General features: G+C 45.7%; 2 protein-coding genes and 1 long non-coding RNA gene across 4 annotated transcripts; all 3 read left to right on the top strand.

The window, feature by feature from the left end:
* The first annotated feature begins 4,911 nt into the window (after positions 1-4,911).
* LOC144178633 (uncharacterized) lies at positions 4,912-23,098 on the top strand. Its single transcript, XR_013324036.1, has 2 exons — positions 4,912-5,049; positions 21,769-23,098. It is a non-coding gene; the product is annotated as an uncharacterized LOC144178633 (long non-coding RNA).
* A 1,502-nt stretch (positions 23,099-24,600) lies between these two features.
* On the top strand, positions 24,601-25,826 carry LOC144178609 (uncharacterized). Its single transcript, XM_077706587.1, has one exon. The coding sequence runs from the start codon at positions 24,796-24,798 to the stop codon at positions 25,168-25,170; it is 375 nt and encodes a 124-aa protein (XP_077562713.1). The 5' UTR covers positions 24,601-24,795; the 3' UTR covers positions 25,171-25,826.
* A 15,926-nt stretch (positions 25,827-41,752) lies between these two features.
* Positions 41,753-96,740, top strand: LOC144178600 (abasic site processing protein HMCES-like). Of its 2 annotated transcripts, XM_077706567.1 has the most exons (9): positions 41,753-41,918; positions 45,451-45,588; positions 48,994-49,209; positions 63,055-63,235; positions 64,203-64,280; positions 71,760-71,822; positions 75,178-75,290; positions 78,563-78,637; positions 95,848-96,740. In XM_077706567.1, exons 1-9 carry the CDS (start codon positions 41,899-41,901, stop codon positions 95,921-95,923), a joined length of 960 nt encoding a protein of 319 aa, XP_077562693.1. In that variant the 5' UTR covers positions 41,753-41,898; the 3' UTR covers positions 95,924-96,740. The 2 variants fall into 2 exon arrangements, with proteins under 2 accessions (XP_077562693.1, XP_077562702.1); XM_077706576.1 differs by lacking the exon at positions 71,760-71,822.
* Positions 96,741-113,885: the final 17,145 nt, after the last annotated feature.

The raw sequence follows: 113,885 nt of genomic DNA, 5'->3' as shown, positions 1-113,885 counted from the left end.
AGCCCGAATCCTACAGCATAGATGCATCTCTGACAAGCTGGTAGCAGTTAGGATTTCGAGAGGAGTGCATGGGAGTGCAAAATTAAACGGCAAAATCATCCAGCGCTCTGTCTAACGCATGATTTTTCTAGCGTAGGTGGCAGCGTGTAAACCTCAACTGCAGCATTCAGTTGTGAAACTGAGGGCAGGTTTTTGGCACCTTCCTGTCGCTCGTGCTTCAGCCACGCAGGAATTGTTTTTTTTTTTTTTTTTTTTTTTTTGAAAAACCATTAAGCAATTAGCCAGCAACCATTGAAATTCTTGTAAAGCAATGCTTTTCCACGACAAGCAATAACCTTCTGCTATTATGCGTATTTATTCTGCAAACGATTCCCGATGACTGTAGTAAGCGTATTTGTGTGAAATTAAACGTTTCCACCTTAGTTAACTCATTCCTGACGGCGCCATAGGCCATCGGACACAGAGTTTCGATGATTTCAAACGTCCCGCGAAAGCTAAAAACGGCGCCTGGCGGACAACTAACGCCAGCTGGCGTATTTATTGACAACTCATTTTTCGATCCTATTATGTTTTGTTGATATTTCGTGTGCAGAGACCGCGCCAAAAGTGAAATTTGAACCCGCGGTAGTGGGGAGTTGTGTGAAAACGGCGTCCGCTGTACTTGGGCTGTACAGTTAAACCTCGATATAACGAAGTCGTACTTGGGGCCGCAAATTTCGTTAAATCGAGAATTTCGTAAAATCGAGGTTTCGATTTTACAGTTCATTTAACCAGTTATTGGGGTTTTAACACTTTGGCCCTCGCCAGGCAACAACTGCTATGTAGTTCCCTCTCCAATTAAAGCGAAATTTGTACTAAAACTGGCCGCGAAAATTGTGTGAATTAAGAGTTTCAACACTTGGGCAATGGAATTCGGATAGCCGACGGTAGTTCATGTGTCATCGTAAAACCGGTGCTTTTTCCGCAACGCCTCATTAAAGATGATAGCAGACTAGGTTTCCACTTTTTCTTTTTTCATTTCGGTCACTACTAAATGCCGCTGTTAGTCAATTGAACCCGCGTCCATGTCCCGTGAACTTCACCCCGCCGAGGTGCTTGTTCGAAGTTACGCCTCTTTTCGTCCATTCAGTGGTAGGCTTAGGCGCGGCGGGCCAATAGCGGAAGGCTGCTATGAAACTTTCGAAAGACTTTTTTCATGTACAAGGGCTCCGCAGTATGGGCGCGTGATTCAACCACAACACTCGAGATAAAACCATGATTGCGAGTTGAGCGGAGTACACGCGGACCGCTTCACTGTGTGGAGCAGCGCTTACGTGATCCGGAAAGCGGAAAGCTTACATTAAAAATCTTCCGGCCAAATTCGATTAAGCAATTACTTTTATGCCCACTGAGCCCTTACGAAACTGTTTTCTCCGCACCGCAGCTGTCTAATGAACGCTGGTGAAACGAAGATGACCACGTTCAAAGAGAGCAATTTATTGCCACCAGCACTCGATGTTCAAGCCGTAGTGAAGAAGTCCGTAAGCAGTGCTTGGCGTTTCTTGACCAGGGCGGGCTTTACGTGACGCTCGTATGCTGACAGCGCTAACAAGGTCTTAAACATTCGTGTGCACCTGCGTGCCTCCGCAGAACATCGATGGAATCCATCACACTTCGGTGGCTGTCAGTTTCACCGAGCTTCCTCAGGCTCTTGTTCGGAACACTTTTCTTTCTCTTGGAGTGCTCATGCTGCTTACAAGACTCACCTAACGATGCACGAACAAAATATTAATTTGGTTATCAGCGAGCACAACCTAGCGCAGCAGCACCGTGAGCAATGACGCGTAGAAAAAAAAAAAAAGCTTGAAGTAGGCTTCGGTAGCCTAAGCATAGAGGGCGCTGGCGTAGGCAACGATGGAGACGTCAAAATAGTGGGTGCACTATTAAACCGTCTATGACCGCTAGCGGTTTGTGCAGCTTCGTTCTTCGCTTTTAATTGTTGTTAACCGTAGATTTCACCGCTTTTCTTTCATTTTAGCCTTCAAGAGTCAATTTGAGTACTGAATTTTTTCAATGTAGGGCCTGAGAGGCAAAATAAAACGTGCCTCGACCGGAATTTCGTTCTTCCTTTCTTGCCGTGACTTCGTTAAATCGAAAGCGCCGCACAAAATTACTTCGTAAAATCGAGACAAAAATACATGCATTTAGCAAAATTTTGTTAGAAAACTTGAAAAAATTCGTTATATCGCGAATTTCGTTAAATCGAGGTTCGTTATATCGAGGTTCAACTGTATTTATAAACAAAACGGGCTTCCTATCTGACGACTGCGGCTTTACACATTGATGTGTAGGGTCTGGACAACGTACGGTGGGGATATTTTGCCGAATGCGCCGCGTCATATCGCGTTATCACCTTCATGATAGCCTGGCACTCGTGTCAGATTACCGCTACAGAGCGATGCGGGACTATTCTCAAGAGCACTGGATATTTTTTCTGGTTTTTTTACCACTAAAGTGAAAAGGATTTTGTGTTGGAACACAAAAACGTGGGCTTGGATGCATGACCGACTTACACTTGAGTGGCTTCGAGGAGGGGCACAGCCATCAGTTCCGCTAGGTTGACAGACCCACAAAAATACAAAACTTGGTGTACAGCTTTGATATAGGTATATATTGAATCATAGCCAAGAGATGTAGGAAGAATTTGTATATCTTGGAATTCCTAAAATAATTTTTAGGCTCATTGCCTATATACGTTGCGTGTACACTTTTTGTGCATTTTTTTCTGATTGTTTGACTAATAAACTGTAAGTAATTGTACCTTTCACGAAACTGCTGTTATGTGTTCGGAAGCGCAATCTATAAGCTACAATTCCATGCATAGCAATGCTAAATGTGTCAACTAGCTCAAGAGAAAGAAATAGTTTTGTGGAAACACTGAAAATCTGCCGTTTTTCCGCCGTAACGAAAGAGTTAATGAAGTTACAGAGCATCGTCCATCGCAATTTCAGTTTTGGGGTAAATCTTAAAAGGCACCCTCCAACTTTGTCTTTCGCTTGTACACGACGCTGTTTCGTCATCAACTGCCAAAGGCCAGCGCCGAGCATTCCTGGATCGGCTGCACACACCGGCTTTGTATGAGCATTTAGCTGCAGTATATTCTTTCATACGCCAAAGTGCATGCAGGCGTGAAAAATTTGCTCGAAGGAACGGACTTGCACTTCCGGCTTGATTTCAAGCTTGATGCACTGAGCGTCGTCTATTTGTAATCACTGAGTATGGGCGTAAATCACACACATGGCATGCCTCGTCAAGGTTGCCTCTACTTTCAAGATTTACCGATCTGAAAAAAGTCATTGTGGTTATCTACACTTTGCAAGCCGTACTGCAGCGGAACGACAAAGCCATGCACAACTACGCTGCGCTGACCGCCACCGGCATTCCACTAACAATCGGTTCGCCACAGGCGGCGCTGTTCGCTGAAGCGACGGTGGTGACATACAATGGTCGCCGAGTCCCTATACCATTATCTTCCAGGGACAGTAGCAGTCAGTCTAATCAGTTGTCGAGAGCTCGCTTTCTACCATTTCGGGAAGTTTTTCATCACTTTGTTCTGTGCTGGTTTCGGTGCCGCTTTGCTATGGGGTGGTACGCCAGTTATACAGCCGCTTTCAAGCTGAAAGCTAACGAATACGCTATAGAGCGCGGCTACCTCACGCCACAAGAAGGGGACTTCGGTGTCGAGTTCAGCGTGCGCTACTGGACACGGCCGCTCAAGGAACTGAAGGCAACCAGCAAGACACGCAAAGTTAAAGGAGCTGCGCACTGAGCTGGCTGTCATTCCGAGTGGCCTAACGTCCATGCTGCAGCCTTTAGACGTGTCTTTGAACAAGCTGTTCAAAGATAACGTTCGAAGGCTGTACACAGAGTGTATGGCTGAATGTGCCAGCCAGCTACGTAAAAAGACTGTCGGTGGAGCTGCTGTGTAGCTGAATATTGGAAGCGTGGGGAAGGATTGCCACAGACGTCGTCGTCAAGAGTTTTCAAGAAGACGGGCATATGGAATGTCCTGGATGCGACTAAAGACCACTTGGTGTGGGATGGATACGAGGCCTCTGAAGCCAACATGGAATACGGAGGTGACGACAAGTCAACGACGAGCATTGGTAGCAGCACTGACTCTGACTAGGACTGTCCCCACTGGGGTGCATCACTGCCGAACCCGGGATGGTGACGTTGGGCGGCGGCTGGCCGCAACAAATAAAGTTTTGTTTTTTGTGCCTATGTCGACCCTGTGCTTTTATTACAAAAGTAAGTCTGCTTGGAAATGTCTTGGTTATGCATAATACCTATTTTAATTGTAATTAAGCTCATTTTTACCACCCCAAAAATAGTACTTTCCCCGCATAATAATCACACCCTCTAACTTCACACCAATTTTTCTGGAAAAAAGTGCGAGGATTGCGCGAGTAGACTCGGTAACAAACTATCTGTTAATGAGTGGCAAAAATGGTAGGGCCGTTTTACGCCGTGCTTCTTTTGTTGTCAAATTGAAGGCAGCCAGCAGGGAAATCAGCAGAAGCCGAGTGAATGTATTGAATCCTGCAACGGGGAAATGTGTGGGATTAGCTGCACAAAGCCCCTTTGTGTGTGGTGGAGGTACTACTGTTTTGACGAACTGGTGTGCCCTGCGAGTAACAAATGTAACGTTGAGTGCGCTTCATCAGGCTTAGTACTTTGTAAAGCTGTCTCATACCGAGGTGGGAATTCGGTTTCTGTGCTAACAGGATAACCCTTTTGTTTTCTCCCACCCAGAAAGCGTGGCCGTCCGCGGAAGAGTCCTTTGGAGGCGGCGAGCAGCTCTAAGGTAGTAGCGAGACAAGAAAGCTCTGTTTCTTGCAACGGGATAACATTGATTCTCATCAAACTTGTAGGAGACATCAGCTACAGGAAGAGCTACGAGAGGCAGGAAGACTCCTTGTCCTTGGGATGAATCGTCGTCCTTGACTCTCGCCAAATTCCAGGGTGATTCGCCGCCGGCTTTGCCGTACGATTCTGACGGGGATGCAGGTGTGTTGCTTGTTTTCACTGTTGCTTTTACAGGCCACGTGGGGGGGGGGGGGAGGACCATTTTCGGGCGTTCCCTAAACTACAGTAAAACCTCGTTACAAGAGACGCTCAAGGCAGCCAAAAAACGTCTCTTGTAACCAAGGTCTCTTGCATGCAATGTTGCTAACATGGCAAACACAGGAAAACCAACCCAACCGCTTTTATTCAAATGTCTCTCGTAACCAAGTGTCTCTAGTAACAGTGTCTCTTGTGACGAGGTTTTACTGTAACGCCATTTCACAAAGCCTGACGGTTCGATGAAGTCAATGCGTGTAGTCGATGCAACATTTGTATAAATAAAGATAGCATCAATACTAATGGGTAGAGCTGGCCTGTGGGACAGTGTGCAGGTAGGAGCTGCCGTAGGGCATAGAGTTTCATACAATAATAACTAGAGGGGAAACTGCCGCTAGTGTCAACCCGAACTCCGAGACGACGCTTACGCTTCGATTGGAATGATGGGTAGTTATTGAACCAGACCCGCCGCGGTAGCTCAGTGGCTAAGGCGGTGTGCTGCTGAGCACGAGGAGCGGGTTTGATTCCCGGCCACGGCGGCCGCTTTTCTGATCGAGGCGAAAGCAAAAACGCCTGTGTGTACGAGATTTCGGCGCGCGTTAAAGATCCCCAGGAGGTCAAAATTAATCCGGAGCCCTTCACTACTGCGCGTCTCACCGCCTGCGTTGCGTCGGCGTGTTAAACCCGACAACAATTAGTTCACCAGATTGCGTAGAATCGAAACGGACCTATGGCTGCGCAAATAGTGTTTTTTGACAAAAAAAAAAAAACTTATTGCTCGGTTCGCTGTTTACAAATTACACGGTGAAGATAAAAGCTAGTGACCAAAAACTGGTTTTGTACGAAATGAAACGACGCGTTTAAGGGGGGACACTGCTCTTAAAAAAACTTTTTTAATTTTTGAGTAAACTCTGTGAAACTTGTCAGACTTGTTGCTTTTCCTCCACTGATTTCAAATATGGCATTATTTTTTTTGTTGGTCAATTAGGTCCCGAGATAATTAGAGGTAATTAACCATTTTTGGAGGAACAATAGACAAAACTGTGTTGGTCAGAAAACTGTAATCTTTACATTTTCCAACACTATGAACCCTGGTGAGTGCAATAAGACAATCGGTTTTTTTATGCGTCGCTTGGAACTAATTTCACAGCTCATTAAACCTTGGTGGCAACACTGGCAAGGAGCCATTTTGAGTGCCAACTTCAAACACTGAAGTTTAATGAGCTGTAAAGTTAGTTCCAAGCGACGCATAAAAAAACCGATTGTCTTATTGCACTCACCAGGGTTCATAGTGTTGGAAAATGTAAAGATTACAGTTTTCTGACCAACACAGTTTTGTCTATTGTTCCTCCAAAAATGGTTAATTACCTCTAATTATCTCGGGACCTAATTGACCAACAAAAAAAATAATCCCATATTTGAAATCAGTGGGGGAAAAGCAGCAAGACTGACAAGTTTCACAGAGTTTACTTAAAAATTAAAAGAAATAGTTTTAAGAGGGGTGTCCCCCCTTAAATGAAAAGACCTGGGGCGGTATTCTCGAGTTCTGTCCCTTTTGCGTCCCTTTCGAAAGTGTCCCTTTTGGCAAGCGTGATTGGCTAAAAGCAAACAACCGGAAGTGACGTGTAACGCAAGCGCAACAAACCTACTGTGAACGCCCATTGCTTAACCGGAAGTACGTCACGATGAAAGGGACTCAAAAGGGACGTTTTCAAAAGGGACCGTTACGAGAATACCGCCCCTGGAGTCAACAGAAGTTTGGCCGCCTGCCAAGGGTCGGCTGATTCGGAACTGTGCCCACAAGCAGTCGGTGCTTATTCCAACACCACGCCTACGAGAACTTGCCAGCGTGTCAGTGTCAGTCTGCACATGTTCTGCGAGCTCGCTTGTGGAACAAACAATGTTACAGTGAAAAAATGGTGAATTTAGTAAAGAAAACAATGCCCGTTAAATCAACTTTAAAAAAAACAAAAAACCTGCATTATCGGGGATTCGAGCTTGCAGCTTGCAAAACAATGAACCTAGTGCTCCAGACCACTCGGTCACAAGCCAGCTCTGCCAGGGGTGGAAATATAAAGTATATAATGTATAGCCAGTTCACATTTTTATTCAGTTTTAGCATTCCAAGCAACTTACATCACTATTTCTTGAATAACACCCGTGCAGTGAGCGTCCCCCAAATTCCCCCAATTTCTCACATCTGGCGACTACATTCCCTAGGCGGAAAAGCATTCGCAGATGTTTGGTCGCGCTGCTGACCCCTGTGCCAGTTCACCCTGTGCAAAAAATGCTTCCCGCACCCCGGTTTTACGCTGTACGACTTTAATTCTTCAGCACCTATATTAGCTTTCATGACTCTTCTCCCGCCTTCAATTGGCCTTAGATTTTTCTACTAGTGTACCCTATTTGCACGATTGTAAGTAGACTCGAATGTAGGTCGACCCTTTAAAGTTGCATCTCTCTCAAAAAGAAGAAAAATGTGCGCGCTGCTTAGAAAAAATCATCACAAAGAGAAGCTCTTCTGTTAACTACCAATACCCCCCATACGGCGGCTCTTCCATTGAGGATCGATGCTCCCTCAAGAGCCGTGCGGTCGTGGTGCACGCAGTAGATGTTAAAAAAGAAAAGCTTTTGCATAAGCATGCGGAATAACCAAGCGCTGCGGGTTGAGTGGGAAACTTTATTATGAGAACACATTTGCTGCGAAAATGACAACCATCGAAGCAACCGGCAGCGGACACTGCCGTGCTATACCAAAACAAACAACATGGTGGCTGACGGAAGCGGCCGCGCACGATTTCCTTTTATTTGTGAGTACATTACTCGCATTCAAAAAGCATTTTGTTCGTCTCTAATAACCAAAATGAGTATTAGCGAATCCCTTGATTCAATGCACGATGCTAATGTAGCCACAATCACATCACAATGTTCAGAACGCTTACGAACGCAATGGTAGGAGGTTAGTCGCTCTGAGTACGGTGGACAAAGGGCACGGATCGAGAACGTCAACTTTCAAATTAATACGCTACGCTTCGACCACAGTCGAACCCCACTACAACGCACTCCGCTTCAATGAAATTTCCGCTTCAGCAAAATATTTCCAATTCCCCGTCAGCTAGCCATAGAAGTCAATGCAACAAAGTCCTCGCCACAACGAACCATTTGTCAGGCTTGCTTTCACTTCAACGAAATTTTCGTTGATTTGGGCTGGGTTTGAACAATTATTTTACAATAAAATAACCATAGCGCCAGCTATCTGTAACTTTTTATACATTCAGGACGCTTAGTTTCACCAAAAACATGCACGGTGCGCCCGCACCGCCACCCAAAACAACAACAACAAAAAAAAAACTCATAGGCGGACGCTATTGTTTGATAATGATAACGATGTGGCTGGCCATCTTTACATGAGGCACAGGCCCGGTTCGCCAAGCCGGAGCTACAGCCAATCCGTATCCAGTTGAAATCGCACGAATGGGCTCCTGAAGAGAGTGTGGTTGGTTTTTCCACATCTTTAACAACAATTTGCGCGCTCACCGCTTCATGTGCACAAGTAATATTTGGCTCGGGTATTTCTGACAGTGTAATGTAAGCGTCGCGCGGGTTTACTTGCACGGCTTAACGAGTGTTGCAGGGTTCCTTAAGAGTTCCCCTTTCTTCTTTTTTTTCTTTTTTAAATTTGCAGGATCCTCATCTCAATCTAAAGGACCACAACTGCCAACACTAGGGCCATCCATGAAGGAAGTGGCAGACGTGGAGGTTCCCAATGAAACACTGGCCCTTGCCAACACCCAGATCCCACCTCCTGCATCCTCGGATACCTCCATAGACGTCCAATCTCTGGCACACGCCCTCTCTGAAGCCGCCGGTGACATCCGATCCTCCGCTGGCGCTCAGCCCCCTGCAAATACGTCAGCGTCTGGAGGCCTGAATTGACATTGAAGGTAACTGCCCGACCTCTGCTGAATGTTCGCAGCAAACTTGGGGGGACACTGAGCGGAGGCATTTGGCAGGGACGATTGGTCTGATGGTGACTGTGGCATTCAGTGAAAAAGTGGGAATGAAAAGAGAACAGCATTAGTTGTAGGTTGGATGTTAGTTCCATAACCATGGAAACGAGGGCGCAAGGCTGTCCCCACCTCGTAGCACCCCTGATTTCTCGTTCCTCTTGTCGTTACTATTGGTACACGGTTCGATTTCGATTCTAAGTCGACCCCCCAACATTGGATTGTCAGATTTGAAAAAAAAAAAAAAAAAAATATCGACCTACAATCGTGTAATTATGGTACTAGTCAGCGAAGCGTCATGTGCGCTTGTGTGGAGCTACTTGGACTTATAGCTTGATACAGTCACAAACTAACAAACTAAAAGCACATTTTTCTTGGCACAAATATGCCACGGCTTAGTTTCTACTGAGCGAATGAATTGCGACGACCTGCTGGCTGACTGATTCTATCAGAGGGTCGGCAAGCCGTGCAGTCAAGACACGCCACCTTGTTTTGATGTCATACGAAACATCCTAGGAAGTCGGCAAGGAGGATGCAGAGAGGAGGACAGTATTTTGGAATTGATTTTTCTACTGAATAAAGTCGCTTAAATGCAGCGAGAGTGGTCAAAAGATGGCCGAGAGACTCCGGACTAAAATTGTGCAAGTAATCCCGCAATGTTTACAAATCTCTTCAGTGTCCCTTTAATAATGCCGAAAATGCCGAAACCTTGAAAACGGGTATTGCCGCTATCTTCACTTTTCCGCACTGTGATTTCCTGAATGGTTTTAAGTTGGATTAGCGTAGCTTCTTCCGGCATTTTGTCTGAACGGAGCAGCAAGGTGTAAGGACATTTAAATGTACGGTAGTGTGTGGAAACTTTCCTTTACTAGTGCTTTTATTATTGCAAATGAAGCTTGCATTCTGGAATCCCTTTGCGCTCACCCTTCAGCCGTTTCTCGGCTCTCATCAACACGGCTTCTAGTGCCGTCTTTTTGGCTTTGTGGACCATTTCATGTGTTCACATTAAATAAAATCAGAATGAAACGAGAGTGGGGAAATCCAGCTGTAATTACAAATCGTTATTTTGTGTGTCTGCAGTCAGAAATACCAAGAAAATGCCAAGTGCGCACATGTGAATGCATGCCTCGCGGCGACCAGCGGGCAGAAAAAAAAAAAATGTCGAGCGCTTGTGTGTGCATGCCTCGTGGCAACCGCCCAGTGTCCCTGGCGCATGTTTTTCAAAGCCAGGCACACCCACTTAGGAAGATTGGCCAAGGTTGGCCAAAAAAAAAAAAAAAAAAAGAGAGACTCCATTGTTCGACATAATCGTGGTAACACTTGCTCGCAATGAGAAAGACAGGTCATAGCGTATGTTTCCCCAAGGTGATATCCAGTAGTTATCACTTATAAAAACTGAAGGAAGCTCACAGTTATGGCAACAGTTATGTCATTGCGGCAGCTAAGAAGAAGCAAATCGACTGCAATCGTAGGCTTACCCGGCTTGATGGTCCTGAAGGTTGCCTGCAGCTTTGCTACCTTCAAGTCTTGGGCAGTGTTGTGAGCTTACTTCATTTGTTTTGAAAGCTTGCAACCTCTACTCAACCACAAAACCTTTTACGCTTAAAAATAAGAATTCAAGGCTGACATGTCCCGCTTCTCTTTTCCTATGACGTCGATAGAGCATGTCACAAGGGGCTAAAGCAAATGTCGCTGGCCACACCCTCTGTCCACACTCTAGGCGGCCAGTCAGTACCATTTCGGGGTGCAAGTGTCTAGGTGACAGTGCAGAAAATATTTCCACTTGAGCAGTGATTAGTGAAGCTGACAGCCTCTTAATATTTGAATTTTTCTGCTACCAGGCACTTATATAAGCGTTGGCAGTAAGGATTGATATTGTTTGTATGTGTGTTCCCTCTGATTCACTGGCATAAATCTGAATATTTCCATTGCACTTGTACACCAAGGTGAAGTCGATTTGATGCTTTCCACCGTTGTCAAAACAGAAACTAGGCCTATCGCTAGTGGTGGCGAAACACGTTTTTCCAGAATGTTTTTTTAGGTACAGTTTGCCTCTTGTCACAACACGTGCCCAACAGAATTATTGAGCACACACGAGCGTTTTTGCTTTTCGCCTCCATCAGAAAAGAGGTTCCCTGCCGCGGCGACTGCTTTTCTGATGGAGCCGAAAAGCAAAAACGCCCTTGTGTACGAGATGTCGGTGCACGTTAAAGATCCCCAGGAGGTCAAAATTAATCCGGAGCCCTCTATTACGGCACGCCTCACCACCTGCATTGCGTCGGCGCGTTAAACCCCCACAATCAATCAACCATATTTATTCTGCACTTACATACTGATCGCACTATACTGATTTTTCTTTCCCAGAAAAGTAGTGCTTTCGCAAATTCTGCCAATTGAATTTGTCCATTTGTAATTGGTGATGGCTAGGGGTTTGCAAAGAGCGATTGGTGGCTTCAAAGCAAAGACAAAGTGAATAAATCATTTGTTCGGATAGCTGTGAGTTGAAGTGAATATCTTCGAATCAAAGTGAATAGTATTTGACAATTCCTAATTACAAAAACTGGAATTTTGAATTTCTAAAGCGTGCTTCAGATAACTATAGCAACTATAGCCTGGCAAAAAATTACAGGCTCGTTTAAAGGGGCTTGCAAGATTTTTCAGCATAAAACAAACATACAGACTCTGCAGCTTTTAGCTTTATTTAGACAATTTATAAGTATTAACGTAACCAGCTATAGTGTGGGACCGGATGTAACGCGGGATTTCTCGGCCACCGGTAGGCCTCCCATAGAACTCAATGCACAAGCGTATCTTTTATAACACGGTTACCAGAAGCTCTGTACCGTTTATAGTGCGAGTTATTGGCGGATGCGCTGTTCGACTGGTGCATCTGGGCCATTGTTTTGGCGTCACATAAAGAAAGCATGGATTCCGCCTGTAGACGCCTGATAAGCAATTGCCTTCGATATCGCAAACGCAAAGCGTGGACGAAAAAAAAAAAGTTGCAGCTTGCGTTATCACGCCTCGCCGGCCTAAGCTGGGCCACTTCCCTGTCTTCTTCGATCTGTTCTTCTAGGGGCTGGGAAATGCAGATCACTAAATGTGAGCACAAAGTAAGTTAAAGCCGCGCCGTGGTTCATCAGACCATGCGTGCAGCAGCGGCGACAGATGCGAGAAAAAAAAATAAAAAAGAAAAGACTAAGTAAAGGCTGTACCTCTGTTTTTAAGTACAGCACATTGCTGCATGCCTTCATGGCGTTCATCCCAGCTTTACACTTGCTGACTTCTCCTTTTTCCAGTTCCAATAATGCGTAACTTTTAACAAGCACTTGCTTTTCGAATGTCTCCCCACACACCTACAAGGATCTTACATATGGGCTCCAAGAAGGGCATGTCACGTTTAGTATAGACTAGTATAAATGTATACAAAGAGTTGGGACCAAAATTGGCCAGATAACAAATTGAGCCAGCAAACCAACTTACTTAATGCTGCAGTGTCAACGCCTCGTCAAGAAAGCTTCATCACTGTGTTTAGCAGCAAAGTTCATTGTTTTAAAGCCATACAAAAAAATGGGATTTTAAAAAAATATGAGCTTGGTGTACCATTTGATCAGCAAACCGAAGACTAGGGGATTTTGTCAATAGCAGCTGGTCTTTCTCACTAAGGAAATCATCGTACTAGCGTGTGTTTCGTTGCCTCTTTTACCTCTGTCTCTGTTTAGTGTTCGCTAGTACGATGATTTCCTTAGTCAGTAACCAACTCGCCCAACTTACCGCCTTAGTTGGTCTTTCTTAGCTAGACAGTGTTAACCAGGGGAGCAGAGAATCGTGAAGGTTGAGTTGGAAGGGGCATGGCGATATGTGTTTTTGCGTCCTTGTCGTAATCTCAGTTCAAAATCTATATCTGGGTGTCTTCACGAGAGATCGGACGGGCGTGTTTGGTCGACATTTTTAATTTTGATGAGAATTTTATATGGAGCTCCTTGTTCAGAGGGGAAAACATATGGGAAGTTCTTTTGTGGAAAAAAAAAATTCCCTTTCTCAAAAAATTCCTAAAGCCAGCTCAGGGGTCACTGGCACATTGAGTGGCTTGCAGAAAATTTGAAACTTCTGCCACTGTAAAACAAAAACTACTGCAGCTATTGGCTTAGTTCTGGTTATGTGAAGACTTTGCATACTCTCAAATGATTTAACGTATTCGTGTTTGGCGTGCAGAGCTAATTTGTGTTAATAAAAATTCCCGAATTGGAAAAATGTTTGAAAAATGCCCAAATGTGGGGCCTTTTTCCCATCATATAAGCAGCTAGTTCAAATTTTTTAGTGTTATTTTTCTATTCTTGTTCAATCTTTTTGCCAATTTTAGTTTATGTGGTCAAGATGGTTCAATTTCCAAAAAGCTCTAAAGTTCATTGTCTGTACAATAAAGTTCATTGTCTGTCTGTCTGTCTGTCTCTACTGCAGCTAGGAAATGAATTTTGGTATATTTTGCAAGCCAATTGTAAGAAAAATCCATCTGTGATTTTTTCAAACTTTTCCAAATTAAAGCCAAGGTTGCTGCTCTCTATCACCTACATCAAAAACATTTTGCACTATTTTTGTTATTTTGCAGCTACAAAGCTACAAATATGGCCTTGTTAGCAGTATTGCAGTGACATACTCAAGTGGTTTGTAAAAAGCTTATGACGGCAATGTTGGGCAAGAAATGGCAGTTACAAAGAGAAAAGCATTAAATAAACATTGGGGTGAGCATGATTTGCTGAAATTAAGTGTGAATGAAGTGGCCAGCATTTTAACAACTCATGGAAAAGGCCCCCAAGTGGATCGTTCGAGCAAGTGCACTCGCTCTTCTGGATGCATCTCTTCATGCGCTGCTCAATGTTGTTGTTTCTGCACGGTGTAGGCCCACTCGCATATACAGAGTTGGTAAGATGAGATCCGGACCTCTCGGGAGCGTACGGGGAGCATGGGCTATGCTCTACCGTAGTCCAAAGTGCAGGAGGGTCAGGGTAAGAGTTCTGGCGGAAATAAACAGGTACTGAAGGTGGGTGGCTGAACTTCCTGCTTAGTTCCAGAAAGATATGCCTCCCAGCAAAACTAAAAGCATCAAGCTGAACGACTAACCGTGACCTTAGCCGCCTTGAGCGATCACAGGATCAGGCGGCTTGAAAAAACTGCCCTAGCAGGCATCAGTTTCTGCATGATCATCACCTGCGGCGATTCACGCACATCCGAGCCGAAGGAGGCTGGGATTAGGGAAAAATTGTTACCAGAAGGAACTTCCCTAGCCTCAAAGAGCTGTACACTGGAACAAAAGATCCCCTTCAGCCGACCAACCAGCATGTACATCTTTGCCTGTACTGGTGGTCACTAGATGGCTGCCGCTAACCCGCTACTGGCCACTTGTACCAGCCTCACTGCCCCCCTTCTTCATGTTCAAGTGTGTGGCAGTAATGCCGTACAGCCTCGTCGGTGCTAAGTGCTCTGCAGTAGCATATAGTGCCACAGAGATTGCACAGGGGTGCTATTCCTTAAGTTTGAAGACAACACGGGTACCAGATCAGAGAACTGAAATTCATGTAATTTGAACATAAGGATAATTTGCAGTGTTGATTCATTACATTTTTGTATCACTCCATGACTCCTCTGTTTTTCATCCAACATATAACGGCGATCATTTGAAGCCCAGAACTTAGAAAGGCCAGGTCTCAAGTTGCGTGGCTGAGACCGCACCAGTCAATAATTACCCACACGACCAAAACATGGGCTCGGAATCCGGAACTTCAACATGGGAATTAGGTGCAACGTACTTTATACGTGCCCAATTTCAACAAAGCATGCTCACCACAACGTTTGTTTAATTATTTTCTCTTTGTATCGGCCATTTCTCGCCCTATATTGCGGTCATAAGCTTCTTACAAACCACTTGAGTATGTCACCGCAATACTGCTAACAAGAACATATTTAACGCTTTGTAGCTGCGAAATTACAAAAATGGTGCGACAAGTTTTTAATGTATGTGATAGAGAGCAATTTCGGCTTTAATTTGTGGAAGTTCGAGAAATCGAAGATGGCCTTTTTTTTTTAATTAGTTATCAAAATATACTGAAGCGCTACCTTTTTGCAGTACCGGGCTTTTTTCATATTGAAGCAACTTGACCACATAAACCAAAACTGGGATGAAGATAAAAAAAGCCCCACATTTGAGCAATTTTCAATATTTTTCCCAATTTGCAAGTTTTTAATAAAAGGAATTCACTCTGCAAGCCAAAGAAGAATACAATAAATCACTTCAGAGTATGCAAAGTCTCTATATAAAAAGAACTAGGGCGATAGCTGCAGTAGTTTTTGTTTTACAGTGGTAATTTCCAATTTTCCACGAACCATTCAACACGCAAGTGACCCGACTCAGCTTTAGGAATTTTTTCGGAAAGGGAAATTTTTTTTTTTCCACAACAAAACTTCACATATGTTTTCGCCTGTGCACATGGAGCTCTATATCAAATTTGCATCAAAATTAAGGATGTCGATCGGACATGCTTGTCCGATCTTGTGGAAACACGCACCTGCTTAGAGCAGCGCGTTTGTATTTGAGGCAGTCTACTCTACTCAATACACTGAACAGTTGTAGAGGGCACTTGAGGGAGGAAAAAAAAAAAGAATGGCAATGGGTGATTACGTATGTGCCGCCTATTCGCGCGGGAAAGAAAGGTGCGGACGCTTACACCCTTAGCTTTTTTTGCTGTTGCAGCCGACTCCACGGAGGGCTGGGAAACAACCAGCAGTGCACCCAGGGGTTGGGACCCGGAACTGGACACAATGCCACTGCCGTCAGACTATTCTGACCAGTCTGACCATTCGGGGAAGCTCGGGAAGGGTCCGAGAGAGCGTGTTGCTGGGCGTGTTGGTTTAGGCCCACGAACATACTGAGTGGCGCAAATACACAACGCACACAAGAAATAAGACACCGACAGGCGCTACACTTACAACAGTTTAATAGCAACGACAGCAGCGTACATTTAAGGGGGGACGTGGCAAGTAAAACGACTTTTTTATTTATGGAACAAATTGAATCAAATTAGGAGCATTTATGTAGCTAACCATTCCAACAACAAAACTGAAATCAGTTTAAAGATACCATCTATACTTTTTGAGTTAGAAGACTAATTATCTGAAACTTGGAATCAGCATAATTAACTAATTAGGCAAGAAGTCAACAAGATTTTTACGTCAGTGTGATCAGGAATGTCTATTCTGTTCAAGGAAGCTATTAGATTATTGCATTATATCTTTTAGGCATAAAGAAAGAACAAGAAAAGTTTCACCTTCCTTTCAAAATCAGAAATAGTTGCAAGTCAAAAAGAAAGTGAAACTTCTGTCTTTCTTTTTGAATACCTAAAGGAAATAAAGCAATAATCTAATAGCTTCCTTGCACAGAATAGACCTTCCTGGTCATGCTGAGATAAAAATCTTGTTGAGTTCTTGCCTAATTAGTTAATTAATCTTGGAGCAGCTTTGTGAAGGTAATTAGTCTAGTAACTCAACAAGTATAGAATATATCTTTAACCTGATTTTGTTATTATTAGGTTGTTGTTATTATTATTATTTGTTTTGTTATTAGGTTAGTTAAATACATAAAATCTTCTAATTTGAATAAATTTGGTCCGTAAACAACAAAAATAGTTTTACTTGCCACGTCCCCCCTTAACATACATCCCGACATGCGCAATAGACGTGCCCACAGCGTCAGCGCAAGAATTTATCTAAAAACCGCCCCTCAGCTTTGAACAATACCACCGAAGTATCACTAACGCAGTCACTTCCCTTCAATCTTATACGATGCGCCTTGAGCCGTTCTTGGGCCTTCTGATGTCTGCTTTTTCCCGGTATCTTTGTCTCGGAAAATCATGGCTCACAATTTGTGCAGGAACCACAATGTGCTGTCTGTGCGTCATTATCAGACTTTAAATTTTGCGCATGCTCCCTTAGGCGGTCTTCCAAACATCTCCCAGTTTGGCCGATGTAGGACTTTCCACAGGTGAGGGGATTTCGTAAACCACCCCTAAAGCGCAATCAACGAACGGCTTCTCGTGTCGCTTTTCACAGGCCCTCTTTTTTGCTACTAGTAGCAATGCGAGAGCAAAGTTGGCCTAGCTTACTCGGGGCAGAAAAAACGACAGGGACACCGTACCTCGTCGCAACCTTTTTTAGGATTATGCGAAACCTTGTGTAGGTATGGAACCACTTCAGGTTGCTTGTCATTTCTTTGCTGCGCATTCGTCCTAGGCTTACTACCCTTCACTTTTTGAAGGTGTGGCATCGTTTGATTGATTGATTGTAGGTTTTAACGCGCCGACACAACGCAGGCGATGAGGCGCGCCGTAGTGGAGGGCTCCGGATTAATTTTGACCACCTGGGGATCTTTAACGTGCGCCGAAATCTCGTACACACGGGCGTTTTTGCTTTTCGCCTCCATCAGAAAAGCGGCCGCCGCGGCCGGGAAAAGGTGTGGCATCGTTCAAACATCTTGGAAGCACATAAAACGTCTAAGCAAGCTGATCCGGCAGGAGCTGAAAAGGGAAATCCGGTTGTTGAATGATTAGGTGCGCATTTCATGTTATATGCAAGACCCCGTGGTTGGCGGAAAGGAAACATGGGTGGTTGAAGCGGTTCGTCACCCAAATGATTCAAGTCTGGTGGCAGCACACCCTCACGGATCTACTGAAGGACCCGTTGTTCAAAAAACACCCAAGGTAACGAACCGGAGGTTTTTCAACATTTGAGGACACCTACGTTCCTGGGAACATTGCGAGGCTGCTGGAGAAAGGACCTAAGTTTGGGATTGAACCATGCATACCCCCTCATGAACTTTTGGCGCTCAACAGGCGTGTGGCTAACAAGGCTGAGAAGGAAGATGGTGAACGTTGCCTTCTAGAAGGAGTAGACTGTCTCTTGAGGTCGGCACCTGATCATGTTCGAAGAGGCGAATTACGTTTGTTGCATGGCGTTGTGGACAAAGTTCAGGGATAATCATCTGGCTCTTTTACAGTCAGATAAGGAAGGAGGATTTGTAGTGATGGCTAAGGGCACGGTCAATCGGAAGGCACTGCAGGCAATGAACAGGAACAAGGTTGCTCCTGCCAAAGTTAAATCTTCTACCTTAAAGTTATGCAGCAATCTGGGGCTAACGAAGCTTGCCCGTAGTGCTTCCAAGTGTAAGAATAACTCGCTGTCTGTCTTTTTCACAGCCAAGACGCACAAACCTGACATGCCGTTTCGAACAGTCATAATGAGAAAGGAACTTGGCAGCTTCATGTGGGCGCCGATTTCTGCTAAAAGCCTATAACTGCTTGACAGTTGCTGATTCTTTTGTCACGAAGAAATCTGATGATGTGATCGATTTTTTAAGGGGATAACCAGTCAATAGGATATATGTTCTCGGTAGACGTAGAAGATTTGTTTTATTCGATTCCTCACGCTGATTTTATCGAAAGCGTAACTTTATGTATTGATGCCAGTGGCGTAATTCTCTTTCAAAATAGTATCGGCATGACGGTTGACAACTTTTTAACCTTGTTAGAGGCATATCTTAACAGCACATTTAATATCATTTGACAAGGGCCTGTATGTGCAGAACAAGGGTATTTGTATTGGTTCGTCCCTCACCCCTTTCCTGTGTGATATATTCCAGACCAGGCCTTGGAGCGTGTTTTTAGTCCTCTTTTAGTTTTGAAGGTTTTTAGTTATGTAGATGATTTTTTAATTGTTCTTTTAGCAAACAGAGTTCTGTGACTCAACCTGACTTGGTGAAATGTGTTTTAGACGATTTTAAGCGCCTTGGAAAAGGCCTGACCTTTACTCATGAGTTGCCTCATGATGATGCCATCCAGTTCTTGGACCTGAATATTAAGGTGCTGCAGGGGCATGTGTGTTGGTCTTTTTCACCTTGGTCTCGTAAAGAACTGTTACCGTATGACTCGGCAATTTTTAAATAAATATAAAACGTTTGCAACAAAGAATGCACAAGTAACAAATTTGGTGGCACAACACCTTTAAGCGGTCTATTGCCAGTCTCTGCCTAGAATCTGCCTTGTGGAAATCGTGCGCACACATGATGCAGTCAAGTTTTGAAAATCAGGTGCAGTGACTTTTGTCGGCTGGCTTCCCTCTGTCGGTCGTGAATGCGGTGGCGGAAACAGTCTTTCAAAAAGTGAAAGGTAGTAAGCCTAGGATGAATGCGCAGCGAAGAAATGACAAGCGACCTGAAGTGGTTCCGTACCTACACAAGGGGTGCGTTCCAATTTACCGTTTAGACAGCTTCGTTGTCGTCTTCGCGGACAGTGCGCCATGTTAAGCCCCGTTCCAATTCGAACGAAGCAGTCAACGAAGACTGCTTCAAGGAGACAGCATCGAAGTCAGCAACGATGCAAGCTACCTTCCTGTCTAAATAAAAGGTGACGCCAGCGCCACCTTTTTGCGTATTAATGTTGAAACAAAAGCACTTGTTCCTTTATTTAAATATTTAGTATAAGTTACTAGTGATGAAGATGACTGCTTAATTTTTTAATTACGTAACGTTTGTAATAACAACGGTAATAATAGTTACGAAACTTGTGGCTTGCGCAAATCAACATGTCTGCTATGACGCTGTCGTCTGCGCTGGTGTTGCGCTTGCCACCGCAGCGCCGTTCCAATTTTATTCCTTTAGACGTCTAGTTAGACTGCTTCGTAGGCTGTCTACGAAGCTGTCCGCGAATTGGAACGCAACCTAGGTTTCGCATAACCTAAAAAAGGTTGCGACGAGGTACGGTGTCGCTTTTGTTTTTTCTGCTCCGAGTAAGCTAGGCCAACTTTGCTCTCGCATTGCTACTAGTAGCAAAAAAGATGGTCTGTGAAAAGCGGCACGCGAAGCCGTTCGTTGATTGCGCTTTAGGGGTGGTTTACGAAATCCCCCTCACCTGTGGAAAGTCCTACATCGGCCAAACTGGGAGATGTTTGGAAGACCGCCTAAGGGAGCATGCGCAAAATTTAAAGTCTAATAATGGCACACATTTGACAGCGCATTGTGGTTCCTGCACAAATTGTGAGCCACGATTTTCCGAGACAAAGATACTTGGAAAAAGCAGACATCAGAAGGCCCGAGAACGGCTCAAGGCGCATCGTATAAGATTGAAGGGAAGTGACTACGTTAGTGATACTTCGGTGGTATTGTTCAAAGCTGAGGGGCGGTATTTAGATAAATTCTTGCGCTGACGCTGTGGGCACGTCTATTGCGCATGTCAGGATGTATGTTAAAGGAGCCATGAAGAGAAAACACAAGTTTGGTTCATTCAAAAGATTGCCTCGTTAGAATCATACTGACACCACTTTTAACGTAAACTTCGGTTGAATAAGCCACATAATTAGGAAAAAAGGAAATGGTCATGCGACCCACTAGCTCATTTCCCGCAACAGAACCTATGATGTCACACGAGACAGCTCTGCGATTGGCGGAGGGCGGCTAAAGCAAGCGAAAATTAGGTAGAGTAAAAGCCTGCCGAACGAGCTATTTGCCTTAAATTTAGGGCACATTCTTTTTAAAGCCGTAAGAATGGTGGTAAGTGTAAGTTACGAAAGCACATGTAAACATAGAAGTACCGCTGCGTACTGCTGCTGTTGGTACTGAGCGCACTATTCTTGTTTAGCTGCACAGGACTGCGGGCCTTTGGGGCTGTCTCAGACGACACTGGCCGATTGATTGACGCGACGGTGTCTTACGTGAACATATTTGTCGAGCGAGCAGTATGTTTCACGAAACGATTTTCTCCCAGAACGAAAAAAAAAGGCAGAAAACGACACGCCATGGTATGGTGGCGCCATCTAGGTTGAGTAACGTAAACAAACGCGCGAATACCTCGATACCAACTCTGCCGTACAGGGTGGAGACACCCTTTGAACGGTCCCGTGCCGCTGCGATTGGATCAACGTGCTCAGCGCGTTGTTCGTTTCGTTTCCCACGCGACCCAGCAAAGCGAAACAGATAAGTTGATTCAAACTTTGCCAGTTAACTGCGTTGCGGCAATACTTTTAGGGCGATTTTGATACAATGACTTGCTTCGGCAGCGAGCGAGCGATCCAAAATGGCGGCCCCAGCGTGTACGTGTCTCTACCCTGTACGGCGGACGCGCGAATCAAGGGATCCTAGGCTGCATAGCGGTCTGTGATGTCATTGCAGCTACGAAAACACACGATTTAGCGGGAAAATCAAAATTTTAACATAAATTGATTAATTTCTCAGTGAATAAAGCAGCGTTTGCATTCGAACAAGCGCTGGGGGCACTACAAAACACGAAATCTTTCGAATAACACAAACTTGTATTTTGTCTTCATGGCTCCTTTAAATGTACGTTGCTGTCGTTGCTATTAAACTGTTGGAAGTGTAGTGCCTGTTGGTGTCTTCTTTCTTGTGTGTTGTGTATTTGCGCCACTCAGTATGTTCGGGAAAGGTCGGAGGAGGGCTGTGTTTGTGTGTTTTACCCTTGTTTGAACATTTCAATTTCTTCACTTTTTGTGTGTGTGTGAGAGAGAGAGAGAGAGAGAGACACACACTGATAAGTAATGCGACACCTGTCTTAACTAATTCCCCCATTCCCTCTCTGTCTTTCTTGTTTGTGAACTGCAGGGCGATACATTATCGCTTCGGGAGCGTGAGAGTAGCTTTGGCGGCAAGGCAACGGCGAGGCGGCGGTGTGGTGGCAAGGCTGGTACAGGAAGTGCTGTGCGCAGGTTGTGGCAGGGAGCCACAAACCATGCAACATATTGGAAGGGAGTGCAAAGGTATCCGTCCAGGAAGACATCCAGCTTCCGGAAGCACACCAGTAGATGGTAGTAAAAGAAGGTTAGAATGTTTGTGGGAAAAGAGCAGAGAACAAATCTGGGAAGACATGCGGACAACGAAATCGAACTAGCACTTTTTTTTTTTTTTTTTTTGTGAGGTTATTGTACAGCGGCGATATGACCAAGGTCGCTGTGCAACACCACTTTGTTACAAAGGGGAAGCCATTAAGCATCATCATCGGCTGAGGCGAGAAGGACATAGGAAGCAACACTGGCGGGTCGGCTGCGACGAGAGGAGACTGGCAGCGGCGCTGGGTGCAACCGGTTTGTTCATGGAGGAAAGAATACTAAGGAGAGGCCCCTAGCATCCCAATGCATTGCGAAAAGTGTGGAGGAAGTTACGTCATTTTTCTTGAGCCCATGGACAATGTTGCTTACTTGTTTACAACTGCGGTGGCCAAATTTGGGCAAATAGAACGGACAAATTTTTAAGGCGCTTGGTATGTGGCTGCCTCGCTACGCTTGCAAACCAGCGCAGTCGCTACGACAAACGTTTTTAGATTAGGCCAGTTTGAAAACTCTGCCGTCGGAGGCGTCTGCGTTCGCCATCCCGCGAGCCTGTTGCTATGACGACGACAAACGCTACTTTTCCAGGCTTAAGAGCTGAAAAAGCGTCCTTCTATCTCAAAAACGAAGGCCGTTTTTCGATTGAAACTTTGGGTGAGGGTTAGAATGGGCAAATCGAAGGCGAAATCAACAGCTTAGAAGATGACATCGCACCGAGAAATTAGCGACGAAGCTGTTTTCGCTTCGAAGCGGGAGGGCAGGGCGACGCCATGTTAGTCAAATCAAACCGGAGACAGCAAAGGATGATGGGATAGAGTGCTGGGCTCCGTGGGCTCAAGTCATGGCGGGACTCGGCTTCACAAATGTGACGTCAGGGCCTCTCCTAACCTTTTCTTTCCTCCATGGGTTTGTTGCACCAAGCAGGGACATGATGGCGTGTGGCAGTGGAGCGACCCAGCGACTTCCCCTCCAGCCTGGACCAACCATCATCCGCCGGTAGCGCCGGAGACGAACGGCTCCAACCCCTCGAGCAATGCCGGACCCGTCGGCGACGTAGAAGACGGGAGCGCTAGGGTGGTTTTGGGAATAAACTTCCTTTGATGCTGCAATTGGTTGCCGTTGTCTCTTGCGTGCCTCCCACGCCGGCACTGTTGACTCGGCAACCGTGTGTGGAGGATCATCCGAGTTGGTCCCATAATGGGAACTGAAAACGCAAATTAGACACAGACAAAGAAAGGAGACAACAGGATGCTAATTTGCGCTTTCAGTTCCCATTATGCATCACCAACAGGCCCAAACCATGACCCTTTTGGTCCCATACCCATATCCACCTGTAGGTGCGACCTAGCTGACCCTTGGCATAGGCCACCATGCTAGCTCTCGGCGCATCAACCACGTGGGCAGCCGCATCCATGGCAGTCCAGCGAGGTTCGCAGTAGACAGTAGTGCCGAAGCAGTCGTTTATTTAAGATCTCCCAAAGCATGCGAGCTTGAAGTTCTTGAAGCTCGACGGCCTTCATGAATCGCTAGGGATGGGCGAATAGTGAATTCGAGGTACAAAGCAAATAGTGATTTGGTCAAATAATTTACATCGAATAGTTCGAATAGTACACTAACATCACAAATTGCAAAGAAAAAATGAGCAAATTGTGACCCCCCCTAAGAATTGGGATTTATGCAGGCACAGTATTTTTTGAAAATATTGCCAGTTGAATATTTATTCGGGAATTACATGCACTGCTTTCCCTTACTGTATTCTCCAGTTTTGGGGAAGAAATACTAGTTGCTCCACAGGCTCCAGAAGCACCAGCTCCTGCCCGTGGTGTTTGGTTGGTTAGGTAAATTTGTTGTACCAAAAGAGGCCAATGTGTTCACCGTGCAAGTGTTTTGTATACACTTGAAGCAAGAGTAAACTGTTCTCTGCTGCGCACCATCTGCTGTTTTCCGGCGACAAAAAAAAAAAAAAAAAAAAGACAGCTTTATGCATGCTTGAAAGGGTTATTTAGATTAGAGGTACAGTCTTTGTCAAAATTTTGTGGGCCACGGCGACCGTGGCCGGAGCAGGCGCGCAGCCGAGCAGGGGCGCTGCGCTTGCCACTGCTGGCTGGTTACGCGGCTAAGGAGAATGAGGGGAACTTTCTCGCTTCCTTTCGTAGCGCGATAAGTGCAGTGAGGCAGGTTTCTCAGAGCAGGCGCACTTCGCTTCAGCGCAGGCACTTTACGCAGCTCTTGTCGCGCCGGACACACTACAAAAGCAAGAGCAAAAGTTCCCCTCGCTCTCTTTAGCCGCGCAACCAGCCGACAGCGGCAAGCGCAGCGCCCCTACTCGGCCGCGCGCCTGCTCCGGCCACGGTCGCCGTGGCCCACAAAATTTTGACAAAGACTGTACTTCATCGTCTACTGGATTAGTTTTGGCATGCGGTGTTCTGTACCGACTTGTCGGACCTACGCTGTGCACTTTGACAGTTTTAGCCAAGTCAAACCATTGAGAAACACAGTGGTTCAAAGTGAAACCAACGTTTATTGATACTTTTTCAGTTTCGGAATTGCGCCTTCCAAAGCGGGCGCGACTTTCCTATGCGCTCAGAGGGCGCTCTGGTCGCGAGTTGCGCTGTGTGCCCTGTGATCCTAGTTGTCGCGGTTGTCGTACTGATCGGCCGCGCTCCTCGTTGTCCTGTGCTTGTGCGCGCTAAGCAGCTTGCGCCGTGTCCCTCCAGCGACGTAGCAGTGTTCAAAGTTGCGCCATATACTTGTGGTCGAGGTTGTTGAAGCTTGGGTAGTCGCTGAGGCAGAACTTCGCCGAGACATGGCCGCCGCCAACGCAGACTGCAGCGAAGGTAGCGGTGTCGTCCCGATGGAGCCGCCTCTTGGCGAGCAGGACACGCTCGAGATGCGCGCCGCGGGCATCCAGGAGAAGCTGGACGCCACGTACCGTCAGATCGTCTTTCTCGACCAGCAGATTCGTGACCTGAAGCGCCTGTACAAGCGGGCCGAGAAGAACAACAAGTACGCCTTCCGCTACAACATCCGCATGAAGATGTCCATCGCGAGCGGAATAAAGATGATGTACTACCACTACGCCAACGTCAAAGTGGCCGAGCTGGAGCGCGTCACCACGCAGATGGAGGAGGCCCGTTCGACGGCTAGTGATTATTCCGAGGGCGACAGAGTGTATGACTAGTCGGCTGCGCTATGTGCGAATGCCCATTGGACAGTGCTTGTGCATGTGAGCGTGCGGGAAGAGGCTGCTCCTGTGTTTCGTCTCTTCTCGTGGTCGACCGCGAAGGTGCAAGTGCTCTTGCGAGCGGTGTCTGCTTTGTCAAGAGAAGTTCGTCGCGCGTCAACCGGACGGCCCGATGCACCGTGCCGTGAAAGTGTCTCCAGTGTGCTGGTCGCCCGCCTGGAGGGCGATGAAGCTGATTACGTGTACCAGTTCAAGAGTGTGTTGAAAAGTTGATGTAACACTTCCGCAATTTAAAAGATGACCTGGCAGTTATTGTGAAGGCTCCTCCCCATTTTGTGCGGTGATTTTTTTTTTTCTACTCCTGAACCTCAATCAGTCGCCCTGAGAACTTTGTTCCTGAGCCTCAGCAGTCGGCCGTTTTTCTTTTTTAATCGTGTGTGAGTTTGTGCACATCCCCTGCCAAACCGGCGAGTCTCATCGTGTGTTCTCATCTCCACGAGAAATGCAGAACATTTTAAAAGTTTGAGTAAGCACAGTTGAATAGCGTGAGTATGTGTCTGTGATGTGGTTAGGGGAAGTGTTACAGAGTGCACGTGTTCCACACGTAAAACAAAATGTGCTAACCATTTGACATAAAGTTCTTTGTCTCTTCAGCTGGGCTGCTGTTTCTCTTTTACCCAGACATTGGAACAAGCTGCTGCGGCCAAGGGGCGTTTCTTTAAAATGGCAACAACCATGTGTAGTTCAAGTTTTGCTTGCACACGTCTTTGCCTAGGTGTGCTGCCGTACCAACAATTCAAGCAGAGCAACAGCTTCCTGTTGTACCAGGGATTCAATCCTCACGAGAGCACGAATGCTACATCGGTTCATTCAGTGCCGTTTGCCCAGGCAGTCACCATGCCCTCCCATACTACTGCCTCCCTGCTTTTGTATTCAGCCATCCATGCCATTTTATTTTCCCCCACTGCTTGGGATGAAAACTGATGCTGCGGCACTATTCTCCTCAGGTGGTCAGTGTTCAGCTGCGCCATGGTGAAAGGTGCAGATTGGTTTCCAAGAGAAGAGTGCTAACAACATTTAGCACCATTTTCTTCAAGCCAAGGTGCACCAACTTGATAAATGGCACAATTTGTTGGGGGAAATTTGCAGCTGTGTTGTCTCTAGTCGGTGAGCTGAAATTTCGCACATTTCTGAGGCTTCCTTGAAGCCGCTAGGTTGCAGATGATTTTGGCCTGCAGTGTCCACTTTTCTGTGCTTGTTCTGCAATGGCCGCCCACCGGCGATAGCTCTGCTGTTCAAGCGTGCTGGACGTGGGCAACAATGAGGCGCCACTGTGGATCACCACTGAAGAAAGTACCTTGCTGGCAGGGCCCTCTCGTGTGATGAGAAATGGGGGTGGAGTACAAGTTTGCTGCAGTGGGGGCAGCACCTGGCTGCTTTCTACCGCCTGAGGAGCAGCAGTTGTGACTTGTACTTCTTCCACATGGTTGAGCCACAACTGTCGTGTTCTTGGTTGAAAAGCTGCCCAAGGGTTGTCTGCCTCTCTAGATTGGTTAGCAACCCAGGTGGAGTGCTCAATAGGGTCCATTACTGGCTTCTACAGCTATATTCTATGTTGGAGGCAAAATACAAATGTTTGACGACTTGTTAGAGAGTGCAGATAGTGTAAATAACGTGGAATTTCTTGCTGCGGCCATGGTGCAAGAAGTACTATTAGGTGACGGCTGTCGCCCCTTGTTGGCCAGTAGACCATGGAAAAATTTGGTCGATGCTGTGGCATACTATTCCTGAGCTGTAATCTATCGTCATTTGGTAGAACCCTGCCCTTGAGGCGCCAGCTAACTTTGGAGAGTAAAGTTACCACTGCTAGTGTTTGGCCATTTGGTACAAAATTTGGACACACTTTCTGCACTTAAATTGTTGAAGAGGGCGAGAGCACACGTTATCTGGGCAAAATGCTACTGTAGCCACTAAGTGGGTGGTAGGTACTTTGTCTTCAAATTGAGATTTGAAATTTTTGTGGCAATTCTGGTAAAGTCATAGAGCAAGTGCTTTAGGCGGATATGGGAACTTGCTTTATGATGTGGGTGTAACTAGTTCGTGACTGTGTTCGCTACCATGCAATTTTCCCGAGAGTCTCCGCACACTTGGGCACTAACGCGGCGATCTAATTTCCGGCCTCTCAGAATGTGAGACGAATGCTGTTCAACATTTTCTACAACCAGTGAGACCTGTGCTGCATCGTGCTAGAAGCCAGCTGTACACTGTATGCACTTGCCACATGCATTCTAATGCGAAGGCATTACACCCAAAATGGCCGACTGCTCAAAGAACAAAAAACTGGTCAGTGAATGCGCAGAATGGTGACACATTTCTCAGGGACGCTCCTATACACAAAGTGCCTAGTTTAGTTGCAAAGAAAATTGTGCGCTGGCTGGGATTCGAACCAGGGTCCTCCAGTATGCGAGACAAGCACGGAACCATTGACCCATCACAGCCCAATTCTAGCCAAATAAAGGAGAACCTAGCAGAAGGGTTGTGGCCTTCGACTTGGACGTGTGCATTAGGCGTATTCAGTACTACTGAAGAAATTTTTGCGCAGTAATTGCACAAGTAAAATTAGCAGGTGAATATAAAGGCACATTCCTGCCTCCTAACAACATGTATGTAGGGCTACCAAGGGCAATTGGACAAGCCTCTCAGTCGTAGTAAATAAAGAGGACCAAAGGGGGGGCACGTGCACTACTAGACACGTGGCCTAGTAGGCACCACATCATTAGCGTGCATACAATGAACACGCTGCCTTCCACGTGACGCTCTACAAATTTCATTGGTACTGCGTATACAGCGTTTCAGTCTGAACAATTTATATCGAAAGCAGCTGTGAAACGTGGCGACGCACACGGTGCCAACATATACGTTCTACAACTCAACACTAATGCTTTCGCATTCACTATAACTTAAGGTTGCCTGGGTGCCCTGGAATTTTTCTTCTTTACAGCAAAGCCGTAATAGGGTAGGTTTCCATACGTTTTTTGGTGTCCTCGCATCAAATCTCCCGAGGCTCTACGTGTCGTTGAAGTGCGAGGCATTCCATAGCACGCGCTTTAAATTAGCAATAGCAAATGGGAATGAGCAGCGGCGCAGCGTTTAGGAGGCAGATTGAAGCCAGTTGAAAGCATAAGGCAGATGTAATAGAAGCAAACTGTGTCAAGTGGCCAGAGGACGAAAGCCTTCGAGAACACAGGGAAAAAGCCAAGTGCCTCAGGAGTTCAATAGGACAGTAATGCTTTTCCATTCAGAACCCTTGAGAAGTGCTTTGTCCTCGGACCATGGGCTGGTTGTGAGGGCACTGCCCCTGTGGTTCTAGTCTGCAATTTTAATGTGGATATATTGGGACCAAAAAGGGAGTGGTGTCTGAATTATATGTTGGAGACTTTTGGCTTCTGATGCCACACCATTCTGGCCCAACTGGCATATGTGCATCGATTTGACATACGGGAACGTATTTGCAGTTATGAACACTCCGATCAGTGTATATCATAGCGACAACAAAGCATTCCAACCGTCGTTGCCAAGTGACAGTGACTCTACAGCTCCTCTGATCATCCACATTCACAACGTGGAATGGCCTTCTCATGCAGTCTTGTGTGTAGGCGGTGAAACTTCTATTTTTATCAGACCTTGGACACAAGTCTCAAAAGTCGCCTGTGGTAGCTGAGCTGTCTTTACTGCTTGTTTTAGGGGCAAAGCCCTTTAAGGGCTCGGGCTGTCGGCGTCTCCTGTTGTCATCGTCGTATCCCATATCATGTAGTCATGGTACTAAAACCCCGGGACACTCGTTATCCAACCCCTCGCGCTAGAACGTTTCATCTCCGTGGTCGAAAATGCGTACTAAAAAAGCACACTGGGACACTCATTTTCCAATGTTTCGTGCTTCAAAAACATGAGACTTTTACAGCAAAGCTGTATACCTGTAACCCCCCAACAGTGTCATCTCCGTAAGCAGAAACACCAAGGCGCCAAGAATACACTTATACACTGCATGCTTCGCCTCTCCCCAGGTTTCACGTTAGTGGGGATGGCCCAGGATTTTTATGTGATCTCACGTGGCACTGATTTGATGCCACCCACCGACACATTTTTTTAAAATTTATATTGAATGAGTGGAAGATGTCGGTTTCACACAGTCAATAACACCGTTTCCCGGGTGCACGCAACTGGTGCTTTCCACGCAAAAAGTATACTGCTGTGCAATGGCAGCTGTGCACTCTTCTGGCTGCGCGTGTTCACAGGCAGCCGTCATCAGGCGTGCATGCGGCAGTGTGACGGGGAGTAACTGTTTCACTGCACCGACCTGTCCTAGCAAAGTAGAGGAGTGGGGCTTGAATGTGATGGAAGGGTGCTATTTATGCATGGTCATTGTTTCTTTGGGAAGGTTATTTAACAACTGGAGAATGCTTGTAGCACACAAAGAGTCACTGATCACTAAAAAGGCTCGGGACTTTAACAAGGAGGTGATGTGGTGGGCCTTACTGGCGTCGAAACGGTGATGGCAGGAACCATGGCAATGTGTGTAGAGGTGGCCAAGTCTGTGGGCATTGAAGGTTAGCTGGCTTCTCATTTGGTGTTGTTTTCATTGCTATAAAAATGTTTTAATGAGCTATTGGGAGTGGGAGGGGTCCCCAATTCCAAGAACCCACGAGATGAATGGGCAGCCCTTGCTCTGGAGGCCAGGAGTTTGATGGCAAGGTGGCTATTGGTCATCAGGTTCTCCCGCAGCAGCTCGGTGGTGTGATTTATTGACCGATGGTGGGGTGTGCCATAGTGGAGGGCTCCAGATTAATTTTGACCACCTGCTGGGGCCAAACCTCGACACACAGGTGTTCTCGCTTGTCGCCTCCACCTGAGACGCCACGGCTGGGATTGAACCCGCTGAGCAGCACAACACCTCAGCCACGGAGTCACTGGAACGGGTTGGGGGATGTGGCAACTCGATACATGTACTACTGCACCATCTTCATCACTTGAGAGGATTCCGTGTGCCGTACAACGTGGTGGACATTATCTTGGTGCTTTTGCAAGTGTAGTGCCAACACACTTCCCTCACCAACACACTTCCCTCACACTTCCCTCACTGCCTGGGGGCTGCCACTGTTTGAGCTGGTGTGCAAAGTGTAAAACTGTAAATGCAAAAATGTGTGCTGGTGTGTAAAACGTGAATATAAAATCGTAGCCTCGGTGGACAGGAGACAGAAGGGTACGTGGCATATAAATGTCCTTATCCTTATCCCAGAATAGCATAGTGTGTGAGGATTGGGAAATAAGTGGCAGCAAAAAATTGGTGGGGACGGGTGGTCAACTTTCATGTGCAAATATTTGATTGACAAGTCCTCATAATTGTCTTGTATTAATATAACGTGGTGAGCTCCCTCGTGCATGAGTTGTACATACTGTGTTTATATTTTATAGTGCATGATTGTAACGTTACACTGTTTTAGCATGATGTTGGGCCCTTTCATGTATGTGTGTGTCCTAGCCTACATGCTTCCCTCTGCATTCTTTCTATATTTCATTATTATTTTAGTGAATATTTTTTTTACTTATTTCCCTTTTGCTGTCATTGTGTCGACCCCCATGTGAAGTAGCACGCCCTGCCATTAGCGGCTCTGACCTCTCCTGTTCTCATTAAAGTTCTCTCTCACTATTTGTCTCTTGCGTGCAGATCGCAGCAGCCTGCGGTTGGTTGCGCCGCTGCTGCTTGTACGTGAACAGGGTGGGGAACAAGTTGCGATGTAGGGTCAGCCAAGCTTGCATACTGCGAAAGAAGTCCAGACTAGGGCCACAGTAATGACTCTCAGGCATACACAGTGCCCCAGAAGCGTGTTACAGTGGTGTGAGCGACCTGTACTGTGCACTCTTTTTTTATTGTCTTCTTTGTTCCTCAGAAGTAAAAATGTTTGGGTGAGTTGGTTCATTGTTTTCCCTCAGTATACATAGCGCAGAACGGACAAAAAACTGGCCAAATTCAGGACAGGCACTTGTCCCATTTTTGCCTGTCCTTTGTTTTTTGTGCGGTATTCCATTCCAAAAGCCTTTTCTGCTTAGACGCAGCCTAATCTGGAGGTGCAGTGTGGCCTAGGTGGTTGGTTGGTACATAATACAATGCTACTTTGGTTCCTTGCCATAGCAAAAGTTTAAAAAAAATTGTGTATTCGAGCTTTTCGCCAACATTAAGGGGGGACGCGGGGATCAGATGGCGAAAAGTGACCAAAAAATCGTTTTTTCGGAAGTCACATTTTCGGATTGCACGTTTTATATTCTATGCGTCTGCAAAGTTTCCCCGTCGAAAACGATCGCGAAGTGCCAAAGAAAAATATTTACGTCAGCTGAGGTGACAAATTATTTCCGCAAAATGACGAAAAAACCGGCAATTTTCGCAGCGCTGTATCTCCGGAACGACGGCACCGGGAGCCGCCATCTTGGTCGCGTTAGATTGGCAGAGTCTTCAACTTCCGATTTCCTGTCGCTGCTTTCATTGTCGCTCATTCACAAACGCACAAACGGCGGAAAATGAGAGACGGTGAAACGAAGCAACCGATAGAATCTAACACGCGATTGGCTCTCCGGCCGCGTTAGCTAAGACGGCTCTCCGGATTGGGTGCCGCCATGGCCACAACAAGATGGCCGCCTGGCGATTCGGCTGACGCGCAGTTCGCACGCACTCCGTGTCGCTAATGTTTTCCTCGGTTTCGCGGTCGGCTCGGTTCCCGTTCAGTGGTTTCATGCTTTGCGATTCCGTACAGTGACGCTATCGTTATCGCGGCGATAATGCTTGAGATCGTGCGCCAGATAGGGAAGTGCGCGGCTCGAAATACGCATCGAAAACGTGCCCGCGACATCGCCGTGGTGCGTCCTTGAGTGGGAAACTCGGTGCGTCCGTGTACAATTGGTGTTCGTGAAGTGAACTTTTGGACGCATTGCCGTGTTATAAAACGCTTAGTTATTGCTGTGTTTCACAGCGAGCTCGCGAGCTTCAGGAATGGAATGACCGGCTCGCCAGAAGTTGCGGCGCGCGCTGCATTGGCGCGACGTGTTCGGGCAGCGGCCGATAGCGGGATCGGTTGCTATTGCGCGCGAGTAGTAATAATTGATGTACGCAAAGTGTAATTTAATGGCAAAAGTAAAGTTGCTAAACATAGTGAGGTTACCTAAATTACGATCGTGGTGAACGTGCGCGTCGGGGATTGTAGGGAAGGGGAGGAGGGGGGGGGGTATAATGAACCACGTTACCCAGCTTATTTGAGAAACTTCTTCCGTGGCTCTAAACTAGTTCGTACAACGAAGTCTGGGATTACACAATTATATTTTCAGTATTAAATTAATTAGAGGAGATGCCATAATGTTACAGCGTTTAAAAAAATTTTAATGTCACTATTTTTTTCTATTTTTGCAATTATAATGTCCATTTTGCAATGCTTTTTTCGCCTGAAGAAGAGCATGGTATTCTTATAATATTAATGTTGTAATTATGTAAAACAAATGTATATTCTGACTTCAAATAGCTCATCTTATGCGTGTGATGCCCTGATATAATTTTTGACACTCTACAGCCTCATGTACTAAGCTGTAGCTTCATCAAGGTTATGACACCCAGAAATAAGCTGAAAGTCTGCTGGCACATTAATAAAAAAAAAACCATGCCTTACTGTTCATTTTGGAAACACCTATGCATTAGGCATACATGAAGTAAAATATAGGTACCCTAGTAGCCCATAGTAAACTTTTTGGTACACTCTGCGTAAAACTGGTGCTTCTGCCATCTAAAGGCCTACACATAGAAACCTCCAATGAGCCAGGAAGGCATCCCAGATGCACCAAATCAAAGGGCAAAGGTATGCGAGGTTGTCCCCAAGCAACGACAGCAAGGACTATGCTGCTGCTGCAGTTTGAAAATTGTGACATCAACGTAAACTTTAAGAGCCGTTTTCTCAAAAGTGCATTTTACGAGTTCTTCGTTGCTCGTGGAAAGGATAGCATGGCAATCACTGGGCAGATTTTGACCCTGTCTGTTTTATTTCGATCCTTGAAGAGTTCTGCAGGGCGAGACAGTCTTGGATTTTCATTTTAGGGCCTCGTTATTTTTTAATGTGGAATTTATGGCTAGGTCAATTATGTCCTATAGGTTACAAGTGAAATTATTCTTGTCTGTAAAAAAAATGAAGGGTGTAAAAAAAATTTGAAGACTGTCTTGCCCTGTAGTGTTCTTTTGATTATAATTGAGAAGTATTCAGAACTTCCTAGCATGTGTCAATACCTTGCTAGGCTTTTCACGAGCGGGCAACATGTAAACCTCTGTAACACAAGAACTACTGAAGGTATCATCATGAAATTTTAAATTTCACCATTTGGAATGCTTTCCAATGTGCTTGCCGAATTTCATCACTCTACGCCAAAAAACAAAAAAGTTCACTCCGATCCCCACGTCCCCCCTTAAAGGGACCTTGAATACAATATATAACTTCATTCCTACAAAAAGATTGCCTCATTGGAATAACATTCATGCCAATTTTAATGTGAACTTCAGTCACATACTAAGTTGTGCATTTTGGAAAACAAAGAAAGTGTGGCGACTTCCAGCTACTTTCCCACACCTAACTTGGTTATGATGCAATAAATCCACGTGCACCACATGGTGATGCTGAATATATGAATTGATTATTGAAATGGCTCTGTGGGATTCCAACTGGAGCTTGTAGAGTTTCAAATAAAGAATAACTTTGTGAGGATGAGGGGATTAACGAGCGAACAAGTGGGTGCAGTGAAACAACGAAAGGGAAATCAGCATATATCGATCGGAGGTGGAAGCCAAGAGCAGCTTTATGAGCAGTGGAATCGTTACATATGCCACCTCTTGAGTGGCTTTTGCAACACTACAATACATATAGCTTTTGAAGCTGAAATAATTTCCTGTAAATCACTGCCTGCCATTTTTTCGCCAGGCATTGTGGGTTCAGGCAACGCCGCCTGTATAAACATTGCCTAACGCGTGAGCGAAAAATGGCCAAACAGCCACTCTCCTGTTGCTCGAGCTCTCCTACCCTTCCCCGCTCCGTAGCCTTTCAGCGTGCTTTCGTGTCCGCCAGCCAGCGCCGCTTCTCGAAAACTATGCAAAATAATGGAAAGTTTGTTCCTACGCCTTCTTGTTTTTCACCATGCCTGTCTGTCTTGGTCTGTCACTGATAAAACTTCCTTTGTAACGAAGCAAAATCCCTTGCCCTGCCGCAGGCTGATGCTGGCTTTGCGCGCTTATCTACTCGGATCACAGGCCCTGAAATTTTCTGAGTGGGGCATTCCACCTCTATCCCCTCCGCATTTAGGTATTGTTTTGACCCCGATGTTCGCACTCCGCATCGGTACGCACTTCTAAAATTGAGGACCGCACTGTAGAAGCGCCGTGGCGGGATCCCAGCTGCTTATCCTTTTGTTTCCTATAATTTTCTGAAGTTTACAAGCGCGTGATATTATTAGAAAGTAATCGTAGAAGTGAGCGCCTGAACAAAAAACGTGCACGCAATTTTTTCTTCTCTAAATACTCCAGAAAGAAAAATATGAGTAAAATAATGGCTGCCCCATCCGAAAATATCGTTTTTCTGTTAGCTATATGTCTACCCGACAATCAGTATGTTCTTACACTATTTAAGTCCGCCTCCGTCTTTATCTTTGGAAAAATGCAGCAAGTATGAAGCGAGCGACACGTTGAACGAGAGCCCCCAGTGCTCCACAGAACTAGCGCCCCGTCGCGGCTAAGATGTAAGCGAAACGGCCCATGAAGCCAAACAGGCAAGCTGACAGACACACGTCGTAGAAGTGGGTGCAGCGTTCGCGACTCGCGAGCAGTGACGTAAGGCGAGATGTCCGCCGGCACGCGCCACATAGCGGATCAGCGCCTGAACTAAGCGTCCCTACCCTTCCCATTGAAAAGCGCGCGACGCGTCAGGCAATGTTAATACAGGCGGCGTTGGTTCAGGTGATCTCATGTTGTCCAAATTAAGAACAATGGATATACGCTACACAGTTTCGCAGCATAGGGTTACTGCATGCTGAAATGCCCAGCTATCTTTTGCTAGGCTTGACGAGCAGTTCTGGACTTCTGGTTTCTTTACGGCGACACCAAGTCGGTGTACTAAGTGCCTGTTTTTGGGTGCTCCCTCAAGTACATTGTATGCTTTTCGCCACATTACGTAATGCCACAGTAAGTGGCTAATTTGAAATACTCCCCAGGTTACACTAAATCCTCAGTAAATAAAATTGTAGCAATGTATAAAATGCCCAATCTTTCGAATAAAGCCAAGTTGTATTGCCTTAACGGTTCCTTTCGAGCATCGTGAAGCCAAAATACAACCTCGTTCAATTCGAAAGAACCAGCCTGTGGTAACTGTGGTAACTGTGGTAACAATTTTGGATCTCGTTTTTATCAGTAAAGCTACGTTACAGCATGATGTTTGCATAGAAGAGGGTATATCGGACCATAAGCTCGTTTTTATTACTTGTTCCATTAATAACTGTGCTAAAAACGCTAAGCCCAAGGCCAAAGTTATTAGTAACTTTGCCCGTGCTGACGACCAGGCAATCTTAGACGAGCTTTGGGCGTTTGCCGACAACGTATCAAATGAAAATCCCCTCTCACTATGGCTTGAATTTAAGAGGATGGTCCTCGATTGTATTCGTACCTATGTCCCTCGTAAAAAAATCAAAACAAACCGAGCTAGTCCCTGGGTAGACAGGAATATCATTCATTTAAAGCGGAAACTGAAACGGGCCAAGAAAACAAAACCCCCTAGAACTGAACTCATTCAGAGTCTTAAAACACAGCTTTCAGCAAGTTTATCTACAGCCAGAAAGAAATACTTTTTGACCTCGTTGCCAAATTTTATAAAAACACAACCACAAAAGTTCTGGCGCTATCTGGGCGGCAGTAAAAAACGCTTGGAGCAAATTGAACAAAACAACGTCCTTATAACTCAACCGAAGACCATTGCTAATACAATGAATGAGTATTTCCATTCGGTCTTCTCTCCCCAGACTGAAATCAGCGGGCTGTTTACGAATGTGACTGATATTGATCCTGACTTTATATCTTGCGAAGGCGTTCTCGCACTTCTGCTGGATATAAATGAAAAGTCGTCAGAAGGGCCAGACCTAATTCCAAATGCTTTTTTGCGCCGTTATGCCGAGCCGATATCGCACATTTTGACCGCCATCTTTTGTTTATGCTTGCGCCACTCAGTCTTGCCTGATGATTGGCGCCTAGCCCGCGTTGTGGCTGTTTTTAAAAAAGGAAATAGCTTGAAAATGGAAAATTATCGACCCATCTCACTAACATCAACCTGCTGCAAAATTTTGGAACACATAATCGCCTCTTTTATTAACAAATTTCTGGAAACAAACAGCGTCCTTTCGGAGTTCCAACATGGGTTCCGCAAAAACCTTTCTACCACTACTCAACTTGTTACAACCACTCATGAAATCGCAGAAGCTTTAGATTCATCTAGCCAAATAGATTTAGTCTTTCTTGACTTCAGTAAAGCCTTCGATCGCGTACCCCATGATAAACTACTCACTAAGCTTTCTTCTTTGGGTCTTCCTGCGTTTATAATTAACTGGATCAAAGCATATTTAACAAACAGAACACAGTTTGTGGAAGTCGACGGGTGCGCATCTGAAAGACTTGGTGTAACATCTGGCGTTCCACAAGGCAGTGTTTTGGGACCGGTTCTTTTTTTAATTTACATCAATGACATAACATCTGCTATTGACCCGAGAGTTTCTAGTAAATTGTTTGCAGACGACTGTCTTATTTTCAAGGAAATCACGGGCACCGATGACCAAGTTTTGTTAAACAGCAGTTTGACGGGAATTGGTCAGTGGTGCGCTACCTGGGGTATGAGCTTGAACGCCGACAAAACAGTTCTACTTCGTGTAACGAACAAAAAACAACCCTTTCAATTTTCTTATTCAATAAATGGTGCACCAGTGGTAGAAAAAAGCCAGTACAAATACCTCGGGATAACGTTCACCAATACTCTGTCGTGGTCAAAGCACATAGAAAACATCTGCGCATCTGCCACACGCAAGTTAGGCTTTTTACGGCATAAACTCAAAGCGTCACCAACGCATGTCAAATTACTGGCCTTCAAAATGATAATACTTCCTAAACTGCAATACGCTTCGGTTGTATGGGACCCCTTCCTTAAAAAAGATAAATACCGGCTTGAAATGGTGCAAAGACGCGCTATACGGTTCATTTTCAACAAATATAGGACCACTGACTCACCAACTTCTCTAATGCAGGCGAACAACATTTCTACCCTGGAAGATAGACGAAAAATTGATAGGCTGAAACTGTTGTTTGCTCTTTATACTGGTTCCACAAAGGTAAATGCATCGGTATACATTCAGCCATTTCAATCGCGCCCCACGAGACATCGGCACACGCACAATTTGCTTCCGTATCGAGCCCGCACAAACATGTTCAAGAATTCGTTTTTTCCACGTACAGTATCGGAATGGAATTCGCTGCCTGAAGTGGTCTTCACATCTCAGTCCATTTGCCATTTTGAGCGTGCCATATTGTCTGTACTGTAGTCTGTACTCGACTTGCTTTACTGTTTATCGCAATTGTGATTGTATAATAGGGAGATATACTCATCTCCGTTGTTCTGATGGTCGTGTTAACCTGTGTTTAAGCTCATCTATACCTCTCTGTATAATGTACTTATCTTCTTGTATTTTGTGTGCGCTTGTTTTTATCATTCATCTATCACGCTTACGTGTGTTTTCCACTTAATTTGTGTGCCTCTCCTGCTTGGTCTTTTTCAAGACCGCAGTATATTGTAAATAAATAATAATAAATAATAAAAATAACTCCCTCAGCACCATTCAAGCCAAGAAAGGAGTCTTTCTAACAAAACATGCAACAAGTATTGATCTAAGTTTTGCACTACAGTGACGGAATATGTGCAGGATGTTATTAACTGCATGGTATAGCGATGCGATCAATTGGAACTGGAGGCCCCGCTACAATCACTCCGTCATGTTTCGTAGTGCTGGCTGCCAATTCTGTGACGTCGTAGAGATGCCTCCGAATAGTGGGTGCTGGTTTGTCTATTTTTCATATCATCTCCATTATTTGTTTTCCAGTTTGCAATAAAATTGCTATCATTGTGTATGGAACAAAGCAGTCTTACATGTATTTTGTCTTCATGGCCCCTTTTAAAAGGCCACAAAATCAAAATTACCATAGCCCTCCACTATGGTGCAGGTAGTAGCTTGGATGCAGCTTCAGCGCATTAAATTTCGAAATATTTGCAGTAGTGGCTGGCCGGTGCAGTAATCCTCTGCCGAAAATGAAGTCACGGGCTCTTTTCTTGCCATTTTAGGGCGGTCAGGTTGCAAACTCAAAAGCACTCATGCGCCCTCAGTCTTTATGTAGGCTAGAGAGTGCTAGAAGAATCTAGAATCTACTAGAAGATTCTAGTACACTCTTAATGGTGCTGAATGGCAGAAATGATAGGAAGCTGGGCACTGTGCGTGGTAATCGAGTACATTCCCCTCTTTCTCTCTCTCATGTGGTTCTTTGCTGCTCTGCATTCTTTATGGCAGTCCACTGAGCTGGTGCTTTACATGCAAACGTAAGGGCCATAAGAAACAGAGAAGGGTTGCTCAGCAGCCTCTAAATGCAGCAGAGTTTGTGACAGATGATGGAATCTTTGAGAAATTCGCTTGCTCAATTCCTGTTAGGAAGTAGTGCATACTCTTGGAAATGTGTAACTCAGCACTGCAGTTACATTTCATGTGGCAAGAATGCGCAAATAAGGTGCAGAGACAGGCAACTTGAAGATGCACCCTTGCCCCCTGACCTGCAATTTTTGTACAAAACTGTCAGCTTGCAGGAAAAGGTTAACTCTACCTTGAACTGGCTTTGGCAATAAGAAAGCAAGATCTTGGGATGATTACTGGCAAAGGCACTCATAGCTGCTGTGTTTCAGTTATGATATGAAGACATACCCTATGAAAAGTAAAAGAGAAAGCGTGAACAAATGCTTTAATTACAATCTGTGTAGGCACTATACGAAGAATTCTTCCAAATTGTGCTGTTTTTGTGTTGCCTCACCGATGGCTACTCACGGTTTTGTTCGTCTCATCAAGGCTGTTTTTGCATATTTCAGCAACTACCAGTAACACCAGGCAAACTAAATTCTAACTGCAGTGTTTGTCAGATATCAGGTCTCTCAAAATCACCGAGCTTCAATGCATTTTGTGCGTTAAAAATTCTCACATAGTGCTGGCAACTGGCAAATGTGAAGGCCGACAGGCAACACTAAAGTTACCTCAACTGCAACTCTAGCTAGCCCAAACTGCATTGCAGCATGGTGGAAGAGCGATACTGGCGGTGCCAACAATTCAAGTTTGAGGTCAGCGCTAATGCGCGAGCATTTACAGCGCTTATGGTGCAGTCAGTACTGTTCCTTACTATGCTTTCTAGTTGTGGTGTGAAAGTGCTGGGTGCCCCACCTTGTGAAGTCGCGTCTGTTGAGTGTGAAGCCCGTCAATCAAGGTCACAACAGAAGAGTGCAGCGCAACCAGGAAAGAGTGCTGCCAGGGGATATAGTTCTGTTGGAGTGTGAAGCCTCTTAATCAAGGTTAAAGAGGGGGGAGAGAATGCGGCGCTCGCAAGAAACAAGAGAAACTGTTGCTAGGCAACACTTGGGGGCCTTGGCTTGTGGCGCTGCAGGTGGGTGCGCTACAAGAGTGCCGTCTGCTCCCAAGCTTTACTTCACCACGGCCCGTCTACCCAACGCTGCAACTAAAGCGGTTGAATTCATGGCGGTCTTCGCATCTCCTTTTCATAGTGTCTTCGTGTAGTGTGCACGGAATTTACCGTCGTGAATTCAAGCTAAGTAGCGCAACTTTCGGTGTTATTGCGGGTGGGTCGGTGACTTTGCTAGGCGTACGTACGGAGGGCACAGTAGCCGCGCAGGATGCACAGATAATGACAGTATGGAGAGGATCAGTTTGTGGGTTCCATAAATGGCGTTATCTCCTCGTGTTTGCACAGCATATCATAAGCTGAGTTTCAGAGAATAGACAGCTGGGGGCCAAGTACCTTGACCCACGTTGATGCTCAGTGTCACACCCATTGAGCTGAACAAAAACGCAAGTGACGCCAGGCTCCATGTGCATTTTTGGCTAAACCAGTGTCTAAACTAATGTAAAAAATACAATGAAAAAAAAAGACAATCAAGAACCCAACCCGTGCTCCCCTTGATTGGGTGCTGCCACTTGCATTCACTCAATATTTTTAACGCTGTGTGTTTTTAAATGACTTCACCATTTCACTAGCTGCAGTTGATTGAAATGTCACCGCCAAGTTTTGATCATCTGCCAATTGAAGGCGACATTTTTTTTATGTAGAAATATTCAGATTTCAAGAAAACTATCAAAAGAAATTTTTTATCATGTTTCTTTGCCTTTTATCACCCCCCAGAAAAGAAAATAGAAACTTGAAGTTAAAGAATTTCCCGTTGAGCGGAAACAATTTCTCGTAGTTCGACCACGAGATGCCTGCTCTGGCCCATCCACATGCACGCATAAAATCGACATACTCGCGCAGCGACGTAGCCCGGCCTGGTGTTCCGTTGCACGGTTTTGCTTGTGTGCAACTTTCGCATTCACTACTGACAAGTTTCTACAACGTGTTACCACATGCAAGTGATAGTTTCGATTTGCCCAGCGCGACTGGCTGACAATTGCAGACTAAAGGCGCTATTTTGCAGTGAACAAAATATCACGGGATTTTTTTGTTACTGAAGCTTGCGACGGATCTGGGTTACGTGATACTGCCAATCTCTTTGGGTCCCACAGTACGTAACCCAGAAATTGTAATAGTGGGGCTCTTCGATTTACAGTCTCGGACTCACCGCGGACTCCCCGAGAAGCAGTCCGGCATTCGATTTTCCCATGTATCCCTATGGCTTCGGGGAATCCTCGGACTACCCGCGGTCTATCCGCGGCGAGTCCGAGAGTGTAAATCGAAGAGCCCCAGTATCACAATAAGGACTCGCAAACCAAAACATTCGGCCGCACGTGAAGGCACGGTGCAAAAGCTTGGCAGATTAGGAAGGTGCGAACCCCAAACCACAGAACGGGGAGGATTGCCTAACTACGCAAAATCCGAACGATGCGTCGTTAGGCTTTTGTGTAGTTTGGCAATCCAAACTGACGAGTCCAAACTGGAGTTGCGGCAACACCACTCAGAGCCACCCATGGAGGAAAGAATACTATTTGGTTCCTTCGTTGTGTCTCCATTAGCGTCGTCGATTCAGCAGACGACCCAAAAGTGAAGAATTTTGTGCTCATATTTTATTTTTATTTTGAACAAAAAGCATGTGAAAAACAATAATTTCGTCACATTTAAAAAAAATTGTCTGAATATTTATTTCTATACGAAATAAAAGTGAGAAAAAGCACCAAAAATGTTTTCTTTGTAAATGCCCAACTCGTCGGCTGAATCGGTGTTACGCTGTGACGCTGTTCGCGCGCCTTCGGCTAATGTGTTTTGTCAGTTGTGTTGTCGTCTGTGCGCGAAAAGGGAAAAAAAGATTCTGCAGTGCTCAGTCACACGCTTAACTCCGAAGGCAGTTTATTCAAACCAATGTCATCATGTGCGGGCGCATGTTTTGGTTTGTAGAAGTCTCTATCTGGATACTTTCACTTCTGGGTTACTAGCGTTTGTAACAATACAAGCGTTTGTAAGCGCGCATTGAGACCGCGCAGCCGTTGCACATTTTGGCAACAAACAGTTCAGAATTGCAGCCCATAAGTAACTACACTACAAAACAGCGCGTTGAGGAGGTTTGCATAGTGGTCACACTTGTGAAGTTATCACCCAAGCTCTTTCGACAGGTCATAAAAACAACGGCGCAGGATGGCAAAATTTTCAGCAAACTGGCCAAAATGAAATTGAAAGGCTGGCATAGCGGTCTGCCTTTAAAAGCATTTGGCGTGCCGCAATCCTACTGTGGTACAGGGAAGAGTAACGATGTACCACATTATGTTTCAATGCCCATTTACTTAAACAAAAACTTAACCGCCTAATTTTGATGTTTGCAGGGCAAGTGGTCAAAAAAAAAGTAAGACAGAAAAAAATTACGAGTGGTGAAGTTGTGTAAAATTCGTGTTCATTTTAACAACAGAGCTGTTTAAGCTTAAGCTTGGTCCGGTGGTGTTAGCAAAAAAAAAAAAAAAAAGAAAACAAGAAAAAACCAACGCAGATATTGTGTACAACAGTGAAGCCGGCTTTCGCGCCTGCCGAGTGTGAGCGCAAGGGGCATATGCGCACCCCTTACTGTAGCATTTTAAGGGACAAAGGTGATTTTCTTTGGCCACTGAAACACGGAAAAAAAGTTGGCGCAGCCTGCACGAGCGGTGCAAGGCTAGAGGAACAGCGGAGCTGGGGTCGACCTAGCTTCTGCCCCACTGAGATCCGCTAGCAGTGTGGGGGACCGACTGGAACGGCGTTGTAAAATCTGGCCAAACTTGGCCTCACCCCTCAGCACTTAGCTTAGCCTAGCAAGAACACCGCAAAACCTAGCAAAACCAGAAGAAGCTAGGTCGACCCCCAGCTCCGCTGTTTTTCCAGTCTTGCACCACTAGTGCAAGCTGCACCAATTTTTTTTCTTGACGGGGAAGGTTTTTGCAGGCATCTTGCAGTGCCTTTATTGTGTTGCTACTAGCAGCCAGCGTGCTGGCTGTAGTTGAAGTGAGGGTCGGTGAGTGGTCCTGTTTGGCATTGCATGGTATTGCCAAATGTCGCACTGTTTGCATACAAACGTTTCTTTGAACGGCTACTGCAGGCAAGCTTTCCTCCACTGTGGAGAGAATGAGAACACGTTCTGCACAGAACTTGGAGCAGTTGCTTAGGAAAAAAGAAAAACCTGCGCTTGATTCATTTATAATAATAATCATTTTTATTTGCGAAAGGTTGCCCTGGATGGAACGCATGGGTAGACAGAAAGGTTGTGGCCCTTACGCTGGTGCGCCTGCTAGCCTGCCACCCAGGATGGGTGATGCCGGAGCAAATGATTTTTTTTAACGCTCACTCTCACGGCGCTCATGCTATGCCCCTGCGGGTGAGGGGTGACAGACACACTTTCTGGCACGTGCTGGGAGTGTCGACTCAGTCCGGTCTTGGGGAAGGGGAGTCCGCAGGGTCAGGGGGCAGAAGGGAGAGACTCAATGCCAGGTATGATCACCGAGTGTCAATGACGGAGGTGCGGGCGTGTAGAAGCTCTGGCTGTCCTAAGGGACAGTGAAGACGAAACCCTAAAGGGACAAATCCTAACGGGACAATGAAGACCGAATGCTGCCTTGTTTAATTTGAAAGAAGTAGTCCTGCTCAACTTTTTCCTGCCCCGAAACATATTTTGTTACCAAAAGAATACATAAGGAATGTTAAAAAAATCTTTAAGGGAAGGTACTCAAAAGCAATCAATGTGTTCAACCTGTGCCAACTTAAAAGTGCTACGACTGAATGGAACTAGCGGCACCACTGCAATGGCACAGTCATGTTTCTTGACAGTGCGGCCACCAGTCATGCCCTGTGACGTCGTAAGGGCTAGGCGAGAAAGTGGCTGGTGGGTCGCCCCTGCCTTGTCTGTTTTTTTTAATGTCTAGATGAGTTGTTTAAAAAAAAAGAACAGCGTACCCAAGAGAAAATGGTAGCTGGTCCCAGCTGGTTTATGGTTAAACTCCCAGCAGGGACCAGCTACCATTTTCTCTTGGGAAGAGGGTACCAGGCATTGGGGGAAAAACACAGCTTCAACGACTTGCTGCCTTGACCTCCCACATGTTGCTCCTGTCTGGTCGCGAATGCGACCATAGCTTTGCTGATGCAGCGCAGCTGTTTGTGCATGTACGTTCGGTAGCAAATAGGTCTGCATTGAAGTTATTGCCCTATCAGAAAATAATTATGCTAGTACATTGCAACAACCAGAAAAGTAAATAATTGCATCGTAGTTCACCCACCCACAAAAGTAAATAAAATTACCAAGAATTTCTTTAGTCACTGCCATGTCTGAAGTGGGCTAAGTTCATTCCGGCTTGTCTTATGGCCATCGTTCCACTTCTTGACGGAACGGGGGTTGGATGTTTGCTGTTTTGTGCTTTATCGTTTGCCCGCTGACTGCAATGGAAAAGAAGTTGGAGAGAAAAAAAAAAAAGAGGCAAGCCTTTCCGTTTTACGGAGTTGCGCAGCGCTGGAAGTGTAAGGAAGAAATGGCAGGGTTTATTGTGGAGGGCTCTGGACCTAGAAGAACAAAAATGCGCTCCCACTTCCTATTCAGGCTAAAGACGCAGACCTACGACAAGTAGCCCCTGGATCCTTTTGGCTATAGTTAAAAGCCTAAAAGAGTGTTGACCAGCAGCTTGGCTCGGTGCGTCACTGGGTGCTGAAGGCAGATAACATTGGAGAGGTAATCCCTGAGGGACGGGACCTTGCTGCTGCTTCATTGATTGTACGGTTGTTCCCGAGAGCTTCTCGAAAGCACTTTTGTGTGGCAAATGCAGTCTTGGGCACAGGGCTTTCGGAAACGCTTATGTACCCTTTGTAGGGAGCTGCGAGAAGCTTTTGGCGGTTGACCATAAAAACTTGTCCCTCTAAGGGACTTTGGTGCTGACCTTGTCAATGCATGCTCTGTGGTTTAACGAGAAGTGGTGTGTGCTTCGTGGTCAGTTCTGGGCTACTTGCAGCCCATTTACTTTTTTTCTAATGCATACTTGTTTCGATATGCTTGCTCATAAAGCAGTGGAAACGAAGGTCGTGCTTTCCGCATGCCCTTCAAGTGTTGACGTTTCCTGAAATTCTTGTGTGCCTGTGGAATGGGGAAAAAGATTTGGTCTGATTCCAGGAGTAAGGCAGCTTTCGATCGGCTTTCCCACCTCTTTAAAAAATTCACAGACGGTTACACAGACGTGTGATCATTCAGTTCCTGCGCTGCCCTGTATCTTCTGTGTCCTCTGGCATAAATTGTGGTGTAGCGACAACCGCTGCAATAGTTTCCCTCGCTGGCAACAGAGTTGCCAGCGAGGGAAACTATTGCAGTGCCACCTTTGCCACAGGGCAAGTGTCTCTGCTGTGTGGAGCCGCCTTTTACGGCTGGTCTTGTGATCCTGGCACAGGCACAAATAGCACCCAATGTCTTCCAAACCTTGCAGTGGCCTGAATAAGCAAGCGCTGCTGCATGCCTGCCAGTACAAAGGGGCGACTGGAGAGTACGAGTGCCCCGGTTGGCACACGGTCAATTCTGGCGATGACTACACGCCCTGCTACAACATGGCACCCCACACACCATGGTGAGGCGCAAGTCCAGCTCGCTTTTGTCGCACCTCCAGCTTCAGGAAGGGGGATGCAAGAAGGCCAGGCTGGAAAGCCAGGCATGGTTTTCTAAGGAACTGTTTCCTTTTTTATTCCCCATGGTGTAAGGGGAATGTCGCTGTTTAGAGGCAGACCTTCGTTTTACTCTTTTACTTGCACATTGCTTCATGTGGGTGCTGGAAGTGTGAAGATGTGGGCTGGTGGTTTTTTTTTTTTTTAAGGTATGAGAGCAAAGGCGCGAGTAAACACTGGGAACAGTGCGGAAGAAGCAAGGGAAAAGACTGCACAGTGCATGGGGGAGCACATTTTCTCACGCACAGTTCTCTACCTTATCGAGTTTGGGGCATCTTCCTTAGAGCATTTTCGATAAACCACGCCGGTGTGCACTGGTGCACACCAGTGCCTTTTCATTTGGTGCCTTTTCATCCGATAAACCAGGGCGCACCGTTGCGGAACAATTTTCGGCTGCCCCGTTGCACACCGAGAGTCGATGGAGCGCAAGGGCGCAATCCCAAGGTGAATCACAAACGACGCCATGGAAGCGGCTTCCTCTGCCATCTGCTGTAGCGACAGCGTGTCGACGCACTCGTGTGAAGGCGGAAATGGCTGTTTATTGGTGCTGACAAGGATGAGTTGCTTTCGTATTCATCAGACATCGATGCGATGGGCTCAGAACTGGCGCTTATAATGGCCAGATATTGTGTATTAGTCTACAGACATGATGTGCCATGTAGCAATTGGTTTGCTGCAAAGAAGCTAGTCTGCATGGCCAGCCAGTAGGAGCTAGCAAATATTGGAACTTTGTGTTTGTTTTGTTTGCATGAGGTTTCGTGCATAGTGACTGGAGTGCCTGGATCATGAAGGGCCTACATGTTGTGCTGTAGCCGAGCAAAAGGCTGCGACTGCAGGCACGTGCGGTGTTGTGGTTCTCAGAAGACGAGAAGGAGCTTGTAGGTGGCTGCTTAGTAGGAGTACGTTATCGCACATGTGTCAGGTATCTCGGTTGTGTGGTCGCTTTCAACAAATATCAGTTTTTACCAGTGCTGTGTCATATTGAGCTGCTTTATTGGAACTTGCCAATGCTTTCATGAGTTGCTCGCATGGCCCAAGAGATGGTGCTAGTGTAGAACCACTCAAGTTGTCCTCCATTAATGCTCCGTGCCAGTGCTTACCGTCGGGGAGCATTGTGCACCACGCCGGTTTTGGGGGCAACCCCGGTGCGTGCTTATTGAGGACGCTATAGCTTCGTCCTATTTTGTGGGGCACCTTGCTTTAAATGCAGTAGCGTTAACCCTTTTGTGCCAAAATGAAAGCGAATTTGCTGACAGTAACCTGTGCTGGTAACAGAGCAGGAGTTTATCTTTAGCACAAAAATTATTGCACAGCACTTGAAAGCAGATACTGAGTCTCATGCCTCATATGCTAACTTTATTTGCTGGTTTCTTTATTTGCTGGCACATTTAACACCCATCTTGCAAATTTTGGGTGTTCTTTTTGTAATAAACATTTAGTTGTAGCCTGCCAGGTTACTTAAAGGCCCGATATTTGTTGCTTGAAGAGTCTTGCTCGTACCATGCAGCTTTTGTATCTTGTAGTTTCCGAATTATCTCTTGTTATTGATAATAATATTTCGTGCGGCAGTGTTTGCGGTCGTGGGCTGTAAGAAAGAGTGAATGCCACCTTACCAGTTCTCTTTAATATTACTTTGCACCTGCACTGCCCATTCCAGAGTGATGCTTTTTTTACTACTCTGTACCATTGGGCAGTGAAGTCTACAGTTGAGGTGCTGAAGGGGGAAGTAAGATGAAGATCTGCCTGGGTGGAAGGATATGCATTTGCTGCAGTTATGGGAAATTTTAAAATGGGTTGTGAAGGGATCTTGGCAAATTCTGCACCGTGTGGGTTTTTACAGCTGTGAAAATGAATATACCGGCTATGCCTATAGCCATTGTATTGCATTAAATTGCCAAGTGAGCAACAAAATGGAGTTAAAGGTGAACATTTTGACGGACTTCTGTCTGGTCGGGAAGTTACTGAACTGAGATTTAATTATGCTTCAACCAATACATATACAAAACCCGACGTTTCGAAGCCGGCTTGGCTTCTTTTTCAGGGGTGACTGGGGCCACGCTGCAGCTGCGTCTTATAGTCTTTCACTCTTGGTGGCCTCGCACAAATCCTTTTGCTGCGGCACGTAATCCATGTGTGTACATCGAAGGGAGAGTGCCAAGCGAGCGATTAAGGTTCCCAGGGGTTCGTTGGATATGCCACGACTCCAGGAAAAGCTGCCTCCTCCAGTTCGTTTCCCTTTCGAGGATGGCCGGAGTTACCATTTGAGTGGGGGTTGCCTCCCCAAGTAGTGAATGACATCTCAAAAAGCGGCCAGTCATAGTAGCTTCCTGCTGTGTGCGCAGCATGTTGCTGTAGGACGGTCTCACTTCACACGGAGTCAAGTGCAGCTGCAGTGTCGCCACCGTGATGAAATTTGCACACAACTGAGCAGATGATGTCTGACCCCTGGAACGCCCGATCAACATGGCCGAACTCCCTGTGTACAACACTTGGGTATGCAGGTCGGGAGTAACCTAGCTTAACGTAAACCGTGAACATAAACCCTTAGCTCGGTTTCATCGCAGTCTAAGCTTCCGTTCTGCAGGTCGCAGTTAATATAGATCCAGCTCGCTCAGGCTTGAAGACGTCTGTCTCGCGTATCCTCGGATGTAAGCGGCGCAAACTTTCTGACCTGACCAGACAAAGACTTGATGGCTTAGAGCAGGATTTTAGTGCGTGAACACATTTATCGAAAGAACTTCGAGTGGTGGTGAAATGGAAATCAACCAGTATTATGTTCTCCGTAAGAACAGTGTAAACAAGTGTAAAACCAAACGTCGGGCAGTGATGCGGCGTTTTGTGGGCATTTTAGTGTAATATCGCCACAATCTCCCCCCATGAAGCTTGATTGTGCTGTTCCTCACTTGCATGAGAAGCATTAACTTGTGCTTCAAACTGACTTGAGAGGAACCAGGTAACAGAGAAGCAGCCCGATAAAAAGATGCTCACAGTTAGCCTTCCCCTAGACTTCCTGCGCTACTCGCCCCATACCAAAACCCTGCAAGTCCAGCATTGTGTACGTGTCTCACTGAGGAGGGCGTTTTTTTTTACCCCCTTGGAAACGTACAGGGCTTGACGAGCCTTTAAAACAAATCAGAGTAAGCCAAAAGTTTGAAATAGTGGGGGCAGAATTAATGCTGGTCAGCCTTGAGAATGGATGGGAGGAAGTTGAAAGTAGTGTTAAGCAGCCAACCTGGGAGGCAGCTCTTTGGGGCCAACCAGGCCTGGCCAGGCTCAGGTGGTGGTGGATCTTCTTGCCCCGTTTCGTGCAGCCCGGTGCTGGTGCACAGCCGCCATGCCGCTGAAGAGTGCGAGAGCGAAGTGGTGGCCACCGTCATGCAGTGGGGCCTGGTGCCCTCGTGGTTCGGGGGGGAGCCACAGGCCTTCCGCATCAACACCATCAACTGCCGGTCCGAAGGGTGCACCGAACGGCTGTCGTACAAGCCGGCCATCACCACCGGCAAGCGCTGTGTGGTCGTGGCTGAAGGGTGAGTCCTGAGCATCAGCTTGGCACAAGCGATGAGGAAGTTGGGCTATTTTCAGGCACCCTGTAGTCGCTGGAAATGGCCACGAATGACATTGGTTGATCGGATTACTTGGCTTTCGTTCACGCAGTGGCGCTACATGGGGGCTGACATTTTGGTTCAGAGATTTCCAACCACATCTCAGCTCACATGTCTCCTGCCATCTTCCACAGCCATGCATTGTCTTTCGGTGCTTAGGAGACATACTCGTTACTTTCCCGTGGTAACAGCCAATGGGGACAGCCTTTGTGTGAGCTTATCAGTTGCCAGGATTTTCAGTAAGTGACGCACTCAGAATCAGCAAACTTTTACCTAGGACCAATAAACGTTTCCTTTCGTCCTAAAGCAGCGGCTTGGGTGCATTCGCTTCACATAATCGGTCCAAAACTAGTGCGCTTGGTCGGACAGACACAAGTGACACGCACCACTGCTGGACTGCTGGCAGTTTATTCTGAAGGGGAAAGATAAGCGAAACCCTGAAAACTTTTTTCCTTGTTAGTGTTTGGTTAGTCCATGCATAGAGAATGAAGTTCATTTTTTTTTTATAGAACAGTGAAGGCTGAGTATACAAATGCATGCCCAAATCTCTTTATTCTTTCACGTTTTATTATGTTGCACTCTTGACAATGTTTGTATGTCTTCACAGTAATGGTATTATCAATAAGGGGGCCCACGCTCAGATTGAGCAGAGTGACTAGGAAGTCATCGTGCATGTTTTAGTCAGGTGCATTTCTAGCATTGTTTACATGTTCCTGACCCTGAAATACGGTTTTAATTGTGATCATTGTAAATAAACTCGTGGAACCTTGAGTTTGCGGGCCTAAGGACGTCAGAGCCAAATAAAGTCTACGCTCGTTACAGTGGATCCGGCAACAACAGACTTCCATTTACCACAGCCTATTTTTGTTGGTTTTGTTTGGTCCCCATGCATTTTAAGTGGAATCCACTCTGCTCATAACGGACCCAGCTATAGCAGACTATCGGACACAACACACCAAATTTGGGCGAAAATTGTGCTGACTGAATGTCACTAGCGAACATTTGGGGTGCCAGCACCCGGTATGCTTTTTCTTTGTTCATTTTGGTGAGGAAACTGCTATGTCTGGCAACCTTTTCGGCATAGAATGAACGGGGCCACATACTTCGACAACAAGAAGCAATAACCCCCTGAACATTTCCCCTTATCACCCACGCATCAACACGTTTAAGTTTAGTTTCTTTCCCCGAACCATAGAAGCATGGAATTCATTACCAGGCAGCGTCCGTTCTCTTCAATCACAGAAATTTTTGGAAGCACTTGAAAATGACTAATCTATCCCTTGTTAATAATTTTTGTGTTTTGTTGCTTTCGCAAACTTTGTGTATCAGTGCATAGGTGTATAAACGTGCTATTTGTAGGGCATATTGATGAGCGCACGGTATACTTGTGTTTCGTATGTTATGCATCCTCTATCAATATGTACTCATGTGACCTTGCCCATTATAAGTTTTCTTGACTGTCGCGTTCATACCGCGTCCTGCACTGCTAGTGTGGCAAATAGTCTGTATATTTTATTCATGTATGGCTGTACCCTGGTTTTCCCAAATCGATATTTTGTACCTACCCCCACTCCTGCAATAGCCCCAAAGGGGCTGCAGTATGTTTAAATAAATAAATAAATAAATAAATAAATACTCAAGCGCTGATGGGACTCAGAGGTACGACAGGCGGTCAGAGCAAGAAAACAGGCTTGCTGCGCACATCGTCAGGCGGTAATACACAGAAAACCGGTGGAAGTGAGAATGGAGCGTTGGGCAAACTATCTGGAGCTGGAAAGGAGGGCGGCGAGCTTGATCCAGGACAAAGTCCGGCAGGTTGACCGGCAGTTCCTGGAGGAGTTGAAGAGAAGTGGAAGGGATGCTCCAAAAAAGTTCTGGAGACATATCCGGCGCTCCCAGAAACACGTTCCACCCCAGGAGCTGCTATGCCATCCAGTCCTGAAGTATCCCATGTTGGATGTAAAAGGTGTGCGGTTTAAGGAGGGCTATAGAAGCCGGTATGCGGAAGGCCACACACCGATGCTGTGTATGGAGGCGGAAGGCGAGGCCGTTGCAACGGACCTAGAGGAGTGGCTAGGCCCTATTGGTGAGTTGGAGATGAGGCGGATAATTGCCAGATGCAAGCAGGTACGGCGCCTGGATTGGATAGTTTTCCGGCAGCTGTATTGAAAAAACTGGGCCTAAAGCAGAGCCTCGAGTTGCGGGAGATGCTAAGTGTCATGCTGGAGACGGGGGAGATCCCTACGGAGTGGAGATGTGGCCGCATGGTGTTCCTGTACAAAGGGTCGGGCGAGAGGAGCAGCTTTGCGGTCTACAGACCAATCACCGTAACGTCCATCATGTACAGGCTACTCGCCCAGGTCCTCAGGTGGCGGATTCAAGCTTGGGCAGAACGGACTGGAGTTCTGGGTGAACTCCGAAATGGGTTTCGACAGGGGCGCCGCTTGGAGGACAACGTGTTTGTCCTCGCGCAGTGCGTGGAAGTCGCATGCTCGCAGGGGCGAGAGCTATGGGCATCATTCTTAGTTGTGGAAAAAGCCTACAACTCGGTGGAGCATGTCGTGCTTTTGAACACTCTGCAAGATATGGGCGTCCCGGAGTTGGTGATCCAGCGAGTCCAGAGCCTGTATTCCGGCACCAAAGTGGTCGTGGAGTGGCAAGGCCGAAGCTCGCAGCCAATGCCGATAGGGCGTGGACTACGTGAAGGCTGCCCGCTGTCGCCGTTGCTCTTTATGCTACTCCTGTGCAATCTGGAGGGGGATTTAAGGACAGTGGCAGAGGGTTTGACCTCTCACACATGGAAGGTGGCGAAGTGGTGCACCAGCTACTACCTGGTCTGCTGTATGCGGATGACGTTCTGCTTATGGAACTCAAGAGCAGAACTCCAGGAGCTGCTGGATATCTGCTCGTGGCATGCGGATCAGCTGGGTCTGACGTTCAGCCCCCGAAAATGCGCGGTGTTGCAGTGGGGGCGCTCAGGTGAAGTATTGGATCATGGACCCTTGAGGCTGCAAGAACTGATTCAGGTTGTGTCCTCATACCGTTACCTGGGAGTGGTGGTGTCGACAGAGCCAGACTACCTGCGGCACCATGAGCAACGAACGAAATAGAAGGCAGTTGTGGGCCAGAATATTGCCCACAAACAGTCCATTCACCAGGAGCGTCTGTATGACAATGCCGTGGGGAGCGGCCTGCTGTTTGAAGCGCGCGCAGGGGTGCTGAGAACCAAATGGATCTTATCCAGATTTGTAACAGTTGTGGTACCCCATACAAGAAAACAATACCGTAATGTTGAGCAGAAAAGAGAATTATATAGTAGTAATTTTATATTTTGGGGTATCAAGAAACGTAAGCGGCACAACACGCCAACACTACGAGAGAGTTTTGAATAGATGGCGTCAACAGAGCATTCCAGAACATATGTTCGTGAAAGACAACCCCAAGATTTTTACCGTTTTAACCAGCTCCACATTACATGCCCCAATTGTTAAAGGAGTACTGACACGAAATTTTTATGTTACGTTTTTTTCGCTGCTATGCGTGCCTGCCAGCCCACTAATCATAGAATGACAGATTCGACGGTCGAGCGCAGCGTAAACATTCATTTACGGCGTCGTTTATTCGTGCAAGTTTCGGTTTCGACAAAAAAACGCCGAGCGGCCGCCATGACAGCATGTATCACATGGCGTCACCATTCTTGCCGTATCGCTGCCTCTCTGGAAGCGCGCGCGAGCGAGCGCACGCGCACGCCCAGACCGGCCGAGGTCTTCGCCGTCCCCACAGGCCCGGGCAGCATGACGTCAGTCCCAAAACCATGACGTGTACACACGCCCGAGCAGCGCGCGCCAACCACAGCCAGCGCGTCGGCTTCGTCACGGGAGCCCCGACGTCGGCAGTTTGGGGCACGTAGCAGATGATGTCACGTCGGCCCGCTCTGGGCTTTCTCGTGCGGGCGAAGATTAAAATGGATTTTAAATATGTTTCGCTGAACGGTTGCAGTTGAAACTTGCTGGGAGATATCTCCTGATAAAAAGGAAGCGTTTTACATAGTTATCTCAGTTTTGAAATTTCGTGTCAGTACTCCTTTAAACGAAGTTCCAAGTCAGTTGTTTTGTTTCTGGGTCGAAATAACACTGCTTTCGTTTTAGAAACGTTTATGCTTAAGGAATTACTTATACTCCACGTATTTAAATGCCCTAGAGTGGTGTTCGCCTTTATTTAAAGTTCATGTAATGTTGGTTCTTGGAAATATAGACTGGTGTCGTCAGCATATACAATTATTTTACAGTCTTTGTCAATGTTTACGATATCATTTATGTATAAATTAAATAGCAGTGGCCCGAGGATGCTACCTTGTGGTACACCACCTAGCAAATTATTAAAATTTGATCTATAGTTTATGATTACTTGCTGTTTCCGCTCACACAAATATCTCTTTATAAGGGAAAGAAACGTACCTCGAAAACCGTGATTGTCAAGTTGTAAGAAAAGAGTGTTGTGATTCATTAGATCGAATGCGTTCGAGTAATCAATGAATACTCCCAAAGTATAAGTTCCTTTCTCGAAAGATTCTAGTATTATCTCCTGTAATAATAATGCCGTTTCAGTGGATCGATTTTTTATAAACCCGAATTGGAAAGGGGCAATGATCGTATGTTTTTTTATAAAAGCTGACATTCTTTTATGAATTAACTTTTCGATTAATTTAGAAAATATTGGCAATACTGATATAGGTCTATAGTTAGACATGTCATGGATATCACCACTCTTATAAATTACGGAAACTTTCGCTAACTGAAACCTCTTCGGGAATTTCCCGCCTGAGAAAGATAAATTTGCTATGTGAACTAACACTGTAGCTATAATCTCAGCAGTATTCTTAACAGGTCTTGTTTGTAAGTCTTCGATATCACAACAGTTGCTATTTTTTAATGTAGAAAATACTTCTCTGATTTCTACCTCATTTGTCGGATATAAAAATGCACTTTCTCGCAATTTGGGAGGTAAAAATTGTGTGCAGTCTGGGGAGTGAGTACTATTTTTGATAGAGATAAAGTAAACATTGAATGCATTGGTCACTTCATTTCCAGTTATTTGTTTTCCGTTTAAGATAATTTCTGGCGCAGCGGTATGTTGGTTGGAAGATTGATTGAGGAGAACCTTTAGTCGCTTCCAGACAGCTTCAGAACTGCGAGTGGCCTCATGTTAAAGAGGCTTTGAAAATAGTACTATTTACTTCTTTTTATGAGTCTGTTTGTTTGATTTCTACATTTTTAAAGACTGAGATCTTCAGCAGTTCTGGTAGCTATAAAGTGTTGGTAGAGGGAGTCTTTTATTTAATCGCTTTTAGGCAATCGCTAGTTATCCAAGGTTTCCTGGCCTTGCGAGGCTTAACTTTTGTAATATACGGAAAACATTGGTTATGAATATTCTTATATTTCCCGATGGATGTGTCGTATGCCTGATCAGGGCGTTTGCAATGCAAAATGTCCTCCCAGTCTGTATCGGCCAATCTGCTTGCAGAGGATTCGGTGGTAGTGCTATTTATGTCACAATATTTTATTTCATTTACTTTCTGCTTCTGGATTTGGCATTTTTTGTCTCCCATCGCGAAAAAAATCGGCAGATGGTCACTAATAGCAAGGACTGACTGATGTGAAGTGTTAGATGACAAACTATGTGGCTAGGACACTCACAGCTTGTCTAGTGAGGTAGTTCACCCGTTTCAAAGGGAAAAGCCTTAAATCCGTATCCGTATCCAAATGGGTCGTTGGCCCCCCCTGTCTGTGTGTGTGCACGTGTGCGTGCGTGCGTGTGTGTGAATGTGTGCGACCAGAGGCAGGGTAGCTGACTTCAGAAAACTAAGCATAATTAGTGCTGTAGAACATGGCTGAAAACAGGCTGACATCGCCATAAGTACACGTCAAAGCAGGCGGTCCACTTGACTGCTAAGAACAAGACTCCGGTGAGATTGAAGAGCAGCGCTTTCAAATGCACTAAGTGGCGCGCCCGCAGGTCGACTCTGCTCTTGTCGCAGTTTATTATGTAATAAAGAACTCGGGTTCAGTGTAGTTTGGCATTTGTTATTTTCATGCATGCATCGTTGCCATTCCGCTCAATGAAAAATTTACACCATCTTCCCGCGAGGGGAACCATGGGGTAGATGCGACGCATCGGGGGTTGCCGTTGCGTTTCCGTTATGTTAGCGATGTCAGCGTGTGGATTGCTGTTGTTGTGTATCCTATTTACGCAGCATGTTCACCCCCGATGCGTCACGTCTACCCCATGGTTCCCCTCGCGGGAAGATGGTGTAAATTTTTAACCGAGCGCAAGCTGCACGCCAACGCACAGCTGGCACGGCGACGGGAGCGAGCGCAGCTGAGCACAAGCTGCGCGCTGACGCACAGATGGCGCTGCGGTGAGAGCAGCGGAGCGCGCAGCTGCCGCGGCGAGGAGAATGGGGGAGGGATGCGGACTACGCCGCGACAACAACGCGGGACAAAGAGATGCGTTGCATCTAAAAGGTCAAAAGTGCCTCAAGCAGGGAGATGGCTCTTGTTCATTCTGGGCAATCTGCTGCCGGCTGTGCGGAGCCCAACTGATCTAAATTTCTGTTTCATAGCCGTCCTTCATCAGATTATTCGTATCACCTGTTCTACTAGCCAGAATGTGATCATTAAAATGTACGCAAGCTGCCTTGGGGAATGTCAGGCAGGGATCTAAGTTGTTTGGTGAACGGTACTGCGTAAACCTGTCTCATCACGAAGGGTTTGAAAAGAGCCTGGCGAATTCTGCTCACCATGACTGATTTTTATAGTTTGTTAGTAATTGCTCCTAGTTGTTTTCTTTCTTTATTTGCTCAGCTTAGCGTGGGTCTTCATGGACCCACACTGGACCTCATGTATTAGGCGTTTGCAATTATTTTCCTCTGCGTGAACGCTGTGCAGGGATTCTGCAGGTATGTACAGGGGTGAGACAGCTGCGCATATTACGCACTTTTGATACAAATCTGCTTTCCTGCGCCAGGCTGCTCCAAAAGCTTGGAAATTGCAAAAAGTGCGCCAAACTGCTCCAAAACAGTCTGAGAGCCAAGGATTTTAACGCTCCCGCCAGTTTCAGTGGGGAAAAATGCTTACTGACGGCATAATTTTCCAGCACCCCCAAGGTGATCCTGTTTGTAAAGGTTTAATTGATTGGTCATACAATAAAACACCCGCATAAATTCTCCCCAAGATAGTTTTTTCGATGGTGACCATGTCGGGTTGCACATGTTATATTCGGAGTTTTTTAAAGTTTTCCCATGGAAAACAATTGCAAAGTCCTGTAGAAAAAATACGTATGTGCACTCAGGCGACAAACTACTCGTGAAAATTGATGAAAAGACGGCAATTTTTGGAGCGCCGTATATCTCCACAACGACATTACTGGGCACCGCCATCTTGGTGTGGTGAATATCGGAAAACATGGCCGTCGGGCGAAGCAGTTGCTCGTGGTTCAGGCAGACTGCTCTTCGCCGATTTCTACTGTGTTTTTGGTTATGGGGGTGGCTGGGTTTTCATTTAGTCGTTTGATCTGTTGAGGGAAGTTGAGTGGCTCGAAGAAGGGAGTTCATCAAAAACAACGTGAATTCGCCGTGTTTCGGCCTCGAGTGAGAGGCGCGGTGCGTGCTTGAAGTGAAATTTCGGACTCATTGCGGTGTTATAGTAAAACGCTGAGTTATTGCTGCCTTTGACAGCGAGCTTGCGAGTGGCGGAAATGGGACGATCGACACTGCAGAAGTGGCGGTGCAGGCTACATCGCCGCAAAATGTTCAAGCAGTGGCCAATAGTGGGACGGGCTATTATTGCACGCTAGTAATACAGTTGAACCCCTTTATAAGAGACACGTACCGGGGAGCAGTTTCTGTCTCTTATACGAGATGTCTCTTATAAGCAGGGTACCATGTTTTCACTTGCTAATCAGACCCTAGTTCAATGTGGGCACGGTATGACTAAAATAAGCTCAAAAGAACGCTACAGCATGTTTCAAAAGATTCATTCTAATTATTGTTTGGTCCCAGAATTTATGAAACTTCGTTTGCTTCATGACTGTATTTACACTGTTTTTTACAACCGATTCTACAAGCTTTTTTTCCTTTCCTTGTTTGTGGAAGATGAATCGTAGATGTTGGGTTGACAAGCCTGATGAATAACCAGAGCGCACAGCTTCTTCCGCTGTGTGGTCAGGCTATTCATTACGCTTGCAGGACTCAACGTCTGCAGTGCTTCTTGATTGGGAGCTACGCGAGTAGGAGAGCCCGCATGTGTGATCGCGCTCCATCCAATGAATGGCAGTAAGCTTCAACTACTTCTGTCAGTTGCATTTCCATTGGCAGGGCTTCTCATTATCATTTCATAGCTGACTGAACCACTTTGTGTTTGCTGAAGTTATAATAAATAGCGACTGCACCTGTCTGTCGTCTACCTGTGTTTCCACAATGGAAGCAACTGCAATTAGTGACTGGTGACACTGCATCTGAAGTTAAAATGTCTGTTACAAGCGAGATTATTGATTAAACTTCAAGGATGACTTGTCCCTTATAACCAATCTTCTACATCCAATGTCTGTTATAAAAGAGGTCAATTTAATGGGAAAGATAGGGCAGCCAACCATGTGGGTGAATAGTGTCTCTTATACCCATTTGTCTCTTACATCAGTGTCTCTTATAACGAGGTTCAGCTGTAATGGTTTATCTATCTGAAGTGAAATTTAATGCCAAGAGGGAGGTGGTTAAACATACCAACGTTATTCAATTTGCGATTGCAGTGAATGCGCACCTTGAGGATTGAAATGGGAGGGCTGGTGTGGTGCGAAGATTGTCACCTTGCTTTGCGCAACTTTTGCCATGCCTCTACAATTGTGTGTAAAGCCGAGTCTGGGATTACAAAAATAATAATTTCAGCGTTCACATGATAATGAAAAGGCCTTATAAATGGCTTGTAAAAAGGTAGTGCAGTTCGTGCCTTGTGATATTAGTAGAAAAAACTTCATTGAAAGGCTGTTTCAGTGTTATGTACGTTCAAAACCCATTAAAAAGTGCACTCCTCCCCGAGTTGCCAAAAATTTGATTTTTAGGCTCCTAAGGTGACGTGATAAATGTCATCATTCTGCTCCAAATCAAGGTTCTTCTGCTCCAAAATCGAGATTTCGCTGCTCCAAAAACTGCTCCCAAATCTGATTCAGCTGTCTCACCCCTGCATGTAGAAAGAGCAAATTTTCTGTAGCCTTTATATGCAACACTGATGAAAGTTCCCACTTTGCGCTCATATACCCCCCCTGTTCAGGTACTGCATTCTTAGGATACAGCTAGCGTTTTTTTTTCTGGATTAAGAGGGTTCTCTGTAACAGACGTAGGCTATTGTAAGAGCTCGTTAATTTGAACCCCAAGGGGATGCCATCTAAGTTCGAATTAATGTCTGATGAATAGCAACTGTACACTGTGATTGGAAAGCATTTGGGCATGTCAGGACTTCATTGCTTGAAAAATTCTGTTATTGTAGTCTGCCTCTGGTCGTTAAAAGTGACAGTCAGTAGTCCTCTCTCTCACGAGCTATTGTAGCAGGAGGCCTCCCCTTGGCCTTCTTCAAAACTGGAAGAGATGGGTGGCATTCCATCAGGTCAGAGCGATGGCCGCTCTGGGGCTTCATCCCGCTCCTCATCGTCACTGGTAGCGACAGATTCTGCGCTTCCGACCTGAGAAACGCCTGCCATGGGTGCACTCCAGACTGGATTTGCTCGATCTCACCTCCTCTTTTTGTTGTGGCGATGATGCAGCCTTGTCTACTGGCAGCGGGTGTGTTTCTCTGGCCGTTTGTCGGGCTCCAAGCCGCCGGCCCAGTGGTGGGTAGTTCTAATTATCCGTGGCAGAACCTACACGAGCTCGAATTAGCGGGCTTTGTTACACATGGACTTCTGCGGAGATTTGGCCGGACCGAATCGTACAGTTGAAATTATCGATAAATTGGAATTTCTGAAGTTTGCATTAACGAGCTTTTACTGCATTGCTTTCTCGCAAACAGCAGGAGGCTCACAATTATGCTGCAAAGTTTGCCACTTCTTCCCTGCGCCTATTGCAAACTGCCGCCATGTTTTGCTGCAATTACGTGTCTTCACTGTGTTTATGTGTCATGGATGCGGAGATCCCTGCTATTGGTCAGCTTTTTTCGTGCGCTTCGGGCAACGCAGCAGGTGTCATCTTTGCATCGTCTGCTCACCGTCAACGCTGACATATTTTGTTAATCAGCATTGGCTGCAGTATGCTTGCATGTTGTCACGTTTACCTGTATTTATCCTTTCTTTAAGGGTATCGTATTGTACATCTTTTCACAAGGCCATGCATCTGTCTCATGGAAAGGATTTGTTTAACCCTGTGGGGTCAGCAGTTCCCTAGCAGGTTGCAGATTCAGACGTCCGAGCATCTTATTGAGCATGTGCAGAAATGTTTTGAGCTACCAACTTTCCTTTGCTTTGCACTTTTACTTGCCCACGCGTACAAAAGGATGAGATCAGCTGACAGGTTTAGGAAAAACACAAACTTCTTACTACCGACACCCATGTTTGTTTTTACTCTCCAAGTCTGCAATGCACGGAAGAAGCTTCAAGCGTTGGCCCTGTTGATGGATGCATTGCTTGCTGTAGGCACATCAGGTGGCACGTGATGAAGCGCAGGACCACCCAAATTCATCCCAAATGCTCGGCATACGTTTTCTTTCTCTTCCTTTTTTTTTGCATTCAAATTTTTGCTTACTGCTTGCATGCAAGGCTGCAATGACTGCGACTCATGACCGCTGGCCTCAGTAATGTTAGAACTTTGTTGCGGGCATAACTGATGGTGCCGCCATGATGAGGAGCTTTAGGGAAACATTTGTGCAATGAAGTCTCGTACAAGGTCAGGCCAGTCATTGTTTTCTGCCAGTGTGCCGTAACTTCCGCTGCAGTACAGGCTGTGCAGAGAGGGGAGAAGCGCTCTTTTGATGGCTGATAGGTGCATTAGCAGGGATGGCGTGGGAAACATTTCTGGCTGAGAAGATTTCTCAAAGGGCTGGACTTTCTCCGTGGTGCAAGTGGGGGACGGTTCAGAACCCCTTTTACCCATCATTCAAACAACCTGCATATTGTAGTGCGCAGTCAATATTCCTGCGCTGCTTCTCACAATCCTGTCGCTGGAAAGATGGTGGCCAAGGGACAGGATACCTGTGAAGTCAGAATTGGCTGGCTCCTTTTCCAGTGCCTCTCTTGCCTGCACCCTGGCAGTCGTGGCTACCACCAGTGCAGCTTTTCACGTTTTGAGGTGTGGCCGTCCCAAGGTTTAGTTGCCATATTGATGCGTATTGAAAAGCACTTGCGAGAGGTTGGGATTAATTTTGAGGGCCCCGGCTATGAGATGCATCGCAGTGGAGGACTTGGCCACGTGGGGGGATCATTAACGTGCTCCGAAATCTCGACACACGGGCGTTTCCGCTGTTTGCCTCCGTCTGAAAAGCGGCCACTGCAACCGAGCTCGCATCCTTGGGCTCAGCAGCCCTGCTCCTTGGCCACTGCACCACCGTGGCGGGTTAGAGATTGCCCAGGTGGTTTGTTCCGTAGAATGGTATTGGGAAGATGGGTCACCTGTGTGTGCGGCCCCTGGTCAACCTGCAGCCTCCGGTTGGGTGCACTCAGTATGGCTGGCCATTTTGTAGAATTGTGAGCCTTGCGAGCCGAGAAGTACATTTTATGATAGGTTGAGGTGATCATTGCACATGCCGGTTAGCTTGCAACGTCATCAATTTCAAGGGTATGTACCTCTTCGCCTGCATTTGGTGTGTCCGAAGGGGGGAAATACTTGATGGATGTAAAGGCGAGCACATGCAGTGGGCTTGTTTTGATGTTACATGCATCAGTTGTGCTGCACTTTGCTGCTTGCACGTCTTTCCTTTTTCGCTCACCCACATCTGCATTCCTTTGGCACACCATGAACTGTTCATTGCTCAGCAAATGTTTTTTTCCTCTACACTCCTCCCAAGCACATCGCGCATATACGACACACTGCCTCTGGGCTTGCTTGCACATTTTTGTTCTCACCTCAGAACTGGCCCGAATCTTCTACCTGTTCAGCAGCTTTGTTCAAGGGGGCCCCAATGATTGAAGGCAACTCTCAAAAGAGCTGTCTTTGGGAAGCAAAAGTGTGTAGTATGGTGGCGAATGAATGCCAATGGATCGAAATCATTGGGCAGACATTCTGTGCTGGTGATATGGAATAATGTGGAGAAGCAGGCACGGGACGAAAATAATGCCACACAGGGACAACCTACAAAAAGTTCGATTAGGTCTTTTTGTAACTTTGCATCTTTCTTTTTGCACCGCGTTTCTAGCACACTACCGTGACATAATTTGTTTCAAAATTTGTGTTCTGCCCCTTGTTTTGACAGCTGTCATGGCACTCTGCATAACTCCTACTTTGGATGCCTGTGTCGTTGATGTGTGTGCTGGCAATTGTCTGCAGCGGCAGTGTGCTTCCGTGGATGTTTACCGTTTGCTATCCTATTTTGGAAATGTTACCACTCCTGGGAGTGATGTGCTCCCTTTCTCGGCAAATTAATCTGTCAGTTTGGGCTGGGTTGTTGCCGTCATTATCCCCTTCCAAGCATAGAAGGCTGGGCCCTAATTTGAACAATTGCAGCCAGTAATCTTAAACCAGTGTAAGGGCTAGTAATGAATGAGAGGCAAGCAAAAAGTGCTACTGCATCTGATGTGCGTTGCTGGCTGACTGTGACGGGAAATGGCATTTTCTGAATGCACCACACGAGGGTTGGATCCTCCCCTCTTTTGTGCTTGCAGTTTTGCTTGTGCTGAGGGCTGACTCCTAAATTCACACCAGATCAGCCTTGCTTTTCTCTGTCTTCTCCAGCAGCTTCATTTGTTGGTTAAAAGATGCGTAGGGATATGTTTGCCTTTCGTGTGCAGCTTTTGTTTCTGTTTTATCATCAGAACTGCAGATTTTTGTTTGCTTTTATTTCGCAAGTTAGCTGTAGCTGACGTGATCACTATGGGCTGTTCCCAAAGGCCAACTGGGGTGGAATTTCACTGCAGCCAGTATTCAGATGCTGTGCATGCGCATTGTGACGTCTCAGAGTTTTTGAAGCATCTGTTTTTTTTTACGTGCACGTCCTCACACCTTTGGGAAAGGGGGTGGGCGGAGAAGGACTTATCTTGAAGTTCTCAAGTTCGGTGGGAGTGATGGCTTCATTTAGATGAGGCGTGTCTTTATTTAATTCAAAGTAAAAGCCAGAATTCAAATGTCAATGTTTATAAGCTTTTAGCTTTTCCTCTGCGCACCCTGGCGGTTTCAGCCGTCTTTTTAGTGCCCCAAATATTGCCTGTTCTTAATTGCATGCCATTTTTAATGTAAGTCATTCCACACAAGGCCTTTGTAAAAGATATCGTGTCGTCAAGTGTCAAAATGCTACTAGGGGTCAATGCAGGGACACTTTTATCGTGGTACAAATGACTAGTTCATTTTACGGGCTACCTGATAATAGGGGAAACCACCACAGGACCTACTAAAAGCTGGGGAGTGTGTAACAAACAGCAAGTGCAGGACGAAATTCTCTCTTGTAGACCTCCAACCGCTCCTGTCTTGCGCTGCCCAAGTCCATTCTTTGCGCTGAATGTCCCAATTTCATCCTTCCATCGAGTTAAGGGTCTTCCCCTACTTGTAGTGAGCGCAGCGTCTCGTACATGACCGTGCAGGTACTTCGAATGGGATATTGCCAAGAAGCCGTACGCGGTGTACTTTGACCAGCCCAAGGGCATCTCCATGGCCGACCGCTTCTGGGACAGCGTGGACGGCATCGATGGCCGTCTGGTGCAGGAGGGCCGCTGGCAGGGGCCTCGCCTGCTCACCCTTGCGGGCATTTTCGACATCAGCAAGGTGCGTGGTCGCACGGCGAAACCTGCCAGAGCTTGGCTGTTGTCCCCCGCTGCACTTTCTTCTCTTTTTTGGAGGGTGGGAACATGGAAGAAGTGCTGGCAAGCATTGGCTGCAGGTTTTGTTGGAGGGCCTGGTTTGCAGGATAAGAAACAGCCGCATGCTCGTTGGCTGATTAGTTTGCACTAGCTGATTTTAGAAGTTGTAAAAGTGCGTGCCTCCCCGAAATGCTGTACTTCACTGTATACGACAGGAAGAAACGACAAACACTGCGCTGAACTGCCAACTGAATTTTATTTCGTTGTTGCTCGTTCATCTAAATAAAACTCAGCTGGCAGTTCAGTGCAGTGCTTGTTGTTTCTTCCTGTCGTATCGTTTTTAGCGCTGTTTTTCCAAGTAGCACTTATTAACGCTAACATCCACTCTCGCAAAAAGATACGCTTAAGTACAGGCATGATGCAAAAACCAATACACACACAGCTGCCTTCTGTGGCGTGCCACGTTCTTCGACTGCAAGTACACCGTTATTAACTTCATGAAGCGCCCCACGGTAGCATCACCCTCTGTCTGAAATTTCCGTTCGTCATTGTCTTCGACAATACAAGCTGAACACACCTCAGTAGATCCTGCTGCGAAAGCGAGCAATCGAGTAAGCGGGTAAGGCAGTTTTGAGTAAGCGCTTGTTTGTGTCCTGTCTGTACATCCCTCATTACTCCCCCGATGCGAGGGTGATTTCTCTTAAAAAAATTTTTGCGAGTTTTTTCCCCACATGTGAAGCTGGGAAAAGCCGGGCCTTTTTACAGCCTGCCACCTTCCTTCCCTTCCACCAAGCTGATCGAGTTTTGCTTCCTCTGGCCCACCGCGCTGTTCTGGGAGGGGAACGGAGCACTCGTGAGCGTGGTGCCCATCTTGTGCGTCGCTGTGCCGTTCCCTGTTGAGATGGGTTTCTCGTTCTGTGCTTGCTGCCCAGGCTGGCCACCTCTACAGCTTCTCGGTGATGACGGCCGAAGCTCCCGAGTACCTGCGCTGGCTTCATTCCCGGGTGCCTGTGAGTGAGGGGGCGCTTCAGTACATGTGGCGGTGAACGAACACTTTCCCACTGTTGGCACGCCTACTACACCCAGTGGGTGTTTTTACCATTCCGTCTTTATTTTACGAATGAACAACAAAAAAAGGAGCATTGGGTCGTAGCTGTATAGGTGCTACTGTACTTTGCGGTAACTTCTTTGGGGACGTGAAGGCAAAACTAGGGCCTTGCTCCTTAAACAAATCATGGTAGAGACCATTTAAGTTGAACGAGTTAAGTTTTTTTTAAATGAAGCTGGTGTGTTTGCATTCTGAAGAATTTCATTACAATAAGCACTGGTATAAGAAACTGATAAAGCAAACAATAGGATGTAACAAACTGAATTTGAAATTTGTCCTTGTGGTTACTTCCTTCGTCTTCGTCTGAATTCGCGCTGGTTTTATCCAAGAATGTCTAAATTCCAACTAGCCCAGCTTGCAACCCTCCTGAATTTGAACCTTGGTTCATGTTTAATTTCGGGGGTGGTTATGCCCTTATAATGAAACCAAGAGCCTAAAATCAAACACTGTGCAAGTTGTAGCTAAGCTTCTCTCACCGCATGCTTATGAAGTGCTAAACAAAAGCAGCGTGTCAAAATGGCGCACTGTGACGCTTGCTTTGGAAAACCATTTCCAAAAGCGATCGTCTAGTGCGGCAATACCACAAACACTTTACAAGCACCTCTAACTTTCTATGGTCGGGGGGCTCGTTGTGTGAGGTTCCTAATAACTTTTTGCCCTCTTGGTGCCAACTTTGTACTGCCCTCACCCGCTCAGAGATCCAGTTTTATGACTGACTCGGCAAACTTCACATTGTTGCTGCTAGGCAAAGCCTCACGCATTCCACAACGAGATGCCAACTAAAAATAGCGTTATACAGTAGTACCTGAGGTAAAGGTGTCAAGACTGGGGAGTTTATGATATGAGCTGTTTTATGGTGCATTGTAGACTAAACTGAAGGGTTGAGGAATGAAATTTTCTTCACTCCTCCAACTATTTATTCCAAATTATTCATTTATTTATTCTAATTTACTATTCCAAAGTTTCCTCAGTATGTGAGGTTATACACCTTCAACTGTCTTCAAAAATTATACACGGTTGTCTCAAAGTTTCGAAGCGTTGAAGGTAGGGGTGTGCGAACTTTCAGAAGTTTGTAATGTCGAAGCAGGTAATGCAATATCTTGATTCAGCTTCGAATCTAATGGAACCATTAAAAACTGAATATTTTCAGTATTTTGAAGTTTGAAAGTGGAGTGAATAGTTATTCGTATGAACTCAGGTGCATAAAATTGTCTTTATGAATATGAGAAATGCCCCACTACAGACACGTGCAAAGTGCAAAATATCATATTCATTCGATTATAAGGCAGTTGCAGGGGTGAGACAGCTGCGCATATTGCGCAGTTTTGATACGAATTTGTTTTTCTGCGCCAGGCTGCTCCAAAAGCTTGAAAATTGAAAAAATTGCGCCAAACGGCTCCGAAACAGTCTGAGAGCCAAAGATTTTAACGCTCCCGTCAGTTGCAGTGGAAAAAAAATGCTTACTGACTGCATAGTTTTCCAGCACCCACAAGGTAATGCGGTTTGTAAAGGTTTGATTGATCATTAAATAAAAAACCTGCATAAAATTGTCCCTGGGATACCGCAGTTACTCGCGTAATGAACCCACTTGTTTTCCGGAAAATTCGGCATGAATTTGGGAGGAGGGCTCATTATGCGGGAAAAAAATTGCAAGAGATTTTTAAAAGTTGAAATTTCATACAATAAAGTTGCTAAGAGAAGCGCTGTCAAAGCCTTACCATTTTCGTAAAAACACGTAGGTAATTATGTAATGAAATTTATATTTTATTTGCAACTCGCCATCGTCCCCCTTCGCCATGGAGCTTGCCTCCTCACTGAAGTCGCTTCCGGCCGCATTTTTGTTGTGGCGTCAAGGCACTCCGTGCCATCAAGGCACTCCAAAATTTCTTTTCCGACACCGGCAAACTTCCTTTGGGCCCACGAAACACACGGCGACCCCTGTTCACCGCCCGAAAACCTCTCGTTTTCCCCCGTAGCCTACACGCACTGGGTCAATACTGAAGTGCCACACAGCTGCGCCATTTCCATGTGCAGCGCATGCTCCGCCACCGTAGTTGAAAACGCCGCGCAGCAGGACCACAAAAAGAGGTTGGAACACAGCTGAACCAGAGCTGAACAACAAAACCACGGAGCGTAATGGTGAAGTCGCTTAACAGCAAGAGAAGAGGAGTGCGGAGTACGTTTAGTGCTTTGTTCGCACGCCGGTGGAACAAGATTAAACATCAAATAGCACGGAGGGAGTGCGGAGTACGTTTAGTGCTTTGTTTGCACGCCGCAACGTTTTTATGGCGCAAGGTTTGTTTTGCTTTCAACAGGTGGCGCACTGCAAACGCGCAAATTTTAAATTCTGAGCCACGGCATTCGTGCTCACGTCTCCGGCTACTGATGAGATTTGTTTTTATTGGAATGCATTTCTAGCATTTCTGCACGTACTGTAGCACGATGTCAAGTTACTGCGATCGCCTACAGCATCAGCAACCATGCTTAAAATAAAGACATATTACCGCCGCATTTTTTATTCAGTGACAAAAAGTTATTTCTCAACAAGGAAAGTGGGGGGAGGGTTCATTACGTGACTGGGTTCATAATGCGAGTAAATACGGTAGTTTTTTCGAAAGTCACAATGTCGGGTTGGACGTGTTATATTCTGGGCGTTTTTAAAGTTTTACCATCAAAAGCCATTGCAAAGCCCTGTAGATGTGTACTGAGGCGACAAACTACTTGTGCAAGTTGATGAAACAACGGCAAGTTTCGGAGCGTTGTATCTCCGGAACGACATGACTGGGTGCCGCCATCTTGGTGTGGTGAAGATGAGAAAACATAGCCGCCGGGCAAAGCAGTTTCTCGTGGTTCAGGCAGAGTGCTCTTCGCCGATTCCTACCGTGGTTTTGGTTATGGGGGTGGCTGGATTTACATTTCGTCATTTGATCTGGTGCGGGAAGTTGCGCGACTTGAAAGACGGGAGTTCATCAAAAACGGACTGGTGCCCACGAATTCGCCGTGTTTCGGCCTTGACTGTGAGGCGCGGTGTGTGCTTGAAGTGAAATTGCGGACCAATTGCGGGGTTATAAAACGCTGAGTTATTGCTGCCTTTGACAGCAAGCTTGCGAACGGCGGGAATGGGCCGATCGACACTGCAGCAGTGGCGGCGCAGGCTACATCGCCGCAAAATGTTCAAGCAGTGTCCTATAGCGGGACGGGCTATTATTGCACGCTAGTAATAATGGTTCATCTATGTCAAGTGAAATTTAATGCAAAAAGGGAGGTGGCTAAACATACCAACGTTACTCAAATTATGATCACAGTGAACGTATGTATACCTTGGGGATTGAAATGGGAGGGCTGGTAGGGTGCGACGACTGTCACCTCGTTTTGCGCAACTTTTGCCGTGGCTCTTCACTTGTGCGTAAAGTCGAGTCTGGGGTTACAAAAATAATTATTTCGGCATTCACATGATATTAAAAAATGGCTGATTGCTTAGTTTTTCAATTCGATATTTTCAACGGCACTCCACGCTATCTATGCATAATGCCTAAAAATTTAAAAATGGTTTGTAAAAAGGTAGTGCAGTTCGTACCTTGTGATACTCTGGTAGAAATGAATCATGAATCAAGAAAAAACTTTATTGAAAGGCTGTTTCAGTGTTATGTACGCTCAAAACCGATTAAAAAGTGCACTCCCCCCCCCCCCCAAGAGTTGCCGAAATCTTGAATTTTTAGGCTCCTAAGGTGACATAATAAATGTAGCTAACTGCTCCAAATAAACGTTCTTCTGCTCCAAAATCGAGATTTCGCTGCTCCAAAAACTGCTTCCAAATCTGATTCAGCTGTCTCACCCCTGCAGTTGTGATTATAAGGAGAGGAGGACGTTTGACTCTTTCGTTACGGCGGAAAAACGACCGATTTTGAGTGCTTCCACAAAACTATTTCTTTCTCTTGAGCTAGTGGACACATTTAGCATTGCTATGCATGGAATTGTAGCTTATAGATTGCTCTTACAAACACATAACAGCAGTTTTGTGAAAGGTACAATTACTTACAGTGTATTAGTCAAACGATCAGAAAAAAATGCACAAAAAGTATACACGCAACGTATATAGGTGATGCGCCTAAAAATTATTTTAGGAATTCTAAGATATACAAATTGTTCCTACATTTCTTGGCTATGATTCAATATATATATCAACGCTGTACACAAAGTTTTGTATTTTTGTGGGCCCGTCAACCTAGCGGAACTGACGGCTGTGCCACTCCTCGAAGCCACTCGAGTGTAAGTCGGTCATGCATCCAAGCAAAATTTTTTGTGTTGTGACACAAAATCCTTTTCACTTTAGTAGTAAAACACCAGAAAAAAAAATCCAGCGCTCTTGAGAAGTGTCGCGCATCGCTCCGTAGCATGAATCTGACACGAGTGCCAGGCTATCACGAAGGTGATAATGCGATATGACGCGGCGCATTTAGCAAAATATCCCTACCGTACGTTGTCCAGACCCAACACATCAATGTGTAAAGACGCAGTTGTCAGATAGGAAGCCCGTTTTGTTTATAAATACAGTTAAACCTTGATGTAACGAACTTTAATGTAACAAAACTCTCGATGTAACGAACCACAGAATTTTTTGTAACTTCAAGCATATGCACACCATGTATTTTCACCCTCTGTGTCCCGTTTGCCCAAATTTCAGTGTAACGAAGTTTAATGGAGATTCTGGCACGAAATTTCAGTTGAAGAAGTAGATTTTGGGAGACGCAAGCGCCGAAACGGGGTCTCAATGAAACGCGAACGGTGACACTAGCCGCCCAATGCCGCGGATACAGCAAGCCACGGAGTCCGTGAGCGAGCTTCTTGCCTACAAACTGCGTGGCGCGCATACACGGCCGGCGCACTGTTTCTGTTTCTATCGGAGCTTAATCGTCTACACGGGCATCAGCGTGAACCGCATAGAACGTTTTCTTCCCGCAAAAACGCTCCCCGCAAGACAGGCACGCTGACGCAGCCGCGGAGACCACCCGCGTGATACGGGTAGCTCCAGCGACCGCTTCTTACCGCTCGCTGAAACGCAACGTGAAGGGCAAACAAGAGGGAAAAAAGCGGATAATGCGGGCGAAATTTTCGCTGTAAAACGTCGTACGCGCCGCTTATGAAAGTGCCCATCAAATATCCTCCGCGGTGGTAAGCCTAATCGTCTCTAGCCGGGCCGCCGTCGCCGTCTCGCATGCCGCCGCTTTGCCCTTCGTTTGAGTTCGCTCATGCTTATGGGTTCCATCCTTCCAGCAAGCATTTGTGAATCTTTGAGCCTTGCGTGCGCATTTTTTTCACGCGCGCGTCTGCAATTGCGCGCCGGCGGCGGCTTCTGCCTTGGCCAGAGGTTTACAAAAATGCTAAGGTTTACAAACGGGGTTTACAAAAATGCTAAAAGGAACTCACAAGCAGGGTCTTGAAAGTTGTGCCCTTTCACGCAACTGTACTCAGAGAAATACTGACTGCAAGTAGCCTCGTTTTCTGCTTGGGATGGCTGCAGAGCATGCATTCATTCGTTTATGATCTCAGGGAATGTTAAAGAATGTCAGGTTTTCTTGCCAGCCATTGCAGTACGTACTCAGTAAGGCGTTTTCACCCGATTTTTTCGTTGCGCAAGCATAAAATCTCACTTGTGTGAGTGCTCAACGGCTACTGTGGCACACATTCCCTTCGGTTTAGTGTTTTATACCTTTTTTTGATTGGTACCGAATCAGAACACATGCCTTGAACACGTTGAAACACTGGGGCAAGCGCAAAGGCTTTTACACTGCTTCCTTCAAATTATCATCTGCTCCACCCGCTGGAGGAACCGGCTAAGCTGTGGCAAGCAGTCATTGAGCAGACAACCGGTTACGGAAGCTGCCAAGAAGGCCCGACGAGGAACCGAAAAGGTCCTAACAACACCTCCGAGTGGCCGGCGCTCGGGCAGCTTCTTTTCTCTGCCGCTGGAGGGCGCTGCAGTCAACGGTCTCAGCGGCATCAGTTTGGCGACTTTATTAAAACGACGAGGACACGTTTGTTCTGCAAGCTGTGTCCTCACCCAACGGTATATCTTACACCGTGGGGTAGCGGATGTTACCTGCCTTGCAAGGGAAAAAAAGAAGTTGCCCTTCTTTTCGTTTGGAACGCCTTTGGATGTTGAGTGCAGTGCATCTGCCTGGGATGCACATGGATGCCGAAGCGAGTGTGGATCAGCATATATTCGGTCACTTTGAATAGCTGATTCGGTATCTTTCATTATGGTGCACGCTGTGCTAATATCAAACGGCCACGAATAGCGTGGCTCAGACCTCTGGTACTTCTTCCCGGACAGAGTGAGCCGCCGCCTGACAGAGACGGTGTCGTTGCTGTCGCCATCACTGTCAGTGGACAGACACGGGGGACTGAAACTATGGCACTGATTCTGAGTAGGTTCTGTGTCCGGTGTGCAGGCATGTCATCTGTTCAGTGTGCCCCCTCTTTCTCCTCGCTCTCCGATCACTACAGCATGGCCTTTGAAGAGGAAGAGGGAAAGCAGCGCGGGTTGTGCACAACACCATTGTCTATAACAGAGAGTTCGACTTCAACTAGTTGCATCTGAAAACTCCCGAAACATGCTCTTTGCAAACATGTTAAAGACCAAAGGCTTATACTTAAGATGGCCGCAGTAGTTTTCTTCAAATCCCGCTCTGGTGAGGCGTGATACGGCTGAAAGCACGAAAGATGTGTTATAGGCAAGTATGTTGCCCTCTGCACGTAGGAACGCAGCAACGATGGTGAAAAGATTTTGGGTGGAAGTTGTAGTAAAAAAACGAGGGGCTTTAGGTGCAGGGAAAATTAAATTTATATCTGGTGCTGACATGCTTTCTTTCGAGGCTCGCATATGCCCGAGTACAATGTGTGCGCCAATGAGGTTTGCTGCGAGAGTGCGAGTTCAATGCACCAGGAGGTTGATATCACGAAAAATAATTTTACGCTGGCTTTTCCTGGACAATAATTGCCCTCTCAGCTATGGGTCTGTTTTCCCAACAGGAGTGTCCTTACGAAGTAATCACAGTGCTTGCATTTTGTAGTTGTATGATTACAATGAGCTTGTATTTTTGTTCTTGTTTTTGTGAATATTTGAGTTAATTTAGAGATGGAGGAGGCTCTTTATTGGAGGAAAACAGAGAGGCCTGCCGGCATGCTGCTCTACGGCGGGGATGGGGAGGAGGAGAGACTGTAGGGAGAGAGAGGAAGGCGGAGTTAAGAGAAGAGAAAAAGCCAGTAATACTTGCTCGAAGCACGTAGTAATTGTATACAGTCTCAGTTCAAGGTATTCGACCCAAGTCACTGTTAATAACTGGTTTCAAAAGCGGGTGCTGTGGGCTTGTGCTTCCAGGTCATCCTTGATGGCGAACAGGCAGTGCGTCGTTGGCTCGACCCTGATGTACACTTCCAAGAGGTGAGATGTGGAGCCAGCTTTAGGAGATGCAACTGGGGCTTTTGTACGTACATGCAGTCGCTGGCATTGGTTCCAACTAGGCAAGTGTGAAAAGTGACTTTTGCCTTTGAAGCAAATATGGAGCAAACTGCTTCGAACAATTTAAAAGCAAATAATTTGAATAGTTGCAAGAAAAGTAATCTGTGGCAGCCATGTACACTGCAGTGAAAACTCAACGGGGTGCCTATTTTTATTGCAACAACATGCAACACACCCACTTCACGACAAATGCAAAGCAATTCCCAAGACGAGGAATTAATTTACATTTGATTACCGAGAGCTGCTGCCACTGATGCACCGGCAATGAGGCAACCACACACAGTTGTGCCGAGCAAGTGCGCTTCAAAACCAACTTGTGCAAACAAGACATTCGCACTTCGTCATGCCATTCCCACCCCCATTCTTTTTTTTCTTTTTGTTCTGTGTGGTTTAGGCCCACGGAGCAAGAACAAGACAGGAGGGGAAACTAGTATGCGTTTTTTGTCACAGATAACGTCACAAGCGCTTGGCCAGCCAGCAATGCAGGTCATAAGGCAGTGCTGTGTGTAGGAAGCTTCAGCAACGGGGAAAGGCACATGTTACTTGAAACAGCATTTTTTGTTTAATGATGAACTTAGGTGAATCTAAAGGTTCAGCTCCTTTTGTCTTGTCATATATGCAATCAGGTTTTGGATACCTGCTCCAGGTGATTGTTTACTCAACGTGACAGGCAGAATAAGGCCTTCTTGTGCGCCCTATTTTCTACAGTCAAGATTTTTACTTTGAATTTTAGTCTAGGCGGTTCCTTATCACCAGCAGAACTGATCAGTTACCTATTTTAAAAATTTAATCTCTGTTTTTCTTCAGCAGGAAAAAAAATCGATTTGTAGTCTGTTCATAATTCTTTTGTTCTATTTTATAATTGTTACGCATATTCAGTGATATGATTTGCCTAATAATTGAGAATTGGGCGTTCTGCACGTCAAAGGGACTTGCTTTCATTGTAATACCACAATTCTAAGTGGCCCAAACAGCATGCACAAACTTGTAAAATGGACTTGAACACCAAACTGAGGAAACATAATTGAAAGTTTACTTCTTTGGTGAATGCTGAAATTCTTGCTCAGACAACACTAGACTTGGTGAGTGTATAGTTTGAAATGTCCGCTTTGAGGTCCCTAAGCTAGAACTCTCCCGCCATGCGAGTTGCCGTCTTACATTGCATCGAACATTGCATGGACGCCAGTCTGGCCTACTTCCAAAGCTCCTACTGGCCGAATTGCTTCCACGGGGTGGTCAGTGACGGCTTTAGTGGCTGTTCCTGGGGGGTGTTGGGGGACGTCTTGTGGCAAAGTGGTTTGTGAAGAATAAGAACATCGTGAAAGGTCAACAGTGTTTGTGGCCATCGTGCATGCAGCAAGTAGAGTCAAGTGGGAGCCTTCACGGCCAATGGCAACAGCACGATGTGGTGTGTACGCAGCGTAAATCGCTGGTGCAGGGCACTCACCATTTGGTAGGAATGTTTTGGTAGCGATATGAGACCGTTGCACTTTTTCACAACCTCAATAAAAGTGGGTTCGCACGTCCTGCATGCCGCAGACATGGCGCCACTCACTCATCGGGACGGTGCCGATTCCAGAAGGGACTGCGCCTGCATTGCGTGCCACTCCTGTTCCTGGCTATCTCCTCGCTTTGGAATGGCCTCAAATTCTGCAGTGACTTGTGGAAGTTGAAATTGTTGGTGATAAAATCAGCCGTGCTTGACCGAGCAGTGGTCGCAATGCTCGGAAGGCGCATCGCCTTATCGCTGGCTCAGAGAGCTCGGTGCCGCCGTGTTCGTCCCATTGCTTCTCTTATTTTTTTCTCATCCTTTGCGTGGGCATGAAGTCTGACTAGTGGAGACAAAAGTCGCACTTCTTCTCATTGTGTATCACCAAAAAATGTTATTAGACAAACAGAACATGTTGACCTGAGACACGGTGCCACCATGTGCTCTGAAAGTCCTGGTGCTGTGTACTCGAGTGGTTACAAGTTGAGAACAACAACGGAAGTTGCCCCAGCGCCTTTTCACCACAACTGGCTGTTCTTCTGCACCAGTTCAGTGTCTGCTATTGTGTCTATTTTGGGAAGCATGAAATAAAAGCAGACGCAAGAAGAAAAATAGCAAACTTAAGTTTCTTGTGGGTGTAAATTTTTAAAGTCAAACTTGGTGAGAAAAGTAGATGATCTCGCACAATAAACACAGTCTTTCAATGTTCGTGCGCGTTGGCATCACAGGTTCGCTGCCTAGAGCGGAGTGATACATTACTTGTCTTATGGCGTGTCACTGACTATAGAGAATGGCAGTCACACATTTATGTCACGTGATTTGAATTGCCAGTAAGTGCTTGAAACAGCGAGAAAACATTAGTTCTCTATTTTTTCCCGCGCATCTGTGAAGCTGCATGACGACATTATCGAAGAAGGAAGACTTGGGCTACTTGTCACAAATGGCTGCGATAGAAGGCAGCTACATTGTGGGGTGACGTAGCTGGCAGACACTGGCGTGACGTAGCTGGCTACATTGTGGCGGACATTTGACCAATTGCAAGATTTCCAGAGTAACTGCAAGTCATTGTGACCCGTTTTTTACAATCTTCGCATTAAAGTTTTGTTTGAGTTTATAAAGCAAGTGAAAAAAAAAAAAATAAGACCACCCGCTGCGGTGGCTCAGTGGCTAAGGCGTTGCGCTGCTGAACACGAGGATGCGGGTTTGATTCCCGGCCGCGGCGGCCGCTTTTCTGATGGAGGCGAAAAGCCAAAACACCCGTGCGTACGAGATTTCGGCGCACGTTAAAGATCCCCAGGTGGTCAAAATTAATCCGGAGCCCTCCACTACGGCGCGCCCATCGCCTGCGTTGCGTCGGCGCGTTGAACCCTACAATCAATCAACAAAAAATGGCCAATTTCGAAAAAGTGGTAATGTTTCGACCCACGTCTCTCGTAAAAGCAAAAGTACTCAAAAAGGGGAGGGGAGACCGGAAAAAGGAATAACGTAAGAATGAACAAAAAAGAGCCTGAGCAAGGATTTTTTTAGGGGTAGCCCACTGATGCTCATTGAAGCAATGTCCTGTATAGGGCGGTTATTGGTAAGGGGCTTCTGGGGGTAGTGCGGTAGCCCACACAAATTGTCGCCGCTGTCATGCACTGCGGCATGCACCGTAGGGCTTTGTGGCAAGGGAGAGAGGAGTTGCTGTTTCTCCTGGCAGTTGTGTTTGATGGACCGGTGAACGGGGTTCCTTCCTTGTTTGCCATGTCTCGGCCTGGCCTGCACGTTGCTGATCTCGTGGCTGTGCAGCTGCTGCCAACCCTGGGCCAATGTCCCCCGGGCCTCCAGTGGCACGCGGTCTCCCCTAAGGTGGGCAACGTTGCCAACAAGACGGTCGAGTGCGTTCTGCCCGCCAAAGTGCCGTGAGTGGTTTTCTTTGCTCCCCCTTATTTTAGAAGCGGACAAGGTTGGGGCTGTCATGGGTGTGCCTGTTTGCAGACTTTGCGCTAAGGATTCGCAAAACGGGATTTACAAAGATGCTAAAAGGAACTCACAAGCAGGGTCTTCAAAGTTGTGCCAACAAAGATTTGATTGATTGATTGTAGGGTTTAACGCGCCAACGCAACGCAGGCAATGAGGCACGCCGTAGTGGAGGACTCCGGATTAATTTTGACCACCTGGTGATCTTTCACGTGGGCCGAAATCTTGAACACACGGGAGTTTTTGCTTTTCGCCTCCATCAGAAAAGCGGCCGCCGTGGCCGAGAGCCGAACCCGCGACCTCGTGCTCAGCAGCGCAACACCTTAGCCACTGAGCCACCGCGGCGGGTTGTGCCAACAAAGAGCAGCCATTTGGGCATTATGCTCTTTGATGTAGTTTGCAAACAGCTTTATGGCTTTCACCATAAAGACACTTCCTAATATCCGAGTAAATAATGATATTCGATTTGGGTTTAAATCCAATAGTGCTACTAAAAACCTTGACTAGACAAATTCACCTGTATCACGCCTGTATACAGGCACAAAGTTAACTGTACGGGTTAAAAGAAAAAGGTAAACCTAGCGAAATCTTTGGGGACCATGTCATTGTGCAGATAGGCGTTCTTATGTAGAGTGTGTTGACCAGGGGCAGAATTCTGAGTTGTGTCGGTTTCAAAAATGTCCATTTCACGTCCATTTGAGTCGGTGCATAGCTGCACTTGTGAAGCCTCTGACCAATGACACGCGCAGAAACCGGCGCCCGCCTTGCGTGTGGTGCGTCGCATCTGGGTCTGCTTTCAGCCAATCGGGGCCCACGTGAAATGGGCACTTTGAGGAAGACGGGAAAATGCGCAACACTGAGAACCCCACCCGAGGGCAGCTTGAGGGGACCATGTTGCCGGGATAGGAGGAGAGAAGCAGGAGAAGCACCTCTTATCTCCTCGGCCCAGTGCAAAGGAGTCGAGAGGTGCTCCCAGAGAGCACCTGCTTTAGCCGCACCTCACTGGTGTGTTGAGGGGAAGCCTGCCACTGCTAGGGGAGGAAGGGCTCAGTGTGCGCCATATCTGGTGCCCCACTTGTTGTAACGAATGCATTTTTGTTTTTATTGGGGCATCTTTCATTTGCAACGAGGCATAATTTCGTGCATCACAGTTCATGAAAACTTTGCATTTCAAACGTGGAAACGCTGTGAAAATGTCCAAGGTTTTCAAGTAGTACAGTCTACGCCCGTTACAACGGACCCTCCGAATCCGGAAAAAAACGTCCGCTGTAGCCGAAGTATGCAGTATCCGACGGGAAGAGGGGGGGGGTATGAGCCTTAAAGTGGGTACTTTGACGATATTGCATATGCATAGTACATACACCTTGTTCTTTCTACACGCCTGCAGCACCTCTGCACAGCGTTCCCGCGAGGGCAAAGAATCGCGTAAACACCGTTTCCAAAGCTTATCACCGGCACTTGGAAAAGGCCTCGCGCATGTGGTCAAGCGTGTAAAGGCGCACGATGAGCTGAGCAAATAAAGCAAGAATATAACTAGGCGCAATTATTAAGCAGCTATAAAACATCAGGCGTGGCCATCAGCATTAGCTAGGCTCTTTTAAATCCCCTCATGACGAGGCAGGTATTCCCGAAACCGTTTGTCAACAAATCGGATCGCTGCCTGACATTCCCTCAAGGCAGCTTACATTTTTAGCGATTTTAGTCTGGTCATTGAAACAGCTGTAATGAAATAATCTGATGACGGACAGCTGTAAAATTGAAAGTTATACCAGTTGGACTGCGCACTGTTACTGGCAGATTACACACAATGGATGGGGAACAACCCCCCCTACTTGAAGCATTCTTTCCTTTTTCCCCGAACGGAATGGGAACGATGCATGCGTGGGAATAATAAAACCCGAAAATCACTTAACCAGAGTTTTTATCACATAAAAAGACTGACGAGGGCAGACTCGCCTCCGAGTGCACCACTTCGAGTATTCGATAGCCCTGTTTTCAATCTCACCGAAGTCACGTTTATCGGCAGCGGCCTTGTTCTTGACAGTAGAGCGGATCGTCTGCTTAGACAGGCCTGTACTTCTGGCGATGTCGGCAGTTTTTCACCCATGTTCAACAGCGTTAATTACGCTTAATTTATCCAAAAGCGATATCAGCTACCCTGCTGCTCATGCCGCTGGTCGCACAAAAAAAAGCCACTGGCACTGGCTTGGCTTGGCTGCGCCAACGACCCGGCTGCCAGCAATGTTGCCAGACATAACAGTTTTCTTGCCAAAAAAAAAAAAAAAGCACATTGAGTGCCGGCTTCGCGGAAGTCCGCTACAAACATTCAGTCGAAACAATTTTCGCCTAATATTTAGTCTGTTGTAGCCGATAGTCTGCTCTAGCTGGGTCCGTTATGAGCTGAGTGGACTCCATTTAAAATGCATGGGGGCCAGACAAACCAACAGAAATCGTCTGTTGTAAGCGAAAGTCCGTTGTTGCCGGATCCGCTGTAACGAGTGTAGACTGTACTCTATTAAACTCAAAGCCGGATCGACTGTACATATTGCATTATTTTCTTCGATATTTCAAAGTTTTGAATAGTGGTGGAAAACTGTGCTTGCCAATGGCGAGGAAACGCGGCAGCTGTGCCTAGGGAATGGTTTGCATCTGCTTTTATCCTGCAGGTAAATGCTGCTGCGTTTCACAAAAGGCGTGGGTGTCTCAGGTGACCCGGCTGGCATATGTAATGGGACCAATAAGTGACCCATTACACGTTGAGCTGGGAGATCTTTAACCTTGTAATTTCTGGGTGATAAAAATTAAGCAGAAATAAACTGTTACCAAGATGTAAATGCAGGTGAAAATGGAATTGGGCGTCCCCAATAATGGGCATCGAAGAAAGAAACTCTAAATTTGTGGCCTTCAAACGCAGTATTGTACCATATTCGGGCTAACGGGACAAATATCGCTGGGTTGGGTAAGGCTTTTGCTTTTAAACTCATTTTGTATGGTGTGCCTCGGTGCATGACGGGTTGCTTACCAAGTTGGGGACCTGCGAGGCAATCAGCTTTATTTCTGCAAATCGTTGCGGGGCTTCGGCTTGTGGCACGACGAAGCACGAAACTTGTACTCGTCAACCACCTTGCATTCAGTGTTTCGGGAACGGGATCTCCTATGAGTGGTGCTTCCAGAAGCGCACCTGTTGTTTAACACTTTGGCTAATGTTTTGCAGGGCTGTGCTGAATCCTCGGGGCACCTTCATGGACCAATGGCTCAAGGGCAAAAGCAAGGGTCCCCCGAAAGACAGGTGAGGGCTCGCATGCTCTGCCGCGGGCTTGGTACACTGATGTAAGAGATGGGCTTTGGAGAGGCCACGCTGATGACACTCGAAGCTGCAAGGGCAGTTCAGTGCAGTGCTGTTTGGGCGTCAACAAGGCATTGTGGGTCCCAGAACAAAGCAGGCCTGTAGCGATAGCAGAGGCACGAGCTATGGCAGGGCTGTGACTGGGCAAGAGAATAGAGTCCAGCATGGTCATTCCCACTCACCAGTGGCACACCAGTGACGACATGAGCGGCAACTTGTGTAGTCTCCATCGTTAGTTTGAGACACCGTACTGCATTCCGACTGGAGATGCGGCTTTAGCAGATGTTGGTGCACCCAGAGTGAGCAATCTGATGAACTTTCTTGCCCCTAATAGTTGGTCAGTTTGCCCACACAAGTGGAAAATGGCACCAAAGTGCATTGGAGCCCTCGTCAATGTTTGATGCTCGTGCGCAAATGCAGGCTGGTGAAGATCTTCTCCTGTGAGCTGCGGCATTGGGATTGTAGCAAGGGGTTGGATTATTGGAACAATGTTGGAACAAGCTTTCCAAGCCTCCAGTGGAAGCGGCTGACCTGATAGGAGCAGTGGTAGAAAAAATGATGGCAATGGAATTGTCATTCTGTGTTTGTTCCTTTGATGAAAGGAAGAAGATAAAAACACCCACTAGGAGAATCTTGAAAGAGGTATGTAAAAAACAAATGGCGCACATTGATCAAAGGATCACGGCGATTCATTGGCCACATTCTTAGTGGCGGGGATGGTCATCCCACCCCTCACTCACTTGGGGCAGGTACTACTGGGAGTGGAGGTGTGCAGTCCTGCTCTTCATGAGAAAATGGAGAATTAGAATGAGCTCCTCTTTTGAACAGGGATGGCGTCGTGTCACCCTCTGATCACATTAATGAGACAAAAAAGATGCTTTATGGGTGGGGACAGTGTCTCGCGGCAACTTTTTCAAGGACGCGATGAATGAGCGGTTCCACGTCTGCATTATTCATGTCTGAGTAAGCCCGTCTACAGTTTTATCCACTCCAAAAACACTGTCCATGGGTTTGTTTCCTTGCTGCATGCGCTTACGTGGTGGTTCCTGTGTGTGCAAAATTGAGTCAACTTACGGCACCACCAGTTTGCAACCTTTGGTAAATCGAGCTGGCCCAGTGGTCTATACAGGCTTTGTTTGCTGTTGGTTGACATTTTAATATAGTAATGTGTGGCTTATTGTTTTTCCAGTTGAGCCTAATTTAATTTTAGTGTACCGCATATACATTTGAACTCTGCAATAACGAGACTGCCGGGGAAAGCCAAAAAATTTGATTTTTGTGGGAATTCTGTTCCCGCGAGAGCAAAACATAAACTACAGAAAAATCGCCTGCAAACCGAAAACTTATTTCCCAAAGTCGGTTATATCCCTTGCGGGCCTTACCTTGCAGCCAATCTCACAGCTCAGGTCTCACACGACAAGAAGTGGTCCATTGCTGGTTGTCGTGCGTGCCTAACAATGGCCGAATCATGTCAAATGCATCCAGAACACCCCATGGGTTCGCCTTTTCTGCTCGTCTTTCTTTGTCCTGGGGACCGAGTATGCCCGAGCGTGCAAGCGAAGTTACCTTGTTCTGTTGACGAACTTTGCCAGGCAGTGGGGCCTCGGTGTTCCAAACAGAACTTAGCGAACACCGCTTTGTTGATATCCAGAACTGCGACAGCCATCACTGTTTTGTTTTGCGCGCGTTCGCCATTAGAAAGTGGCGTCCATGCTTTTCGAAATGGTAGAGCGAGGCGCAGGCGGTTCCAAACTTGTCGGCGCTATCCTCTCGTCCTCTGCTTGGGCCACTGTCTAGGGCAATGGTGGCCGCCTTATCTGGCAGCGATGACCGCTTCTGGGCTGCCAGGTGCCTCATATTGAGTGCAGGTGTGCCGATCGCTGCTCACACAACGCATGCACGCGCGCTGTTGAGCGGTAGCCGGCAAGCGTAGCCCAAGCCAAAGCCCTGTCGGGAGTCACCATGCGTCACCCCCTGGTGGTGTAGCTGCGAGGCTGCCTCCACAGCCTCCACGGCCGCCTGCTGCACAATCTTTTTTGTAAGCAAATATGGCAGTGGTCGTTCAAGTGCGCGCTGTCGCAGAAGTTTATGCACTTTGAGTCTAAAAAATGCATTAGAGCACTTTTTTGGACACCATTAGTGTCAAATGGATGGATAAAAATCGACCAAAATTGCAGCGAATTTCGTTGACACGGAATTGCTTTTAAAAAACATTTCATCGCCATGTGATATGAAATACATGGACTTCTATGGACGTTTGCCAGTGATCCGAAAATATTTCGTTGCCACGGGAATTTCGTACTGGCGGGATTTCGTTATTTCGGGGTTTGACAGTATCTGGCTTTAAAGAGTCTCATTAGGTGGTCAGCAATGTAGTGCCTGCTGCCTAAAACAGTGACAGCCATTTTTCTTCTCCGATCGTGCACACATTCTGTGATCTGAATCACACCCACATGACTCTACACGTTCCTCCTTGCCTCTTGTTTGGCGCATGGTGCCCCTACTTGTCACACTGCTGTATTTCCCCTCCTCCCTTTGCTCTCTCCCGCTAAATTTGAGTGCCCGCCCTTCAAATGATGATTGGAGGGACCTTGTTTTGCTTTTCTGCTCAACAATAGCTGATGGTGCCAGGACTGACCTGAGAGTGGGCTGTGCCCTGTATCCGTCGTGTGCTACAATTTTGGCAGGGCGCACGCTCTCACTGGTGCCGTTTTCCAGACAAAGGGGCTGGCGCCCACCAGTGGTTCCCATGGCAAATGGCATCTTAGGCGTGCACTGCCCATGTCCACGCAAGTGTAGCTGTGCTCTGGGAGGGAAGTTTTCACTTGACAAGAAGTTTGCACTTGTGGAGACATTAGGCCAGCATTGTGTCTTTTGATGACAATTCAAGTTAGCCAGTTGGAGGGCAATTATGAGCCCCTGCAAGAGAGCTTCCGACGCTAGCCTGGTTTTTTGTCTTTGGCTGTGTGTAATGAGCACGACTTGAGTAAGGTTTTGGGAAGGCATTGTGGTTGTCTGGTGCCTCTTGGCACTGCGTGCTGGTGGTTTCAGTGTGAGATTCCTGGACAATCTTGCAAGAGCAGGACGGTTTTAAATCAGACTTTGGCACTGAGCACCTGCTGATGTTCGGTGTTGTTTTATCGAGCTGTTGTCTGTTATCGGTGTTGTTTTATCAGTTGTCGAGCGCAAAAGAAGGCTCGACAACTGAAGCCCTTTTCACGGCAGAGCTGCATATAGGTTTCACGCAAGGAAATGGCTACGAAGTTGTCGTAGACTTTTGGGGAATAGACGGTTGTGCAGAGGACCACCAGTGGACCCGCCATGAAGTACCCACAGGGGCGCAGTTGAAAACAAAACCTGCTGCTGAATGGCTGTTGGCGTTCTGAACCAATTTGAGGAACCATTGCTGTGCAAAGTGGTGCTGACTTATCTCCTGTTGGTCTGTTATCGCGTGGCTTGCAGCTAGTGCCTGTATTACACAAAGCAAGTGAATTTCAAGCTGCTCACTTTTTTCGCAGAGCAGTATTGTGTGGCGAAGACACTACGTTGAATCAGCTGACGGTTGGGTAACCACATATAGTAGTGCCAAACGAGTTTTTACTGAAAACAAAACTGTTGTCAAATCCAGGGAAATCGTACTACATTGCACAAGACGGCAATAGAACTTTTTATAGTCAAAAGCTGACTTCTCCAACAGACACCTCTGAATATTTGCAGCTGATGTAATCCATTATTACTGTCAGAGCATAAATTCAAAGCTTGAATGCATCTTCTGATTTATCAATGTTGCTCAGATCACAAAATGCAAATGCTGTTGCTGTAATGATGGTACTTTTTTCGGGAGCAGTGAGGAGCAACAGCCATGCCCCATTTACGTGCCCCCAGGGGGGAAAAATTTGCATCAAAATCACTCTTGCGTCAGAAGCTGAATCTGAAAAGGCATTCCTTGAGCTAACCACTAGATGGCCTTGCAATTGACTTGAAGGCACTTTGAAGGCCAAGAAGTTGCGGATTGATATCGATTTGATGTGGCACCAAGAGGCTAAAACGAGATAACAGCACATACATGAAATGGGCAAATGAAAACAGCCTCAGCCCTTAAAATGATGGTGTAATGGAGTGAAAGCACCAACTACCTGGTAGCATTGTTATTGAGATGGCAAGATAGGATGTGAAAGGTTTTTTTTTTTTACCATTGTGGGGAAAATTCAGAAGTAGGGTGGCATGGGTTTGTGCTGCAAGATTGAGATGTGGGTCAGTTAGTTGGTGAACTACACAAGTTACAAAACATGTGCTGATGCACCGCTGAGTGGATGAAATTAAAAAAAAATGCAAAGTAAAACATTTGATCCAGCCTGTGTGAGATACAGGAGCTGTTTTTTTCTTTTTCTTGCAAAAGCCTCAAAAAACTCGTGTGATGGTTATTTTTCGCCAAGCTGAGAAGTACTGCTACTTTGTTTTGTGCGTGCAGCGCCCGTATTGGCCCCGTGGTCGCAGGGCCTGTGGTCAAAGGGCCTACCAGTAAAAAGTAACAGTGTTACAGTTACAGTTACATTTACAGAGTTTCCAAAAGTAACTTGTTGCAGGTACAGTTACTCTGAAAAGTAACGGCATTATTTTCCTGTATGAAATTAAGTAATAGATCCCAAACCAAATTACAGAGATTATTTAATAGAAACTTACAAAGGCATTCGGGTAGTCAAAATGGCTCATGGTAAAACCTGAGACGAAGGGAACCTAAAAGGGAGCATTGGTTGTGCCTCATTTTGTTGCATCAACTTTTTCTTAATGCTGCGGGTAGTTTGTTTGCAAAACTCATTGTAACTTAAAAGATGAGTTGCTTCTCAAAGTTGGATTTTTTTTTTTTCCGGTTGACTCAGGGCTAAGGAAAAATTTTAAGAAATTACCTTAAAGGTCGACCTCTAACCTTAGTATTCTGCAGGGAAAGTATTTTGCTTAGCGACCACCTCTCCTTTACTGCAAGAGGGGCCGTATTGTGGAAAGTGAAATGTGGAGAGGAAGTGGGGAAGAAGAAAGTCCAAAAAAGTGCAAAGCACAAGCTGTATGTCGGCTTTTAACGAGCAGTGCTGTGGGCTACTTTTGTATAAAAAAGGAAGTAACTGTAACGTTATTCCCCATTACAGTTACTGTGTAAAGTAACTAGTTATTACTGCCCAAGACTGATTTGGCGCTAGTACTACGCAGGCACTCAACTTCAAACCGATTTGCCATGGCACCTCCACCACCCTCTGCTACTGTTACTTAAAGGGAAGCTGAAGCGCTTTCCAAAAAAATTGAGTTAGATTAACAGTTATATAGTTTCTTGCGCGCTGATTCCGAGTATCACATTGAAATTTATCGTACATGAGTCCAAGCGGCATTTATCTTGCAAAAAGCGCGACCCCGTTTGAAATACGCGCGCTTTTCGTCTTTTGACGCCCCTGATTGGTTGCGCCCGTCATGACGTCAAAGGAGGACACCCTTCGGCCGCGCGGGTTGTCGGAAGCATTGCGAACGATCGCACGGTTGCCTTTGTGGCAATTTAGCTTGCAGTTTAATTTTTGCACATGACTGGAAGTTTGTTTTATAATTTCCCGTGCTGTTGGTTCAATTATCTTGGAGCTTAAATTTGCTTTACACGACAGAGAACCCCAAAGCAGTGACTGTGACGTCGACTAGTGGGTTCCATCAAAATATTTTTGAATTAGGCAACCAGCATAGGGGGATTTTATACCTTATGTTAATATTAGGTACTGCCTTAACTGTTTTTTATTATACACAAAACCATTTATGCCGAAGATTAATGGGCGTTTTATAAACAATCTACCAGCGAAAAGCACGTACGTGCACTGCGCGAAAAAATAGCGTTCATGCGCTGTAAACGTATATGCGAGACACATCTTGCCGGTACACGCATAAACCAACAAGCAGACTCTGCTTCCGCATTTCCTTTGTTCGTTGTCGCCCACCCCAGCCCCGTTACTCATCCCCGTACACATATCCACACGCGCGCGCCATTTCGGCAGCGGCACTACGGCGCCTCCGCGATTGCTAGCTGCACTTCGATGAGTGGCGTCTTACTGCTTCACATGCATTTATTCTAAAAACACTGCAGCATACTAGTGCCTGCTCAGCATTATTCGCTGTAGTAGGGCTTGATTTTCGCTTGTACGTTGCGCATTCTGCTACAATATTACGGCCACCTCGTTATAATTAACAGACCAGTCGGACAAGGCAGTTACGTTGTAGTTACGTTACTTTAGGTAACAATCACCAAACGTTTGTGATAATGAATCGTTGGCCTGTTTCAGCATTTCTAGATTTAAGCATTTACCGCGCTAGTCGGACAGAGGCCGTATGTTTACTATTCGCTCCTAATTTTTTTAGTATCATCATTATGTATATTACCGACTATCACTGGAGCACACTTGAGGTTCAGTGACAACAAGTGCTTGCCAGGTTATAATATGCAGCCACACGGAATCTTGGGCAAAAAATTAGGCCCCTGCAGTCAACACAAATTATGGCACGGTGGTGGTTCGGAGTGGTGTTTTTTTTTTAATTCCAGACAAACATCACCTTATCGTGACATGTATACTTGCAAAAGAAGTAATCTGGTTGTCTTGGTTCTTTTACTTTGTAGGAATACTGTTTACCTCTTAGCCGGGAGAGAACTTCTATCAGGATTGGCCGCTTGTTTTAGTTTCGCCAAAAAATTGTTTTTTTTAACACTGTCGTGAGCCCATAGGGAAACAAAACCGACGCGTTTAACGAGTATTTCCTGAACAAATGTGACTTGGTTTCTGGAATGGAACGAAACATCCCCGGCCAAAGTACAGCAGTATTCCCCATCCTTCGTAAATCTAGAATATAATGGGAAGATTCACGTCCGTCGCATAAAAAAAAAACCGCATTGGAGCGGTTTACAAAGTATTTAACGTAGTGTAGTATATTCTCTGTCATCAAGCACAGCCACCTCGGCTGTCGCTTCCGTATGTTATCAAGCATCCCGGCGTGGCACTATTCTGCTTAGGAATACGGCATGATAACGTATGCCTCGTTTGGCGTTCATGCATACTTTTTGAACACGAAAATTGTACAAATGAGTGCTATCAACCACAACAACAAGTATCATTCACAAGGAAACACGGCGAAAAGAGCATGGCCGAGGCGGCCGATCCGGCCGGAAGTCCAGGTATGACGTTTTTCAGCCGGTTTTCGCCCGCGCTCTTCGGTCTTCCGGCATCGTGCGGCGAGATGGGGGCGGGGCATCGGGCCACTTTTGTTTGCTCATTGCGCCGCTTCTATTGCATGTATTGCGAAAATATTTCGTACACATGAACTATTCAATGTGTACTTGCTGCTAGTCAACTTTTCTTTTAAACCGCTTCACCTTCCCTTTAAAGAAAGCCCGCTGCTCGTGATTTCACTTCACCCACGCCTCACTTCTGCAATAGCATCTCCTCCTGGAAGTCAAAAGATAACACCAAGTCATTTGATATCAGTTCAGACAAGGAGAACGCTTCCAATCAGCCTTGAACACTGCCAGCTTTTCACCAGCCAGTTTCGTTTCCGTACGAGGGTATTTCCGGAGGTGTAGTCTCGCTTCTAGGAACTGTGGAGCACCTGACCACGAAGGCGTCGAATCAGCAGTGAACAAAGGAACAACACAATTCACGATTGTGATGGGAGACTAACAAAAAAGCAGGTGAAAAGAGAGTGGGAGAAAGGTCAGTAGGAGACTTTGAAAGAGGCACTAGCAATAGTTGCACAGATACACTGGTTGGAATTGTGGAAAGAAATAACCTGGGGCTTAAGGACGGTCTTAGAATGGTCCAGGTCTTAGAACGCCTCGGTCTTAGAATGGTCCAAAATCGCGAAAAAACGCATTTTGGGAAAAACACATTTTTGAAGTTTTTATACCTTCAAGCACCTACTCTAAAAGTTTCACCGCTGAATTTGATCGGGAATAATCTCAAAAATGACTTCGAAAACGCAGCGGGAGCCGCAAAACACCGAAAAACGGGCTAAAAAAGCTTGAACTTCGCGCGCGCGCCACACTCAAAGCAGACTGCCGGCGGCGGCCATCTTGGGCTCGTTTTGTAGCTGATTTCTTTGTGCGTATTTATCGCCATCTCAAAATGGCGTGGCATGAGGAGAACGAGCGTTACCACCAATTTACCGAAGGTCGTTTTGGAGCCGCTGATTGGCAGGAGCGCGCGCGCTCGAGTCGAGCCCCCCCTGTCCGCGTCTCTGATTGGCCGGCGCCGTTGAGCCGCCATTTTTTTTCGTTTTGTTTTTGCAGGTGCGCGTTCGCTGCCGCAGTATTTTCAATTCGGGTGCGTTTTCTCTGCCGTTAGTAACTGCGATTCTGTCACAACGTCTTTATGTCTCGTGCCGCAATGCCTGGAGACCTTTACCCAGTCTTGGGCAGTAACTAGTTACTAGTAACGCGTTACCGGTAACTAGTTACTTTTTTCAGTAACTTGTAACTGTAACTAGTTACTTTTAGGTTAGAGGAACTTGTAACTGTAACACTGTTACTTTTTTGTGAAGTAACTGTAACGATAAATATCGTTACAGTTACTTTATTTCTATAAAAATTATCCAACAGCAACACTCATTAACGACCGATGTACAGTTTGCGCGTTTCACTTTTTTGGGCTTTCTTCCGCAGAACTACTTCATCTATGCCAGCTCACTCCCTTTGCATGGGTGAAAAAGATCTGTCTAGAAATGTTTAGGCGTGCACGTGTGCGTGGTGTCCCACGCGGTCCACCAAGGGCTCGAAGTTTCTAAGTCTAAGCTGCAATATTTTACCCGGCAGCGCGACATCGCTCTCACGCATACGCTGCGACACGCGCCTAAGCGCACGTGGATGCATCTGGGGCGCAGTAAAAGTGTTTGACACAAAGGCGAACAGGGAAACAAACACCCACAGACGCCGCACAACGAACTAAAACCTTTGCACTCTCGCAGAAGCCTGGAAAACTCCGGTCAGGGCGCCTCTTTCTCATTAGCGACGTGCAGCCCCGCTTGCAGGGTCATAAAACGCCGCGGGGAGTCTCTCGGCGGCCTCGCGCTCGTCCAGCCCTAAGCGCACTCTAGGGTGTTCGATTCACAAGTCGCAGTTGCTTGCGACCATTGTGCGAGACCGCTGGCCGTATTTCGGACCACGCGTTTGGAACCCCTGGTCTAGAGGCTTCATCGAGCTGTCAACAGTGCTCGACCGAGGTCGAGGAAGTCATAAATATCACGCCCCTCCACACACAGGACGACCCCAACAATGGTGGCCCCCGGCTGCCCTCACACCAGCCATCATCTTGGCCGGAAGACGTCTGACCACACTGCCACTGCACGAAGAAATGTTCTTGGAAAGCCTCGCGACTTCGTTTCGAAGGCTGTGGTCGAAACGAAAACAGTAGCTGTATCTGCTCCTGAATGTTGGGTGCAAGGAATACTTGGGCGAGCTTCGTTCGGCCTACGCCTCAAAGCAAACGAAGGGAGGGGTTCCTGGGATCGGCGACGTGATTGCTGTGGAAGGCTGGGATTGTGAGAGCAGTGTTTTCCCGTCGAGACGGCAAAATCTGCCTTTGTGAGGACAGGGGGAGGAGGAGGGGAAAACAGTAAAGCGTTCACTTCAGTTTCTATTCCCTTTGGAAATATCTTGTCTCGTTCCGGGGATGGGCGTGGCTGGGGGTTGGGGCGAGAGAACGACTCCGAGGTTCCACGGACAAACGCCGCTTCGTCAATGGCTCAAATTGGTCCCCGTCTCCGACCACAAGTACGAAACAAAAAGTTAACGAAGCGCTTTTTTGGGGGGTATCTTTCAAAAACACCTCGACAACCGATGTACTCCCACGTCCGTTTCTCGCCACCTCCGCCTACTTTTCCCCATTCTCTCTCACTACGCGGGGCGGTCAAGCGACGCATTGTAGGCGAAAATAAATTAAGTTGACATTGAAAGATTGTTTCGGCTGTGTCGTACTCCAGCTCTGTATGTAAGTTCGGCCTCTCTGATTCCAACTTTGAAAAACAACTAATTCTATGCTACAATGATGTTTGCAAATAAATTTCTCACAGCGAGAGTGCAGCAACAAAAAAATAAAGTTCCTCATGATGGATAGAAAACTCCCGTAATGAAAATAATGAGGCGTACACAACGATTGTTGGTTTGGGCATGAGAGTGCATCATTTGAGGTTCCCCTCGTGTAGGCTTTACTGCGTGTAATTTTTACTGCCTGCATGCCTTCGTACGTTTCTATTAAATAAGCCAAATTTTTTAGCTATTACTTAGTTTTATACAGTAACGAAAAAGTAACGACGTTACTTTTTTCCAGTAACTGTAACTGTAACGAGTTACTTTTGGAAAATTCGTAACTGTAACTGTAACAGAGTTACTTTTTTGGGTTAGGTAACTGTAACTGTAACACTGTTACTTTTTTTCGGTAACGTGCCCATGACTGCCTTTACCTCAAGGAACTACGCGCTGCAAGCGTACGAAAACACGATGGAAGACGCCGTAGACGGCGGTGCCGAGATCGCCTGTCACGTACGAACCTGGTCAGAGAAGCGCCGCGTGGAAACGTCCAGATTTAGTTAGCTGTTGTGCTTTGGTTTTATTTGTGAAAAAAAAAGCCTGCAGCACAATATGTTTGTGCTTTTCTCTAGTTTGCATCGACGTTGAAGGAGTTGCAAAGTAGGAACTACCGTAGGTGAAGTTCAGCAAAAAGTGCAGTTTCGCAGCGCTGTTTACAAAAGTTTTTCATTACTTGCATATAGCCTTGCTGGTTATGTTTGTGGTACGGTCGCATACTTGGTTCTTTTTTTTTTTTGAGGAACAGAGTGACACGGTGCCATGCTGTAGCAAGATTTAGAAACTAAAGATGCATTTTTCTCTCTTATTTTGCGACGTCATGCTCTGCCTTACTGAGTGTTTCACTATCAGGCTTTTGACCTAGGATGATAAGACTGGTATCATTTAATTTGCAATAAATAGATCTAGCAGGTGATGCTGTTTGTATCACTCTGGTATTTATCAACAAATTGAAGTCGACCTGCAGCTCTACAGTTTGTTTTGTGAGGTCACGCTCTTTCTTGCGGGTGTTTCCTTATCTTACTCTTGAGCCAGGATAACAAGACTGGTATAATTTCATTTGTATTGAATTGGTCTAGCAGCTGATGCTATTTGTATCACTGAAGCATTGATCAGCCGAAGTGCATTTCACCTACAGCTTTGCTGTAGGTTTGAGATGCATTCCAGGACAATCTCTAATTCTAGGTGGCTGCTGTGCTTTAGTCTCATTGGTAGCACAAAAATAACAGCAGCACATGGTATTTGTGCCTTTCTGTATTCTGTAAAGACACTGACAGAAAAGGTGAATGAGGATATACAGTTCCTGAAGTGTAACAGTAGAAAATTTAATTTTCCTTCGCAATTTGTACGGTATCCGTGTGATTTTACGTCAATCTTTCCAGAGTTATTTTTGTGTTACTGTCACATACTTGGTATGCTTTTCTTTGTGAAGATTAGAGCTACAAAATGATGCTTTTTATATTGTTGTAGCTATGCTGTAGCAAAAGTTACCGTGATCGGTAACTTCAAATGCATTTTTCTCAGTTTCTTTTTTTGCAAGACCAAGCTCTGCCTTATGGGGGTTTTTGTAGTGTTGCTCTTAGGCTAGGATGACATGACTGGTACCATTGTATTCGTATTGAATTGATCTATGGGGTGATGCTATTTTTATTGCTCTGTCATGGTTTACCTATTTGCAAAAATTAATAAAATTGAGACAATTTTATACGAATTGTTGATATCAAATGTTCACATCTTTCATGCTTTGAAAAAGTCTTCAAAATGAATAAAAATAGCATAGCCCCCCAGAGTAGACCTTTGGCATTATGTCCATATAAATCATCAATGAGTTTGCTAAAGCGAAATTGCTCTAAACCCCCGTAAGAAATGCCTCAATAAATAAATTTCAAAGTGTTGTATTTCTTGAACAAATGAAGCTATGTTAAAACCAATTACATATGTGAAATCAGTGTAAAAAACTGCTTAAGACTGTCAATTTCCATCTAGCTGGCACTAATAATACAAAAAATTGTCTAAAGACCCACCTCCCCCCTTAAGAACACATTCTTCTGCAAATGAAAGAATAGTAAATGGACATGGAAAAGTCCAAACGGGAGAACGAAAAACGAAATGGACTTGATTTGAAGTGACAGGACATGGAGGTGCTAAGTAAGATTCGGAGCAGAAACACTAGGATGGAAGGCAAAATTTCGAAAGAGAAAGGGGGAAACTAGCCGAACGTAGGCAACCCATCAAGGAGTCAATCAGCCGGGTCGCAGGAGTTTAAAATAACCCTAAGAATAAATTCGCACTATTTACTGATGAGAAAGACCACAGCGTTGACCCGCTAAATGACATCCTAACATCAGCAATCACAGACTCGGCAGCATCTGTGAAAGAAGCAGCAAGTATGAAACATAATGGCAAGCCAACGCAGAAAACAAGGGAAATTATTGTGAAGTGTAAGAACATGAAATTGCCGATTACGGTGGATCAAATTGAGTTAGCAGAGCTGTCCGAATCAATTAAGAAAAGTTAAGCTCTGGAAACAGGAGGAAACTTGAAGGCAACAAAGAGGAAGCTGGCTACTGGCAGAGACAGAATGTGTGCACTCAGAGATGGAACGAGGTAACATTATGCGCAAATATAGACGAGATAATAGAAGTAACAGAATGATGATACGCAAGGCTATATGCCAGCGACGTTGCACCAGGGAAAACTACTGAATTTACCAGCTTGTCTTGCGGTGTCCCACTAGCAACTAAAGAGGAAGTAGAAAAGGCGCTCAAGGGTATGAAAAGAGGAAAAGCTGCAGGCGAGAATGGCATAACTGAGGACCTTCTAAAAGAGGGTGGAGATTTTGTGCTGGAAAAGCTTGCGAAACTATTCTCAGAATGCTTAAAAGGATCATGCAGACAAAATACAAGTTTGTTTCATTGGAAAGATTTGGTGCTTGTCCGGCAGCAAACAATGCTTCATTCACTTAGAAATTAATCAGTTTAAGTTAAAATTTTGATTCTCCCACCAAATCGTGGGTTTCGTGACGTTTGGGATGACGTAACCAGGACAGGTCTTCAAACGAACGTTAGTGCGCAGTTTAGTCTGCAGCGGACTCTGGAACGCGTGGTTTACCATCAGTCCTCCTAGGTGGCGGCACCAGACCGCTGTCCGCTTTTGCTTTGTTTTTGACCATATTTGCACTTGGCCTGTTTTTGTTACGGTAGGTAGTAATCGTTTCATGAAATGTGGGGTATGCTCTACAAACAGGGTCACGTAAGACATCGTCGCTTATGCCAATCGGCCAATGTCAAGTGAGACAACCCCAAAGTGCCGGACTGCTGTGCAGCCATAACAAGCATAGTGCACGTAGAGTACCAACAGCAGTGCATACTGGTGCTTCTATGTTTACGTGTACTTTCGTAACTTTCATTGTTTACAGCACCATTCTTACTGCTATAAAATGAATATGCATTGCATTTAAGCGAAACTAGCTCATTCTGCAAGCTTATAAGCCCTGTTTGGGTTTGCCGGCTTCAACCAATCGCCAAGCTGTGTAAATAGGCTCTAGTGCAGGAAATGAGCTAGTGAGTCGCATGGCTATTCCCTTTTTTCCTAATTACATAGTTTATTTGAGTGAAGTTTACATTAAAAGTGGTGTCAGTATTATTCTAAGGAGGCAGTGTTTCGAATGAACCGAACTTGTGTTTTGTCTGTATGGCCCCTTCAAGGACTTTAAAAGTACCCATAGCCCGGGAAAATGCCAACATAGTATTAATTCGCAAGAAGGGAGATAACAAAGATCTTAAGAATTATATACCATACAGCCTGCTACTGTCAGTTGTTTACAAGCTGTCTACCAAGGTTAAAGTGGCAGCCTAGATTTTCAACAATCCAAAGAACAGGCTGGGTTTAGAAAAGGATACTCTACAAAGGACCACGTTCATGTCATCAATCAAGTAATAAAAAAGTCTGCAGAGTATAATAAACCTCGTTACGTAACAATTATAGACTCTGAAAAAATCGTTTGATTCAATAGACACCGGAGCAGTGTTGGCAGCATTAAAAAACCATGGTATAGAAGAGACCTATATAAGACTCCTAGACGACACATATGAGGAATGTATGGACAGGATAATCCTTCACAAGCAAAGGGAACCGACAACTGGTAGACAAGTAGGGTAACCAAGAGATGGGTCTAGAAGAAGGGGAAGGCCAATAACACGATGGAGGGATGATATACGGAACTCCGAGGGTAAACAGTGGACAGGAGCGGTTGGGCATAGAGTTTCATACAAATAACTAGAAGGGAAACTGGCGCTAGTGTCAACGCGAACATGGCAGCGGCGCTTACGCTTCAATGGGAATGATGGGTAGTTTTGGAACCGGATTGCGTAGGATCAAAACGGGCTTGTGGCTGCGCAAAATGTGTTTTTTGACAAAAAAGCTCTTATTTCCCGGTTCTCCGTTTACAAATTACATGGCAAACAAGAAAGTTAGTGACGAAAGACCGGTCTTGTACGAAAAAAAACGGCGCGTTTAAATAAAAAGCAGACGCGGAGTCGAGGAGGTTTGTGGAGCAGGTTTGCCATTTTCCGCCAACTACAGCAGGACGCGGACTTCTTTAATAACTACTTGTAAAAGTTTCGGTGCTGGTGGTTTGTAATAGGAAGTTAAAAGTTTTGTGCTCATGAAAAAAGAAACCGATTAACTTTGGAGAAGTCATTCTTGCCTGAATTAGTGACATCCATCAAGCTGCGTTCCTACCAGCCGCCGGTGCTGCTGTTCTACCATGTTCTACGCCGTAGGAGCCAGCGTTCGCACGAAAGGTGTGGCTGTTCCAAGCGATTCGCAACCGTCGTCAGCTTTGACAATACATTGCTCTGCCGAATGAGCAGCGCCGCAACTCCTAATTAGCAGACAACTTCGCCGCACAGAGCGCCGTCATTTGTGTGTTCATGCTCGCTGTGCGGCAATGCATTGATAACCCACCCAATTCGCAACTCTGGTTATAAAACATTCCACTCAGGGCGGCGTCAGGGCACGCGAGGCATGCAGTTCAAGGAGAAACGTATTTTTGATCACTCCTCCTAACACCCCGCGTAGGCAAATGCGTTCATGTAAATCCAAAACGAAAACGAAACTGCCTGCAATCCATAGCAAGTTCCACGAGCCATCGAGCGCCAATCCGAATCCACGACTACCCATCACGCCCATTGAGGCGTACGATTGCAGCGCCAGTTTCCCCTCTAGTTATATTGTAAGAAACTCTATGCGGTTGGGGGTCCATGGGAGAGGCCTTCGTCCTGCTGTGGACCTGGGCAGGATGATGACTAGGATGACACGGAGTGTCACTTCAATAGGGTTGACACTGTTCCTTTCGAAAATGTTAGGTGGTGCTGCGGTGCAGGAGGCTCCTAGTGCTGAGCTCTTTTTGTCGCGCGACAGCTCCTCGGTGAAAGGTAGCTGGGCACGGTTCTAGCACATCGCAGCTTGTTCCTGCTAGCAGGGCCACCGTAGCGAGTGAGGAGATGATAATAAACCGCAAGTGAAAGTTCTGGCAGATAAGTGATGGTCAGAACAAGGGTCCACCACTGAGTTTGCTTTTCAACACCAAGCGGATTTTTTCGCATCACGTGCTTGTCCTGAATCTTGTGCTGGCCATTGACAAGGTGTTTTTACATGTGGGGAATAATTAGTGCCACTACAGTAAAACCTCGCTGCACAAGGATGCTCAAGCGAATCAAAAAACGTGTCTCTTGTAACCAAGGTCTCTTGTGTGCAATGTTGCTAACATGGCAAACTTAGGAAAACTAACCCAACAGCCTTTGTTCAAATGTCTCTTGTAACCAAGTGTCTCTAGTAACAGTGTTTCTTGTAACGAGGTTTTGCTGTAATAATGTGAAACCACCAGATCTGTTCCAGAGAACCATCCAAAATTGCGCATTTTGAAATGTTGCCCGCTCCTTGTGGCTTCACCACAAAATGCGAGAAATGCGTGCTACAACATCTTTCTGTATATCGGACGAATTGTTCCGCGCAAGTCAATTTTTTTAGGAGTAGTTCTGGAAAGGTGTACCTACAAAATTTATATTCCGAATTTTTTCTACTAGTGGTGGTTTGTTATACTTCTTTTTTTTTCCGTTTTCTTCGACGTCTGCACAAAAATTTTAAATTTGATCATTTTTTTATAACTATTACCTATGAAAGCATTTTTAAGGCTGGTGTTCTTGGAAAGGGTGTTGAATCATCTGCATTTTATGTCACTGCAGTATGTGCCTAACAAATAGGTTCGATTTCAAAAAATCGGTCAGTTTCTTGTGGTGTTGAAAAAATTTATTATTCACGTTGCGAACAACTCTTCTCTGCAGCTGCATGGATGAAAAGTGCTCGAAAGACACGACACTGGCCACTCGTACCACTCAGCTGTGTCTTGTCACTGTTTTGTGTTGTTTTTGTTTATGGCAGAAGTATCATAAATGACCCACTTTGGACCATGCATGTCCTAATTCTTCTTTTTCAAAGATGAACTTTGGGAACGCATAACTTCTGGAGCAACAGAACTAGAAGCAGAAAACAACCCTTATTGCTCTCCTAGGTTCCTCTAGATTCTGGTTGCAAAAAAAATCGTAAACACCCATTGAGCCGCTTTTTTCTAAAATGTTGACAGAACTTGTATGTAGAATTTTTGTACTTTGAAACCGCTGATTCTACGTACAAATTTACTTTGCGTTTGCAATCAGCATGCTGCATTTCAAATTTTCAGAAAAAAAAAAAATCAAAGACCAGTGCGCTCTTAATGTGCCTCATGGGATCGTCCTAGCCGGGCATGAGGTGTGGGTATGCATTTCATTTCTCTCAAACTGGTTGTCTACTTGCATTCTTACGCTCAGCAGAAAATCCCTGTGGCCACTGAACCACAACAAGGCGTTGAGTGTCCGTGTGGAGTTCGGGCTTCAATTAGCTTCAGTGTGCTGAACTATCACACGAGCCTGCAGTAGTTTTTAAATTTTTTCTGCATAGTATGTGTTTTCTTTGTGACCCCGAAATTATAAAGTATTTACTGCGTGATGTTGTGCAGGGCACGCAGCCGATCTCCACTGAAGACAGAGCCAGACCTGGGATGTGGTCCGTACAAGACGGAGAAAAACGAGTGATGTGTTTCTTCAGCTGTGCTGTACAAAAATTGGTTTTTGTCGATCCCCTGAAAGTTTTACGTACGTCCTGTTCAGTTTTATTTGAAGTGTGCGAGTTATTGTCTGTCTGGCTTTCCCCTCCCTCCAAGCAGTGATAGCTCATGCATTTGTGAAAATGTCCTTGTTTTAATGCTGTGATAAGGACTACAGCTTTAGTTAACGTGTCACTCAAAGAGGGTTGTCAAAAAAGTTCTTGTTTTAATGCTGTGTTACTCAAAGGTTGCTGAAAAAGTTCGTTTTAATGCTGTGATAAGGACTACAGCTTTAGTTAACGTGTTGCTCAAAGACGTTGCGAAGCTGTTTTCACTGTGTTGTATTGAAACTTGGCACCCTTTGCACAGGTGGCCGTTTTTGTCGTCATTTCTCTTTTTTTGAGCCACCATGACAAAATTAGTAGGGCTAGGCAGGGCCATCAGCCAGTCTGTGGCGACACAAGGGTTTGTGGAGCGTTGTTTGCTCCATCGTTCATTCAGTGCGCAATGTTTTTTTGCCAGTTCTTAATGTGTGTTTATGCTATGCTTAACTTCGATTTATTACAATTGAAGCGTTTGCAGTAAGCACAAACTTATCCAAATACATCCAAAGCTCTGAGGCTCTTGTGACAAGCATCACAATTAGATCTAATTTACTTAGTTAGATCTAATTTACTTACACCTCTACAAGTGTTTTGTCAAGTTCGTTGTCCAGTGTTGGATAAATGTTGGGCATTTTGTGTGGCCTGCTGTTCTCTTAGTGGAACCTCTTTTCTGTGCATTAATAAAGGCAAATAAAGCCTGTAGTATTGTTAATGCTCAATGCAGGATACTTAAAACTCGTGTTTACTGTGTCGACGGAAGTAGAATATTTTTTGTGCCTCTGTAGTGCCTCGAAAGCAAGGGCACTGAGAAAAGTTCCAGCTTTGCATGTCGGTTCACTACTAGCTATTAGGGGTGTGCGAATATTTGAAAATTTCGAATATTATTCGAATATTAAATATATATTCATATTCGCTTCGCAAACTATGTATTAGAAATGTTTCGAATATTCGAAAGGTTCGAATAATCGGCTATTATCGAATATTTGAGTTGATTAGTTTAAGGGGGGACGCGTCTTTCAACTTCCGAAGAAGGGCCACGACATAGTTTTTTTGAAAGCCACATATTCGGCTTCCATGTTTTCTATCCTGTGCATTTGCAAAGTTTGCCCGCCGAAAACCGTCGCAAAGTGGCACAATGTCAGTGCAAATTGGCGAAAAAACAGCAATTTTCGTAGCACTATATCTGCAACGGTGCCACCTATCGCGTCGATTTTGGTACCAATAGATCGGCCGAGCGATCCTCTTTCCGGTCCTTACCGTCTCTTTTACCTTCGTTCATTCACAAACGCACGAATGGCAGAAAAAGAAAGGCGCACAAACGAAGTGAGATATAGATGCTGAAGTGCGGTTGGCCTTTCTGTGGGCGCGCATTGAGACGGCCCTCCTGATTGGTCGTCGCTGCGGCATTTTAAGATGGCGGTCACCTGAACTGCGTAATGCGTGTTTCTGAGTTCATTTGTACTGCGTCTCTCGTCCAAGTGTCTGTTCAGTCGTTTCATCTGCTGTGGTATTCAACAAAGACATTATCGCAATGGGAACGCCTGAGATAACAAGCCATATTATGGGAAGTTGCGTGGCTCGAAAGGCTGATCGGTCCCCATACGCTTTTCGTGTTGCGCGTGACTTTACCCTGGAGGGGGAAACGCGGTGTGCGCGCTTGTGATAGTGGTTCGCACACTGAACTTTTCGCCTTATTTGCGATGCTTACACGCTTAGTTATTGCTAAGCTTAGCAGTATGCTCGCTAGCATAGGGAAAGAAACGGAAGATGCGTCAAAAGCTTCGGCGCGCACAGCGTAGCTGCTGCGCGTTGGAGCATAGCCTGACTACGCAACCTGTACGATTGAACGCAAGTAGTTGTAGTTAATGCCGGTCACTTTAGATTTAATCTTAAGAGTGACCTGACGGGCCATGTCAGGGGTAAACAAAGTATGACGTGTTGCAGTATGCGAGCGCCGCGATGCAGGGGAGTCATATCGCTTTCTTGTGCAACGTTTTTCGTGCACTTCGAGTAATCATGCAAACAGTCTGAGTTAAGAATAAGAACGTGTTGACAGCGTTAAAAATGTACCTTACAGTCGTTTAATCTACCAAACTGATTTTTCCGGGAAATTATTAATACCATTGCATACATCTACAGTAAAAAGGCCCTGACGAAGGCAAGTGTCTTTGCTGAAACGTTGGCAACAATCGAGGTTTCTACCTTGTTCGAAGTTTTCTTTTCTTGTGTTCTCTACCATCTTCAAAGTTTTACTGCTCTATAGTTTAATGCATATTGGATGCCCTGAATTTTAAGAGTACCAAAAAATGTCCATGTATTGAAGTTGGAGTTATGTAGAATGTTATACCAAGCTTCAAAGTAGCTCTTATGTACCCTTTTGGTATGTAAACTTTTGGCAATCAACGCCTGCACGTAAGCTGCTGCTGCAGGCAAGGATATAAAGCTCAAAGCCCAGTTTTCAAATTTAAGTAAGAAAAAAGTGTGCTTAATTTGTTGCCAAGATCACTGCAGAGGGAAGTTTTGCAGTGCAATACAAGCAACCAGCTAGCCTACTTTGCATTGAAAGCCATGTTCCCCCCTTGGTCCACAAACTGGGCTGTGTACTCTTCCCAGGGAAGCTGAAATTGATGTTTTATGGAAAGAAAAAAGATGCCAAAGGCACTCCACTTTCAAGGCAAGGCATTTCAGAAGCCCCGTGTTAAAGGCTACAACCCTGGCGACTTTTGAATGAATGAATGAATGAATGAATGAATGAATTCTTTATTTCCACTTATGCACATCTATATATACAGATATTTTCGTATAAACTGGCGGGGCCAAGGAAAAAAGCTGTACTAGACAGCTTGACTAGCCCTTGGCCTCGTCGGGTACAAAGCAAAGACCAGGTGATCAGCACTTCAGACAACAAGTAAACGAGACAAAAAAATCAACAAAAGAAAAAAAAGGGGGCCGCGTTACTGCACAACCAAAAAAAATTGTTAATGAATGTGCATAGTCAACTTCTCAGCAAAATAATAATATCTTGTAGATTGGAATACATGGTATCCACGTTATATTTACTCAACCGGTTTAGCAATGAGGGTGCAACAAAAGACAACATTTGTGAGCCGTAATTTGTTCTAGGGCATGTTACAATCCATTTGTCAGGTTGTCGTGTAGGATAAGGTAGATTTTGCTCGGTGAGGTTTGCTAATTGAAGAAAACTGTTTTGCTGATGGGAACAGGAAGCTTTTCTATAGGCCGCGAATAAACCTATGTCGTATAAGGTTACAATACTGAATTTATTTATGGTATTCAAGGCCGGTTCCATGCATTGGTCTAATTGAATATTGAAAATGGCTCTCAACGCTCTTTTTTGCAAAATAAATATTTTTTTGTTTATTTGTCTGGGTTGTCGATCCCCAGACAAGTTGACAATAATTTAGATGGGACAGAAAAAGAGAGTGGTAGATTAGTATTTTTACTCCAGTTGGTATTACGAATCTCAGTTTTGATAACGTGCCCACAACGGAAGATAGCTTATTTATCACATGGTTTACGTGAATGTGCCAATTAAGTGAATTAGAGAAATGTACTCCTAAAATTTTAAAGTCGCTCACGACCTGAATAGTCTGTGACTTAAAGGAAAGGGTACAGTTTTCCGGTGGTTGCTTATTTTTAGCGAAAAAGAACATAGCCTTTGTTTTAGACGCATTAACCGTTAATTTATTGTTGTCGGACCATTTCTCCAGCGCCAGCAATGTTTGATTCGCAATAGTTACTAAATTAGCGTAGTTTGGTCCAGAGAATAGAAGGGTGGTGTCGTCGGCATAAATAATAGGCTTGGCCTGCGGGATAGCAGTAACTATATCATTAATGTAGATATTGAACAAAAACGTTGATGAACGAAATCAATTTTTCAACTTTGAAATCCATTTTCGCAAAAGTTTTTTTTTTTTTTTTGCCACCTACATATCTTGTTGTGGTGATTGCTTCGTGACCTGTAGGTCTATTTTTGATTCCGCTTTTTGCGTTACATTCTTTGATGAACAGTTCAGGCTGTGACACTCTTGGTTTTTCTGGTTTACTTTTTGTGAATTTTTTATTCAAATGGTCATTGATTGTCTAAATGCCTGTTGTACATTCACCTCTAAAAACTGAAAACTAAAAAAATTGTGTTTTAATAAAAAATCTAAGACTGTCATGACCTCGTCCATTCATTTGGGAATGCAAAGTACTTTGAACAAGTTTTCTATCATGTTTTATAGGCCGCTCAACTCGGTACAATGTGGGCAGGAAGAACATTTTATAAATAAAAAGTTTTCGAAATATCACTTTGAAATGTTTATGGTGTTATCACAAAAGCATTTCCAGTTGCTGTGCTAATTTCCATCAAAATTCACAGACAAACTAAAAGGTTGATTTCGAAGCCACACATGGCTACAAGCCACACGAATTATTCGATATTCGAAGCTAGATATCCGTATTCGATTTGTATTCGAAAAGTTTGATATTTGCACACCCCTACTAGCTATCGACAAAAGTGCTGTGTTTGAGTGAGCCTTCACAACACAATGCACCAAAGCAGGTGCATGCTTGGCACAACCCTCTGACCCTCGTCGAGTGAGTGCACAATGCCATTAGGTTGGATAAGTTACTGGAAGTTTAAGCTTGAACGTAAAAAATGGAGGGGCGGTGGAGAAGTAAACTTGGACACACTGCTGAGTATCAGCTGAATTTAATGGAGATGAAGCACACATATATACAGAGAAGCATTGCACAACCTAGGGGAATGCAGTACAGTCGCTGCCCTAGGAAATCGGTTCATGGGATTATCCTGGAGCAAGTTCTTTTCGTTATCTAATAAGGCGATAAAAGCTGCGCTAACTCGCACGTCACCTTTCTTGTCGATAACGTGTGTGCTTTGGCAACTTCGCATACGAGGCAGTTGTGTTCCTTCCGCAGGATGTCAATTCCGTCAGTGTGCATTGTCAGACATGTGCATTGATGGCAATGAAATGGAAGGTGGCCAGACGGCATTGTTTTGAGTGATAGAGTGTGGTTCTGAGTGTTCTCGTGCCCTTTCATTTATGCACCTGCCAGCTTGTCTCACACAGACTTTTGCGCATGATAATGGGATGCTGTGCGTTTTAAGCCTGGCAGTCTGTGTACCTTGTGCAACAGTTCTTATCGTATCTCTTGGTTTTGGGTTGGTGGTTTCCTTGTCAGCACATTTGATACACCTCGTTGGGTGCGCTGAGCACGACGTACACACCTGGCAACGCCGCAGTCTTCGTCAGGTTATGCGTTAAGCTGCGTATGTAGGGAACCACTACTTGACGAAAGTGGCAATCTTGCCTCGCACGCCAAGTTGTTGAGGCATTAGTTATGCTGTCAAGCAACTTCTCACTTCACCCGTCGTGCCTCCTCCCCCCCCACCACGAGTTAGGCACATAAAGGCTGGGTGGAGTGCACTTGCATACGAGCATGCATTTGAATTTTGTGTTGAACCATTTCATGGACACACGCATGCACACTCACTAAATTTTCTAGCCCCAAGTTTCCCTAGAAAAGCTTCAAGGTTTAGAACTTGCTGGCCTTTTTGAGAATCTCCTGAGTTATGGGTAGCATAACCATTAGTTGAGCTACTTTACAGAACTAGTCTTCAGGCGCTACTGGTAAAAAAGAGAAAGAGTTTGGGTGTCTCTGGTGAAAATCAACAATAAAACAGAGTGGCAGCTAGGGCATTTTTTTTGCTTGTGTGTGCTGGTCTTTTTTTCCGTGCATCTGCAGGTTCTTGTGCTACATTCCTGTTCATTTTCTGGAATATTGTAGCATGCCGTTCATATTCAGGGGTGAGACAGCTGCGCATATTGCGCAGTTTTGTTGATACAAAGGTGTTTTCCTGCGCCAGGCTGCTCCAAAAGCTTGAAAATTTCGAAAATTGCACCAAACTGCTCCAAAACGGTCTGAGAGCCAATGATTTTAACGCTCCTGTCAATTTCACCGGGGAAAAACGCTTACTGGCGGCATACTTTTCCAGCATCTCCAGGGTAATGCTGTTTGTAAAAGTGTAATTGATTGATCATTCAATTAAAAAATGGCATAAAATTGTCCCTGAGATAGTTTTTTCGAAAGTCTCAGTGTCGGGTTGCAGATGTTATATTCTTTGAGTTTTTAAAGTTTTTCCATCGAAAACCATTGCAAAGTCCTGTAGAAAAAATACTTGTGTGTTCTGAGGTGGCAAACTACTTGTGCAAGGTGATGAAAAAAGCCGTATCTCTGGAACGACGCTACTGGGCGCCGCCATCTTGGTATGGTGAAGATTGGAAAACATGGCCACAGGGCGAAGCAGTTGCTCGTGGTTTAGGCAGAATGCTTTTCATGTACTTCTGCTGTGGTTTCGGTTATGGGGGTGGCTGGGCTTACATTTAGTCGTTTGATCTGTTGCGGGACTCGAAAGACGGGAGTTCATCAAAAAAAACGTGGCGCCCGCGAATTCACTGTGTTTCGGCCTTGAGTGTGAGGCCAGTGCGTGCCTGAAGTGGAATTTAGGACTCATTGCAGTGTTATAAAACGCTGAGTTATTGCTGCCTTTGACAGCGAGCTTGCGAGCGGCAGGAATGGGACGATCGACACTGCATAAGTGGCGGCGCAGGCTACATCACCGGAAAATGTTGCAACAGTGCCCGATTGCAGGACGGGCTATTATTGCACGCTAGGAATAATGGTTCATCTATCTGAAGTGAAATTTAATGCCAAGAGGGAGGTGGCTAAACATAGCAACGTTACTGAAATTATGATCGTAGTAAACGTGCCCCTTGGGTATTGAAAATGGGAGGGCTGGTGGGGTGCCACGACTGTCACCTTGTTTTGCGCAACTTTTGCCGTGGCGAGTCTACACTTGTGCGTAAGCCGAGTCTGGGATTGCAAAAATAATAATTTCGGCATTCACTAGATAATAAAAGTGCCCTACGCTTGCTTAGTTTTTCAATATGATATTTTCAACGGACCTCCGCTCTATCCATGCATAGAGGCTAAGAATTTAAAAGTGGTTTGTTAAAAAGTAGTGCAGTTCGTACCTTGTGATACTCTGGTAGAAAAAAAACTTAATTGAAAGACTTTTTCAGTGTTATGTACGTTCAAAACCGATTAAAAAGTGCACTTTTCCCCCTCGAGTTGCCAAAAATTTATTTTTTAGGCTCCTGAGGTGACATAATAAATGTCGTTCTTCTGCTCCAAATCAAGGTTCTTCTGCTCCAAAATCGAGATTTTGCTGCTCCAAAAACTGCTCCCAAATCTGATTCAGCTGTCTCACCCCTGCATATTCTGTGTGGTATACGTATGCAAGTGGTAGAAAAAACGCCACAGCTTACCCATTTAAAAAATTGGTAGAATTATTCTTTCTTTAATTTCAGTCCTTCAGTCTTTCTTCAATTTCAGTCATTATTTTTTACTTCTTTCATTCTTTGTGAACCAGTACAGGCCTGAAGGTACTTTAGGTGTTTTAATAGGTCCAACTGAAACGAAATGCACCTGATACTTTACACTTACTTTTATCTAAAGCCACTGATGCAGTAAGCTTCCTCAACTTGCACTTACACAATGCTGCTGCAACGTAGGGTGTAGCCTAAAGGTTGTACTTGTACATTTGCAGTGGACCCTACCAGGACCTGGTACAAACATTTTAATTATTGCTTGAGCAAACGCAGAACTCGGTTTCATTATTGATCACAATGTTTTGGTATGAGTGCCAACCAGGCCTTCAAATATCAACTAGCCTAAATTCAGTCCACTGTTGATAGTGCCAACCAGGCCTTCAAATATCAACTAGCCTAAATTCAGTCCACTGTTGATAGTTTCCACTGAACGGTGTCTCCAGCACATTAAATTTACTTTCATTTCAGCATGACCAAGTGATTGTGATGTCACTGACCAGGAACAAGAGTTGCACCAAGTTTTTCCTTTAGTGCAGCTTCACTGCAATGCCCATTGTGCCGTGAAGCTCCTGTGCAGTAACACTGACTAAGCCTTCCATGGCAGCGATTGCGCAAAGCATACGAGGACAAGGAATAAAAAACAAGGACGAGTGCACTCCAACAACTGATTCTTATCAGTGAATTGTGACTTTCGCCTTGCAGTGTATTCCACTTGCTAAGCATAGTATGTGATGTGTTGCTTGGCAGTAGCTTTGGTGTAGCCTTTTCTGTATCAAATGTGCGGGCAATATGCGAGTATTTTTTTTTTCTTTTTTTTTCTGGTGGGCCGAGAGTGGGGGTGCGGATTATATGCAGGGGCAGGTTATATGTGCGAAAATACGGTATTTGAGTGCACTTAGGCCGAGTGCACTCGGGCCCCCAAATGACACTTTGGCTGCGCGCTGCTAAACGGCGAAATAAAGTGCCCTTGGCCGTGATGTCAGTGACGATAGCCGGCATAAATATTACGAAAAATTACTTGGAATTCCCCTTCTTGATCGTGTGAGAAAAACTAAACATTTCGTTGTGTTTGCATTGTTTAAAATAGCTATCAACGCCTCGCACAAGTCCACAAAAAACAGTGAGGATAGCGACTGAACACCGGTGCTGATATCTTCACTGTTATTCACTGAGCAGCAAATCGCAGCAGCATTATCATTTGGGGGAAATTATCTGAAAGCATGGAGTAAGACAGAGAATGCTGAAACGGGAACACAACCACAGGGCCACAAAAAATGAACTACGAGAAGTCCGCAGAGAATGGCTGCCATGGAGCAAAACCCACTAGGTGGTGCTGGGACGTCGTTGAGAGTAGAGTTCCTGTATATCGCGTAGCGGAAGAGTTGCGCATCTGATTGCCACATGCCGCGGGTTCCAGTTGGACAGGAAAGCCCACCTTCAGTGCTGCGCACAAGACCCCGTATTCAGCCAGTTCTACTCAACTGAGCATCGGTGGTTGCGGCAGCGGCGGCCGCTCAGCTGATAAGCAGCCGACTATCGTGCGCCAGTTTTTGTCCGCACCGCTCCTCGCCACTTTTCCTGGCGCGGCGGCCCAGAGGCAGCTTGTACATGCGAGACGGGTGGCCTTCCGGCACGACCTGGAACTCAAGATGGCGGATGGACGCGCAACTCTGCTCCCCTAGGAGAGCTGTATACAGGAACTCTAGTTGAGAGCGGGGCTATTTTCTTGTTTTTCGTCGCTGCTTCTGGTTTTGTAAAAATGAACCAACAATATGCCTATAATAACCTTTTAACATTACTTATAATCTAAATGCTCCCTGTTGTATGTTATTTTTCCCGATTTTCGGATTCCTGCTGACGAGATTACTCACTCGGCGAGCCAGCCTGAGTAAAGTGTGTTTCAGGAACACGCTCAGCTTAAAGTGCATTCCATGGAAAGTGTCACACATTTGCCATTTAGCCGCTCCCGAATAACATTTTAGCCGAGTGCACTTGGATAGGAACGTTTGACAGGGGTATTAGTTGTATTTCATTTTATAAGTTCACAGTTGATATGTCCCATTCCGCATTGCCTCTGTTTCATGCTTGCTCATTTAACAGTCGCGAACACAAAGCCATGCTGTCTTTTTCGACAGCTCACTGCACTGTTGGGGAGTTTCAGATTCAATGAAGTGCTACTCATCGGGTATGAGGCAACCCTTCAGATCATAGCGGCACCACAAAGCATTTTGCTCGTAAATATTTTTGCATGATTTGCTCCAGTGGACATTCAAGCGTTAAATGACAGCCAAGCTGTTTCGTGATCTCAGCCCTTGAAGGTTTGCCATGGTTAACTTGTATGGGAACGTGAAAGTGAACAAGCACTATGCCTATGGTGGAGTCATTAATTTTTGTCTGCTGAATGCCTTGCTAGTGTGAGACTGCCAACACTATTCTCATACAAAAGCGCTAGCTAACTCGGTTTGTTGGAAATTCAGCGTCATCGGGGCAGAGAGATGGCACGCAAATGGGCAGAACGAGCGGAGAATAATGAAAAAACATGTAAAGGAATGCCTGGGTTGGTGCCTGTTTTTTTTAAGGGCACTGAGTGCTCCTCATTGCACTGTTGTGCGTTTCCGTGCGGCAGGTTGTAAAATTTATGACCTTTATTTCTGTTTATTTGTTGTTTTCTGCAGAGTGCTGCAAGTTGTGGTCCATTTTTTTCACCAGTTTTGTGTCTTATTGTTACTTTGCCAGGTTGCTCCTCCCTCTTGTTTTTGATTGATTGTAGGGTTTTAACGCGCCGACGCAGCGCAGGCGATGAGGCACGCCGTAGCGGAGGGCTCCGGATTAATTTTGACCACCTGGGGATCTTTAACGTGCGCCGAAATCTCGTACACACGGGCGTTTTTGCTTTTCGCCTCCATCAGAAAAGCGGCCGCCGCGGCCGGGAATCGAACCTCGTGCTCGGCAGCACAACACCTTAGCCACTGAGCCACCGTGGCGGGCCTCCCTCTTGTTTTTAATTGGTTAGCAGCAGGTAATGGCATGTTGGAGTGCTTTCTGGTTTCACCCTGTAACAAGGGAGACTTTTTTTTGAGAGGCCATGATGAAAACAGCGCAAGGAACAGAACGAGAAAAGCTGACAAGGACGGGCGCCCTTAGGGGCTGGAGCAGTTGGCGTCTCCTGTCGTCGTCGTCATTCGTCTCATGTAGTCACAGTACTAAAACACCAGGAAACTCATTTACTCCTCGCGCTAAAACGTAACACGTATTAAAAAAACACTGGGACCCTCGTTTATGCCTCGCACTGGAGTGCTTCGTAATGCTTACTAATACAACACTGGGACCCTCGTTTATGCCCTGCGCTAGAGAGATTTGTGCTTCAACTTTTACAGCAAAGCTGTAGACCTCTACCCCCAAAACGGTTTCATCTCTGTTGGCAAAAACACCGAGGCGCCAAGAATACACTTATACACTGCATGCTTCTCCCCTCCCCAGGTTTCACGTTAGTGGAGATGGCCCGGGATTTTCACATGTGTGGGACTTATGTGGGACCTGCTTCACACACTTGTGCGGGACTTGTTTAGCCTTATAACAAGTGAGACAAGTGGGACCTTGTAACAAGTGGGCTCAAACACACAAAGGTGTGTTTGAGCACCATTTTATATTAACTCTTTCATTACCACGGGGAACTAACCAATTTTTAGGGGTCTAAGAAAAGATTTTTTATACTAAACATATTGGTTAGGCACTAATTGTAGCAACATAAAATGCAGATGGTTTAACGCGCTTTCCAACTACACCAGTTTTTAAAATGTTTTCATACGTCATAGTTGCGAGAAAAATGTCAAAATCAAATTTTTTGTCAAGTTCTCTAGAAAAGGATAAAAAAGGAGTAGTGTATTACAAATCACCGATAGTATAAAAATTTCGAATATACGTTTTGTACAGAAACATTTCAAAAACACGTCCTAGAAAAAATGTTGACTTGGGTGGAACAGTTTGTCGGATATAAAAAATGCTAGCACATGTGGTGTCTGCCAGGTGGTGAAGCCCAACCTCCATTTCAAAATGCGCAGTTTTGGGTGGTTCTCTGGAGAAATTTGGTTGTTTGACATTATCAGAGGCACCAATGTGTGCGAACGTGACATGAAAAAACGTCTTGTTAATGACTGGCTTTGCATTTACGGCCAGCGCAGAAAAATCGGCATGGAGTTGAAAACGAAACTCGGTGGTTGATGCTCATTGACATTCTCTGTCAGTTATCTCTCAAAACATAAACTGGTGGTTTATTATCATCTTCTCACTCGCTATTGTAGCCCTGATTGCAGGAATGAGGTGCGATGTGCTAGAATCTTGCCTTGCAAGCTTTCACTGAGTAGCTGTTGCGCGAGGAAAGAGGTCAGCACTACAAGCCTCCTGCATTGCAGCACCATGTAACATTTTTGAAAACAAACAATGCCAAACCTGTTGGAGGCTGTCCAAATAGACAGTTCAAGTAAGCAGCAGCCAAACTAGACCACCGGAGATACTGTCGTGTGGAAACGAGGCAGGTTGGGGAACAGCTGGCGGTGTGCTAGACCAGTTTGAAGCGCTCTTGTTGGAACTGATATCTGGTGACTGGGTGTTTTCTTTTGGCTTGCATCAGAAGTTCTTATCGCAGAAATCGGGTTAGGGTGGGGTGAAATCACAAGTGGCATGCTTTTTTCGAGGATCAGTAGTGGGCACTGTTGATAGGCTTGAAGTTTGGAATACGCAGTTTCCGAACTTCAAGTCGTATAGCACCAAATATGAATTTTGTGATGCAGAAACGAAACCGAAACTGCTGTAAACTTTTTGCGAATGGTCCTGTGGTAAGTAGAACTGCAACGAAAGTTTGAAAAACATGCGCAAGGGGAATAAAACTGCCTAAAATCATAAAATAACTTTTGCAAACAGGCACTGCTTGATATATTCAGCCGATTCCAGTGATCATTACTGTCAGAGTGCAAACCTTACAATTGAAAATCGTCTTCTGACTCACCGTTCATGCCCTGATAACAAAAACCAAACGCTGATGCAGGGTAATTACAAGTGGCACGCCTCCTTCTTTGGTAGCAGTGACGCGCGATGACCACACCCAGGTGAAGAAAACGCTTGTCAAAAATCACGTTTTTGTTGCAAAAATGAAAACAAAACTGATTTTGAAAGGGAGTTTTCTGAGCTAACCCCAAATGGCTCAACTTGTTCCAGAAACGCCTAGAACGCATTGAAAAGGGGCTCCCGGGGCATCGTTTAAATTGAACGATGTTGAGTAGGCACGGTAACGAAAGAGTTAAACTTGAGTGTTTTACCGTTCCTTTGTTGAACTCTTGGCAGTGCAAGTTTTAAATGGGCTGCAGAGCATAGACAGGTGACTGTATGGGCCATCTTTGACTTGCACAGCTGTGCAAAGCAACCACGCCTGTGTTCATCGAGAAACTTGCTGTGCCAGGTTGCTCGTTTCTCTAGTCACGCGTGCCTGTTTCATGACTCCGCTGCCCATAATGCAGCTGGGGTCAAGCTTCGAGCTTTGTTGTGATCTAAATGGAAACCTTTCATCTGAGCTGTTGGTGCCTGCACTTGTTTTTCTACTACCAGTAGGGTTGTTTCGTTTTGTCACCTTTTTTATAGGGACCGTTGCAGCGCTATTGCAAGTTCTATTTTTCTTTTTAAACATTCTTTATGCATTCCTCAGGTTGGTAATCAAGGCATGCTGTAGAGAAGAACAAATTTTTGCTGCCTTATTTTGTATGTCTTGTGCATTGACACATTTTAGTTAATCTGTGTGCATCTTCCGCTTTTGTGGTTCAGTTGTTGCGCAATGTGTCAAGGGACCATTTTAGTGCCACATGCCCCTTACTTGGCTGGGCTCACCTTTGGCTATCTTAGTGCAGCCTGTGTAACTATGTTGCAGCCCTGAGGTTTTATGATGTTCCGATGTTGTTCAATGTTTGCAATAAACTTGTTTCAGTGTTTTGACAGTTTTGTGGCACTTCTGGTCTGTGTACTTTTTTTTATAAAGGAATGTATAGTCTGAGCTGCACAGTTAACAACAAATGACCTCACTCTGTGCCCTAATTGGCCTTGCCCCATTAAAATTCAACCATGATCAACAAACGAACTAATCATGAAAACATTTGATTTCTTTCCATAAACGTCGAATAATGGTGTTAGTTAACGTGTCGGGAGAATTTGCTGCAGGGGAACTGTGTCTGTGTGAACTAAAGGACTAAAATCTAAAAATTTGTGAAGCTCAGTTTCAAATTTTTTGTTCACTTTTTTACTTGGTGTCGACAACAAACAGTTCACAGAATTTTTTAAAAATTGTTTCACACCAAACTACCAAAGCAGTTTGTCAGGGTGCCTGTGACTAGATTTGAAGGATGTGTTGCCTCGCCTGCAGTAAACCAAGTGCAAGCACAATTCTTTGCTGCCAGTATCAGTTATTTATTTGTTTATAATTTATTTATTTCAATTGCCCTTATGAGCCACAGGACATTAGGGAGAGCAGTGGGAAGGGCAACAGTAAACAATAAAAGAAATACAGGGCAAACAATAAGTGAAACAGCATAAACAAAGTGCTCGTATGCAAAAATGCATGGAATACGCAATCACAATATTGAACTATCTTTTAGGTAGCACAACAACAAAAAGTGATTGTGAAGAAAAAAAAAAAGAAAGGTGTAGCTTTAAGCAGTTACAATAAAATAAGACTGCATTATTATAAAAGAGAAAGAGGGGGGACTTATAAACATTACAAACAAGGTGGTTGATGAATTTTTTTTTTAAAGTTCTCGTAAGAAGTTGAAAATGGCATGGAACCTGGCAGGTGGTCTCACTTGGAAGACGTTCTGGGTATAAAAGAATTGCCGTGCAACATGGCACAGCAGCGAGTCGGAGGGATGCTATGCTCGGACTACCGACACAAAAGCCGTGTCGTGAGCTATGGACGTAAAAAAACGGAATGTCGCACAGTTCGGTTAAATGAGACATGAAATGACGTCATTCTTTTGAGTTATTACGACAGTTGCGACACCAGTGTGAACCTGGCATGACCCCGACAGTCTGGTTGTAGTATAGGACAGCACCTTCCAAATTTTTCCTTCGTGCTTTAAGCACCTTTCAACTAAAAAAAAATGTCGCTATTAAATATGTATTATACCGTTACTGTTATACTCGTCTGTATAATACTATTGCTGTAAATTTTTTGGGATGACTAATAAACTGAAACTTAAATATGTACACAGTTGCGTACCGTTCTTAGTAGACAAACACTGCCATCTGACAGGACGTTTAGTTCGAGCACTCTGTTTTATTTGACATTTATCAGATAGGTTCAATTGTAAAATTGGGGCCCATTTTGTGGCACCGCCACCTGATGCGAGAGCCAAGGGTGCTGCAGTTGCAAGTGGATCCCGATTGCCAGTCACCACAGGAGCCGCACGGTCATGCTGCCACATTGCAGCTGCCATTTTGTTCATGTGTTTCATGTCGGCAGTTGCTGTTTATTAGTTATGGTCAGCGACAAGCAGCAACGTTCGCTGTGTGAGCCATGCCATTGTGCATTTCTTCTATGCACCAAGCAGCGCAGCACTTCAGTCCACATGTAACAGAGCAGTTCCACGCGCCGACAAGAACGTTGGTTTATGGAGGCATTATCATCGTCATTGTTTCCCCGCCAGGTATGCAGAGAGCCACAGCTGCGTCCAATATAGAAAATGGATTGTGAGCACTTTTCGCTCATTGACAGCTGCATGGGTGGTAGCATTTGCATTTTCGTTGCCAACAAAGTCCACTGCCGGACGAAGGCCTCTCCCAATGACTTGTCCTGCGTTGCCAGAGTCCATTCTTTACCTCTGAATTTTCTTGATTCATCCCTCCATCGAGCTAATGGTTTTCCCCCACTTCTAATCTCTCCGTAGCCACTCTGTTACCCTGGTAGGCCACCGGTTGCCATTCGTGTCTCTACAGGTTCAGCCCAAGCGCATTTCTTTTTCTTTAAAGGAGCCATGCAGACAAAATACAAGTTTGTCTTATTCGAAAGATTTGGTGTTTTATAATGCCCCCAGCACTTGTCCCGCAGCAAACAATGCTTTATTCACTGAGAAATTTAATAATTTTAGCCAAGATTTGGATTCTCCCGCTAGATTGTGTGTTTCGTGATGTCTGCGATGACGAATCTGGAGCAGGTGTTCAAGTGAACATTAATGCGCCATTAAGTCTGCAGTGAACTTTGGAATGCCTTGTTTACCATCAGTTCTCCTAGATGGCGCCACCATACTGTCAGAATCGCTGTTTGCACTTGCTTTGTTTCTCACTGTAATCCCCTTGCTTGTTTTTGTTACGGTTGGTAGTAATCGTTTCGTGAAACATTAGGTATACTCAACAAACAAGGTTACACAAGACAATGCCTCTTACTCCAATTGGCCAGTGTCGTGTAAGACAACCCCAAAGTACTGGGCTGCTGTGCAGTGCATAGTGCTCGGAGTACCAACTGCAGTACGCACTGGTGCTTCTATTTTTACGTGTACTTCACGAGTACTCCGGGCTGGCCTTGTCGTCAGGTGCTCAGTGTTTCATACTCGAAGTGAAGGGCTCAAATACGGTGGTGCTGCAAGTTCCTGATCATTTATTGAAGGGATTAGTACATTTACGGGTCCACAACACTCCAGGGTTTTGAAACTTTTTGCTCATTTTCCCTCTCAACATCGTGGGCTATGATGACAGCCTAGCTAAGTAGTAGATTTGGCATGTTGTCGACAAGAAATCAAGCAGGTTGGAAAGCATGAAGTGTTGTCTGCGCGCAGAAGTGCTTGTCACATACGCCGGCCATGTATGCCCGTACGGCCCACGAAGTGGCTCGAACCACGCAGGCTGCGGCAGCAACCACTCACCGCTGCTGTCCAGAATCAAAGCAATCGCGAGAAGTAAGGTAACGTGCAAGAAAATGGATGATAGTGTGGTGAAAAATTGTGCTAGGGATTGTCATCCCAGTTGTTTTGGAAAGCGGTGATCGAAATTGTGCCGCGATGCGAAGCATAACGTCAGGCTGCGGAGGCTGATCGATGGCGGCAACTACACCTGCCCGAGCACGCGATGCGGCGAGGGGCCGAAGGATGGCGCTACCTGCGCGCAAGAAGGATACGCAGCACCGATCGCTAAAATGGCAATCAACGTGAAAATAAAGGTACACATGCGAGAAAGGAGGTGATTGTGTGGTGAAAAACGGTGTTAAGGGTTGTCATTCGCAATTGTAGTGATTGCAGCGTCCAAATATCTGCCTCGATGGTAAGCCTAAAGTTCCCAACATCCGAGCTGTTTGGGAAGAAGCGCTTCTAAAACTTGTCCCTCGCGAGCGCGTTGGGTACCCCTAATTTTTCGGAGGGCACCAACGTTCAGTTCCCCTATTCTAAAACTGCGTGCACGTGTGTGCAGCAACGCCACGTACCGCTGACCGGTCACGCAGCGATCCGCCACCGGCACCTCCGCGCGACGCGGCGAACGGCAGGCCGCTGCACACAGCTTGTTACCGCCTGCCCGAATGCAAAAACAGTCACACATGCGAGAAAGGGGATGACGGCCTGTGTTAAAAAATTGTGTTATGGCTTGTGACTGGCGCTGCTTATTAAAGTGAGCTCCCCGATAGTTCCCTCCATCCGAGAAACAGAAGTCGGCCATGAGCCGTTGGGGGAGAGCCCCATTCTAAAGCTCGCCGCGAGCGAACTTGTTGCGTTCATGCTTCCCTCAGGCTCTCTATTCTGAGAAAGATTGTGTGCGTCTTCCATTCACCAGATGACTTTCTGGCCCGTATTTGAACGGGGAAAGAAAGAGCTAGTCAGGCCGATTCGGTCACCGCAGCGCCGGCACTTCCGAGTATGACGCCTGCCGCCGTCCAATCGCGAAATGCAGCCAGGGCTCTGACCGCACTCCCGTGCAGGGGTCGTTTGTTTTGAAAAAAAAAAAAAAAGATGGTTTGTGTGTGTTTACAGGTGAAATAAACATGTTCTTCGAATTCAGCGTCAAGAAAACTATGGCCCCAACAATTTTTTTTTTGAAAAGCTCTTCAGCAGCCGTTTAATCCCACTGAAAGTACTCACCGGTTACATAGCCGACGCAAGAGATTACAAGAACTACAAGCCCGGATTCTCGTCGGAAGATGGAGAGCGCAGTCTAGCTGGTCTGCACCAGACCACGCATGCACCAGAAATGCGGCAAAAGGCGGTCCATAAATTCCAATGTACACTGCATGAGGGCCGCCTGTGGGGTGGCAGAATGGGGTGCGTCTTCTACATTTGGAAATTCTTAGACTCGACCTGAACGAGGCATTTGATCAGATGGACTACAATTTTCTACTTGAACTGCTCCAATACTGTGACAGCGGTGACACAATGATCGAGTGGATAAAAATTTGCTGCGGGGACATTTC

This window comes from Haemaphysalis longicornis, unplaced genomic scaffold (genome assembly GCF_048455015.1).
Source record: "Haemaphysalis longicornis isolate Haplotype H1 unplaced genomic scaffold, Haemaphysalis longicornis Haplotype H1 scaffold_1, whole genome shotgun sequence".
Classification (NCBI taxonomy): domain Eukaryota; kingdom Metazoa; phylum Arthropoda; class Arachnida; order Ixodida; family Ixodidae; genus Haemaphysalis; species Haemaphysalis longicornis.
Note: the sequence above shows the minus strand (reverse complement) of the source record. Positions and strands in the feature narration are given on the sequence as shown.

Excerpts from the sequence above, each read along its gene's own strand:
- LOC144178609 (XM_077706587.1), top strand. The coding sequence starts at position 24,796 with ATGGCCGCCGCCAACGCAGACTGCAGCGAAGGTAGCGGTGTCGTCCCG.
- LOC144178600 (XM_077706567.1), top strand. The coding sequence starts at position 41,899 with ATGTGCGGGCGCATGTTTTG. Across the intron at positions 64,281-71,759 it reads GGCTTCATTCCCGGGTGCCT|GTCATCCTTGATGGCGAACA; the intron begins GTGAGTGAGGGG and ends TTGTGCTTCCAG. Across the intron at positions 75,291-78,562 it reads GTTCTGCCCGCCAAAGTGCC|GGCTGTGCTGAATCCTCGGG; the intron begins GTGAGTGGTTTT and ends AATGTTTTGCAG.